Genomic DNA, 144,179 nt, shown 5'->3' on the forward strand with positions numbered 1-144,179 from the left:
CCTGATGGAGAAAATCAGTGCAAACGCCTCCAGGTCACCAGAGTAGACTGTGAGTTAATTCACCTTTTGGATCTGGAAATCTGATATGTGGACATATACACACATATACAAATATATCTGAACACATACACTATAAATTAGCAGCTGTCCATATTTTGTGATTCGAGTTTTTGATTTTCCACATTTATTTCTGCTTTTGATTTGCATTATGGGATGTTGATCTTTCTTTACAACAACTTTTAACCTTAAAAAGTTGTAAAAAAGTGACTTTTATTGTCGTATTTAATAGTCTGCAGTGCTGTATTGTGTGTGTTGGTGTTGTATATATACATATTTCTGTTATTTTACAGACTTACTTCCCTCGATATCATCTAAAATCTCACTAAAAGTCTCTTTGTTAAACTGCAGAGTTGAATTTTCATCATCAGAAGTGGACAGTTCTGTCTATTTAATCGCTAATATTTAGCTCAATTGAATTGTGTTGAGCCAACCTGGGCTGCGTTTCCCAAACAACACCGTAACTCTCGGCTGAGCTATCATAGTACGATGCATCGTTTGGGAAAAGACCGATGTAATGAAGAGTGTTTCGCAAAACCTGTAGTTTCTCTGTTCCAGATCCATCGCTTGAACCACGTTAGTTATGGTGTAAACCGCCCATGATGATGCTCGAAACAACTTTTTTAGAGAAGAACAACCTCACTTATTTGTGCAAATTATATTGTTTTACACACACACACACACACACACACACACATATCAAAAAATCCAATATTAGTTTTGGTAAAAGCATGCACTCGCTTTCCATATTAATTTAAATATATGTAAACGGCACATGTAGAGCCTGTGTTTGCTTTACTAATATTACTGAGAGGTTGAACATTACATTTTCTATTCTAAATCATATCAATTACAAAAGCTAACATGTATAGTAATTTCATATATAATCATATAAATACATAAATAATGAAGCGATTTATTATAAAATGAAATTTAATATTTATTATTTACTAGAAATGTACAAATCATATTTTAATAATATTATTGATCGTGATGATGATGGTTACAATTATTATTATTATTATTATTATTGTTATTATTATTATATTTTTTATATTTTATACTTTATTGATCCGGGGTCGCCACAACAGAATTAACTGCCAACTTATCCAGCATGTTTTTACGCAGCGGATGCCCTTCCAGCTGCAACCCATCTCTGGGAAATATTATTATTATTATTATTATTATTATTATTATTATTATTATTATTATTATTATTATTATTATTATTATTATTATTATTATTAATATTATTATTATTATTATTATTATTGTTATTATTATTATTAATATTAATATTATTATTATGGTTATTATTATTATTATTATTATTATTATTGTTGTTGTTGTTGTTGTTATTATTTATTTGTTATTATTATTATTTTTATTGTTATTATTAATATTATTATTATTATTATTATTATTATTATTATTATTGTTGTTGTTGTCGTTATTATTATTTCTTTGTTATTATTATTATTATTTTTTATTGTTATTATTAATATTATTATTATTATTATTGTTGTTGTTGTTGTTATTATTATTTCTTTGTTATTATTATTATTATTATTTATTGTTATTATTAATATTATTATTATTATTATTATTATTATTATTGTTGTTGTTATTATTATTTCTTTGTTATTATTATTATTTTTTATTGTTATTATTAATATTATTATTATTATTATCATTATTATTATTATTATTATTAAGTAGGATATAGTTTATTTAATTTTATTTTTTGAAAAGTCTACTTTTGCAATTTGACACATGTAAACCACTGCACAAATTTCTAACCAGCAGGCCCATGTCATATACAGTACAGATTAAAAAATAACCTACTATACATTAAAATAATTAACGTAGGCTTTTTGTTTTTCACAAGCTTGTGAGATTTAACATAAATTCCGCTTTTGAATAATGGGTCACCTATAGCTTTCGTCATGAGGCTGTGTTCAAAATGGCATCAGTGTTTTCAAAGTGCACTGCGAAGGGAGCTCAAATGTAAACATGAAGATCGCTAAAACTGAACTGTAACAATAGCTTGAAAGCAAATCACATCTAAGAGAGATGAGCTTAATGCTGTTTTATTTTTAATCATTTCAACTATAAATGTTAAAATGCTCTAAATGAGTAGGGCATAGGGAGGATAAGTGGGAATAGCACACAGCCAGGAACTCTGTTTCTTACTACAGCTCCAGAGGTGTAGTTGCGAGTGCTCAAGTTTGCTAATGTTCGTTGGAGTGACGGATTTGGGAAACGGCAGATCAACAAACTATCTTTGTAACGACGGAACTTGCGACCTCAGTTGGCTAACGATGGTTTTGGGAATCACACCCCTGAATGAATTGCAGTTGTGGAAAGAGTACCGAATAATCAAACTTAAGTAAAAGTGGCTATTTGCTTTAAAATGTAGTAAAAGTAAAAGTAAATATTACTCAAAGTATGACCTTTCAAAAGTGAGTAGGAAGTATTATGCTGTGGAAAGCTGATGCATTCACATGTAATTTGTGAATGTGTGTAAACGTAACATTCTGTAGTGCATGTAGTTATTGTCCAGCAGGCACACAACATCATAAGACGTTAATATTAGGTTATATTTACGTTGTGATGTCAGGTGACCAAAATTAAATGTCTTGCATAGCCAGCGTCTGAGAACAACATTAATTTAATGTCTAATAACGACTTTAAATGACGTTGATGTTTGGTTGGTTATTTTTAGGTTGTGTTCAAAAGTGACCAAAATACAACGTTGAGCCAACATCTTAAACCAACGTCATACTGGCGTCAAATACTGACATTTATTCACCAGGTATGGCAACCAAAATCCAATATCTGATAGACGTCATATTGATAACGTCCACACAACGTCAAGCTGTATAGCTCATTAGACTCACATGCATCAGTGGTTACATTTCTGTGTGGAGTTTGCATGTTCTCCCTGTGTTGGCGTGGGTTTCTTCCGGGTGCTCCGGTTTCCCCCACAGTCCAAACACATGCTCAGTGTGTCCACAGTCCAAACACACATGTATGAGTGTGTGTGTGTGTGTGTGTGTGTGTGTGTGTGTGTGTGTGTGTGTTCGTGTGTCTGTGTGTGTGAATGAGTGTGTTTCCCAGTGATGGTTTGTGCCTGGAAGGGCATCCGCTGTGTATACATATGTACATATGCTGAAATAGTTGCCGGTTCATTCCGCTGTGGCGTCCCCTGATAAATAAGGGTGTAAGTCAAAGAAAAATGAATGAATGAACCCTGCAGTTGGGTTATTCCGTGTTATTACATTCAGAATTGAGTTGAAATAACTCAGCATATCTTAGAGTGTGTTCACACAGACTGACAGAAGAGTGTGTGGTTGCTTGTGGAGGTGTTTTCTGCACACACACACACACACAGACACACACCCTCTGTTTCTCCAGTCTGCCCACCTCACAATCTCAGTCTTCAGGGGATTTACACCTTTATTTCCCAGAGACCACAGTCTTGTCATTTGACAGCGTCTGAAGGTGTTTCGTCGTCTTTGTGACACAACAGTTTACTGTACGAACACACACTTTAGAGGAAGCGCCGTGCACACTTTTTGTGCCAGCCCGAAAATAATGCCACGCAAATTGAGTAGACATTACAGCAGCGCTTCAGTTCAACTAACAATTCACAGCATTTGAATCCACTGGCCTTCATGTTAAAAAGCGTGTTAGGGCATACCTTTTTAAAACGTGCATGCGAATATTATAGTGTGCAAAGTGTATTTTATGTGTATATAGTTTACATAGACTGTATAAAAAGACACATAAACATTTAAAACAGGTCAGACGTTAATGTGACTAAACTTTTTCTCTTTTAGGTAAGTGAGGATGATCACATGTGTTTCTGTTCTGCTTAATAGCAGAATAATGAGAGAGAGATTTGTTGAGAAATTGTTATAACTCTTCTTAATAGTCAAGTTTACACACAGTAAGATTATTCTGCCTCTGGAAAAGCTCAGATGATGATGTCAGGGTTTTGGAAGTTTCTGATTGGCTAATTGACAACATTTGAGTTAATGTGAGGCACAACTGTAGAATAGTGTTGAAGGAAAAGCTCAAACACACTGCTTCACTGTGTGACAACATGGGGAAATCAACAAGCCAGAATCAACAACAAAGCCAGATTACCATTAGCTGAATGACACTGGGGAAAGACTAATATTGGAGACATGTCCTGTGCTCTGATGGAGCTCAGATTGAACTGTTTGGCCATAATGAGCAGTGTTACATTTGGAGGACAAAGGGGAAAGCGCACAAGCCTAGAACACCATCCCAACTGTGCAGTATGGGGGCGGCAGCATCATGTTGTGGGGCTGTTTTGCTGCAGGAGGGACTGGTCCACTTCACAGCATAGATGGCATCATGAAGACAGAACATCATGGAGAAATACTGAAGCAACATCTCAACACATCAGCCAGGACATTACAACTTGGCCACAAATGGGTCTCCCAAACAGACCATGACCCTAAGCATACTGCCAAATGTGCTTTAAGGACAACAGAGTGAATGTTTTGGAGTGGCCATCACAAAGCCCTGATCTCAATCCTGTAGAAAAGTTCTGGCCAGAGTTGAAAAAGCTTGAGCGAGCAAGACCGCCTACAAATCTGAAGAAATGTGTGTAAACTTTTTACTGTAATAAAAAAAATATATAAAAAAAAAAATATATATATATATATATATTTTTAGCAAATGTAAATCATTTAGGTAATCCTAACGGACCTAAAATAGTACACATTTAGTATAATTTACCATCAGATCATTTAAAAAAAACTAGTTATGCTCTTTTTTTAGAGTGTGTGTAAACTTCTGGATTTAACTGTATATATATATTGTACAGTTTATATAGACATGACTATATCAATAGCTAATATAATAGAGTAATGATGCTGAAAACTCAGGTTTAAAGAGAAAGTGTAGGTATAGGGTTAGATATATAGGTATAAATAGAATTAGAGGAATTAATTGTTCAGTTACTAGAAGGTTTTTTCAGTCAATCTGTTATTTTTTTCTAGCAGTGGTTTTGTATCCTGTTTTCAGACACCTACAAGCTCAGAAAACACTCGCATATATATTAGCGCCTTTGTGAAATTCAGATTATTAGTCATGCTTATTGGAGATAACTCGTTTCTATTAATTGATTTCTTTTATGGCACTTTTCTATTCATTGAATGTTTGGTTATGTATTTAATAACACATTCATTACAGTATTTATGCATGTTAATGTTAGTTAATGGAAAGAAAGCCACTCGTTGTTGGTATTTGTTAACTAATGGACTTTATTAACCATTAGGAAAAGTCGAACTATGATTAATAAATGCTCTGAGTATTGACTTGATGTTATAATTTGAGTAAATGCATTAATTAATGGACCATATGTTCAACATGCCATGATGACAGCACATAATATGTGACTAGATATTGTTCAAGACACTAGTATTCAGCTTAAAGAGACACTGGTTGACATTTAATGTTTTGCTTTTCTTGTCAGAGAGCAGCAGCATCCGTGTGATGTGTGACTTTATGAGCAGATTCGGCTGTTTTTATGATAATAGTGATGATTCAGTGCATGAATCTGAAGGTCATGACCTTTATTACTGTGATTTACTCCTGGGTTCAGTCCCTATGAGTCAACTATAAACTATAAACTGGTGTTTTTAGCACCTTTAGCTCTCAAAATCACTTTAACTATCACTGTTATTAACTTAGGGTGGCTCAGTGGTTAGCACTGTCGCCTCACAGCAAGAAGGTCGCTGGTTTGAGTCTCAGTTGGTGTTTCTGTGTGGAGTTTGCATGTTCTCCTGTGTTGGCGTGGGTTTCCTCCGGGAATCACAGTCCAAACCCGTGCTCTAGGAATTAATTAACTAAATTGGCCTTCAAGAGTTCACACTTAGCTGATGATTAATAATAAAGCATATTAAATAAAGCTAACTTTACCCTAATTACCCTAATAGTCACTTTAAGTTGAATTCTAGTCTCTTAAAATAAATATTATGTACTGTCATCATGGCAAAGAGAAAATAAATCAACTAAGTTAAAACAAAATGCACAGAAACACAATGGAACGAGTGGAGATTGTTCGTAACGGATAGACGAAGGCGTCCCTTTGTCAATATTTCGTATAAATCGATAGCGTGAAGCCTGCGTTTCCTCTAAGGTGCCGCTGATCTGGAGTCACATGTTTACATCCGGTTAGAGCACATGTGGTTAAAAACTGGAAAATGACTCAGTATATTAATAATGGAGTGGAAATGAAGATCCCGGCGGGGCCCACGCTGCTGCAGCTTTCATTTCTGTGAAGGCTTTGATAACATCATTTGTTTACACTGACAGAGACACTTTCCCTTACTGTATGTCCACACACACATGCATACACACACACAGAAGACTTTTAACATACAAAATACACTATCCAATTGAGGATACATACACTGTAAATGATCTGTAGTTTCTGTAGTTTGTGATTCATGTATAATTTTCAGTTTATTTATGGTTTTGAATTGCATTATGGGATTTTGATCATTCTTCCAACAACTTTTAACCTTGAAAATAAAACAAAACGTGGCTTTTATTGTCATGTTTAATAGTCTGCAGTGCTATATTGTCTGGGTTGGTGTTGTATATTACGCTGCAAACACCTTAATAAAATGCAGCACATTTACTGCTAATTTACACTCTTATTTCTCTAGATATTATTTCATAAACACTATTATAAGCGACTAAAATGTCAATAAAAGTGGTTTTGTTAAACTGTAATTTTCAACATTAATAGTGGACAGAGCAGAGATCAACATCAGTGAATGAGGGAGAAAGGCTGAACTCACTTTAATATCACCAAAGCTCTCCGTGTTCATATACTGTTTTAATATATAAATATGGGTTCATTTTTATTAAATTAAGGACCAAATTTAAAAACCAAATTTAACCCAATGTTTAGATTAGTTCAAATTTTGCGTTTAAATTACCCAGCATGTAGAGTATATATATAAAGTATTACAGTGTACACTCGCCGGCCACTTTATTAGGTACACCTGTCCACCTGCTCGTTAACGCACATTTCTAATCAGCCAATCACATGGCAGCAACTCAATTCATTTAGACGTGTAGACATGGTCAAGAGGATCTGCTGCAGTTCAGAGTGAGCATCAGAATGGGGAGGAAAGGGGATTTAAGTGACTTTGATCGTGGCATGGTTGTTGCTGCCAGACGGGCTGCTCTGAGTATTTCAGAAACTGCTGATCTACTGGGATTTTCACGCACAACCATCTCTAGGCTTTACAGAGAATGCTCCGACAAAGAGGAGATATCTAGTGAGCGGCAGTTCTGTGGGCGCAAATGCCTTGTTGATGAGGCCAGAGGAGAATGGCCAGACTGGTTCCAGCTGATAGAAAGGCAACAGTAACTCAAATAAGCACTCGTTACACAACACTTTCTTGAACATGACGATGAGTTCACTGTACTCAAATGGCCTCCACATTCACCAGAGCTCAATCCAATAGAGCAGCTTTGGGATGTGGTGGAACGGGAGATTGGCATCATGGATGTGCAGCCGACAAATCTGCAGCAACTGTGTGATGCTATCATGTCAATATGGAGCAAAACCTCTGAGGAACATTTCCAGTAGCTTGTTGAAGCTCTGCCATGAAGGATTAAGGCAGTTCTGAAGGCAAAAGAGGTCCAACCTGGTACTAGTGAGGTGTACCTAATAAAGTGGCCAGTGTGTATATAAGTGAATATAACTTTTTAACTTTATTATTATAGTAATTATACTAATAATTAGCATTTTATTGTGCTAACGTGTTATATGAGAGAGAGAGAGAGAAAGAGAGAGAGAGAGAGAGAGAGAGAGAGAGAGAGAGAGAGAGAGAGAGAGAGAGAGAGAGAGAGAGAGAGAGAGAGAGAGAGAGAGAGAGAGAGAGAGAGAGAGAGAGAGAGAGAGATCACGGAAAGATGTTAGCGGCTTATTGGCTTCCTGTAGGGGAAAACAGCAGCTCGCGGGCGGATGCGCCTCTTCCCGCTCACGGGCTCCGGAGCCCAGGCTCTGCGCTGGGTTGCCAGATACACGCTTTTATGCTCTGACTATTATCCAGGGTCTGACCCGTGTAAAATCACTCCAAACCTGGCAACCCAGATTGCGACATTAAACATAATCTCAGCTTTCAAAAGTTAATATTATATTTACACAAACAAAAAAAACTGCTGAGTTATTGTAACCCAACTTTGGGTCAAACGAAGCATTTTTAGTGTGTAAAATCAAACAATAAATATGATAAAGTAGGATTAACGATGGTTATATGGTTTTGTTTTCATATTGTATATTTATATATTATATTTTAAATATTATAAAATTTCATAGAATAATGCAAATACGTGTATAGGCAATGTATTATATATATATATATATATATATATATATATATATATATATATATATATATATATATATATATATATATATATATATATATAATTACCTCTGGAATATGAATAATTTCGGGCTTGACTGTATTTATTTATTTATTTATATAGTAATATTAATTTTAAAGTTTATACAAGTTTTTTAAGTCAGTTTAAAGTAATTTAAGACTCATGCAAGTAATTTGATTCAACCTCAAAATTGAAGGCAACCATGTCCTTTTAAACAGTGTACAGTACAATTAGTCAATGTTGTGTTATTTACACATACAATGCAAACAAATACTGAGTATAAAATGATGCTAAAATCATTCCACTAAACTCTGGGATTCAAGCACAATATGCATTTGTGGATTAAAAATAAAGCTCCTGCACTCACAGGCAGTCTAAAGTTGGCAGTGCCTGCCTGTGGCTGAGGTCGCGTCTGGGGCCGCGGGGAGCCCGTGTGGGGAATAACCTGCGCCCGTCGATCTTCATTCATACCTATAAATAGACTTATCAGAAATTGTGAGTGTGTTACTGAATGGTGTGCGCTGTTTTGGAAAGCAGATCGACCACAAGACATGCTGGAATGACTGAAGCTCACTGTAATTCACCAGGCAAACACCTGTAAAGCACCTGAAACTGAACCACAGCGCAGAGAAACAACAACAAGGCAGAAATAGCAGCAGAACTGAGTCTCATTTTAAAAGTGACCGCTAAGAAGAGGCAAAAGAGTGTTTGTTCATCTTTAGGAGTGTGTTTTCATGAAATATTCAGAAAAATAAGATGTATTGTGATTTAAAAACAGCTGTTCTCAACACTGATGTTATTCACAAATGCTTCTTTAGCATCAAATCAGCACTATAGACTGATTTCAGCTGCCTTTCACTGCAGTAATGTACATTATACACAATATGTACATGAAGAAAATCATCAGGAATATCTCTGTAGTTAATCATTCATTATTACTAAATATTTCTGATTCAGTAATTGGACACACACACATACACAAATACACCCATATACACATGAATACCCATACACATACAAATACACATATACAAACCTATATAAACAAATACATATGAATACGCATATATATACACACACAAATACACATACACACGGCCATATAAACAAACACATGCACACATATACAAATACTCATATACATACACATAAACACACAGACGTACACATGCATATATACACACATACAAACATTCAAACATACACAAATACGCACACCCATACAAATACATATACACAAACACACAAACTCGCACACATACACATGCAAATATATTATGTTACCATAGCAACTGTAGAATCACCACAACAGATCGATTACTATAGTTGTTGTGTTACCATAGCAACTGTAGAATCACCACAACAGATCAAATATTATAGTTATCATGTTACCATAGCAACTGTAGAATCACCACAACAGATCAATTACTGTAGTTGTCATGTTACTATAGCAACAGCAGAATCACCACAACAGATCAAATACTATAGTTGTCATGTTACCATAGCAACTGTAGAATCACCACAACACATTTAAATTCAACACTTGACAAATACTAACACTCCAGTAATTACTATACATATCTATAGTATTTAGTCTAGCGCTCTGTAGATCTGATTTATTCATAATGTAGTCTGGTTATTGAGTCCTGTATAACTATATTAGTGACTTTCACTAGTTAATGTATATGCTAACTCGTTTTAGCTTCATTCAGCAGTCAGTGTGGATAAAACACCGACACACGTGAAGCATCCAGCTGTTATGCAAGAGGATATTCTGTGGTTTATGGCTGTTGATAAGTAGCTGTTGTTACAGAAACATAAAAAAGCACTAATTAGCAAAAGATGAATCATTGCCGGGAAATGTGAATGTAAATGTACATTTGTCATTAGTCAGACAGCTAAAGCAGCTAACCGGGTTATCAGGCGTGTGGGTGGGGGAGGAACACGTTTCTCAAATGTCAATAAAGCCCAGTCAACATCACTGAACCACCACCACCACCAATATCACTCCTGTAGCAGTCACACACATACACCACCTGATAAAAGTGTTGTCGTCTATCCAAGTTTTAGGAGCATCAAATAATACCTTGACCTTTAGTATCAGAAGTGTCTCTATGAAAGGTGAAGGCCTCTAGATTTTGAGCTCAATAAATCTGATCATGTCTTGATGTTGACTGATTTGATGAGGACAGTGCGGTCTGACTCTGCTCAGACTAAAGTCTCATCACTGAACAGAAATAATGTCCAGTATAGAATATAAAGTCCTGCTGCAGTGGAGACAGAATGAATATTGTGTCTGACTCCATCATGAGCTTGGAGGACTGCATCCATACATCTCTGACATGACTCACATCACTGATTAATAAAGTCATGCAGGACTCCCAGAGTTCATCAAGAGTCTTTGTGTTCATCTTCAACACCTCCTGCTCCATCTTACCCCAGACATGCTCAATAATGTTCATGTCTGGTGACTGGGCTGGCCAATCCTGGAGCACCTCTGCTTTCAGGAGCTTTGCTGTGAAGGCTGAAGTATGAGGAGCGCTATCCTGCTGGAGAATCGTCCCTCTGCTGTGGTTTGTAACGTAATGGGCAGCACAGATGTCTTGATCCCTCAGGCTGTTGATGTTGATCATCCACTCTGCAGATCTCTCCATACTGAATGAACCCCGAACCATGATTTCTCCTTCACCAAACTTGACTGATTTCTGTGAGAATCTTAATCCATGCTGGTTCCAGTAGGTCTTCTGCAGTATTGGTGATGATTGGGATGCAGATCAGCAGATGATCCAGCAGAGAAATCCACCTTCTGACACTTGTTTTAATGATCAACTAGAGGTCAAGGTATTATTTGTTCTATGTTTGGTGAGGATTCTGGCGCAGTGTTTGGCTTTTCATTCACGTGTAAAGCTGTATCACACGACTGATATTCCAGGATGACAAGCACAAAACTCTCAGGCTCAAACTGAAAGACTGTCTGAAAGTCTCTGAGTCACTGAAAGTCTGTTGATTCACAGTTGAGTAGTTCAACTCTCCCACTCGCACTACCAGACCTGAAAATGAAAATGAGTGAAGAACTCTTGATGGAAACACAAGTCGTGAATGTTGAAGGCGGAGCACTGTCCAGACACTGTGCGTGGTGTTATGAAACTGTCAACCAATAGAAACAAAGAAAAAACAACCACATGATAATGGTGACAAGAGGAGACACAGTAGAAACAAACCAATTATAAAAACTACAAGTAGCTCAGAGATTTAGCAAACTCGACAGCTAGAGTAATCCATCTGTTGTGGTGATTCTACGGTTGCTATGGCAACACAACAACTATAGTAATCGATGTGTTGTGGTGATTCTACAGTTGCTATGGTAACACGACAACTGTAGTAATCGATGTGTTGTGGTGATTCTACAGTTGCTATGGTAACACGACAACTATAGTAATCGATCTGTTGTGGTGATTCTACAGTTGCTATGGTAACACGACAACTGTAGTAATCGATCTTTTGTGGTGATTCTACAGTTACTATGGCAACACGACAACTGTAGTAATTGATCTGTTGTGGTGATTCTACAGTTGCTATGGTAACACGACAACTGTACTAATTGATCTGTTGTGGTGATTCTACAGTTGCTATGGTAACACGACAACTATAGTAATCGATCTGTTGTGGTGATTCTACAGTTGCTATGGTAACACGACAACTGTAGTAATCGATCTGCTGTGGTGATTCTACAGTTGCTATGGTAACACGACAACTGTAGTAATCGATCTGTTGTGGTGATTCTACAGTTGCTATGGTAACACGACAACTATAGTAATCGATCTGTTGTGGTGATTCTACAGTTGCTATGGTAACACGACAACTGTAGTAATTGATCTGTTGTGGTGATTCTACAGTTGCTATGGTAACACGACAACTATAGTAATTGATCTGTTGTGGTGATTCTACAGTTGCTATGGTAACACGACAAGTATAGTACTCGATCTGCTGTGGTGATTCTACAGTTGCTATGGTAACACGACAACTGTAGTAATCGATCTGTTGTGGTGATTCTACAGTTGCTATGGTAACACGACAACTGTAGTAATTGATCTGTTGTGGTGATTCTACAGTTGCTATGGTAACACGACAACTGTAGTAATCGATCTGTTGTGGTGATTCTACAGTTGCTATGGTAACACGACAACTATAGTACTTGATCTGTTGTGGTGATTCTACAGTTGCTATGGTAACACGACAAGTATAGTACTCGATCTGCTGTGGTGATTCTACAGTTACTATGGCAACACGACAACTGTAGTAATTGATCTGTTGTGGTGATTCTACAGTTGCTATGGTAACACGACAACTATAGTCATTGATCTGTAGGACACGTATATTTTTGGCAATATCATACATGTATAAATGTGTGTGTGTGTGTGTGTTCGGTGTGATTGTATGTGCGCGGTATGATTGTGTGTGTTAAGTGTGTTTGAGTGTGCTTAGTGTGTTTTTTTGTTCAGTTTTACTGTGTGTGTGTTCAGTCCGTGAGTATGCTCAGTGTGTGTACGCGCGTGTGTGCGTGTGTGTGTGTCTGTGTATCTGTGTGTTCAGTGAGTGTGTGTGTGTATGTGTGTTCAGTGTGATTGTTTTCAGTATGTGTTTGTGTGTGTCTATGTTTGTTCAGTGTGTCTGTGTATCTATATGTGTTCAGTGTGTGTGTGTGTGTTTGTGTGTGTTTAAGGTGAGTGTGTGTGTTAAGTGAGTGAGTGTGCTCGATGTGTGTGTTTGTGTGTGCGCGTGTGCTAAGTGTGTGTGTGTTTGGTATGAATGAGTGTGCTCAGTGTGTGCATGTGCAAAGTGTGTGTGTGACTGTTTTGTGTGAATGTGTGTGTTCAGCGAGTGTGCTGTGTGTGTGTGTGTGTGTGTGTGTATGTGTGTTTCAGTGAGTGTTCGGTTGTATTTATGCTTGAGCAATGCTGTCAATGTGTGTGTGTATCTGTCAGTGTCTGTGTTCAGTGAGTGTGTGTGTGTGTGTGTGTGTGTTACGCTCCAGCAGTGGTTTTAGGGGACAGCGTGTGTGCGCGCACACAGAAAGACACAGGAAGCTCGATTCACAGGTGCACAGGAAGATCAGCCCACAAGAAAACAAAGAGCCGAACACAGGCGCTGGAGCAGGGCAACAGTTCAGCCTGAAGGGGCTCGCAGACACACACACACACACACACACACACACACACACACACTTAACAGTCAGCGAAATATTCATCATGCAAACTGAGCGATCAGCACACACTGCAGGCAGCTCTGACCTCACTCTTCATGAACTCTGACCTTTTCACATTGGCATTCATTCCTTCTCCTTCAGCTTAGTCCCTTATTAATCAGAGGTCGCCACAGCGGAATGAACCACCGACTATTCCGGCATAAGTTTACACAGCGGATGCCCTTCCAGCCACAACCCAGTATTGGTATACACCCATACACACTCATTCACTCACACACTCATACACTACGGACAATGTAGTTCATCAGTTCCCCTATAGCGCATGTGTTTGGAAACCGGAGCACCCGGAGGAAACCCACGCCAACACTGGGAGAACATGCAAACTCCACACAGAAACACCAACTGACCCAGCCTGGACTTGAACCAGCGACCTTCTTGCTGTGAGGCCACAGTGCTGACCACTAAGACACCATGCCACATATATATAAATATAGCTATAAATAATCCCTAACTAATAATAACTATGCTTTTATTATATTATAATCAACGTTTATGTGTGTAAAAAGTGTGACGAGGCTTATTCTCCTCTCTGAACTGGTCTGTGTTTGATTTCTCCTGTCTGGGAAGTTGATTTGCCTTTGTGTATATTACTGTTAACGCACTGAATCCTTATCAGCATCTCTTTCTCAGAAACAGATAACATTTCCCATTTCACACTCTAAATGAATGGGCTGTTTTGAACCAATCAAATGCTAATGAGAAGATCACATGTTTGCTGAATGTCAGGAATTAACCCCATAATCGCTCTGACCACATTGTTTTATGTTAAATCATGATATAACGCCAGCGGGACGTCCCCTTACTCATTATGCAAATGAGCCCATTAGCGCAAATGAGAGGCATAACACCTGTTTATTATTTACACAGGTTTAAGTCAGGATTACTTCTTTATTAACGACAGTGAACATCCACCCACATGAACAAATAAACAATATGCTATTGTAAACTAATTGATCTGCTGTGGTGATTCTATAGTTGCTATGGTAACACAACCACCATAGTAATTATTCTGTTGTTATGATTTTACAGTTGCTTAGGAAACACAACAACAATACTAATTATTTAGTCGTGGCGATTCTACAGTTGCTATGGTAACACAACAAGTGTAGTAATTATTCTGTCAGGGTGATTCTACAGTTGCTATGGAAACACGACAGCTATAGTATAATTCTGTCGTTGCGATTCTACAGTTGCTATGGTAACACGACAAAGATAGTAACTTCTCTGTTGTGGTGATTCTACAGTTGCTATGGTAACACAACAACTATAGTGATTATTCTGTTGTGGTGATTCTACAGTTGCTATGGAAACACGACAGCTATAGTATAATTCTGTCGTGGCGATTCTACAGTTGCTATGGTAACACGACAAACATAGTAACTTCTCTGTTGTGGTGATTCTACAGTTGCTATGGTAACACAACAGCTATAGTAATTATTCTGTTGTGGCGATTCTACAGTTGCTATGGTAACACAACAACTATAGTGATTATTCTGTCGTGGCGATTCTACAGTTGCTATGGTAACAACAACTATAGTAATATAAACAATCACCCAATAATTTAGTTTTCTATGCATCATGGTTTACTGTAGTAAAAACTTTAGCATACTATGGTATTCATTAGTTCACTATTATGCAGGAGTGTTCATAAAAACTAGTTGTAAACACTATAATATACACTTCACTATAGTATAATGAAAGACAGCAGTGTTTACTGCAGAGCAGTAGTTCCTCAGTATGTTTTCAGTGTCGTCTTTTTCAATATCTCTGCATTTACTGTGTTCTCGGTGTTTATAAAACCGGCCGTCTCTTTTCTGGCTTCATTGATGTGAATGTTGTTGTTCGTCAGTGTTGAGGTTTGCTGGTGCAGACACGCCGACAGCTTTAACACTTCAAACAAACCTCCAGCCTGCAAAAACAACATTACACTGCTTCTAGAAAATTTTACTACACTTCCAACGTCAAGTGCTGTGCTAGAAGCCTGATCTTCCACAGATGAACGTGAATCTGGAAGAGTTTCACATGACAATGCCTGCATCCAAAATCTCTGAACTACAGTATATTTGACAAGAACAGTACAGTGCTCAGCATAAAACAGTAAACCTGCTTCTGAAAATGATTAATGCCATCGTCTTTTTCAGTGAATATAGACAATATTGCGGTGCATTTAAACAAAACAGTTTTATCAAGCAGATATATCCATCAAAATAAGAGTGTGGTCAACTAACATCTTTAGAAATAGAAAGAAAAAATACATTTAAATTCAGATTCATCAGCTTGCAAGTTTAGTGGATCTACTTAGATTTGCATTGTAAACCCTAAATAATAGTTAAATGCTCTCACAGTATTTTGTATTTCAAGGTTTTTAGTTAAAATACTTCCTTCTGCAAACAACTAATTTAGTAAATTACACAGTATTTAACTGTAAAATGAAGTTTTACAGTGACCTATTTCACTATATGTCCCTATTTTGCAACTAATTACACGCTAAAAATGTTTTTATTTATTTTCACCCTTTAAATCAGTTTTGACGAGCAGATTTCACACAATTTTTGTAAATGACACAGTATTTTACTGTGAAAAGAGCTGTATTTTCCTGCACTTCTCTACTTTGCAACTGATTGAACGTTTAAAAAATGTTGTTTGCTTATCCTTTATCCTTTTTGCTCATCCTTTAAATCTCTTTTGATGAACAGAATTTATTCTGTTTGTAAATTACACAGTATTTTACTGTAAACGTAACTGTATTTTACTGTACTTCATTGTGATTACGTTAACAAAAAGTTGTTTATTTATTTTCACCCTTTAAATGAGTTTTGATAAGCAGGTTTTACTCTATTTTTGTAAATTACACAATATGTAACTGTAAGTTTAACTGTATTTTACTGCACTTCATTATAATTACATGCTTTTTATTTATTTTCACCTGGTAAATCTGTTTTGACGAGCAGGTTTTACACTATTTTTGTAAATAATAGAGTATTTTACTGTAAATTTAACTGTATTTTACTGCACTTCTCTACTTTGCAACTGATCACATGCATAAAATTATTATTTTTTTTTTTCATCCTTTAAATCAGTTTTGACAAACAGGTTTCACACTATTTTTGTAAATGACACAGTATTTTACTGTAAATTTAACTGTATTTTACTGCACATCACTACTTTGCAACTAATTACATGCAAAATGTTTATTTTCACCCATTAAATCAGTATTGACCAACAGGTTTTACAATATGTTTATAAATTACACCGTATTTACTGTAAAATTAACAGTATTTTACTGTAATTCTCTACTTTGCAATTAATTACCTCCTAATTTTTTTATCCTTTAAAACAGTTTTGATAAGCTGATTTTACACTATGTTTGTAAATGACACAGTATTTACCTGTAAATTTAACTGTATTTTACTGTACATCAGTACTTCGCAACTAAGTACACACTAAAAAGTATTTATTTTCACTCTTTAAATGAGTTTTCACAAGCAGGTTTTACACTATTTTTGTAAATAACACAGTATTTTACTGTAAACGTTGTCATGCAGTATGTTACTGTATTTCAAAGTTGCAATGTGGAAATGGCTGTATATTTTACAGTAAATCTCAGAAATGTAAATGTAAACAGTATTTTTTGCTTTCAATGATTTATTTACATTTACAGCACCATTTTTCTTGCCATATATATATATATATATATATATATATATATATATATATATATATATATATATATATATATTTATATATATATATCTTCACAGAAAAATATATACAATATTGCAAATACATATGCAGCAAAATAAATGTTGCCGTAAATGTAAATACAGTATTTCTGCAGTAGTTGATTTACAGTAAGTTACTGTAATTACATTCACACCACCATTTATCTAGCTGCATATTTATTTATGTTTATGTTTACTGTAAATGTTTATGCAATACTGTAAATACATACAGAGCAAGATAAATGTTGTAAGACTGTATTTCTGCTGTAGTTGATTTACAGTAAGTTACTGTAGAGAGTCTAAAGTTAGCTAGAGTCTAAAGTTGTTAAGAAATGTTCACAGATTCTGTCTAGCCCTGATCATTTATAATCAATAGATATCTACTTTTATTAATTATATTAATAGTATCATAGGTCACTACAGTGGAATGAACCGCCAATTACTCTGGAATTTGTTTGTAGGCTGTGGACGAGCTCCTTTTAATATATATATATATGTAGATTTTAGGTGTTTCAGCTTTGATTTTCCAGCGAGCTGTTTGTATTTTGGAGAGTGATGTATAATGTGTCTTCGCGACTTCCTCAAATCTGACCAAAATATTGGTTTCCTAATGATTTCTGTTCCTCAGGCCGCCTCGTAAGATGTACATGTACAGTATTTGTCATTATAACCCTCACGGTGATACTTTACTACTTATTTAATGTTAGTTTACGTATTTAATAACGTGAACAAAACATTTAATACAGCATTTATGCATGTTAATGTTAGTTAATGGAAAGAAAGCCACTCGTTGTTGGTATTTGTTAACTAATAGACTTTAATATTCATTAGGAAAAGTCGAACTATGATTAATAAATGCTCTGAGTGCTGACTTGATGTTATATATTAAGTAAATGCATTAGCTAATGGACCATATTTTAAACATAATAGATTGAACTAATTCAGTTGCACATATTACTAGTGTTCAGCTTACAGGGACATGTAAAGGCTTCACTAGGGTAATCAGGGTAAAGTTAGGGTAATTAGGCAAGTCATTGTATAACAGTGGTTTGTTCTGGACACAATCCAACACTAATATTGCTTAATAATGTTGAGCTTAAAATGGGTTTAAAACAATTAAAAACTGCTTTTATTCTAGCCGAAATAAAACAAATCAGACTTTCTCCAGAAGAACAAATATTAGAGGAAACACTGTGACAAATTCCTGAATCTGTTCAACATCATTGGGGAAGTATTGGACTTATATAGTGTCTCCTGTATGTGTTGGACTATGAAGCAGGATGAGGCTTTGGTAAAGCTCTGTAAAGTTCAGTGTCAGTAACGTGTGTGTGAATGTGAAAGTGTGAATCCGTGTTTGTTCTGGTGAGCCGGATTTACCAGGTGTTTCAGATCCGCTTTCCACAACCTCTTTCTGCATCTCCACTGAGAAGAAACTGAGCACCACAAACCTTCATCCAGCGCTCATCCCTAACACAACTACTGCAGAACTCCAGCGCTACGACTGATTTCTTTCCCATGTTTGATCGCTTTTTTGTTTTGTGCATTGCGTTATTCAGGTGAATCCAGTTCAGTTGCAGAATCTGAGTTGTTTATTATACACTGAACTGAGAAATGAATGAGTAACTAACACTGTTATCAGGCCCGGATTGGCTAATCGGGAGGACCGGGAGAATTCCCGGTGGGCCGGTCCGTTTTTTGGCCGCGAGGGCCGGTGTCCCTAGCTGCAGAATCTGTTGCTCTCAGCAGTCACACTTTTTAAATTTATTTATTTACTTGACCACAGCCTTTTTATTCATTATTTTACCGCAACTCTTCTCTTTTCATCTATTTTAATGATTATAAACTTCAGTTGAGTCTCCTTTCTGAACACAGCTATTGTGGTCCAGCGGTTAGCACGTTAGATTAAAACGCCGCGGACCCGGGTTCGATCCCCGTTAGAGTAACTTATTGTTTTCATTTTTATTGTTAAGACATATAATACTGTTAGGGTTGTTGAACATTTGAAGTTCTAAAGCAGCTGTTTTCTCAAAAAAAGACGTGATAGTGTCATTAGAAACTGATTTGGAAATGACCTTATTTTAATATAGTCAGTCGTGAACTGAGGTGGGCCGGTCTGAGGCTTGAAACTCCAGGGGTGAAAAGGTGTCCCACTCCGGCCCTGACTGTTATAGTGTAGTCACTGGGTTATTATCAGTGCTGACTGAAATACAGTGTTCTGAATCAGCGAGTTGTGTTTAATAATCCTGCAGATTGATCTTAATGCTCGTAATAAAGGTTAGAGAAGTGACTTTACCGGGTTTCACTTCATACACCGCAACACTGTGTGTGTGTTGAACTGTATTCCCTCTGAACACACTTATATGTACACATTCACATACACACATGTGTGCACACACAAATAAAGTGTTCATTCATTCATTCATTTTCTTCAGCATCCGCTGTGTAAAACATGTTCTGGAATAGTTGGCGGTTCATTCCACAGTGGCAACCTTAGAAATAGTGACTAAGCTAAAGGAAAATGAATGGATGAAATAAGTGAGGTTTATTCATAAACTAATTTCGAGAGGATCACGTGCTTATGATTTATCGCGGCCGGTCCCGTATTTGCTAATCAGTATCTTCCAATCATAAGAGCCCTAAGCTATTATAAATGGCCACAGTTTCCTGCTCATTTTATCTTCGTTTGGAAGAAACTCCCCTCCTCCCCTATTCTCCTCCTTTACCTCTGATCGGGCGGCACGGCGGCCCAGTGGTTAGCACTGTGAGCCCCACAGCAAGAACACTGCCGGCCCTGGTTCCCGTGTCTGCGTGGGTTTTCCCCGGGTTCTCTGGTTTCCTCCCACCATCCAAAGACATTCACCATGCATAACAATCAAGCATTTGTCTAACCCCTCTGTTCCCTTAGCTACCGCAGCCGGGGAGTTCTGAGATCCACCAAGCTCAGGCTCCCCTCTCGCTCTGCCAGTGGGAGGAAGCCCCGGGCTCGAGGATCCCTTGCCAGCATGGGTTAGCAGCATGCCAGACAAGCTTTTTATGAATCATCAGCTAAGTGTGAACTTAAAATGTGTGAGATGAAGCACTTTTAGAAATGTAGACGTTAACCCTGGTGTGCTGTTGGGTGTTTTCCTCCACTCTGGGCTGATTTTGAGTCCTAATATGGCCACAACTTTCTCTGTTTCAGAAAATGTGATGATTTTTGGTAATACATCTTATTTTGACACATATTTTGGGAAGTACTGGGTAATTTGACTCTCCTTTGGTGATGTTGGGGCTGTTTTTGCCCCGTTGACTTCCATTATAATCACATTTATTGACTGCAAAGCCATGACAGCAGATCATCATGCGTTCTTGATTGTTGCTGGTCTTCCCTGCTGGGAAGAGATAATGTGTCATGTTCACTGTTGGTCATCAGTTGCCATGCAAAAAAATGTATAGGGATTCTGAAGCGGTGTGCCGTGGCCCATTAGTGCGCCTCAGCGATCCTGCAGAGCGGCCACGAGATGAACTCTACCTTTAAAATACACTTCCAGAAGAGCTGACCGCCACAAACAACCTGCTGAACCCAGAGCAGATGACCTCACTCTGCAGGATGAGTCAGTCACACACACACACACACACACACACACACACACACACACACACACACACTCAAAGGTGTTCATGAACGAGTGCAGACTGGGATAATAAGAAAAATATCTTTATTTGTCCATTAAAATATCTGCAATACATCAGACACAACTGAAGACTGAAGAGGGAAATAATAACAGCATCAAAAATAATATGAAACTTATCAAATATAGAATAATATGATCATATGGAGAGAGAGAGAGAGAGAGAGAGAGAGAGAGAGAGAGAGAATGTCTTTCATTCACACATCTGACATCACAGTTCTGTGGCCAGTAACCTGTTTCACACACACACACATGCACACACACACACACACAAGCACACACACACACACGCACACACACGCATGTGAACAAACACACACTAGTGCATGTACAAAAACCCATATGCACTCACTCACACACACACAAACAAATCATGCATGCACAGATGTACACATGCATACACACAAACGCACTCGTGCAAAAACCCTGCACCCCAATTCACACTCACAAACACACACATGTGCACAAAAACCCATGCATTCACTCACACACATGAATGAACACACACACGCAAACAACTCTTTTCAACAAATTGACACACAGATCTTTTGCATACACACATACACACAAAAACAAACACATGCATGACAAAACACACACACACACACATGCATGAGCACTCAAACACTCAAATAAATGCACTCACACATGCATGAACACAAACATACACACACACAAACACGCACTCAAACATACATGCACACATGCACAAACACACTCACACACCAACACACACTCACATGAACACAAACAAACACACACTCAAAAGCACACACTCTCAAACATAAACACATGCATGAACACACTTAAACACTGAAACACACACACACACACACACACACACGTGCACACAGGAGTTTTGGTGATTTGATTACGACTCATAGACAGATAGCAATCTCTCACACACACACACACACACACACACACACACACACACACACACACACGACCACAGACTGTTTCTTAGTATTTAGCATTATATCACTTGTTGTCAGATCTTCATTCAGAGAAATGATTACATTCGAGATCTTCTGTACAGCTATACAGTACATTCGGGAAAACTACATGCAGTATAAATACACACACACACACACACACACACACACACACACACACACACACACACACACTAATGAATGAGGGAAACTGAGGAACAATGAGGAAAACTGAAAATCATGATAGAAAAGCAAAAGTCAGAAAATGACGATAGAAACAACTAACAGACGATTCGACAGAGAGAGAGAGAGACAGAGAGAGAGAGAGACAGAGAAGAGAGAGAGAGAGAGAGAGAGAGAGACAGAGAGACAGAGAGAGAAAGAGAAGAGAGAGAGAGAGAGAGAAGAGAGAGAGAGTTCAATTGAATAATTGCTTTATTAGCATGGCAAATATTACAAATGTACTGCCAAAGCAATTATAAAGTTTACATAAAAAGTAACAAACATATATAATAGTAGTAAACAAAAAAAGATTTTTATATATAATAAACTATATATAATAAAATAAATATATATAATAAAAATTAATTATATATAATAAAATAAATATATATATAATAAAAATTAATTATATATAATAAAATAAAATAAATATATATAATAAAAATTAATTATATATAATAAAATAAATATATATATAATAAAAATTAATTATATATAATAAAATAAAATAAATATATATAATAAAAATTAATTATATATAATAAAATAAAATAAATATATATAATAAAAATTAATTATATATAATAAAATAAAATAAATATATATAATAAAAATTAATTATATATAATAAAATAATAAATAAATAAAAATAATAAAATAATTTTAATAAAATTAAAATAAATTATACATAATAAAAAAATTCATATACATATCATATACACACACACCTAGCTGATTATAAATGAATGATTGTAAATATACTGATTATTATTGTTTTTATTACTGTTTTATCCTAAAATGTTGACGTTAAATTGTCGTTTATTCTGATCTAGATTTGTATTGATTTGTATGAATAATATGATATGTTGAATTATAATATAATATATTGAATATTAATGTGATATATTGAATAATATCATGTATTGTTGATATTTTATTTAATTATTATATATAAATGTCTTTTTTTACTACTATTTACTGTGTGTACTGTTTTTATTATATATGTGTGTTTATTTTTATGTAAACTTTATAAATGCTTTGGCAGTACATTTGTAATATTTGTCATGCTAATAAAGCAATTATTGAATTGAATTGAATTAACAGAGAGAGAGAGAGATTGTTTAGTTATACTGTAGTTATATTTGTTTTAGCTTCTTCCACAAATCTACTTTTGGTTTCTTTCTTTTGTTCAAAAAAAGCAAAATACAAAGCACATTTCCCATTCACTCTGAGCTTTACATTAAAGACAACATCAGACTGACTCACAAGAATGACTGTATTGATCATAAACGTGATCACATACAAAAAATATGTTTATTTCCCACGATTCTAATGAAGGATCTGCATTAAAGCATACTCAGGCACAGTTTCTCACAATTCAGTTAAAATCTGAAAAAGTTTGCAAATATACAATTAAGTTTTACTTGTGAAACTGCATGAAAAAGGCAGAGTTGAGAGATATTATTAGGCTGGTCATGATAATCACTATACAGACTTAAGGCTCAACACATGCTCATGAGCTCAGTCATTTTTGCTGATGCAATATACAGCTGAAGTCAGAATTATTCGCCTCCCCGGTTTATTTTTTTCCCGAATTTCTGTTTAACGCAGAGCAGATTTCTTCAACACATTTCTAATCATAATAGTGTTAATAACTCATCTCTAATAACTGATTTATTTTCTCTTTGTCAAGATGACAGCACATAATATTACACTAGATATTCTTCAAGACACTAGTATTCAGCGACATTTGAAGGCTTCACTAGGGTAATTAGGGTAAAGTTAGGGTAATTAGGCAAGTCATTGTATAACAGTGGTTTGTTCTGGAGACAATCAAAAATATATATATATAGCTTAAAGGGGCTAATAATATTGACTGTCTGACTTGTTTTATTTGGGCTAGAATAAAAGCAAATTGTCAATATTATTACCCCCCTTCAGCAATATTAGTTTTGGACTGTCTCCAGAACAAACTCTTATGTTTATAAATGTGTTGCAGAAAGAAATATACAGGAGGGCTGATAAATCTGACCTGCAAAAGCTCACAATTGCATCAAGAAACAGTCAGATTTACCTTTGTCGACAGATTTGCCTCAGTATAACAGTGTGTCTGCACATCTGTGTGTGTTTTCAGATGTAAAAGCGTGCTCTTGCTCAGTGCAGATGGATGTTTTCTTCCTCGTTCACTCTGTCAGGTGTTGTAGACTCCTCTGATAGTCCTCCACAGGTAAAGATCCAGGGGTTTGGAGCTCGTAGCTGCGCAGGTAATGCCCGTTGGTCTGACTGGCGAAATACAGGAGCTGCCTGGCGAACATCGGCTCCACCTGACCGACAACACATTCAGGAGATCAACAATCAAGCGTTTGTATTACAGAAGGCTTGATTCTGATTGGCTGGTGAGCATGTGCAGTGATGGAGCTTTCATAAGACTCGTGTGATGCGTTTAACGCTCATCAGCATCTTCAGTCCGTCAGTTTTTAATATTTTTATATCTTTTAAAATAAATGTGCATGTGTTTATGCGTGTATTATATCATCTGTGCATCAAATTGCAGTAAATGAATTAGTGCTCTGTGTGAGGGGTGTGTAATGGAGTGTGTAGGACAGTAAATCTGGCATTATTCTCTCCTCTGGCTGCCGTTTTTAGTCTCACACTATTGTTTTCCTTCCTCTGAAAGTCTTGATAACACCATCATCAAGTATGTATGTTATTATTTCAGCAAATAGGATTGTAAACAAATGATTTGTTGTGCTCTCTCATTCACTGCGCTCCTACTGCACTGAACTGATCCCAGTATGACTATCAGTATGACTACTGTCGACCTGTGATGCATGAGCGTCTGCACGTGTGAAATGTGATTGTACCTGAGCTGTGATCATTTTGCTCTGCCGTTGAGGATCTGGAAACTCGTCCCCGAAGCACAGAATGACCTGAGAGCGAGGCATGGGGCGACCGTGATGAATGAAGCCTTGTAGCTCTATAATAACGCAGAGAAACACACGGCACTTCAAAAACAGTGCTCAGCATAACCGAGCCTCACTTTCACATTCATATTTCCAACAGTAATACAGTAATAACCTGGTTTTTCACGATTCCGTGATTGCTGAATCTAATGCAACATCAACAAATGTTGAACATTGGAAAAACCAAAAATATAAGATATATATATATTTTTTTTAAATGTAGTTTTTACAATAACTAGTTTGAATTTAAATGTGTTATCTTTCCATTAATGATGTTTGGTGAGCAAACTCTCATTTGTAATGAATATAAATCACAGAGAAATTAATTAAAATATTCATATTCAAAAGGGGGTGTACTCATTTAAGTACAGTTGAGGTCAGAATTATTCGAGCCATTTTAATTTTTATTTTATTTTTTAAATATTTGCCAAATTATTTTTAACAGAGCAATGAAATGTTCACAGTATGTCTGATAATATTTTTTCTTCTGGAGAAAGTCTAATTTGTTTTATTTCGGCTAGAATAAAAGCAGTTATTAATTTTTTAAAAACCATTTTTGGGAATAAATTATTAGCCCCTTTTTTTTCGATAGTCTACAGAACATACCATCGTAATACAATAACTTGCCTAATTACCCTAACCTGCCTAATTCACCTTATTAACCTAGTTAAGCCTTTAAATGTCACTTTAAGCTATATAGAAGTGTCTTGAAAAATATCTAGTAAAATATTATTTACTGTCATCATGGAAAAGATAAAATAAATTAGTTATTAGAGATGACTTTTTAAAACTATTATGCTTAGAAATGTGCTGAAACAATCTTCCCAGAATAGAACAAAAATTGGGGAAAAAATAAACGGGTGCTAATAATTCTGACTTCAACTGTATGTATATATATATATACACACACACACACACACACACACACACACACACACACACACACACACACACACACACACACAAAAATGCGGGTAGATTTTGGTTGTGTTAGACAGACACTCGCTCTAGCCACTTTGGCTGGCTGAAACTCATGTTTAAATGGCCAGTGCTGGCTCGTTGTCACTAGATTAGGCTGTTAGTGTATGACCGTTTGTCTACATGCATACAAATGTGATGTTAGAATCGAGAAGCAGCCCGACTGACAAAAACTGCATTTCACGAGAGCAAAAGAAAGCAAGTGAATAACGAATGAGAGGATCACGCATACTATAAAACAGGCTTTCCTCAATCACTGATGAGGGCTTTGGTGTCGCGCACAGATGATTTGATGTGCGTGACTGTTTAAAAGCTCATGTGTCCTCGAAGCAAACGTGCCTTGAAATGAAACTAGTGTGATGCTCATCCACCCACAGTCCTTCAAGGGCTCGAGATTCTGTGTAAGCAGCAGCAGTTGTTGCCGCTTTCGCTTTAACAATACTTTGAACAGATTATTAATCGGCCTAACATTAACCGTGAGCGCGGCATCATCCTTTAACTATCACGCACAGAATGTTTTTACCCGCTTTCTTTTACTTGCTGTTATTTTTGTTAATATAGTTTAATAATCATCCTTCACAATAATATTGCTTCAATATGTTGCTGTATGCAGTACACTGGTGATTACAAATAAACTGCATAGTTGCAATCTAAACAATTACATTCTCCGCTAAAAAGCCTCAAAAGTATATGATGTTGTCTAACAGCAGTAATATTTGTCAAACTGTAGTGTCTCTCTGCTTGTTGCTGGCTGTATGTGGGCGGAGTAATACACAATGAAGAGGCCTTTGAGTGGTGTTACTGGAAAAATACTGCACGGCTATCAGCCAATCAGATATATATATATATATATATATGTATGATCGTATTTAGATTTTAGTTATTTTTTTGCATCAGTGTAATAAGGATGCACATGATATTGTTAGTCTGGTTCTGTTAAAAACAAACCAGGTTTGTTAATTAATTGATAGCTCCGCCCTCTTCTGAAGACAGCTCAATCTCATTTGCATTTAAAGCATCACCAAAACACAGTTAGGATCAAAAGCCTGAGTCAGTTTGAGAAAGCTAGAAAGCATTATCTGTGTGCTGTTCTCAGCTCAAACTTCACTACACTCTTTAGAGACACCAGAGAGGCATTTTAAAAGGGGGCAGAATCATAGACTGTATAATATATGGACGTAGTGTCCGTGACATCACCCATAGGTTTCTAAAGAGCGCAAAAGAAGCCACAAGTAGGCGTGTCCAACCGTCGCCATTTTGTTCACGCGTCATCACACCCACGGCGGGATACCAAACAAGGGCAAAGAGGCGGAGAGTGGGCGGAGCTACAGACACCTGCTGGCATTTAGCTTAGACCTGGTTCAGACACACTTTACTTTGGGAGAACGCTTAATACTTCATCACCTGCGACTCGTTTGTGTTCTGAACACTTGTGCTTGGCTCTACACTATATCAATAAAGTGTTTAGACTTTTAAACACACACTGCTGTAACACATTGAGCCACTAAACATTGTTCTAGTGACGCTTTTCAACAGGAGGAAAATGCGAATGACTTCCAAACACTTCAGATATAGTCTGAGTTAGTTAATGTAAGACTATTGATGAAATCCAGCATAACACTGTATGACAACACTTCAGATGACTGATCTACAGCCTACAGCTAATCAATCTGTCAGATTCTGCAGTGCATTACAGCTCTAAATTTAAATATAAATGATCTTAAATAAAACATATACATGTATAGAGATGGTATATAAGTATATAACTTTACTCACATGGGAAACGGAGGCCATGTGAATGGTTTGTGAGCACAATTAAGTGCACTCAGCATTGCATGCCATCTAATAATTGTAGGAAACAAGTCCAAAAGACAGTCGACTGTGTAAAGCCACATAAAACAACACAGAAATACGATAAATATGTCGAGTTCAGTGGCTAATCTGCAGGATTCAGCTGAGGTGACGTGACGGCGACCAACGAGACCTAGCTGTCACTCAAGTGGCCACGCCCTTAATTAGGCAAACTTAATATCACTTAATATAAAGGAAACGGATGAGTTATAAAAAAATTCACCCCCTCACAGTTGTCATGAAGGATAATATTAGCTGTATTAAACAAAATCTTTTCTTGTAGCAGGCTGTAAACACCTTTTTTTCTGCTGTAAAGTTGGCCATTCTAACAGTGGACTCAACTGAAATTTGCTCTATTATGGAGTCAGGAGCGGCCAGGACTAGCGGAATTTCAGATGAATTGCAGTTTTAGTTACTCCCGTATTGGCTTCCTGAGGGAGAGCGGGAGGTCGCCGCTTGGGCAGAATTAAATCTAAGCATTTAAAAAACAAAACATCTTATGACTGGTTTTGTGGTCGAGGGTCAGAAATGACCTGCTTTTGGTGTTTGGCTTTACAGTCACTGCTGTCCTCATTAAAGACTGAAAACTCCAGCTGAGCAATACTGCGATCTGAAGACATGAAAACACACGGCAGCCGCTGCAGATGAGGGTCAGGACTGGTGGAAAAGCCCAGCACACTCAGACATTAAAGAGCCACGACCACACTGCTTCAACACACACACACACACACTAAAGGACAGGCCTTTCCTCTCCTGACTGCACACACACACTGCGAAAAGTGCACGCTTAGTCTTGTTTCTAGTCCAAATATCTAAAAACTCTGAAATCAAGAAGCATTTTCTGGACAAGCATTAAATATGTTATTTTCAGAAACTCTCTCAGTGCGCACATAAGGATGGGTGATATCTGATCTGATCATTCTGTTATCTTATGATTTGCATATGCCAATAAAAGTCTTCCTGTGTAGTACAGTCATGATAAAATCAGTCTGTGCGATGAGTAAATGCACCACAGCGGCAGGTGTTCTGTCTGTGTGGACTTGTTTACAAACAGAGATGCACCAAATTTACTTCAGTCAATGTTTGAGATCAACTCTTTTTGTGACCAGGCTTGGTTTCTAGACACCGAATGAGGAAACAACTAAACTACTTTATAGCCTTCTGTACAGTGATGAAAGCGAGGTCAATTAGCATTGCATTTTACACTACCTGACAAAAGTCTTGTCGACTATCCAAGCTTCAGGAACATCAAATAATAACTGGACTTCTAGTTGATGATTTGGTATCAGAAGTGTCTCTATGAAAGGTGAAGGCCTCTAGATTACATTTATTTGAGCTCAATAAAATCTGATCATGTCTTGATGTTGACTGATTTGATGAGGACAGTGCGGTCTGACTCTGCTCAGACTAAAGTCTCATCACTGAACAGAAATAATGTCCAGTATAGAATATAAAGTCCTGCTGCAGTGGAGACAGAATGAATATTGTGTCTGACTCCATCATGAGCTTGGAGGACTGCATCCATACATCTCTGACATGACTCACATCACTGATTAATAGAGTCATGCAGGACTCCCAGAGTTCATCAAGAGTCTTTGTGTTCATCTTCAACACCTCCTGCACCATCTTCACGCAGACATGCTCAATAATGGTGACATCTGGTGACTGGGCTGGCCAGTCCTGGAGCACCTTTGCTTTCAGGAGTTTTGATGTGGAGGCTGAAGTATGAGAAGGAGCGCTATCCTGCTGGAGAATTGTCCCTCTCCTGTCGCCCTGTGGTTCCTCTCCAAATGTCTTGATCCCTCAGGCTGTTGATGTTGATCATCCACTCTGCAGATCTCTCCATACTGAATGTAACCCCAAACCATGATTTCTCCTTCACCAAACTTGACTGATTTCTGTGAGAATCTTGGTCCATGCTGGTTCCAGTAGGTCTTCTGCAGTATTGGTGATGATTGGGATGCAGATCAGCAGAAATCCACCTTCTGCCACTTTAATAAATGATCAACTAGACGTCGAGGTATTATTGTTGCTCTTACAACTGGGATCAACAACAAGACTTGTGGCAGGTAGTGTATACTGTATGTATACCCAGGATATTCAATGAGGTTGGGTTTAGTGTTGGTGTAAATTTAGACATTTATAAAACACAATAGGTTGGACTTCTCAGATTAGGTCTGTCTGAGGTATTGGGCGGGACTAACACTATTAACCACGCCCCTCCAGCTGTCAGTTCTGACATCGACATGACAACAAACAGAAATGGTGAGCAGGAGGAGTCTAACCCTAACCCAAACCCTGTTCCCCATCTTTCTATAAATCCAATCAGCTCGCAGTAGACAAAAACAAGCCACGCCCACTCATTTAATATTCTGTTTCTCTAGGAACTGCGTCATGATGTTTAAAAAAACAGTCGCAGCTTCTGGTTCATGCGGACTTTAAATAAATGAAAGCTCCAGCCTACTAGGAGCTGGTTTCCTAACTCTCTGAGGATGAGTGTGTTGATGTGTGTGTGTGATCATACCTGTGAGGAACTGCTGTGTGTCCATCAGTTTGCAGGTCTGCTCTTTCTCCAGTTTGTTGGGTTTGTCAGCGTACGGAGCGAGCGGTCCCTCCCAGTACACCCTCCCCTGGCACAGGCGTTTGGCGTAGAGTCCGTCAGGGGAGAGCCACAGCAGGACGCCGCGCTCCAGCACGTTGGGGAGTTTCTCTGCACCGCGCCGCTGCGACTGCGGGTACGGGAACGGGAACAGCACTGGCTCAGCCCCGCCGTACAGACGCTCTTCTGACGGAGACGACGGAGACGAAGGAGAGCCTGGAGACGCCGATGAGGAGATCCGACAGCCTTCAGGACTGCTGGTGGTCAGTTCTTTCACCAGAGACTCACGGTAGAAGAGAGAGACGTGGAGCCGGCAGTCTGAGGACACACACACACACACACACACATCCAGACTGAGAAAAACACACTGGTGCAATATGTAAGGGATAAAGTAGACGTAGTACCACATTACAAACACGAGTTACGTAATAATACTACTTTTCTAAGTAACGAGTAACAATATAAAACTCATAATATATAATACTTATAATAATATAATAATACTTTTTGAAAAATTAAATGCAAGTTACTTTTTAGTTTAATTAATTTGCTTTTGAAGGCTGAATAACAATTAATGTCTAAGCATTAATACAATAGTAAAAATAATGTAGTATAAATGACGACAATAATAAACTATTTTCTATAGAGTATTTATGTGGTGCTAATAAATAATAATAATGATAATAATAATAATAATAGCAAACTTTATTTTCTATAGCGAATTATATGGTGCTAGTAAATAATAATAATTACAATAATAATAAAGATAATAATGATTATGAAAATATTATTAATAATAATAATAATAATGATAATAATAATGATTATAAAAATATTAATAATAATGAAACTAATGAAAATAATAATAATGATGATAATAATATAATAATAATAAAAATAATGATGATAATAATAATAATAATAATAATAATAATAATGGTAATAATAATAATAAAAAATAAAAAAAAATAATAATGATAATAATAAAGATTATGAAAATGTTAATAATAATAATAATAATGAAAATAATAATATTAATGATAATAATAATGATTATGAAAATATTAATAATGATAATAATGAAAATAATAATGATAATAATAATAATAATAATGTTTGTGATAATAATAATAATAATAATGAGAATAAAAAAAATAATAATGATGAGAATAATATTAATGATAATAAAAATAATAATAATAATGATAATAATAATGATGAGAATAATATTAATGATAATAATAATAATAATAATAATAATAAAAACTAATAGTAATGATAATAATCATAATAATAATAATAAATAATAAAAAACACATTCAGTCATTAGCCTCCCTGTATATATTCCCCCAATTTCTGTTTAATGGAGATAATTAAGATTTCTTCAGCACATTTCTAATCATAATAGTTTTAATAACTCATCTCTAATAACTGATTTATTTTATCTTTGCCATGATGACAGTAAATAATATTAGACTAGATATTCTTCAAGACACTAGTATTCAGCTTGTAGTAAGTGAGGGTAATTAGGCAAGTCATGTGTACTAGCAGAAAACATAGTACATTCTGATCTGATGTGGATTATAAATCTGTGGTTGGTTCACCTGAAATGGCCATGGCTTCAGCCGATCTCATACTAGGATCCATCGCCACCGGGTGACTTTCTGATGGCGAGTATGTGTAGAAAGAGCCTGAAATCTGGTATCCTGAAAAGTGGACAAGAAACGCAATTAAAAAAGGCTGACTTTACCACAGATGACACTCGATTTGGCTGTTCGGCTACAAAAACAGAGCATTTTAAAATCAAAAACTAGCTAAAGAGACGATTCAAAATGCGAAAACTCAAAACTGAAGTTTATTTACTAGAACTTTAGGTTATTTTGTTTATTTTTCGTTTATTTGTGAAGTGAAAACAACCAGTGAATTACCAAAAAACACACACACACAATTAAAAAGGCTGATTTTAGGTACAGATGACACTTGATCAGGCTGTTTGGCTCCAAAAACAGAGCATTTTGAAATTAGAGATGCACGAAACTGGAAAAATATGCTATTTATATGCATTTAGTCAACGCATGCTCATTCTGAAAACGTAGTACCGTGGATGTATCTGTAGACCGCGAATTACGTAGCCGGAGGAACGTATGCAACCCAAGCTCATTCTGAAAACGTAGTACCGCGGACGTTTCTGGAGACAGCGGAATACGTCCCGTGCAACCCGTTTGTCCACTCAGCTCACCGTGTACGTCGGCAGGCTCGAGATGCAGAGAGGAGTCGACCACGGCGATCGGTTTCGAGTCCGGGGAAGAGCGGTTCCAGCAATCAGGTAAGACAAAAACAGAATCCCAAAAATTAAGTGAACGAGTTTTGTGACAGGGTGAGAACGCGGTGAAATCCGAAAACGCTGTAGAAAAGAGGCTTTTATTTTTTTTGACATTTTTTAATCATCCGGTCAGTCGGACAGCGGCCTCCGGTGGGTTCACGCGAGAACTGCAGCCGTACGTACCCGCCAGGACGTATTCTGCGGCCTCCAGAAACATCCGCGGGACTACGTTTCCACAATGAGCCCGAGTTGAACGTATGGCTTCATTAAATTTAATTACATTTTTTTAAGCGAACGATACGTGGCGGTGTGACGCCATTTCTTTTCGTGCTTACCAGCTGACCGCTTATCTCTGTGTGGAGGGCTTTCAAGTCCACAACTAGTTTGTCCCGTTAGCTTGACATGTACGTCGGCGGACTTGAGATGCAGAGAAGAGTTGACCATGACAATATTGATGAAGTTCGTGTCCAGGGAAGAGCAGTTCCAGAAATCAGGTAAGACAAAAACAGAAGCAAACTACGGGCAATTTTAGCCTACCCAATTCACCTGTACCGCATGTGTTTGACTGTGGGGGAGCACCCGGAGGAAACCCACGCGAACGCAAAGAGAACATGCAAACTCAACACAGAAATGCCAACTGAGCCAGCTGAGGTTCAAACCAGTGACCTTCTTGCTGTGAGGCGACAGCACCACTGCGTGCCATAAACTCCTCTTCTATATGGTAAATATTGTGTATACCCGCTCTTGTTCTTTATTTGTTTTGTTTTTCTTCTTTCTCTCCTTCTTTTTTTGTTACCTTGTTTACACGTTATGCTAAAATGTGTAATATTGTAAGACTTGTTATGCATTTGACTGGAAATGTTCAGCAAAAACAATAAAGAAGCACACATGCACACCTGACCAGCACTGACAACACAGCTAAAACTGCTGTCTTTAACCTGCCACTATGCTGATGCATAGGCAAAAATGGCTCCGCCCTCTTTTAAAAAAAGCACAATCTCATTTGCATTTAAAGCGACCAAAATGCCACAATTAGGATCAAAGCCTGAAAGGGTCAGTTTCAGAGAGCTGGAGGACATTATTAGTGTGTTATTTTGAGCTGAAGCTTCACTACACACTCTAGAGACAGCAGAGACTCCTTTAAAACAAATACACACTAATGTAAACTGCACCTCAGTCTTTTTAAGACCACGCAGGCTTTAAACATTCTGCAAACATTTAAACGCCATGAGGTAATTAACACCTTCAGCGCATAATAACCACCTTTAGCAGGTAATAAAGCATCTCTGAGCGGGAAGGGTCAGTGTAGAGTGAGAAGTGGCATTAATAACCGAATATGAATACATGCAGTGTGCCATTAAAATGGATTTCCTGTTTCCTTTATTAAATGCTCTTCGCTCTGATAAACCTTCAGCTCAATCATTACAGGAACAAGCCATCGAGCGCGAGCATTTGCACCAAGAATAGACAATAACTTCTCTGAAAATGTGCTTAACACTGGTGTGTGTGTGTGTGATGACTGCGAATGGGTGTTTGTCAGCAGATATGAGTAGTGATGGATTAATCCGGATTACGTAATCAGAATACAAACGTAAAGTACATTACGTAAAAATTAATTCATCAGGGGTCGCCACAGCGGAATGAACTGCCAATGATTCCAGCAAATATTTTACACAGCGGATGCCCTACTGGCCCTTCTTGGGGTTGGAACTAAAATATGCAGGACAGCGACCCACCAGGACAGAATTTGTACACCCCTGGCCTAAATGGATCAACGATTTTATTCACAACGCCTCATACTTCAGTTTCTCATCAAATCTTCTATCCAATCAAATGCTCTCTAGTGTCTGACATGCCCCACCCCCTTCTTCTCATTGGCTGTTCATTTGATGTGCTTAAGCTCAACCACTCTCACTGGCAGAGCTGTGAGGAAACAAAACACTATTGGCTGTTTTTTTTAAAGGGGGAGGAGCTACTATATGCCCCACCCTCTCTTAGTGTTTCAGTTGAGATTTCGACAAACATCAAATAAAAAATGCACATTTCAAAGCACTTCATGGGAAATTTACGACTTTTCAAGACCCCGCGGACACTGCGTGTAGAAACTACATACATGTCGATTTTCCTATGTTTTGCTGAGAGATCATTTATAATATTAATGCATCGTTGTTATAAACTTCTTAAAGATATCCGTGAAGGAATGATGCAAATGGTGCGCACATTGGTTGGTTAACCTGTCAGTGATTTAACATTGTGGGCGGGGCTTGACCATTAAAAGCACCAAAGCTTCCAGACCTTCAGCCATCAGTCTGAGCTCTGGCTACCTGAGACTACGTCACATGAAAACAATCAATGGACAAGATCTGAGGATGATGATGTTGTTGTGTGGCCGTACCGTTATCGCAGGGTGCTGTGTGCCAGGGCAGCGAGCGGGATGGTGGATACGGACACTGGCCGTATGGTAAATCAGCGTGAGGCGTCTGTGTGTGCGGTGGATCTGAGCCGAATTCCCTCCAGTCTCGCCTCTCCTGAGGAAGCATGAAGCCTGACATCTGCAGACAAACACAGATAATCACATTAGCATTAGAAGTATCACTACTGCTACTGAACTGCTTTGATTTTGGCCATTGAGCAGATGCTTTTACTCGAAATCAATTGATCACCATGTCCTAACTACTCTTCCTAGTCCAAGATTTAGAGGTACTGAGAATTACGAGTTGATTTCAAAACGATTCAATTTCTTGATTCTGAGGCATTGACAATCCAAAAGATTCCAAAAAGTGGATTCTGAGGTGTTGAGAATCTAGAACTGTTTATGAAAAGAATCAATTTCTTGATTCTGAGGCACTAAGAATAACGAGTCAATTCCAAATAGAATTGATTCTTTAATTCTTAGGCATTGAGTATCTAGACTCGTTTCCAAAAAGATTCAATTCCTTGATTCTGAGGCATTGAGAATTGAGTGTTGATTCCAAAAATAACTGATTACTTGATTCTGAGGCATTAAAAATCAGAAGTCACTTCCAAAAAGATTTAATTTCTTGACTCTTAGGCAACTTATTCCAAGGCACTGAGATAAAGAAGCAATTCCTTGATTGAGAATCAGAAGTCGCTTCTAAAAAGAATCAATTCCTTATTTCTGAAGCATTAAGAATCCAGAATTTCTGGATTCTTAATTTTAAAAAAAATTTAATTCCTTGATTCTGAGGCATTGAGAATGGAGAGTTGATTCCAAAATGAGTCAATTCCTTGACTCTAAGGCATTGATAATCAAGAGTCAATTCCAATAAGAACTTATTCCAAGGTGTTGAGAATCGAGAGTTAATTCTAAAAGGAATTGATTCCTTGATTCTGAGACATTGAGAATCGAGTCAATTCAAAGTAGAATTAATTCTGTGGTGTTAAAAATCTAGACTCGTTTTTAAAAAGATTTCATTTCTTGATTCTGAGGCATTGAGAATCTAGAATCGTTTCCAAAAAAGATTCAAGTTCTTGATTCAGAGGTGTCAGAATCTAGAATTGTTTCTAAAAAGAATTGATTCCTTGATTCTGAGGCATTGCGACTTGAGAGTTGATTCTAAGTGAATTGATTCATTGATACTGAGGGGTGGAGAATATAGAGACAATTCAAAAAGAACTTATTCCGAGTTGTTAACAATCTAGAATCCTTTCCAAAAAGAATCAATTTCTTGGTTAAGAGGTGTTGAGAATTGAGTTGATAGCAAAAAAAATCGAGTTCTTGATTCCGAGGCATTAAGAATTGAGAGTTGATTCCAAAAAAGAATTGATTCTTCGATACAGAGGCATTGAGAACTGAGAGTCAATTCCAAAAATAATCAATTCCTTGATTCTGAGGTGTTGAGAATCAAGAGTAAATTTTAAAAAAGAAATTATTCCAAGGTGTTGAGAACTGTATTGAATCATTTCCAAAAAGAATCAATTTCTTGTTTCTGAGCCATTTAGAATTGAGAATCGATTCCAAAAAGAACCAGTTCCAAAGTATTGACAATGTATGTAAAACCCAACACCAGCCGATTTGCAAATATTTTTGCTTTGGGTTTTCTTATAAATAACCGTTTTTATTTAAGATGTTTTCTAATTTTATAAACTCACTTTTGTCAATTTTTTTGATGCTGACACCAGAATAAGTCATTTCATCCAGGTGTAGTGCTAAATGAACATGGAGTACAGAGAAATGAATCCTGTTGAAAAGTGAAGTGTCTTACCTGCGGCTGTAGAGCTGGGTAAGCAGAATGCATTGGATAACTAAGAGGAGTCACGTGTGTCGTGTTTTCTTCCATACTGATGGCCTTAGAGCCTAAAAATACAGAAAAACAACAACATCTATTCATATTCATTGAAATGACATCTTTTAGGGACAACTTAATTGTTTTATGTTCAATTCACTTAATGATAATAACAATGAAATGACAGAAGGTGAAAGTGCTGAACTACTGAAATCAGTTTAATACTTTATATCAAGCCTTTTTTTTAATGATAGCAGTGTAGAGACGCCTCTCACGTGGAGAATAAAGTCATGCAGTGCTCAGGTGTGAGATTCTCACAGACTTCAACAGAGTGTCAAAGTCTTGATGCTTCTGTGGGTTTCGTCTATCAGATCTGAGCTTGCATTTATATTCTCCATTGGATTCAGTTCAGGTGATTGGCTGGGACATTCTACTGCTTGATTTTCTTTCTTTGAAAGCATCTGAGAGTCTCCTTGGCTGTGTTTTGGATTATTGTCCTGCTAAAGTGTCCACCCTGGTTTCATCTTCATCCTCTTGCTAGTGTTAGCAGCTCATATTTACTGCATTTACACTGAGGAAGGGCAGAAAGTTGCTGAAGAACTCCTGAGAGATTTCAGCTGCTGTCTGGGCTTCCACCAACTTTCTACACCTTCCTTACTTTATGTGTTCAATACTTTTTCCCTGCGTCATTTCATTTTATCACACATAACTTCATTTGTAAACTAAATAGATTTGTTTTCTTTGCATATATGGATTTCTTTGCTTGCTATCAATATCTCGGGGACATTTTCAAGCCAACAGCACCTTTAGAAAGACGTGTTCTGAGGAAAATGGTGACGTGTTCAATACTTATTTGCCCCACTGTATGTATATATGTGTATTTATATATATATATATATATATATATATATATATATATATATATATATATATATATATATATATATATATATATATATATACATAAACACAATGTATACTTTTATTTTCAATGTGTATATTTACGAAAACCTTCTCACACTCATTTATAGCTCAGATCGTGGCATTACTATGCAGGTGATTCACGAGCTCTAAGAATAGCAGCTATATTAAGGTGTGAATCAACTTTTTCACATCAGCGAAATTCTGCAAAGCACTCGAAACCTTCAGGGTCAAAGCAGAGCTCTGATGGTCCCGACCCAACATCTTAAGCGTTATGCAAGCTCTGAGGGGCAACTCGTGCTGTTCGTTGCTTTGCACTTAGTAACCGAAGCTCTCTATAAAAAGCTTGCAGTGGCTTCCTCTTAGCTTCCTGCTTCATTTACTGAGGGCAAGAAGCAATATTAAATGTGAACACAGAGCATGCCTTCATCTTCAAGTGCTTTCTGAGCAACACACATTCAAAAAAAAAAAAAAGGGTTGCTGTATGTTAACCCAACTGTTAAGGGCTGAAAATATATGGTTTGAGCATCAATATTGCACCGTGTGTATCTGCAATAATCGCATCACAGGACTGGATTATTTATTAAGGATTAAATTATTATTATTATAATTATTATTTACACAATGATGAGCATGTTATTTTACATTTTATTGCTCAATTTGTGTACTTAAATACTGTTACTCTATAATTGCATACTGTTAATATTATTTTTTGCTAGTAATTTATTATAATTTATGCAGATGCATCGTATCGAAATCATCCCAGTCGATCTAAATGAATGAAATCTTTCCAAATAGAGCTGTTAAAATCATCTGGTGAAATTAGGTTCATATTCCCTTCATATATTGTGGCAAAACAAAATATTAAACCGTCAGATTTTCCCAATATCCAATAAAACATCAGATTTTCCCAAAATCTGAAGCACCGCTGAAAGCCTCCATTATCCAGGTTCAGTTTCTGGAGGAGTTTCTGAACTCACAGAGCTGCTGTGCCCCTTTGAAAGCATCTAGTGGACTCAGACACAGCGCCGAGTGAAACTACGCTGTATTTCAGCCTTCCTAAAGCTCATAAAGCACAGCTATTCTCCCAATAAAATCCATGTTAGCCATTTAGCAATAAAGCTAGAGTCGCCGGGCAGACAGAACCCCTGCGCATGATGGGAATCCGTGTCTATTTGAAGTGAATTTGATGAACGAATGAAGCGAGTACACTCAAAATCATGCATCTATTACTGAAAGTATAGCGTGGTTTATTCACACAAGTTGCATCTGGTGTGAATCCAGTATTAGGATAGGACAATCTGAGACTTGTACACATTAACTAAATATTGAGGAATGTTCCTTTAAAATTGTCTAAATTAAGCTCACAGCAATGCACATACCTGATAAAGAACACATTATGATATATTTACAGTGGGAAATGTGCAAAACATCTTTACTTAAACACAAAAACGCTGGGTAGTTGTGACTAATTTGGACAGGTTGGGTTAATTTGGTTAATTACATTTATCTTCATATAATCATTCATTTTTCTTCGACTTATTCCCTTATTTATCAGGGGTTGCTACAGCGGAATGAACCGCTAACTTATCCAGCATAAGTTTTATACAGCGGATGGCCTTCCAGCTGCAACCCAGTACTGGGAAAAACACACACACTCATACACTATGGAAAATTTAATTAATCAATTCCCCTATAGTGCATGTGTTTGGACTACAGGGGAAACGGGAGCACCCAGAGGAAACCCATGCCAACACAGGGAGAACATGCAAACTCCACACAGAAACACCAACTGACCCAGCCAGGACTCAAACCAGTAACCTACGACTCCACTAAGCCATAACATCTAATAATCTAACAATTTTGGCTTAAATCATTTTGACTCCTACAATGTATTCATGCCTGTTGCCAAATATATACTCATGAAACTTCACATTGGTTTTGTGGTCCGGGGTCACATTTATGTGTTACACTTTAAAAAACACTGGGCTGTCTTACTCTAATGATGGGTCAAATATGCACTGATGTAATGTTGGGTAAAAAAGTTAAAAAGTTCACGTAAACTGGAAGTTCCTGAGACTTTTATTTCAGTATGTTGATGTACATCCAGCTGAAACTGAATATTGAGTAGGGGGTGGGGCTTTATTTCAGAATGTTGATGTACATCCAGCTGAAACTGAATATTGAGTAGGGGGCGGGGCTTTATTTCAGAATGTTGATGTACATCCAGCTGAAACTGAATATTGAGTAGGGGGTGGGGCTTTATTTCAGAATGTTGATGTACATCCAGCTGAAACTGAATATTGAGTAGGGGGTGGGGCTTTAATTCAGTATGTTGATGTACATCCAGCTGAAACTGAATATTGAGTAGGGGGTGGGGCTTTAATTCAGTATGTTGATGTACATCCAGCTGAAACTGAATATTGAGTAGGGGGTGGGGCTTTAATTCAGTATGTTGATGTACATCCAGCTGAAACTGAATATTGAGTAGGGGGTGGGGCTTTAATTCAGTATGTTGATGTACATCCAGCTGAAACTGAATATTGAGTAGGAGGCGGGGCTATATTTCAGTATGTTGATTTACATCTAGCTGAAACTGAATATTGAGTTTGGGGCAGGGCTTTATTTCAGTATGTTGATGTACATCCAGCTAAAAATTAATATTGAGTAGGGGGGTGGAGCTTTCTTTTGAACATCATTCCCTCATAGCAAACTAACGGTAGCAAGGTTAGGAACATTGGGTTAAAGTTGAGTTAAGAGTGTAGAACAAAGAAAAGTTCTAATAATCCTTCATCTGATGTATGCAATTACACATTTAATTGACAGCATTAACCCAACATTGGGTTTGTCCATGTTTGACCCAACATTGGGCTTAAACAACCCAGCATAGAGTGTAGAAATAAAAAAGCGCCAACAAACCTTCGACTGATGCATGCAAAATATTAAAACATTTAATTGACACTATTAACCCAACATTGCGTTTGTCCATATACCCAACATTGGCTTAAAACAACCCAGCATTTTTTAGAGTGTACCAATCAGTCAAGCTCCAACAAACCTTCGACTGATGCATGATATATATGAAAGTACATTTAATTGACAGCATTAACTGAACGTTGGGTTAAAGCGCATTTCAGCCACTCATATTTCTCAGAGAACAGATAACCCATCATGCCAGAGTGTGGTTTACCTCTCTTTGCTCCCTCGGGCACGATCCTGTAGACTTTGTATGGATCTGAGATGTCCAGCTGGCTCCGCTCCACCAGCTCATCGAAGTCATTACTCTTGTTCAGGGCGCAGCGCAGTCTGGTCTTCCACGTCGGAGGGTCTGGTTTGTCCAATCCTTCCCTGTATTTGCCCTTAAATAAAGCCCAGGCCTGCAGTCGTCAAGAGCAGGACAGAAGAAGAGTCAGACCAAGAGAATGAAGAACTTTCTACCAAATAAGAGAACAAGTACTTTCACACTGAAGTGTAACCAAACATGTCAACAACAGTGTAGGCAAGATATTCCTAATGCAAAGTGAAAACAAGAGAGTTTGCTTACACCACAGGCAGATTATTTAGCCTGTTTTAGGGGAAAACTCACGTCAATATTTCTAAAAACAACACAATACTTGTGCTTGTCTAGAGATTGCGTCTTGATGTAATAATTTGTAGATATCTGGACTAGAAATAAAACTCATTTTACTCAGTGTTGTGCAGTGTAGGCTTTTTAGACAATAACAGTTCTGGCTCTCGAAATAATGTTCAGGTGAACAGTTTCTAATATTTTCAATTTTTTTTTTGTTTTAAACGTGTAATGCCTAGGCGGCACGTTGGCTCAGTGGTTAGCACCGAAAGAAGGCCACTGGTTTGAGTCCTGGCTGGGCCAGTTGGCATTTCTGTGTGGAGTTCGCATGTTCTCTTCGCAGGGCTTGAAATGAACCTTTTTGCCTGGTTAGCACCGGTGCTCTTAACTTTAAAAATGTAGGCGCATCAGCCAAAATTTAGTCGCACCCACCAATTATAAGCATCGTTACTACAAGTTTTATACAAACATATGTATAGCATTTGAAATCAACACTAATCATACTAACAAGCAAAAACATATATATATGTATGTGTGAGGAAAATATGTCTCAATGAAATCCCGTTATCACAAGAAAATAGATTTTTATAACATAACTGAGTGAGCAAAACATACACGGAGCGCTCACCGGCCCTGCACACACTGCTGGACATGAATGAATCTGTTAACGTTATAACTGTGCTGTTCTCACGGGTGCTGTCTGATATTGCACTGATGCTTTTGACATATACTGTACCTTATTATATGCGTACGTCATGTTAATAGCAATACTTTTCATGAGTAGTGATATTAGTTTACTCAGTGTAAGCCCGTTTCTGATGGTGTACGTGGTGTTCAGTTTTACATATAGCTGCCACTTGCACGGCGGACAGCATCTGGCGATTATATGAAGGATTAAACAGAAGCTCTCGTGCTAGATGTGGCAAACAGTTACCTGAAAACTCCATCCCACAGACTTTTCACAGCGGACTTGAAGCCAGTGGAAGTCTTTTATCCAGTTTTGGAAAAGTGTAGATGGTGGATTAACATTCAGCACATGGTCACTAGTAAGATGTGTCATTATTTATAACTTTAGATGTCATGGTTTCTAAAACTGAATCTGTCAGTGTTCTTCATTCTCATCTTCAGCGCTTTACAGTTTTTCGTGGTAGCAGCTCTCTCTGTCATCCCAAGCCAGAAGGCATTGACTGAGTGATTGACAGCTGATATTTCAGTGCTAGAGCAGTGGTGGACCAATAAGAAGAGCGCGAAGGCGGGGCAAGCATTACGGACTTGGCTTTGTTTACTGCAGAAAGTTGACATGACAACTGTTTTAAACCATTCCTGAGCGCTGCGTTTCGCGTTTCAAGTGCAGAGATGCATTCTGCGTGAATGTCTCCTGAATCCGCGTATGTGCTGAACATTTTGCTGTAAAAACTGGTCGGACGCAACAATTTTAAGCTCTCGCAGAAATGCTCCCAAATATATTTTGAGGTCACATAAATAAAATTTTAGGCGCATATGCGACCGAAATGGTCGCAATTTCCAGCCCTGCTCGGTGTTGGCATGGGTTTCCTCCGGGTGCTCCGGTTTCCCCCACAGTCTGCTATAGGGGAACTGAACAACTAAATCGCAAATTCCAATTTATGTGGACTTTAAGTTAAAATGACACTTTTAACCCAACAGTTGGGTTAGTCCACATTTGACCCATCGCTAAGTTAAGACAATCCAGCATTTTTATAGTCTGACACATAAATGTGACCCTAAACCACAAAACCAATGTGAAGTTGCATGAGTATATATATTTGGCAATAGCCATAAATACATGTAGGGGGTAAACTGATTTAAGCCAAAAATTATTAGATTGTTAGATGTTATGTTCTGTCTGTCGCACTGTTGCATCAAAGCAAGAAGGTTGCTGGTTTGAGCCTCGGCTGGGTCAGTTGGTGTTTCTGTGTGGAGTTTCAGGGTTTCTGCAGATATCATAATGTCAAACTTAAGACTTTGTAAGACTTTTAAATATTCAATTTAAGACCTACAGTTGAAGTCAGAATTATTTACCCCATTTTGAATTTTCTTTTCTTTTTTTTTTAATATTTCCCAAATGATGTTGAACAGATTCAGGAAATTCTCACAGTGTGTCTCATAATATTTTTTCCTCTAGAGAAAGTCTTATTTGTTTTATTTTGGCTAGAATAAAAGCAGTTATTAATTTTTAAAGAAACATTTTAGGGACAATATTATTAGCCCCTTTAAGCTATATTCTTCGATAGTCTACAGAATAAACCATCGTTATACAATAACTTGCCTGATTAACCTGCATAGTTAACCTGATTACCCTAGTTAAGCCTTTAAATGTCACTTTAAGCTGTAAATAAAATAGCCCATAGATGGGAAAGTGCTATAATAACCTATAGCTGGGTTATATGTTGGATTATTTTTAACCCAACTATTTTAACAGAGTAACCTTCACTTTAAAGAAGCATATTGTGGAATTTATTTGCCCTCCTTTCCTCCATTTATCAAATATTTCCCAAGTGCTGTTCTAGTCAGAATAGCTTTAATAACTCATTTCTTTTCTCTTTGCCATGATGACAGCACATTATATTAATTTAAGACACTAGTATTCAGCTTACAGTGACATGTAAAGGCTTCACTAGGGTAATTAGGGTAAAGTTAGGGTAATTAGGCAAGTCATTGTATAACAGTGGTTTGTTCTGCAGACTAATATTGCTTAAGGGGGCTAAAAATATTGACCTTAAAATGAGTTTAAAACAATTAAATTCAAGCTGAAATAAAACAAATAAGACTTTCTCCAGAAGAGCAAAATATTATTGAAAAATAGCCGTGCTCCATTGAATATCACTTGAGAAATGTTTCACCGGAGAGCTAATAATTTCGCCCTCAATTGTATATTTGGAGTAATATAAAGATTATATTAAAAGAGAATCTCTATATACATTTTTTAAAGCATATGATTCCTGTACATTTATAAAGTTGAACCAAACTTTATTTGGACCCTCAAGCTACTTACAGGAACGTGAAAGTCATCATGGCATCAGATAACAAGATATCAAACCACGTGGCTGCAAACAAACAAGTTTTTCTAGGAATGATCTTTTTTTTCAATGATCATTTTAGTTTGAAAGAGAGAGACGGCGTTTACTGATGTCCTGACATTTATCCGACCTATCAGATGATGCTACCAACACTGTATTCAAATGGTTCTGAGGTTGCGGATACAGTGTTTAGGTTAGGTTAGGGCGATATTATGTACTGCTTCATATCCCACTACTCATTCATTCATTTACTTAGTTCCTTTATTAGTCAGGGGTCGCCACAGCGGAATGAACCGCCAACTTATCCAGCATGTTTTATGCAGAGGATACCCTTCCAGCTGCAACCCATTACTGGGAAACACCCATACACACTCATTCACACGCATACACTCAGCCAATTTAGCTTACCCAATTCACCTATAGCGCATGTGTTTGGACTGTGGGGGAAACCGGAGCACAAGGAGGAAACCCACACCAACAAGGGGAGAACTTGCAAACTCCACACAGAAAACTGACCAGGCCGGAGATTGAACCAGCAACCTTCTAGCAGTGCTACCCACTGCGCCACCATATTACACTACTCCACATCAAAATTTACACTGGTAGTAAAATCTAATAGGTAGCTTACTGCATCATCAAAATGTGCTGCCTACTTTTTGAATGGGAGGTAGGACAATCTGACAAGATATGACAAATGGACAGAACAGCAGACGTCATCTGTTTCCCCATCACATTAAAGGTATAGTTCACACCAGAACAGAAAACTTACTTAATATTTATCACTTTTCTGTTAAGCACAAAAGAAACACCCCTGACTTCCAAAGTAGAAAAAACAACAACAAATACAACAGAAGTCGATGGTTTTCCAACATGTAAATATCTTTTGTGTGTGTTCAACAGAAAAGCGAAACTCAAACAGGTGTTATAAATGAAGATTGAGTAAATAAATGACAGAATTGTCGTTTTTGTGTGAACTAACCCTTAGAATAACTTACATTATCCACCTGCAACCGCTTCGCTCTTCATTTTTAAGAGTAAAAACACAAGAGATTTGTGAAGACACTGAAGAATTGAACTGTAATAGAGTGAAATGTGACGTCTACTTGTGTTTTTAAGGCCTATGAACATTTAAAGAGAGATTTATATTAGCACATAAAGATGCTTAATAAGGATTAATGTAATTGAATAATAAATATGATCAAGACTATGCCATGTTATTTTACATTTGGTTATTGCATTTCTGTAACCAAACACTGTCAGACTCCCCAGAAAACTACAAAGTATGTGTTTATTTCTTGTTTATGTATGTGTTATATATATATATATATATATATATATATATATATATATATATATATATATATATATATATATATATATATATATATATATATATAAATTAAAAGGGGGCAAATAAGTCTGATATCAACTATATATATATATATATATATATTGATATCAGACTTATTTGACTAAATAATGTTTAACAGAGCAAGGAAATTTTCACAGTATGTCTCATAATATTTTTTCTTCTGGAGAAAGTCTTATTTGTTTTATTTTGGCTAGAATAAAAACAGTTTTTAATTTTTTATAAACCAATTTATGATCAATATTATTATTCCCTTTAGGCTATATATATGTTTTGACTTTCAACAGAATAATTCATAATTATACAATAGCTTGCCTTATTACCCTAACCTGCCTAGTTACCCTAATTAACCTAGTGAAGCCTTTAAATGTCACTTTAAGCTGTATAGAAGTGTCTTGAAGAATATCTAGTCTAATATTATTTACTGTCATCATGGCAAAGATGAAATAAATCAGTTATTAGAGATGAATTATTAAAACTATTATGATTAGAAATGTGTTTAGAAACAATCTGCTCTCCATTATACAGAAAATTGGTGGAAAATAAACAGGGGGCTGATAAATCAGACTTCAGCTATATATAGAATTGTCATATTTGGGTGAACTATCTCTTTAACTACAATTATTATCCACCTGCAACCACTTCTCTCTTCGTTTTTCCCACTGAATCTGATCGTTTAATAAAGATAAACACTAACAACTGTCAGTTTGTGAATCTTTTTGACTGAAAATTAATTATATTATTGAGAAAAATGCTGATTTGTATCTCAATATTCGGTTAATTCGTTATTCAAATATAAACAGTCATCCATGTTTGATCCAACATTGGCTTTAAACAACCCAGTATAACTCTAATCGTGTTTATGTAGACTGTATTTTAAATATTACCTATAATAAATAGTTTCTAAGTGTGATTATATTCACATAAACATCCAGTGCTCAACAATAAGGACTGCCCAGTGGCCCGGGGCTAGCGTGAAAGATGCTCGGGACAGTAGACAGGATTGTCACTGGCCCCTATCGGCCAGTAACAATGAGCATGTTATTTTTTTTTTTGTAATCTGGTACAAAATTAAAAAACGAAAAAAAAAAAGAAAAGAAAAAAGAGTTGTCGTAAATTCGGCATACCATTTTTATAAAAATAATTTAGAATTGCAATAAAATACCAGCACATTTTCTATACTGCTCTTTCATTTGCATAAAATCTTGAACTTTGCTCATTATACATTTATTAACATTTTTTTAAATATTTAAATTCTAGATTCACAGACATTATTTTGCCACATTATTTAAAATATGTGGCTAAGAAATAGGTATTAACTTTTTTTTTTTTTTTGGTGGGGCCAGTGAAAACTTTGGTAGGGCAAGTAAAAATCTCAACCACTAGCCTGATCGGCCCAGTAGAAAAAATCCTTAGTGTTGAACCCTGACATCAATAATCACACTGAAAGAGTGGCGTCCTCATTGCGGTTGTAGAATGATAACAATTTAAACTTGCTATTTCTGAAGTATTTTCTTTTCTATGACAGTTTTTAGCATAACAAAACTATTTGAGCTGGAGGTTTGATTAGGCTGAGGACAAGGACACCGACAGGGTTTGTACATTTGTAGTGTTTTTAATAAAGAAATGAACCTGAGAATATTCCAACCCACAGAAATCAACCATCAGCCCATTTTAGAAATTTTAGGGATGAAACACTTTTTATTCACTGTATTTGTTTTTATTTCAGGGATGATGTATGCTCCTGGTAGAATATCCCACAAATGAATTGTCATTTTAGGGTGAACTAACCCTTTAAAGACAACCATCATCCACCTGTAACCGCTTCTCTTTTCATTTTTAACACTGAATCTTATTGTTTAATAAAGATAAACACCAACAACAGTAGGTTTGTGAATCTTTTTGACAAGAAAATGCTTATATTGTTTAGAAAAATGCTGATTCGTAACTCAATATTCGGTTAATTCGTTATTTAACGGTCATTCATATTTGATCCAACATTGGCTAAAAACAACCCAGTATAAGCCTAATTATGTTTAAAATAGTTATATAGGCAGTGTTTTGAGTTTCAAATATAGTAAATAGTTTCTGAGGCGTGATTATACTCAGATAAACATCATTAATCACCTTGAAGAGAGCGGCGTCCTCATCGCGGTTGTAGTCCTGTTTTCCCGCGTGTTTCCATGGAATCCTGAAAATGGTTTTCTCGTCATTTTCCCAAACCAATCCGGAATACTCCCCGCTGTCAATCTGCTCGATGAGCCACTGTCTAAGTTTGCCATTCCCACAACTGACTGACATGATGCAGTCCCCATCTAAGTTCATGTCTGTGCGGAGCAGGTGCACATGCAGAAAGCAGATGAGTGCGTGCATGCAAAATAACACTCAATAATCATCACAATCATAACGCATGATCAAGTGAGACGAGCAGATGAAGAGGCAACTAAAAACAATAAAGTGTGCATGCGTTTAATAGGCTACATTAAAAGCAAATTAATCTAAAACATGTCTAAAAGCGTGCGTTATGCAAATTATATCACATCGTGTAGCGCATTAATACCAAACACAGATGTTTGTTCTGATTAAAATAAAGACTTACCTTAGTGAATGCAATGCAGCTCGACTTGACTTTGAAAACAGACTCTTCTCAAGTCAAAGTACTTAAATGATGTAGGTGGAGATGGGTGGAGCTTTACGTGGAAGAGATTTTCTCCAGCAGCATTAAAGATCCGGAGACTTCAGAGAAACGCGGCAGAACCGCAATAAACAGACAGCATGCGGGAAATCCCTCCGCTCAGCAAACACGCACACGGTGGAACAAATATATGTCGATAAAGTGTGCCAGAAAATCTCCCAGCGCTAGTCATCATTTATCCTGGCGTTTGATGTTTGTTTTGTCACGGAACAACACCGGGAACTCCTCTGAGAGACAGAGAGTTAACGTTAGTCCCGGTAAGAGATGCTGCTGTCGGTAAACGGCCGCTTTTATGTCCGCGTTTCGATGATTTACTGATAATAAAGTTGTTGTTTTTTACACTGAAATAATGTGAATGTATAATATCTTAAATAGAAACTCATCTTTTGTCATCATGCTAAATTAAAAGATGTTACCAATCCAGTGTTTCAAGAACAAAAACAAGTGTTGAATGTGCTTCCACCTGCCGTCTGACTGAGAAACTACACATTAAAATAGTCCCTCGGTATTTATAACTACATTCCGGTAAATTAACTCTGTTCCAGCAAATGATCCTCAGTCTGGAAATGCTGGGTTGTCGTGGTTGTAACCCAGCATTGGGTCAAATACGGAAAAGATTTTTATTTATTTTATTTGTCGGCTGCACATCCATGATGCCAATCTCCCGTTCCACCACATCCCAAAGCTGCTTTATTGGATTGAGATCTGGTGTCTGTGGAGGCCATTTGAGTACAGTGAACTCATTGTGATGTTCACCAGTCTGAGATGATTGAGCTTTATGACATGCTGCGTTATCCTGCTGGAAGTAGCCATCAGAAGATGGAGACACTGTGCTCATAAAGGGATGGACATGGTCAGCAGCAATACTAGACTGTAGACTGTGCCACTGACACAATGCTCAATTGGTACTAATGAACCCAAAATGTGCCAAGAAAATCTCCCCCACACCATTACACCACCACCACCAGCCTGAACCGCTGATACAAGGCAGGATGATCCATGCTTTCATGTTGTTGAGGCCAAATTCTGACCCGAGCATCCGACAGCAGAAATGGAGACTCATCAGAGCAGCAACGTTTCTCCAATCTTCTATTGTCCAGTTTTGGTGAGTCTGTGTGAATTGTAGCCTCAGTTTCCTGTTCTTAGCTGACAGGAGCGGCACCCGGTGTGCTCTTCTGCTGCTGTAGTCCATCTGCCTCAAGGTTGGCCGTGTTGTGTGTTCAGAGATGCTCTTCTGCAGAGCTCGGTTGTAGCGAGTGCTTATTTGAGTTACTGTTGCCTTTCTATCAGCTGGAACCAGTCTGGCCATTCTCCTCTGACCTGTGGCATCAACAAGGCATTTGCGCCCACAGAACTGCCGCTCACTGGATATTTCCTCTTTGTCGGAGCATTCTTTGTAAACCCTAGAGATGGTTGTGTGTGAAAATCCCAGTAGATCAGCAGTTTCTGAAATACTCAGAGCAGCCCGTCTGGCAGCAACAACCATGCCACGTTCAAAGTCACTTAAATCCCCTTTGTTCCCCATTCTGATGCTCGCTTTGAACTGCAGCAGATCCTCTTGACCATGTCTACATGCCTATAAGCAGTGAGCTGCAGCCATGTGATTGGCTGATTAGAAATTTGCGATTACGAGCAGTAGGACAGGTGTACCTAATAAAGTGGCCAGTGAGTGTACATTTCATATAACACATGATTTAACATAGATTATATTTAATAAATGAATCTGTTTAATGTATAAAACATTGCGTCGTTTCAGGCTTATTTGGATTAAAATGCTCACATCATAAACATATCTTTATTTATTTAGAAATGCTTTGGAGTGTGTAGTGAGTTTAGCTGAATTAACAATCAACGGCAGAACAGAAATATCTCTGTGGCTTCATTAAAAATATATTATTTGTCATCCAAAGATGAATTAAACAACATGCTGCTTAATAAACGATGAACATTTAATACAAACAGTCAGTATAAATCCTTTTATAATAACACACCTGTAAATACCGAACAACTAAAACTCCCTTTAAACAGCCAGCTCACCCCAAAATCTGAAGTTACTCTCGATCTACTCTCCCTTAAACCATTCTCTTGAACAACAAGCTGAAAACCGGTAACCATTGGCTTCCATAGCAGACAAAAAGTCAATGGTTACAGTTTTCAAACATTCTTCAAAGCATCTTGGTGTTCAACCGAAGAAAGAAAGGGAGAGTAAACGATGACAGAATGCTCATTTCTGGGTGAACTGACCCTTTAACATCGCTTCAGTAGTAAACATTAAAACCTTGCATATGTCTTATTTACAAAAAAGTGTGGATAAGTTAAACAGTGCTTCGCCATAACCAGCAGAGAGGAATGTGTGTGTGTGTGTGTGTGTGTCTTAGTTGTTCTGCAGATCTGCGTCCTCCTCCGTCGATGCTTTTGTCAGCAAATTGCGAATGTCCTCCTCATCATTAAAAGGGTTTTCCTTGTACTCCTCCTTCAGCCACTCTCTGAACTAAACACACACACACACACACACATTAAATATAGGAATAGCAATACATTATCAAATACAGCATCATTATAGTTTCTGTAACCCTTAAAGTCACTTATTTGTAAACACATTTCCTCTTTTACTGCTTATCTGTACAGTTAAAACAGTCAACAATGCAAACACTGCACATAAAGCATGCAGAGGTGTGTGTGTGTTTGTGCGCATTCTGATAATGAGCATGCACACTATTGACATTGGTAGTTCAAAATGCCATGAATGAATTAATGTATTTATTATTTAAACGTTTAGTGTGCTTTCGAAGAATATTCAGATTGTATTTTTGCAGTGGTGTTCATTTCATTAATTTAACTAAACAAAAGAAGTGTGCGTAGCTGGTGTTAATATATTAGTTAATGCCCAATAGCATTAACTTTAGCCCCTTTCACACATACAGACCTTTGCTGGCAATTTTCCGGAAAGGTTGTATGTGTGAACAGGTCCTTTTTGAAAATATCGGTAAATTCGTTCTGGCTATTTTCCGGAGAGAGAAGTTGTAACATTACCGGTAATTTGCCGGAATGCTGCGCTGTGTGAATGCAGAAGGAAGATTGCCGGAAAGAGCGCGTACACGTCTAGAACGTGCTGACGTGACACGTCCACTAATCAGAACAGTCAGACGCATTCACGTGCGCGCGGTTCATGAGAATAAAAGCCTTTGAATATTTTCCCAGACACCTTTAGCTGCTAGATGTTAGTCAGATAACGTTTCTATGTTCCTTCTTAATGCCAACTGTGTAATTAATTATCGATAAAATGTTTATGATAAGCCGTTGTTTGTTTACCTTCAAGCTTTGCTTCCCGTGAGCGCCCATAGCGCCAGCACACACATATCATGAACATCTCGACATGCGAAAATGTTCCTCTATATGTTTTCATTAGAGTTGTACTCAATACTGATCATCCACAGAGTTTGTGATGTAGTCAAATGTTTACAAACACAAGCGCAGCCGTTTAGAGCTCATTTCTGGTTAATGATGTCAGAATTTACCAGCATTTTGGATGTGTGAATGCTCTTTTCCGGAAAAATTCCGTAACGTCCTCGCCTGTGTGAACAACGCTTTTTTGAATATACCGGTAAAGTCGTTCCGGAAATTTTCCGGATATTTACCGGTATCACTGTGTGAAAGGGGCTATTGTAGTTGTAATCTGATTTTTATTAATATTTATAATAATAATAATAATTCCGTACATTTATATAGTGCTTCTTAAACAAAAAGTCACTCATATTTGACGACTTAAAACAGTAAAATATGTTGTACTTGACCAAAATAAAATAAAAAAGCCTCTTGATTTAAGGATAATTCGATATTTGGACTGGAAACGAGCATGCTTTGTAGTGTAACTGTGGAGACGCTGAATTGACCTGCTGTAGTTCTCCAGTCTGAAACTCCTGCAGTTGGTTCTGGAAGCCGGTGTTTGGTGAAGCACAAGGTCTCGCTATCTTCACCGCAGCCAGAGCCTCCTGCCAGCCCAGCGTGGTGACGGTCATGATGTAGGCCACCACCAGCGTCACGCTACGGGAAACTCCTGCCAAACTGAACCAGCGAGGACATTACTGATGAGCAGATTGACCAATAACATGCAGGCATTGTACAAAATTGACCAATCAGGACACATGTGAATGCTAGAAGCAGAATTATTGGCTTTTTTCCAATTTTAGTTTAAAGGAAAGATGTTCTCATTTCTAGTCATAATAGTTTTAATAACTCATCTCTGATAACTGATTTATTTTATCTTCTCCATGATGACAGCACATAATATTAGACTAGACTAGTGACATTTAAAGGCTTCACTAGAGTAATTAGGGTAAAATTAGGGTAATTAGGCAAGTCGTTTGTTCGGTAGACCAGTGGTCCTTTTAATCACTGCAGACCGGTCACCTTATGAGCTCACGAAGAGCGGGTGGCGTCGGGGCCACCATCAACCGATTTCTCAGAGGAACATGCTGACATAACATTGCTGTGACTCTGATACAAGCTTTATTTCTGGATTAAAAATATATATAAATTATGCTATTCGCGCGTAAATAGCTGCATGAACATTTGAGTTTACTCGCTTCATTCGCGAGTCAAATGCACTTCAGAACAGACACGGATTTGCGTGATGGGCAGGGCTTCTGTCTGCCCGGTGACTCTAGCTTCGTTGCTAAATGGCTAACAGGGATTTCATTGAGAGAAAAGCTGTGTTTATGTGTTTTATGAAGACTGAAAAACAGCGTCGATACGTTTAGGGTCGTGTCTGAGTCCACTACATGCTTTCAGAGGTGCAGCAGCTCTGTGAGCTCATAAACTCCTCCAGAAACTGAAGCTGGATGACGGAGGCTTTCAGCAGTGCTTCTGACTGAGCCCAGCCCAGTTTAATGAACTGTTGTCGGTGTCGGCTTGAGGATTTCCGCTGGGACACCAAACAACAGGCGATAGGTCACAATCACGCCCCCATAAGAGCAAGCTCCTGATTGGTTAATGCGGCGCGAATGTTCACTTAAATTCAGATTTTTAAACTCGAGCGATTCACGCGAAACACGCGTTAAGCACGCCAAACACTCAATTCGCGGCACGCCATTTGTGCATATCACGCCATTCGTGCGTATTGTGCTGCAGGATATGTTTTTGCATGATTGCATTGACTTAACACGTAAATCACTCACGCTTGACGCTCCTTCCGCATCTGATGTGAACACAGTATGAGATGTAAGCGAGAGAATACGGCCATTTTTCAAAATAAAACATTTTTCAAAATATAAGACCCTTCAGACTGATAATAAATAAAACAGAAATAATTTATGATTTCTTGTGCGCCCGGTAGGGTTGGGCGATGTCGACCAATTTGGCATCGTACGATGTCTAATGTGAAACATCGCGATGGATGATGGCTTCGGCATCATGTGAATAAAATAAGGGGGGGGGGTGTTTGACAGAGTGCACGCGACGTGTCTGAAGAGTGAGGAGGGATCCGGGGGAGAGAAGGTTGCACGACTTATTTGAGGACCGGGCGGGAGACGTGCGATTTCCGGGAGATTATCACTCGTTTGCGGGCATTATGAGTCCCGCTAATGCATAGAGAGCTTCCTGAAGACTTCTGAATATCACATTTAGTGATAACAACTATAGTGAGACGCGATCCAGCGGTACATCCGTCATAAACTGTCCGACGTGCACTGCTCTCTGGAGCTCAGAGGAGCGCATGACAGTGTGTGGATATGTGTGTGTGGTCACGTGATGTGCATTTTCAGCAGACGGAGGGCTGTTCAGAAATGCTAGGTAAAACACGGTGTGGATCATTTTCGTTCTACAATGGCATTTTAATACTAAGACATATTAGTGTAAACGGGGCCTGAGTGTGTATTTTTCGCGAGAGGGTTTGCGACGTGGCGGGGCGGAGAATCGGCGATGCCGGCTCAGCATTGTGTTGTCTATTGGCATCATCTATCGTCCCAACCCTACGGCTCAGTACCGATTGATCCACAGACCAGTGGTTGAGGACCACGGCTGTAAGACAATCCAAAACAAGGGGACTAATAATATTGCCCTTAAAATGATTTTTAAATAACTAAGAACTGCTTTTATGCTAGCCGAAATAAAACAAATAAGACTTGCTCCAGAAGAACAAATATTAAGAGGAAATACTGTGGAAAATTCCTGAAATAATAATTATTGACTTCAACTGTATATTGTGTGCACGTTTTAGTCTTGTGTCTGGTGCTGTGCAATGTATTGTGCATTCTATAGTCTGTGCTTTACCCTAACCCACACATTGATAATGTCGATAATACCACACGAGTATATCGAATAAGCAGCGCGAGGAAGAAACTCTCCAGACCTCAACAGAATGAAAGCACGCTGTATTCTATTCTCGCATCAAAGGCCAGTGTTTACTGATATTTTAGGAAGTTCATAAATAGCTCCCCTCCTCCCCTTGACACCTAGTTATCAGCTGTTCACATTGTCACACTGCGCTCGATTAGAGTTGGTATCTCGGCTTGTAGGTTCCTCTTATACTAGAGTCGTCTCTGGTGCATGGGTCTACTAATAATATCAGCTTATTTACAGTATAATGTGCATGAGCTGCTCGCTTACCAGTGAACTAGACAGCCTTCCCCTTTCAGTCGAGATTGGTGAATGAACGCAATGCTCTGCCTAAAGTGCTGGATGCTGTGGAGAAACAAACAGAAAATGCCATGCAGTTAATTAGACGGTAATTGCAGTGCGTGATATCTAGTGTGCTCCAAAAACAGAGACGAAATTCACATTTAGAAGACATAAACATCTAAAGCAGAGATGCCTAAAGTAGGGCCAGTGGGCCAAAGTTGGCTCATGGTGACCTTTGGTTTGGCCCGCCATCCTATCTGAAAAGAGAGGGAGAATGATAGGGAGTTGAATAGGGCAAATTCAGCATAACCTTTAGTTTCTTTAATTGAGGAGCTAGAAAAAAGCCAACTCAAATTAAATGTTGTAAATGAATCAGACTTTTAAAATGTAAATACTGCCACTTGACAGATAGAGGACAATCCACAAGTCATGGCAAAGGCAGGAGCAGCTCGACTAGTGTACTCAGCATTGAGCTCCATTGTGTTATAAATGGGATTGTTTATGTTTCTACTGTAATAAGTTCATTATAAAACATTAAATATTGTACTGCATCAATAATTAGTATGTTTTAAAGCAACGTTTTTTGGTTATTTTTTAATTATTAGCAAATCAATTAGGAAAATTACACATGGCAAATTTAATGTAATACGGTTCTTTGACCCACAGTCCTTACTCAAGTTTGGTTTTTGGCCCTTTATAAGAAAAAGTTTGGACGCCCCTGATCTAAAGCTTAAAGTTTGTCTCTTCCACCTAAATGGATCAAAGATTTTATTATTGTCGTCTCCTCATACTTTAGTTTAGGGCTGCATCACATTGGAAATTTTTATTTAATTATTTCATATATTATTTAATTAATTTAATTTTTTTTGTTATATAGTATTGAAACCAGAGGTTTACACACTCTAAAAAAAGGAACATAACCATTTTTTAAAAATGTCTGATGGTAAATCACACTAAACGTATAATATTTTAGGTCCGTTAGGATTACCTACATGATTTACATTTACTAAATGCCAAAATAATCAGAGATTTTTTTATTTTTTGAGAATTTTTTATGAATTTCTAGACAGTCAAAAGTTTACACACATTTTTCCTTGGTATTTTTTGGCTTTACTTTTAAACTGTAGAACTTTAGTCAGATGTTTTGGGTCTCCTTCCACAAGCTTCTCACAGTAGTTTGCAAGAGTGTTGGCCCATTCCTCCTGACAGAATTGCTGTAACTGAGTCAGATTTGTAGGCTGTCTTGCTCGCACAAGCTTTTTCAACTCTCCCAACACATTCTCTATAGGATTGAGATCAGGGCTTTGTGATGGCCACTCCAAAACATTCAATCTGTTGTCCTTAAAGCACATTTGAACTCATTTGGCAGTGTGCTTAGGGTCATGGTCTGTTTGGAAGACCCACACTCACCCTTACGTCTGCAAATAGGTTTTGTGTAAATGGAAGATCATGTAAAGCAGGGGTGTCCAAACACAGTCCTGGAGGGCCGGCGTCCTGCAGATTTTAGCTCTAGCTTGCTTCAACACACCTGCAAGGACGCTTCTAGAAAGCCTAAAGCTTGATTAGCAAGCCCAGGTGTGTCTGATTGGGGCTGGAACTAAACTTTGCAGGACAGCGGCCCTCCAGGACCGAGTCTGGACACCCCTGATGTAAAGGAATCTATTGCTGTTATTATCATGAGGAACTTTGTAAATGATTTTCGTTTACTTTTACAGATTAGAGAATTTAATAAGGGAATTTATTGTAGAAGCGTCTAACGGGTTGAGAATTGTATCTCCTTGCAATAAAAAGCTGAAAAATGTATCTATAAAAACATTACTTAGATGGATTGTTGGTGATTGGTTGGGTGTCTTTTAAAAAGTAAGACCAGTTTAAAATGATTGAAGACCTACAACACAATATCTATGTGAATTAAAGACTTTTTAAAGGCTTAAAATTTTTGTTTTTGAAATGTAAGACTTTTTAAGAGCCTGTTATGAGACAGCGAAAGTGTTTTTTGACCTTGCATGCAGATCAGCCTGTTGTTGGAGACCCCCAAAACCAAAAATGACCTTTATTAATGCATAATAGGGGCTCTTTAATGAAAGTTAAGAGCTACAATCATGTAAAAACACATTATCAGTAAATAAACAATGTATATCTCTCAGAATAAGCTTAAAGCTTTATGTATACACACATGTATTCACACAGATAACATCAGTCCTGTTTTGAATCTGTCACTACAGTGATGCATAGGCATTAATGGCTCCGCCCTCTTCAGAAAAGAGCACAATCTCATTTGCATTTAAAGCGACAGTCACCAAAAATTAGAATCAAAACCTAAAGGGTCAGTTTTTAGAGAGCTGGAGAACATTATCTGTGTGCTATTTTCAGCTGAAACTTCACTATATACTCTAGAGACGTCAGAGACTTATTTAATATCTTGTAAACAGGGGCATAATAGGTCACTTTTAAGGCCACTGTTGTACGGTTTCAGTTCTTTTGCTAAAGCTCTTCATTCTCACTATGACTGCTCTGTTCCTCCAGTGTCAGAAGGTCACTACCGTAAATATAAACAGAGAATTACGAGACGTCTGCTGTACGAGAGGTTTTCCAGATGCAGATTCTCACTGCAGAGAAGATTTACTGCCGGCTTTATTTAGGCTTTAAACTGATACTCAGATATTCTCTAATATCTCCGTGCTCAAGCTGAGCCAGATTTGGGTTACTAAATATAAAAATTAAGGCTAACACCGTCATCTGCACACTTCAAATTAATCATAAAAAGACCCACATGGGAAATCTGCAGAATTTTTAACCATTCATTCATTCATTTATTTATTTAATTTCCTTCGGCTTATTCCGTTATTAATCAGGGGTCACCACAGCGGAATGAACCGCCAACTATTCCAGCATATGTTTTACACAGCGGATGCACTTCTAGCCTCAACCCATCTTTGGAAAACATCCATACACACTCATTCACACTCATACACTATGGACAATTCAGCCTACCCAATTCCCCTGTAGCGCATGTGTTTGGACTGTGGGGGAAACCGGAGCACCCAGAGGAAACCCACGCCAACACAGGAAGAACATGCAAACTCCACACAAGAATGAGCTGAAACAACACAATTCCTGATTTTTTTGTGAAGGACAACTTAATTATTCCATGTTCAATTGACTTAAATTTGTATAAACTAAAATGTTAACTTAATTCCTTCATGTTGTCTCAACACAAATCCATTGTGTGGAACGCATTTTATAGTGCACGATACAAATACTCATATCTTCTGTCTTTTGGTGGATGTAAAAAAATAATAAATACACCCAGTACACACATACATAGTATATCAAAACAAACTTCGACGATTCATTTCTGCCCAGCACTAATCATTAAATCATATGACACTGTATAAAATCCTGAGTTTCACACAAATATTTCCCAAATGATGTTGAACAGATTCAGGAGTTTTTCACAGTATTTCCTCTAATATTTGTTCTTCTGGAGAAAGTCTGATTTGTTTTATTTCGGCCAGAATAAAAGCAGTTCTTAATTGTTTTAAAGCCATTGTAGGGCTCAACAATAAGGACTGGCCGATGGCCCGGCGCCAGCGATTGAGATGCTTGGGACAGTAGACAGGATGGTTACTGGCCCGATTGGGCCACTGCTGCCATGTCACTAAAGTTTAATTTGCCTTTGACTATTTGTCAATTGCATGCAAATACAGCCTTTGAGTTGAGAAACCGTTTGTGTTTTCAAGCCTTCAAATGCGACCTTCTCGGTTCCTTTTACCTGATTGGATGTTGTGATGTTATTTTTTTCCGTATTAACCAGTACAGCAAAGAGACAGCAACATGGCGACAACATCAAACGATGATGCTAATGGAAAAGATTTGTTTCTAACGTCTTGGAAGCAGACATTTACAAGGGTGCAGCACAACTAAAAAAATCAAGTGATGTTTTGTACAGTTTGCCGTCAGTTTGGCAGGGCAGCCATCTTTTGTTTCGCAATAAAATACCTGCACATTGTGCTACTTTTGTTTGCAAAACACTTTGAATTTTGCTCATTATACATTTATTAAAAAAAATTTAACATTTATATTCTAGATATACAAACATTTTGACACTTTTTTGTCATTTGTGGCTAAGAAATAGCTCTTTTTTATTGGTGGGGCCAGTGAAAATATTGGCAGGGCAAGTAAAAATCTGAACCACTTGTCCGATCGGGCCAGTAGAAAAAATCCTTAGCGTTGAACCCTGCATTTTAAGGTCAATATTATTCACCCCCTTCAGCAATATTAGTGTTGGATTGTCTCCAGAACAAACCACTGTTATACAATGACTTGCCTAATTACCTTAACTTTACCCTGATTACCCTAGTGAAGCCTTTACATGTCACTTTAAGCTGAACACTTGTGTCTTGAAGAATATTATGTGCTGTCATCATGGAAAAGAGAAAAGAAATCAGTTATTGGAGATGAGTTATTAAAGCTATTATGATTAGAAATGAGAAAATCTTCTTTCCGTTAAACAGGAATATTCAGGAGGGCTGATAATTCTTCAACTAAAGGCTTATAAGCACTATTGGAGTAAACAATGAGGACATTTTTTAAAATAATTTAAGCATTTCAAGTTTGAAACAGCCCAGATCAGGGCGAGCTCCAGAAAGCGGACTGTGGTTTGGTATTTTCTTATGTTATTTGACAGGTACGGTGCTGTTTTTGACATGCACGGTAGTGTTTCCTCCAGAACATCCATCGTTCTGACAGGACCAGGATGAGAAAGGGCTGGGCTGGTCCAGTTTGGTTAGAGAGGGTCAGTTTCACATTACGCATGGCCGGGTTTCGCAGGATCGAGAGGCCGATGCTGAGGGGGATATAAATAAAGGCGTAGTGAGACCGAAGCATCACTGCACAACCCAGATCACGACTTCCTTCCTGCACTAGAGGGCCACAAGAGGAAGTGTGTGTGAGTGTGTGAGTTTGTGTGTGAGTAAATGCATGTGCACTGGAGGGTGTAACTGGTTTGATATGGCATTAAAGGGTCATGAAACCCCCTTCTCATGTTTTCACACATCTTATTAAAAAAAAAAGCAAGGAAAAGGGGTGTGTTTAGGTGGGAGTGTCCTGTGTGAAAAGAGGGAGTGGTTTGCATAAAAAGGGGAGTTCCATTATGTGCATAGAAACAGTTAATTTGCACACCGTCAACACAAACACTGAGAAGATGAGGCTCTATTTTAACAGTATAAGCACAAAGTCTAAAGCGAACGGCACAACAGCTCTAAGGGTGTGTGTATTTTCATTTTTTGGTGAATTATCCCTTTATAGCTGATGTAGTTACACATGTTCCATGCACTTACTATAACAATTACAATAATTTATGCATAATTACATGTAAATAACCTACCTTGAAACCCCAACCCTGCAATAAGTGCATAAGAGTTGTTGCATTCAAAATAAAAGTTTGTTTTGACATACTATATACAGTATATATAGACATGTGTGTATTATGAGCTTCATTATGTGCATAAAACCAAAAAATAAAGCAATTTGCACACCGCCAAAGCAAACGCTGAGGAGATGAGGCTCTATTTGAATGATTTAAGCTCAAAACGACAAAAGCAGATGATGCAAAAGCACTAACGGCATGTCTGAATCTACTTTTGCTATTTTAAGGAGGGGAAAAACAGTCTGTGTGTCCAGCGCATAATCTAATAGGGTTGTGCTTATTAGAGTCATCTTAAGTCATCTTACATTCCTATTAGGAATTGTGTGTGAGTAAATGCATGTGTACTGGAGGGTGTAACTGGTTTGATATGGCATAAAAGGGTCACAAAACCCCTTTCTCATGTTTTCACACATCCTATAAGAAAAAAAGCAAGGAAAAGGGGTGTGCTGAGGTGGGAGTGTCCCGTGTGAAAAGAGGGAGGGGTTTGCATAAAAAAGGGAGTTTCATTATGTGCATAAAAACATTTAATGTGCACACCGTCAACACAAACACTGAGAAGATGAGGCTCTATTTTAACAGTATAAGCACAAAGTCTAAAGCGAACGGCGCAAGAGGATGAACTATCCCTTTAATAGCATGTAACAGACATGCATTCAAACCCCAAATATATAATAAATGCATATAATTTATAGAGCTAGGCAAAGATTAATAACATGCAAATTAAAAGCTTGTTTTGACATAATATATGTGTGTGTGTTTTATATATATATATTTCACAATGAGCATAAAAAGTAAACAAAATAATCTGCGCACCAACCAAGCAAACACTGAGGAGATGAGGCTCTATTTTAATGATTTAAGCGCAAAAAGTCTAATGCAGATGATGCAAAAGCACTAAGGTCATGTCTGAATATATATCTGCTATTTTAAGGATGAAAAAAACGGTCTGTGTGCTCTGCGCATGGTCTAACAGGGTTGTGCTTATTCTCTTAATGAGTTCTGGGTGTGTGGGGAGTTTCATTCTGTGGATAAAAACCAGGGCTGGATCTCTTTAGCATTGATATTGTGAAGTGTGAATCTGCAATAGTCACATCACATGATCTGCAATGTTAAATGCAGATTCTAATTAACAAGAAAAGTTCAGAACCTGCGCAAAGTTTAACTCTAATTCAATAGTATGAAAGCCTTTTATGTGTATGTGTTTTTTTAAGGCCTGTGACTGTAAGATTTCAAGAGAACTTAGGCCATTTCGGCACAAGAAATTATAAAGTTTGCAGCTTTAATGAAGATTGATTGTATTTAATTATTTAATACGATAAAAGAAACACTATTCAGTGTTGTTTTACATTTGATTCTTACATTTCTATACTTCACTACTGGTAAAGTCCAACTGAAAACCATAAAGTTTTGTTTATGTAATTTTTTGTTTATGTAAAAGGTTGTTTTCATTTCTTCTTTAGTTCTTTTCTTTTTTTTTTTTTTTGCATAATTTTGTAGATTTTTTTTTTTTTTTAGAAAATTAGAAATTCTTTCCAAATAGAGTCATCTTGTAAAATGATTCCACACCTCCCTTTCTTCACGCACGTTTCTCACAGTGTCTAAATCTTGATGCTTCAATGGGTCTCGTCTATCAAATCTGAGCTTTATTCTGTATTCTCTATTGGATTGGGATCAGGTGATTGGCTGGGACATTCTACAGCTTGATTTTCTTTCTCTGAAAGCATCTGAGAGTCTCCTTGGCTATGTTTTGGATCATTGTCCTGCTGAAATGCTTCATCTTCATCCTCCTGCTAATGTAGATGTTGGACTAAGGCAGCTGATCTTCATTTACACTGAGGAAGTGCAGAGGCTTGCTGAAGAACTACTGAGATTTCAGCTGCTGTCTGGGCTTTCACTGCCATTCTACACCTTCTTTCTTCATGTGTTCAACACTTTTCTTATTGTCGTTTCATTTATCACACTGAACCTTATTTGTAAAGTAATTCTTTGCACATACAGTATATGGATTTCTTTGGTTGTTCCCAACATCTGGGGGAAATTTCAAGTCAACAGCACCTTTAGAAAGATGTTTTCTAAGGAAAAATGTTGACATGTTCAATACTCATTTCCCCCACTGTAATTATTTTAGATTTAACAAATAATGCACAGATGATCTCTCCTATCTGGCCAAAGCAATGGTCAGTGTGTAATCTGACCCCGAAGATATTTCGGACACAGAAAGGAATGTGCTGTCTTTTTGGACAGAGACATGCTCATGCTCCTATACAGGCCGACTTAACCCTGGTGTGCTGTTGGGTCGTTTTCATCCACTCTGGGGTGATTTTGAGGCTTAATTTGGCCTCAACTTTCTCTGTGTTTTAACAAATGGAATGAATTTTGCTGACTTTGGAGATATTTTATAAAAAATGCTTAGAAAATTAAGTGAGTTTTTCCTTAAAACAAAGCAAAATAATCTTGTTTTCACTTTGAATCTGATTATTTTGCTCGCCCCATTGGCAGATTAATTTCCCTGTTTAAAAAAAAAATTCAGACCGCAAAACAAAATTATTTGCTTGTTTAAAAATGCTGCTTGATTTAATGATATTTCAATAGTTGGGCTAGAAACAACAAAGTAAGAACAGCTTGCAGTTTGCAGTGTGTCTTTTACGCAGACTGAAGAGAGGTGACAGGGTAAATAAAGCATGTGTGGATGCAGAACTTATAAACGCTGTTTATGAGAAATATTTGCATCTTTGCTAATAGAAAACATGGCAATCAGAAGCCCATCGGCCTACTCACAGGTTCTGTGTGGGCGAATCTGCTGCTGCGATACACAGATAAGTCATCTCCTAAAACACAGACATGGGCTTTAATATCTTTTTTCACAATGAATAAATGAATATATAGAATGTAACTGATATCACCGTTTTTTAAAAACTGCATTATATCATACATGTGGAGATTAACTCTGTATATGGATGACAACTGTACTGTCCACCGTACTCACACCTTAACTGATTATGATTGTAGTGTATTCAATGTATATTCAATGACTGCGAAAAGAGCTATACAATTAAACTTGAACTGACTAATAATAATAGTAATATTAATAATAATAATAGACATTATTAATTATATTGTTAATAATAATAAATATAATAGTCATTATATAATTAATATCATTATTAATTATAATATTGTTAATAATAGTAATAAAAATATAATATTAATAATAATAATAATTATTATTATTATTATTATTATTATATTGTTATTGTTTTTAAAAATATTACTAATAATTTACATTAAATGTTACATTTATCATTGCTGGTGAGTTGTTATTAATAATAGTAATGGTAATAATAATAATAATAATAATAATAATAATAATAATAATAAAAATTAAAATAATAATCATCATAATAATGATATTAACAATGATGTTATTATTCTAAATACATTATATAATTTTATTAAAAATAATAATAATAATTATTATTATTATTATTGTTGTTATTAATATTAATAATATATTTTGTTCTGTTCGGAAAGTATTCTTTTGGAGGGTCTAGATCAGGGGTGCCCAAACTTTTTCTGATGAAGGGCCTAAAACCAAACTTGATTGAGGGTGGTGGGCCGAAGATAAATATACCAAACTATTATAGTAAAGTTGTCTTGGTACATTTTCTAATTTCTTTAAATATAAAAATAAATAGAAAAATCACTTTAATCGTATTAATAATTACATATATAGTTTGGTTATGTCTGGTAATTTTGACTTTATTTTTTTAATTCTTGTATTATTTTTTGCTAAACTAAATTTTTTAACCTTTTTCAATTTGTATGACAGTGTTTAAATTAAAAATTGTTAAAAAATTAAATTATTGATATTTAATGATATTAACATTAAAAATAGTAATAATAATGACAATATTAATAACATTAATTAAGGATAATAATATTATTATTATTAATGCCATATTATTATTATTAGTATTATTATTATTAATAATAATAATAATAATAATAACAATAATAATCGTGATAACTATGATAATCATAATGTTTATGACATAAATAATAATAATCCTCATAATAATAATAAAATTAATAAATAATAATCTTGCTTAGCAGTCTTAAAAATCTCCATGATGAAGCATTGCGCGGTGCACCTGTAATATGGGCGCTGCAGTATCGTGGATGGAGAGGATGTGTGTGATGTTGTTTCTGGCCAACTGCTCACGATCTCTGGCATCTGCAGGAGTTTATATGAACACGTTTACCATCTTACACAAACACACACTTTATGAAGACTGTAGTGTTGTGCATTCTTACCTTTGAAATTACCCAAGTACAGGTCAGGCAGAACCTGAAAGCACACAAGCAGGACTGCTCAGTCACAAACAAACAAACAAACAAACAAACAAACAAACAAACGATTATACAATCTTAAAGCAGAGCAGGTAATCTTCTTTATCAAATGTTTCCAAATGACGTTCAACAGATTCAGGAAATTTTCACAGTATTTCCTCTAATATTTGTTCTTCTGGAGAAAGTCTGATTTGTTTTATTTCGGCTAGAATAAAAGCAGTCCTTAATAGTTTTAAAGCCATTTTAAGGTCAATATTATTAGCCCCCTTCAGCAATATTAGTGTTAAAATTTAAAATAAATGTAAAATAAACAGGGGGCTAATAATTCAGAATATATAAACTATAAGGCTCAACATCTAATAAAGTTCTGCTCAGAATGTAAACAGAAGATTTTAGTTCCAAAATGGCGTTCAGCCACACGGTCGAGTTATGTTTTGGCGGTAAACTAGACGGGACGGGATACGCGGCCGGACGGAAGTGTGATATGCTTATCAATATAGCAGCAAATATATGACACTCTATAACTATAATTAATATTTTTATAGTACTGTGGCGGTTGGGTTTAGGGTTGGGGTGGGGGTAGACGTTAAAAATTACAATTTATTTAGCAGTTTAATTGATAATGTAAATAATACTCTGCACAACTACTGTTTTTAAAGTAACTTACTCAAGGTTGGTTTAAGGTTGGGTGGGGGTAGACGTTATTAAAAACAACAAATGTGAAATTTTATAAATAATATAAATAATTCTCGCAACCGCATCCGATCTAGCAACAACCGACAACACAATGCTAGGCAGATGTTTTCAGTGGCTGTTAGCATGTTGCTATGGTGTTGCTAGGGTGTTGTGGACCGTTGCCAAAAGTGCACTTTAGTGATTTATAGTACACTACAAACTGGTTGCTATGGTGTTTTGAGTAGTTGTCAGAAGGTTTCTAGGGTGTTAATATCTATAACTGGTTAGCAGGCTGAGTAGCGTTTGTTTGCTAGCGTGTTGTATGTGGTTGCTAGCGCGTTAAGATGTCGCGCTCTTCTACAGATGATCTTGAGTCAATAAACTGTAAATATGTGCGATTTTTCATCAGTTTCGTCGTAATCGAAAGTAAGCGCTTCGAGACACGTGATTTGATGACTCACTCTTGTTTATCCAGATAACTTTAATTCTTAAGGATCTGCTAAAATCCCCAAGACTAATCCTGATGCTGTTTTTTGTCTAACATCTCCAACAAACACCTAAAGGGTTGAGCGATCTGATTCTCATCTCATTTCCCTCATCGCAGATCATTCCCCCTTAAAGTTACAGCAGTGACGGGAATTCAGCCGTGTCCATCTGAGTTACCTTTTTAATGCCGTTTCCCATGCCACGGTGTGTGCGGTGGCCGGTATTGCAGGATTCCGCTTGAAACGAGGCTCGTATCGACAGTTTCTAATCGATAATATTAATCGCTTACATCCAACTCTACTGTCGTCCACTGACACTCACTCACTCACTCAAGTGTGCGGAGTTTTCGACTAGCCTCTCTTAAAGGCGCAGTGCGCACTATTGTGATGGTTGTATTTTATAGTGATTTGGCTGCTGGTATGATTTCACTACTTATAATTTGCAAATAACATTTCTCTGAAATTATATTATTCAGGAGAAAGTTTGAAAGTGCGGATATAAAACCAACTTTATCTCAGTTTGTGCATGTGTGGAGGTTAGTAGGCTTCTGACCGCAGTGATCTGAGCTTTTAGCAGAGCAGAGTGTGGTGTTTTGAATTTGGGTGTTTCCCAGTACTGGGTTGCCGCTGGAAGGGCATCTACTGTGCTAAACATATGTTGGAATAGTTGGTGGTTCATTCCGCGGTGGCGACCCCTGATGAGTAAGTCGAAGGAAAATTAATGAATTGTAATTCTAATTGTTGTAAATGGCCATTGTGAAATCTAACTTTTTTTGTTATATCTGTGATTTGTATTTATTGCCATAAATCAGATGTGTATATATATATATATATATATATATATATATATATATATATATATATATATATATATATATATTTATATATATATATATATATGCACTGTAAAATACGTTATTTATTTAACCCAATGGTTGAGTTGAACATATTTGCTGCTTTGTTGGGTTATTTCAACCTTTATTTGGTCATTTATTTATTAACCTAAGCAGTTGGGTTAAAAATGTGAATTTCTGACACAAAACGGCTGCATTATGCGTGCGTAATGTTTTTGAGTTATAAAGTTTAAGCTATAGCGCAATAATATTGTTAGTTATTTTATTTATTAAATTACCTTTCCGTGTCGTTTTTTTTCTGTTTCACCATCCAAGACCATCTTTTAGAAGCGTTTAGATGTGGTTAAACTGTATTGTACACTGTGGACACTGAGTGAAGCTGCAGCAGCTGCTGGACGGCCTCTACAGCACACAGAGCTCCATATTCTGCTCCATCAACACAGGATTTTCTGCTTGCAGAGTTTATAACTGTCGGCTTTGTTCTGTTTCTTCTTCGTTTGTGATTCTTAATTAATTTTAACAAAAGTGTCTGGATCTAAAATGTAATGGAAATAAAGCGTTTTCAATATTTTTTGAAAAAAATATGTTATTTATTTACCCAGCCATAATTATAAAATTAATAGTTGTACTAGTAGCAAATGAAAAAAATAACAACATTTAATCAAAATAACCCAATGCATTGGATTAAATGATATAACCCAATGCATTGGGTTGAAATAACCCATAGTTTGGAAGGGGCTATAATAACCTATTGTTGGGTTATATGTTTATTTTAAACATTTATATAGCCTATATATATATATATATATATATATATATATATATATATATATATATATATATATATATATATATATATATATATATATACATACAGTTGAAGTCAAAATTATTGGCCCCTCTTTGATTTTCTTTTTAAATATTTGCCAAATGATGTTTAACAGATTCAAGAAATTTTCACAGTATGTCTCATAATATTTTTCCTTTTTCCTAATATTTGTCTTATTTGCTTTATTTCGGCTAGAATAAAAGTAGTTATTAATTTTTTAAACACCATTTTAAGGAAAATATTATTAGCCCCTTTAAGCTATTTTTTCGATAGTCTACAGAACAAACCATCATTATACAATAACTTTCCTGATTACCATAACCTGCCTAGTTGACCCTAGTTAAGTCTTTAAATGTTACTTTAAGCTGTATAGAAGTGTCTTGAAGAATATCTAGTCTAATTTTATTTATTGTCATCATGACAAAGAGAAAATAAAATGAGTTATTACAACTTTCATGTTTACAAATCTGTTGAAAAAATCTCTCCGTTGAACAGAAATTGTGGGAAAAAATAAACAGGGGGGGGGATATTCAGGGGGGCTAATAATTCTGACTTCAACTGTATATATATATATATATATATATATATATATATATATATATATATATATATATATATATATATATATATATATATATATATATATATATATATATATAGAATATTGATTGAATGGCATTGCTCTGTAACTGTTACTTTACAAATAGTCCCGCAGATTCAAATTACACAGTTCTTGCCAATTCAATTATTTATTTACATTTTTAATTATATTTTGCATATATGCAGCATTTTAAAATTCACAACATCGTCCACTCACTGTTTGCTATATATCCATGTTGAAATGTTCAGTAAATGCCACTCACCTACACAAGTAATTCACAGTTCATTTCTGGAGAAGGGTTCTCTGGAAATATTCATGTGTCTCTCTTGGATATATTTTTTCTTTTCTTCAAGGATGTTTTTTTTGTCATGTCGTGTAAAGGGTTTTATTTTAAATATTAATTTGCTAAAAATGTTTATACTGTGATAAATTATGCCATTATTAATGTAAGACGAAGAAGATACAAACGCAAACCTCTATACTGTCTGACATTGCAATACTTCAGAGCTCAACTCTATCTGAAGCAGTCAAGTGTAAACGAAGAGCACCAGAAGAGGGCGCGCAGGACTAATGAACGGAGAGGGAGAGAGACGTTACCTTTCTCTGACCCTCATCTGCTCTTCCCTTCCCCTGACCCCTCTCCCCTCTCCTCTAAATGCACACAGCTCGCGCAGCTGAACAAGGAGGCAGGAGACTCCCTCGCCGTACAGCCGAGACTCTGGCCATGGGAGCCGGCCGGAGCCTCCGGGCGGCACGTAGCCTACCTCGGGTAGCACATTAATGGCTTAAAACTGTCTAAATAATGTGCATGTAATTGCTTATATGTTGATTTATGTACTTAAAGGTGCATGGATCAACTATAAATTTGTTCACACAAGACATGACCCATAAGTTTTGCTGACTATTAGAATTGTTGACTGAGCGATTATCAGACCACATTACACAGTTGGTCCTTAGAGATTTACAAGCTGTGCTTTGATATAATATGTAAAACCCAAATGGTGTATATGGGTATTCCTGAGCATAACTCAATATGTCAAGTCCTCAATGATGTATGAGGTGAATCTGTGCATGACCTGAGTTCGGGAGTATAAAAGCTGAGCCATACTGATCAGCTTTGCGCGTTCTGGCTTCTCTACACTGAGGTCGCTCCTTTATTCTCAACGGAGGATAAGGTAAGGGTTTTGTTATTTGTCTTTTGTTTATTCTACTTTTCACTTGATTTTATTTCAATAGTAAAAGTGTATTTTATCAGTTTTCTTCACTGGAGTGGACATTCATTTTCCAGAACACATCAAGTGTGGTAAAGTATGAATCTGATTTATTCTCTTTGCAAAAACATTATAAGACGATCCTTTAACCAAACTCCAGCTAGAAATACAGCGAATGGAGGATGCTGGCTTATCTTTGTTTAATTAGGGTAATTAAGTAAAGGAGACCCAGCACAATACCAAATGCAAATGTATTATTTTTGTAAATATTTGATACTATACTTGCTATACCTCCAGCAGTTTTAACCCTTTGATGCACCACATGGGTCTAAAGCAGGGGTGGGCAAACTCGATCCTGGAAGGTCCTGCAAAGTTTAGGTCTAGCACTAATCAAACACACCTGAACATGCTAGCAGTGTCTTCATGTTCACATAGCAGATGTGTTTGACTAGACTTGGAGCTAAACTGTGCAGGACACCGGTCTTCCAGGATCGAGTTTGCCCACCCCTGGTCTAAAGTGGCCCGTCTAGCTTATTTTTTCAATGTCTATTTTATAGCTTGTGCAGCAAAGAGTTGAAGCTTTAAAATCAGCATCTAATATGCCTTTTCTATGATATACAGTTGACTGTATTCTCGTTTTGCACATGACTGTGACCATTATTTCAGGAACCTTTACATGTTTTTATATTAATGTAGACTATATTAGGCTAGCGTCTCTCTTTTTTTGTATTGCCTGTTCTGTTTTCTATTTTTTGTTGTTACTACCCTGCTGAAAAATCCAGCTTAAACCAGCCTAGGCTGGTTGGCTGGTTTTAGCTGGTCGACCAGCCTGGTTTTAGAGGAGTTTTGGCCACTTCCAGGCTGGTTTCCAGCCATTTCCAGCCTAGTTTTAGCTGGACAGGAGATGATCAGCTAAAACCAGCTTGACCAGCCTAGCCAGGCTGGAAGCCCAGCCAAAACCAGCTATGCCCATCTTAAGCCAGGCTGGTCAAGCTGGTTTTAGCTGGTCACTTTTCAGCCTGACCAGCTAAGACCAGGCTGAAAATGGCTGGAAACCAGCCTGAAAGTAGCCAAAGTCCCTCTAAAACCAGCCTGGTCGACCAGCTAAAACCAACCAACCAGCCTAGGCTGGTTTAAGCTGGATTTTCAGCAGGGTAGGTTTTATACTATTGCTGTATATCTTTGTATTCTTGTTTGACATTCTAATAATAATAAATAATAGTTCATCGCTGGATAAAAGAAATACAAATATTAATCACTGGACTAGTGTGGTCTGATCTCTTTCTCTGCTATCGATTATTTACGCCTGCCTGAGTTGTAGTTTCACTTTGTAGGCTTAACTAAAATCCCGGAAGAGGAGCAGAAGTGAATAAAGGCGTTATGACACACGGTTTGTTTTACACTGATTTAATGTTTTTATGTTATTTTGAAAGAATTGTTTTGATCGGTGTAGAAATATAATTATTGAAGGTGGTAACGTTAAGTCGCGCTAGCATCTGTCGTTAAGTTAACTAGCTCATGAATGGAAAAGTTTGGTCAAAGTTTCGAAACCAACCAAAATACCAAACTGTTGACGGAAAAATGATCGTTTCTGATCCAGTTGAACGCGTTTTTCTAAACTAAAGATATTATTCTGTGACTTTTCATTGAAATGTGTACGATACATGTCGGAAACAGGGGAAAGTACATGGGTTACAGCTTATCACGTAAATAAAGCATCATGTTGGTGACACTGTACAACAATAATTCACATTTTTACATCACTGTGAGGGTTTGGGTCTGAGTTAGACGTTATTACACGACAATTTAATGGGTAATGTAATAAATAATATGAATAATACTCTGTATAATTTCTGTTTTACGTAACTGAGGGTTGGGTTTAGTGTTGGGGTGGTGGTAGATGTTAATACACTACAATTTTATTGGTAATTTATTAAATAATATTAATAATACTTTGTATAATTACTGTTTTTACATTACTGTGAGGGCTGGGGTAGTGGTAGACATTAATAAAATAAAATTTAGTGTATAATTTAATAAATAATATGAATAATAATCTGTGTTATATTGCTGTTTTCCTTTACTGTGAGGGTTGCGGTAGGGGTTGCTGTTAATAAAATACAATTTAATGCAGAATTTAATAAATAATATGATAATACTCTGTGGGCGAGGCAGTGGCGCAGTAGGTAGTGCCGTCGCCTCACAGCAAGAAGGTCGCTGGTTCGAACCTTGGCTCAGTTGGCATTTCTGTGTGGAGTTTGCATGTTCTCCCTGCCTTCTCCCGGATTAATAAAGGGACTAAGCCGACCAGAAAATAAATGAATGAATAATAATCTGTGTAATTGCTGTGTTTACCCGCTGTGATGATTGGGTTTAGATTCGGGGTTGGGGTAGACGCCATTAAAATACGATTAATGGATAATATATTAAATAATTCTTGTTAACTTCCAGCCGCAGTTGTATCCCTTCTAGCATTTAGAGTGATCTTCACTTCTGCAAACCTCATCAAGTTGTAATTTTAGCTGGCTAATAGATATATTGTTAGATGTCTTATGTATTTATGCGCTAATATGTGGATGTTGTTCATAGGGAAGTGTGCTTTGAGAATAGAGGAACAATGTCTACTTCGGTCAGCCCGAGTCTCATGAAATCAGCAGATCTGATCAAGAAAGAGCCTCTGGATTATGGAGGATTTGGAGAAGTTTACTTGTGTTACCATAAAACTCTTGGACATGTGGTGCTGAAGACCGTCTACACCGGACCACCCCGCAGTGGGTAAGATGAGCCACCGGTTTATCTTTCGTCCTGGTCATGTTAAGAGGAATGTGTGGATTTAATTTGAGCTCAAATTGGTTTTATATTAAGTTCTGTTTAACAGAGAGTACATTTCTACACGTAATAGTTTTAATAACTCATTTCTTATAACTGATTTGTCATGATGACAGCACATAATATTTATTTCAAGACACTAGTGTTCAGCTTAAAGTGACATTTAAAGGCTTCACTAGGGTAATTAGGGTAAAGTTAGGGTAATTAGGCAAGTCATTGTATAACAGTGGTTTGTTCTGGAGACAATCCAACACTAATATTGCTGAAGGGGTGAATAATGTTGACCTTAAAATGGGTTTTCAAATATTAAGAACTGCTTTTATTCTAGCCGAAATAAAACAAATAAGACTTTCTCCAGAAGAAAAATTATTAGAGGAAATTAGGGCTGCAACTAACGATTATTTTATTAAATCGATTAATTTGTCAATTATTTCTTCTTGAATTAAATAAAAAAAGAAAGAAAAAAGATAAGCATTCATTTCCAAGCCTTTATTTATCCCTGAGCTGTTATAATAATAATATTAACAATAATTAGGGCTGCAACTAACCATTATTTTAGTAATCGATTAATCTGTCGATTATTTTTCCAATTAATCAATGAATCGAATAAAAAAAAAGAAAATTCATTAATTTTATTAAAAAAAGCTCATCCCTGAGCTGATAATAATAATAATAATAATAATAAAATGAAAAACTAAGTAGTTTTGTCCTGTTTTCAGTCCAAATATCTAAATATTTTTAAATCAATATACATACTAGACCTGAAATGGCATTAGAAATTGTCTTGTTTTCTGAAAAAAAAAACACACACCTTAAAACACCTCAAAATGAAGTGTCTGCTTGCTTAAAACAAGTTATATAATTTGCGAGTCGGGTAAGAAAAATAATCTTAATGAGAATCTTTCACCAGTATATAATCTTTCACCAGTTCACATAAACGTGTAAGTGATTATGATCTATAACGTGAAATGGTTATCGACATGTTTACTTGCAGACACTCGTTTGCCTCATTCATAAAAAGCCAAACACGCAGGATTCAGCACGTAAATTCACCAGTTACCCCCAAAATACATGCAAGCAAGTGCCTGGTGAACTTAGAGAAGAGTAGATTCAACTTTATAGTTACTTTCTCTGTGCATCTGATATGAATAAAGCACATCGATGAATTATATTTGAATGGATTGTTAGACTTTCTTGTGTGTTTTACAAACTAAATGTTTTGTTTTAATAGTACTTGTGTGTATTTACATGTCTAAAACATAAAATAAGCATTGGGTGGTTAAAACGCTGCAAAATTATGATAATATGACACGTCTTGCCAATGCGCCAGAGCTCAGTTTAAATTTTTCAGTCGCCGCTCTAATGGTTAACAAGCTAACGCTAACTTGTCATGCTTGTCAAGCTGGATAACTAGTAAAAGACCAGCACCAGGGACTTTACGGTCCTCACTTCAAACGGAACAAAAGTAGGATTCTGTAGTGATTTACCCTGCTTTACCCTGTTGAACTCCCTTCCTCCTCATCGCTGTCTATGAGACTCTGAACTCATGTATCATTGCACGAGAGAGACTGTGTTCACTCTGCTTCATACTGAACTAAAGGTTTTTTAAAAATAATTAAGCTTACCCGCGTCGTGCGATGCAGCGAATCGATTATGAAATTCGTTGCCAATGGTTTTATTAATCATAAAAGTGTATTTATTTTGTGGCTGTTATCGATTTAATCGATTCGTTCTTGCAGCCCTATAGGAAATACTGTGAAAAATTCCACAATCTGTTCAACATCATTTGGGAAATATTTTATTAAAGAAAAAAATAATAATAAATTTTGATTTCAATTCTATGTGTGTGTGTGTGTGTGTGTGTGTGTGTGTGTGTGTGTGTGTGTGTGTGTGTGTGTGTGTGTGTGTCAGCCGACAGAAGCAGTCTCTCCTGGAAGAGGGCAGTCTGATGAGCAGATTGAACCATCAGCGTGTGGTCAAACTACTGGGTGTTATTCTGGAGGATGGAGATTATTCATTGGTCATGGAGCTCATTCCTAAAGGAAACCTGCTCACCATGCTGGAGACGGTATGCATGATCTGAGCATAATGGGTCACCTTTATGAGCTGTCAAACCTTTAATGTGCTTTAATATTGGAGACCTGAAAACATACTTTTGAAAATATGTTTATCCGGTGGTTAAGTGGTTAGCACTGTGGCCTCACAGCAAAGGTCGCTGCTGCGTTAGTTGGTGTTTGTGTGTGGAGTTTGCATGTTCTCCCCGTGTTGGCGTGGGTTTCCTCCGGGTGCTCCGGTTTCCCTCACAGTCCAAACACATGCACTATAGGGGAACTGATGAACTAAATTGGCCTTAGTGTAATGAGTGTGTGTGAATGTGAGTGTTTTCCAGTACTGGGTTGCAGCTGGATGAAATCCGCTGTGTAAAACATGTGCTGGAATAGTTGGTGGTTCATTCCACTGTGGCGACCTCTGAAATAGACTAAACCGAAGGAAAATGAATGAATGAATGTTTTATCCCTGGTGTGCTCACTGTGCTGTTGGGTCGTTTTCCTCCACTCTGGGCTGATCTTCAGTCTTAATTTGGCCACAGCTTTCTCTGTGTTTCAGCAAATTTTTTCTAACAAATCTTCTAACTTTAATTTTCTCTAACAAATCTTATTTTGACACATATTTTGGGAAAATTCTTTAGAAATTTTACACAAACTCAATGATACATTCTGGAAAAGTGGACTCACCTTTCAATATGTTAGGGGCTGTTTTTGCCCCATTGACCTCCATTATAATCACAGCATATCATATCATATCATATCATATCATATCATATCATATCATATCATATCATATCATAATCAGCATATGATCATGCATTCCTGTTTGTATAAAAATGGACATATCAGCAGTAGCACATACATAGTTTACCCATATAGATTTTTATGTCAGTATTTTTCAAAGTGAGCTTGATATTTGCTAATAATTAGATTTTTATTTGGTTCTATTAAGGAAGAAACTGAAGCATGTTCGACTCATTCTGATGTGAGTCTCTAAATATTAATAAACAAGCTGATCTGCATCTGGACGATGTGAAAAAACACATTATGTAACCCATTTGCATCTGCAAGCTGTCCAATACACATTTTTAAATGAGTGTTATTAATGAATATTTATGACTGTTGGATGATGACTTGACACATAGTCATGCATTTGTGGTTTCTCTTTCATGAGACTTTAATAACTTCATTCTTTTATGTATAATCACATGAAAAATATTGAAGTATTTACAATAAATTGAGTAATGAGCCCAGTTATTGTTTCCTCAACCAGTTATATTTGGTTTTTATACTCTATTTGCATTTGAAAGTGTGAAAAAAGAAACAAAAAACCTAATGTACACTGCAAAACAACCATTTTCTCAACGTTTTAGTCTTGTTTCTAGTCCAAATATCTTAAAATTCTTAAGTTTTGTGTAACGTGAAGTGACGCTTGTCAAGGGAGTGCGGATCCAAATGCAGGTTTTATTAAAAGAGATGGTCAGGCAAGCAACAGTCAACACAGGAGCAAACAGATGTATACGGGCAAGAGTTGTAGTCAAATAAACAGGCAGATGGTCAAAAGGCAGGCAGCAGACAGGAATAAACAAAACAAGACGAGGGTCAAAACCGGCAAGGAAAACGCATCATAATGTTCACAGTTCAGTTTAACAAGACTCAGCAATGAAGTGTGTGAGTGTGTGCTGTATTTAAAGTCTATGAAATCAGTTTGTAACCATCCTCCGGCTGTGTGCGTGCAATCAGTAATGATCAGGAACCAGTTGTGAGTGTGTGTGTGGTGCATGTCTGGATCTTGTAGTCCATAATGGTGGATTTGTAGTCCATCCGCGATCTGCAACACCTAGATCGCTGAAAATCATGACAGATTGATTGCTTTCAGAAATATTGAGTCAAAATTCAGTGAGTTTTTCCATAAAGCAAGCAAAATAATGTTATTTCAAAGTGAAAACAGGATTATTTTGCTTTGTTTTAAGGGAAACTCGCTTAATTCCGAGTCCTCATTCATGAAAACAAGACAATATTTTGTGCTTCTCCAGAAAACGCTTCTTGATTTAAGAATTTGTAGATATTTGGATTAAAATCAAGACTAAAACTATATAAGATTTTTTTTTCTGCAGTATATCTAGGGCTAGATAACGTATAAATCATCCGTTTATTGGCATGGCTGAGTAATTATAAGCATCATAATCCATGAGCAGATCGTAAAATGCTGAATAAATAATATTATTGTTTGTTGTTCCAGGTGACGGTTCCAATATCTGTGAAAGGGAGGATCATTCTGGAAATCTTGGAGGGAATGGTTTATCTGACGAAGAACCAAGTCATTCACAAAGATCTGAAGCCAGAAAACATCCTGGTGGACAAAAACTTCCATATAAAAGTAAAATAAAAGTGTTTCGATTAGCTTTAGATTTGTGTCACATCAAAACAATTTAAACATTCTGAGCAGGGAGCTGAAATATGACTTATATCATAAGCATTAATGCTACTGCATGTTTTAAAGGTGACCTATTATTCCTCTTTTTACAAAATGTAAAATAAGATGTCTCTAGAGTGTGTTATTAGCTCAGTTTCAGCTCAAAATAGCACACAGATAGTGTTCTCCAGCTCTCTGAAACTGACTCTTTCAGGCTTTGATCCTCATTGTGGCGTTTTGGTGACTGTCACTTTAAATGCAAATTAGATTGTCCTCTTTTCACAAGAGGGCGGAGCCATTAATGCCTATGCATAGTGGCAGATGTAAAACAGCAGTGTGTGTTGTGAGTGCTGGTCAGGTGTGTGTGTGTGCTTCAGTGTGAGTGTGTGCTTGATGCTTCTGTCAGTCTATGTCGCTTCTGTCGGTGTTCATCTAAAACTCCACATCTATAATCCTCTTAGTCTATACTGACATTATCTTCAGCAGCTCAAACACTCTAATGTTTAATGGACAGACGGCTGCTTCTCACTCAGGGCTGCTGTTTATGCTAATTAGATGGAGAGATGGGCACTAGTGGGCGGGGCTTTCCCCCTCTGAGGACACGTACAGAAGGAGAATGTCAATCAAAGTGTTTCTGCAAGTGAATATAACCCTGAAATATTGATCGTTGAAGTGTGTTGTGTTTGTTGTGCGTCAGATAGCAGATCTGGGTCTGGCCACATCTGAGGTGTGGAGTAAACTGACGAAAGAGGAGTCCCGTCGACAGAGTCGTCTGGGGAAGAAGACGAGTGCTCACGCGGCCGGGACGCTGTGCTACATGGCCCCCGAGCACCTGAAGAGCATTCACACACGCTCCAGTGAGAAATCTGACGTCTACAGCTTCGCCATCGTACTGTGGGTCATCCTGACTGGACGAGAGCCGTATGAGAGTGAGGAAAACACACACCGAAAATCAAAAACACCGAGTCAGAGCATTAAAACTACATAACACCAGACCCACTGTAGCGTCTTTGATCTGTTGTGGTGATTCTATAGTTGCTATGGTAACAGATATACTAATTGATCTGTTGAGGTGATTCTACGGTTGCTATGGTAACATAGCTAGTAATTGATCTGTTGTGGTTATTCTACAGTTGCTATGGTAACACTTACTATAGTAATTGATCTGTTGTGGTGATTCTACAATTGCTATGGTGACACAACATGTATGTGCTTGTTTACATGTGTGTATGTTTGCGTGTGTGTTCAGATGCGAGAAGTGAGGATCAGATCTGCCACTGTGTGTGTCAGGGTGAACGGCCTGATGAAGCGCTGATTCCCCCGAACACACCGACGGACATCACTGACCTGATGAAGAGCTGCTGGCACCAGGACCCTCTGCAGCGGCCCTCCTTCACAGGTACACACACTTAGCTTAGGTACACACAGGTACACACATCAGTTTCAGTTTGGTGTACATCAACATACTGAAAGCCCCGCCCCCTACTCAATATTCCATTTCAGTTGGAAGTAGATCAACATTCTGAACTGAAGCCCCACCTCCTGCTCAATATTCCGTTTCAGTTGGAAGTATAACAACATACTGAAAGCCCTGCCCCCTACTCAATATTCAGTTTCAGTTGAAAGTATATCAACATACTGAAAACCCCGCCCCCTACTCAATATTCAGTTTCACTAAGTACATCAACACACTTAAAGCTCCACCCCTACTTAATATTCTGTTTAGGTTGGAAGTACATCAACATATTTAAAGCTCCTCCCCCTACTTAATATTTAGTTTCAGTTGGAGGTAAATCAACAGACTGAAAGCCCCGCCCCCCACTCAATATTCAGATTTAGCAAAAAGTACATCAACCTACTGAAAGCCCCGCCCCCTACTCCAGATTTCATTTCAGTTGGAAGTACATAAACATTCTATACTGAAGGCCCTGCCCCCTACTCAATATTCAGTTTCAGTTGAAAGTATATCAACATACTAAAAGCCCCGCCCCTACTCAATATTCAGTTTCCTAAGTACATCAACACACTTAAAGCTCCACCCCCTACTTAATATTTAGTTTCAGTTGGAAGTAAATCAACAGACTGAAAGCCCTGTCCCCTTCTCAATATTCTACTTCAGATGGACGTACATCAACATACTGAAATAAAGCCCCACCTCCTACTTAATATTCCATTTCACTAAGAAGTAGATCAACAGACTGAAAGCTCTGCCTCCTGCTTAATATTCCATACCAATTTGTTACATAAGGAGGTAATGAACTGATCATCTGTTTGCTGTATCTTCACAGATTGCTATAATCGGTTTTTACCTTTCTACAAGGAGAAGCTGGCAGCAAATGTCAAAGCAGATCTGGAAAATCTGATGGTGAGTTTGTTTGTTTGTATGTTAGCATGTCCAAAAAAAAAAAATAATTACGTATTTATTTTACCTCATCACAAAACAAATTTTTTTGCATATTTAATGCATTTAAGCTAATATTGAACACAAGACACATTTGCTATTTGTTAAATTTCATTATTGCTCATGATTTTTCCCATAGAAATTATATGAGGGGCCGGAAGAGCTTGTAGAAAAGCTGAAATTGCTCAACACAAATGCACTCATTCCTGAAGGTAAGCTGATGTGTTCATGAAAATTTTCTTGGTTATCATTATCAGACACAGATAGATCACCCTAAAATAAGAATAAAAGGTAATAACAAAAATTTATATGTCTAACAAGGACATCAGTAATCAGATTATTTATCTTAATCTAAATAAGGCAGTAATATGATTAGGGTTTTTATATGAGTTGCTTTTAGAAAGTATCTTTCATGTTCACATTTGACCTGTTATAGTACATAGATTGTTTACCATCATTAATCACCAATGTTGATTAATATCCATCATCATTAATATCCAATGTTTCCTCCAGAGTTTGTGTCATTTTAAGTGTTTCACTTTCATTTTCTATTTACTTCAAATGCAGTTCAGCAGTTACAATTTCATTTAGGAACCTTTCATTCATGACCCCTGACAAACTGAGCTACTGAATGTAAGCATTAATAAGCCCACCGTAAATTACTGATAGCCTCCTCCATAATGATGGATAACCCGCCCTAAAGGACTGATAGCACCGCCTTATACTGATTGCTCCACCCTATTCGACTGATAGCCCTGCCCTAAATAACTGATAGCCACAATCTAATTGTCTGATAGCCCCTTCCAAAAGGACTGAAAGCCTTGCCCTAACTAACTATTAGCTCCGTCCAAATTGACTGATAGCCCACCCTAAAGGACTAAAAGCCCCACCCTAAAGGACTGATTGCACTGTCCTAAAGCACTGATAGCCTGCCCTAATTAACTGATAGCCCCGCCCTAAAGGACTGATAGCCCCACCCTAATCAGCTGAAAGCCCCATCTTAAATAACTGTTTGCCCCGGCCTAATTAACTGATAGCCCCGCTCTAAATTACTGAGAGCACCACCCTAATTGACTGATAGCCCCGCCCTAAAGGACTGATAGAGGACTGAAAGCCCCACCCTAATTGACTGGTAGAACCATCCAAATTGACTTATAGCCCCACCCTAAAGGACTGAGAGCACCACCCTAATTGACTGATAGCCATGCCCTAAAGGACTGATAGCCCCACCCTGATTAACTGATAGACCTGTCCTAATTGACTTAAAGCCCCGCCCCAAAGAACTGAGAGCGTCACCCTAATTGCCTGATAGCCCCGCCCTAATTGACTGATAGCATTGCCCTTAAGGACTGATAGACCCACCCTAAAAGACTGATAGCCCCGCCCTAATTAACTGATAGCCCCACAATAATTGACTGATAGCCCCACCTTAAAAGACTGATAGCCCCACCCTAAAAGACTGATAGCCTCACAATAATTGACTGATAGCCCCGCCCTAATTGACTGATAGCCCTGCCCTTAAGGACTGATAGACCCACCCTAAAAGACTGATAGCCCCGCCCTAATTAACTGATAGCCCCACAATAATTGACTGATAGCCCCACCTTAAAAGACTGATAGCCCCGCCCTAATTAACTGATAGCCCCACAATAATTGACTGATAGCCCCACCTTAAAAGACTGATAGCCCCGCCCTAATTAACTGATAGCCCCACAATAATTGACTGATAGCCCCGCCCTAATTGACTGATAGCCCTGCCCTTAAGGACTGATAGACCCACCCTAAAAGACTGATAGCCCCGCCCTAATTAACTGATAGCCCCACAATAATTGACTGATAGCCCCACCTTAAAAGACTGATAGCCCCGCCCTAATTAACTGATAGCCCCACAATAATTGACTGATAGCCCCACCCTAAAAGACTGATAGCCCCGCCCTAATTGACTGATAGACCCACCCTAATTGGCTGTTAGCCCTGTCCTAACTGACTGACAAATAAAATCGGGATACTCCACATGTCCTAATTTGATTTGTGTTTACTGCGATGACTTTATTCAGATGAAGGTCATGAGAAATCTCTGTTTACATGGCAGACTCTTAATCAGAGAATTGTTTTAATCATATAAAACCGGATTGTTGTCCATGTAAACATACTGAACTCTACATCAGATGTTTGTCAATGCAGTATGATGGTTGTTGTGTCCGCAGACCCTTCGCTGTGCTCCAGAGACTCTCCGACGCCACTGAGGAGCTCAGATATAGGCCCGGTGGAGGCCAGCATTGAAGACCTGAGCTTCAGGTCCTGTGAAGACTCTGTGCTGGAGGCGGACGCAACTCCCAGCTGTCCCAATCTGGAGCTCAAACTGGAGCAGGAGTACAACTACCACAAATTCGGCAGTCGAATCGTGGACCAGTCAGACGGGAGTATGTGGAGTCCAGCACAGCAGCCGGCCAGCAGCACAGATGCTTCTTCGCAGATGTCTTCAGTCAAGTCCTGGACCAAACCATCAGCTCCAAGCACTGAGGAGGAGCTGTATCCCAGAGCGGCTGCGTCGTTTGATAGTTTACACAGGCCCGAATTGAGGAGTCAGTTTTCAGTGCCACAATCTGATCATGAGAGACTTCGGCCGCATGCTCATTTGCCATGGAATCGGGTCAAGTCCTGTCCGGAGGGAGCAAATCATGTGGCAGAGTCTCTTATAGATACAAACTCCAACCTTCGCTTTAACTCGCCTGTCACATATCCTGCATCAGACTCAGGTAGAGTTAACAAATGAACTATTAACAGCGCATGCCTGCAAAGCCATTGGCCTTTTGGGAAATGTTCAGCTCAGACATTGAAATTAACAAGATTTGTGCCAATTTCAGATGCCTTTCCACACCATTAAACAGATGACTCTAAATTTAACCACCTCTTAAACCAAATTATACCAATACTACTAAAGAAATCCTTAACCTAATCATGATCGCAGCTATCCCTCATCCGAACCAGTGCTTAAACCCATCCATACAACTTAACCGGTCCATAACCTTAACCAACACCAACCATAAAAACTTTGACATAGAAATTCCCATAATTAGTGCAAATTGAGATGCATACCCATACAATTGAACAGATATCTCTAAACCTAACCACCTCTTAAACCAAATCATACAGGTAAACCTGTCTCTAAAGTAACCAACTCATGAACCTACCAATACTACTAAAGAAATCCCTAACCTTGACCAACCCATAGCACCAAACGTGTCTCAAACCTCAATAATGCCATAAATCATAGCAGAAAGTCTGTTCCAAACATTAACCAACTGTTAAACCTGTCCCTGACCCTGTCGAGACCTTTTTGCCCAAAGCCAAATTGATTACACAATTTACGTACACAGTAAGTACAGTACATAATCGATCAAGTTTGCTTTCCCCGGCTATTGAACCCAAAGCTTTGGTGTTTTTAGCACCATTGTTAAAATATTTGATTTAACAAAATCCCCATTCATACCACTAAACCTGTCCCTAACCTTAACCAAAGATAAACCCATCCATAACACTAAACCTGTCCCTAATCTTAACCAAAGGTAAACCCATCCATAACACTAAACCTGTCCCTAACCTTAACCAAAGATAAACTCATCCATACCACTAAACCTGTCCCTAATCTTAACCAAAGGTAAACCCATCCATAACACTAAACCTGTCCCTAACCTTAACCAAAGATAAACCCATCCATACCACTAAACCTGTCCCTAACCTTAACCAAAGGTAAACCCATCCATAACACTAAACCTGTCCCTAACCTTAACCAAAGATAAACTCATCCATAACACTAAACCTGTCCCTAACCTTAACCAAAGATAAACCCATCCATACCACTAAACCTGTCCCTAACCTTAACCAAAGATAAACTCATCCATAACACTAAACCTGTCCCTAACCTTAACCAAAGGTAAACCTATCCATAACACTAAACCTGTCTCTAACCTTAACCAAAGATAAACCCATCCATAACTCTAAACCTGTCCCTAACCTTAACCAAAGATAAACTCATCCATAACACTAAACCTGTCCCTAACCTTAACCAAAGGTAAACCCATCCATAACACTAAACCTGTCCCTAACCTTAACCAAAGTTAAACCCATCCATACCACTAAACCTTTCCCTAATCTTAACCAAAGATAAACCCATCCATAACACTAAACCTGTGCCTAATCTTAACCAAAGATAAACCCATCCATAACACTAAACCTGTCCCTAACCTTGACCAAAGATAAACTCATCCATAACACTAAACCTGTCCCTAACCTTAACCAAAGTTAAACCCATCCATACCACTAAACCTTTCCCTAATCTTAACCAAAGATAAACCCATCCATAACACTAAACCTGTGCCTAATCTTAACCAAAGATAAACCCATCCATAACACTAAACCTGTCCCTAACCTTGACCAAAGATAAACTCATCCATAACACTAAACCTGTCCCTAACCTTAACCAAAGATAAACCCATCCATAACACTAAACCTGTCCCTAACCTTAACCAACACCAACTTTAACAATTTACAAAGTAATGACAACTTAGACATTGAAATTAGCGTAATGTGTGCAAATTCGATGCATTGCCATACAATTTACCAAGTCTAAAATCCTAACCTATCAATAAACAAGTGCCTTAATATTGTCAAATTGATCTGTAGTAAAACATGAATGCATAGTACCCATCAGTTAACATTTAGGATGCTGTCCTGGAACTGTACTCTAACTTGTTTTCCTTTAGCTTTTCCTGTGAGCATCTCGAATGCCAGTGCGATTCAGATCGGGAGTTACAACACAATGAATCTGCGAATATCTGACAGCAGCCCCTACAGCTCATTCTCTACTACAGGATCCACCACCAGCAGATACAAAGAGCTTCTACTGATGTACGGTAAGACAGCTGTTTGGACCAGACGTCACTCACTTTAAAGATAATATGGTAAAACAAAATGCCTGCAAATGAATTGTTTTATATGACTTCATTTAGAAATTGAATGTATGATTATTTGTTGTTATGTTATGCATTCAACCTTATTACTTATAAGTGTAAAACACAGCTATTGTCAAGTTTGTGTAAACATTAAAATACAATTATTTGTATTATTTGTTATTATATCAACATACTGAGACAAAGCCTTGACCCTGCGCAATGTTTAGTTTCAGTTGGAAATACATTAACATACTGAAATAAAGCCCCGCCCCTACTCAATATTCTGTCTTAGTTAGAAGTGCATCAACATACTGAAATAAAGCCCTGCCCCCTAATAAATATTCAATTTTAGCTGGAAATACATTAACATTCTGAAATAAAGCCCCGCCCTTACTCAGTATTCTGTTTCAGTTGGGTGTACGTCAACATACTACAATTGAGCCCCACCCTATACTGGAAGTAAATCAACATACTGACATAAAGCCCCGCCCCCAACTCAATATTCAGTTTCAGTTGGAAGTACCCCAACATACTGAAATAAAGCCCCGCCCCCTACTCAATATTCAGTTTTAGCTGGAAGTATATCAACATTCTGAAATAAAGCCCCGCCCCCTACTCAATGTTTTTTTTAGTTGGAAGTACATCAACATACTTAATAAAGCCCCGCCCCTTAATCAATATGTATATCAGTATACTGATATAGAGCACCGCCCCTACTCAATATTCAGTCTCAGTTGAAAGTGCATCAACACACTGAAATAAAGCCCCGCCCCTATTTAATATTCCGTTTCAGTTGGAAGTAAATCAACACACTGAAATAAAGCCCCACCCCCTACTTAATATTCAGTTTCAGTTAGAAGTACATAAGCATACTAAAATAAAGCCCCGCCCCTACTCAATATGTACATCAGCATTCTGAAATAAAGCCCCGCCCCCTACTCAATATTCAGTTTAGGTTTGAAGTACATCAACAAACTAAAATAAAGCCTCTCCCCAAATCAATATGTACATTAACATAGTAAAAAATAAAGCCCCGCCCCCTGCTCAATATTAAGTTTCATTTGTAAGTGAGCCCTGCCCCCTACTCAATATTCAGTTTCAGTTTCAAGTGCATTAACATACTGAAATAAAGCCCCACCCCCTACTCAATATTCATTTACAGTTGGAAGTGCATTAACATACTGAAATAAAGCCCCACCCCCTACTCAATATTCAGTTCCAGTTGGAAGGGCATTAACATATTGAAATAAAGCCCCACCCCCTACTCAATATTCAGTTTTAGTTGGAAGGGCATTAACATACTGAAATAAAGCCCCACCCCCTACTCAATATTCAGTTTTAGTTGGAAGTGCATTCACATACTAAAATAAAGCCCCGCCCCCTACTCAATATTCTGTCTCAGGTGCAAGTGCATCAACATACTGAAATAAAAGTCTCTGCAACTTCCTGTCTACACAGAATTAAATGTGACTTTTTTATTATTGTTGTTGTTTGTCTTGAGCAGAGAGCCACACGGTCACCGAGAGTCACCTGGAGCTGGTGCGGCAGAACGTGGGTGCAAACTGGAAGCAAGTGGCTCGTAAACTGGGTCTGAGCGAAATCGATGTGGAGACCATCGAGCATGACTACGACCGCGACGGTTTGACGGAGAAAGTTCACCAGATGCTGGAGCGCTGGAAGATGCGGGAGGGTCTGATGGGCATCACTGTGGGTAAACTGTGCCAAGCGCTCGAGGGCTGCATCAAACCCAACGCCCTCCTGCACATGCTGCGCCAGCTGCAAGATTCCGCCGCCGCCCCGTAAAAAAATATACACACCCGACGACTGTTGTGTCTTTATCAGGTTTGAGAATTTTAACCCTCCTGTTGTCTCGAATTGTGTATACAGCGTTCATCATGAGGGTCAGAAGAGCCGTCTTTAATAATAAAGCAGATCAGTTTAATATCAATCCTCAAATCTGTTCTGCATGAAGAAACCAGCTGATCTTCATCACACACTCTGCTAATGTTTGGGTTTCCCTCATCAGTGTGCAGTGTGTGTGTGTTAGTAGTTTTTATGGTGTATAAATGGCTTTATACACTCACCGGCCACTTTATTAGGTACACCTTACTAGTACCGGGTTGGACCTCCTTTGCCTTCAGAACTGCCTTAATCCTTCATGGCAGAGATTCAACAAGCTACTGGAAATATTCCTCAGAGATTTTGCTCCATATTGTCATGATAGCATCACACAGTTGCTGCAGATTTGTCGGCTGCACATCCATGATGCCAATCTCCCGTTCCACCACATCCCAAAGCTGCTCTATTGGATTGAGCTCTGGTGACTGTGGAGGCCATTTGAGTACAGTGAACTCATCGTCATGTTCACCAGTCTGAGATGATTGAGCTTTATGACATGCTGCGTTATCCTGCTGGAAGTAGCCATCAGAAGATGGAGACACTGTGCTCATAAAGGGACGGACATGGTCAGCAGCAATACTCAGGTAGGCTGTGGCGTTGATGCTCAATTGGTACTAATGGACCCAAAGAAAATCTCCCCCACACCATTACACCACCACCACCAGCCTGAACCGCTGATACAAGGCAGGATGATCCATGCTTTCATGCTGTTGAGGGCGAGTTGTGAGCCGAGCATCTGAATGTGACAGCAGAAATGGAGACTCATCAGAGCAGCAACGTTTCTCCAATCTTCTATTGTCCAGTTTTGGTGAGTCTGTGTGAATTGTAGCCTCAGTTTCCTGTTCTTAGCTGACAGGAGCGGCACCCGGTGTGCTCTTCTGCTGCTGTAGCCCATCCGCCTCAAGGTTGGACGTGTTGTGTGTTCAGAGATGCTCTTCTGCAGAGCTCGGTTGTAACGAGTGCTTATGTGAGTTACTGTTGCCTTTCTATCAGCTGAACCAGTCTGGCCATTCTCCTCTGGCCTCCGGCATCAACAAGGCATTTGCGCCCACAGAACTGCCGCTCACTGGATATTTCCTGTTTGTCGGAGCATTCTCTGTAAACCCTAGAGATGGTTGTGCGTGAAAATCCCAGTAGATCAGCAGTTTCTGAAATACTCAGAGCAGCCCGTCTGGCAGCAACAACCATGCCACATTGAAAGTCTCTTATATCCCCTTTCTTCCCCATTCTGATGCTCGCTTTGAACTGCTGCAGATCCTCTTGACCATGTCTACACGCTTAAATGCAGTGAGCTGCTGCCATGTGATTGGCTGATTAGAAATGTGCGTTAACCAACAGTTGGACAGGTGTACCTAATACAGTGTAGCTGGTGGTTAACATTGACCCGAAGGACAACCGTTGTGCCTTAAATGTGTTCATCCTTCATAAAAACTATTAATTTTATCTATTTTAAGAAGAGTCACCAAACTTCAAGATAAAAAAGAACACAGTTTACTTTTTTTTTCTGTAGTTAAAATGTGTCCAGGATCATTTTTGACCCGTTAGTCAACAGGAGGGTTAATAGCTCAGTTCACCCAAAAAGGGAAACTCTATCACCATCATTTATCAGCCCTTCACTTGCTCCAAACCTGTTTGTGTTGTTTTTTCGTTCTGTTAAACACAAAAGTAGACATTTTGAAGAATATTAGAAACCTGTAACCATTGACTTCCACAGTATTTGTAGTAAATAATGACTGAATTGTCATTTTTGGGTGAACTATCCCTTTAATGAATGTGGGGAAGGACTGAACTGGGTGGATCTGCGGGTTGATATGCACCCAGTGTCATTCAATTATTTTCTTTCGGCTTAGTGCCTTTATTCAATAGGGGTCGCCACAGCGGAATGAACCGCCAACTATTCCCTCATACATTTATAACTTCCAGTACTAGGAAACACCCATACACACTAATTAACACACACACTCATACAATACGACCAATTCAGTTGATCAATTCCCCCCTTATTCCCCTTATTCTCCGCAGACGAGCGGGCGCAGCCATTTGAATCATTTTGGCTCGAGACTTCCGGTCTCATTCACTTCCATTCATTTTTAGATGTTAAAAACAACTCGTTTTGCTGACTGATGTTGCAAACTGATATTTTCTTATTATATTTTTCTACTTTGTTCTGTATAGTCATGCAAAAACTTAGTAGTTTGATCGTTTTCTGCCGTTTATTATTCCTAGTCATTTCTCTCACAGGAAACTGAATCGGAAGTTCTAAAACAATCACAAAAACAAGCGCACATCCATATTGAAAAACAAGGCCAATACTGCATGTGTTTGGACTGTGGGGGAAACCGGAGCACCCGGAGGAAACCCACACCAACACGAGGAGAACATGCAAACTCCACACAGAAACACCAACTGACCCAGCTGGGACTCGAACCAGTGCTCTTCTTGCTGAGAGGCAACAGTGCTAACCACTGTGCCACCGTGCTGCCCGTCTTCAGTAATAATGAGTCAAATTAAGTGAGTTTGGACCTCTTTTTACAAAAGTAGATATTTTTAAGAATGTTTTGTATTGCTCTGTGTTGCTTTAGGAAAATAAAAATATAATATTTAAAAAAAATAAATAAAAAACACTATGGAAGTCAATGGTTACTGGTTTCTAAGAAACCTGTAACCATTGACTTCCATAGTGTTTTTTTTTTATATTATATTTTTATTTTCTTAAAGCAACACAGAGCAATACAAAAAGCAGCAACAATTATAAAGACAAAAAGCACAAAAGACAGAGAACCCATCATCACATCAGTTCCTCCAGTATTAGACATGGGTCAGCAATGTTACACGTATATATCTAGGCCAGTGGGCGCAGGCAATATGCTGATCTTGCAGACGATGGCAGGGTTATACCTTAAAACTGTTATCCTGGGCATTTGACAAATAATTAAAAAAGGGTTTCCAGGTGGCTTCAAAGCGGGCGATGTTATCAGAAAGATTGTGTTGACTTCAATAGGATGTGTAGTAAATGACTGAATTGCCATTTTTGAGTTTACAAAGGGGGCATAATAGGCCATCCAAGAGCATCCACTGTAAAGCAAATGCTGGAGAAGTTGTTGGTTCATTCCTCTGTGGTGACCCCTGATGAATAAAGGCCACTAAGCCGAAGGAAAATGGAGACAAACTCAACAGATAGCAGCTTTCACCCTTATTTTCATTGGCGAAACAAACCCTGCACACAACCTTCGTCAAACAGTGAACAATCCAAAAGCTGTGTCTAATCGATCTCACCTGTTCCCAGAAATAAAGGTACATAAGCAATCACTGTCATTAATACCTCAAGGGTGCATATTAGTACCTAAAAAATACAAAAGTGTTCCTCTTAAAAGTTTTAGGTACTAATATGCGCCCTTGAAGTATTAATATGGACCTTTTAGGTACCTTTCGAAGAGGTACCACCCCAGTGACAGCAGTGTGTGAGCATGTTCTGAATGCATTTACATCGTTCAATTCAATTCTAAGTGTCATTTTCCTAAACGCATCTCTTATTTGTGGTCCGACATCGCTAGTGGTGATCACAGAATGCATCATTGGGATGTTTTCAGCTGTAGATGAGAGTATAATGCAGTACTGTATACAGTAGATGGGTGTTAAATGTAGCTTCACAGTGGCACCAGGGCATTGACTGTACACTCTTAAATATATCGTTGTTTATTGGCATTGGTGTTGACGGCTTCTTGAAGAACGTTTAACATCTATAGATGATCAGAGTGCAATATTCATAGTGGAATGGGATGCACTTTGTGGTTCTGGATGTATTAATCTCATCCCTCCCCATAAACAGAGCTTTATTATCCATGAACCAAAGATAACAGCATTACAAACTTTAATGTGAAGCTGAGAATGATATGGAAATCACCCAGAAAGCCAAAGATACAAGTCAAGAATATCAATTCAACAGCTTTATTTTAGTGAAACAACTACAATCCCATGAAGCCTGGTGAATGCACGCCTGACTAGTCTAATTGAAAGCAATTTAGGGATTAAAAACAGCTTAAATCAGTCGGTTGTATTTGTAAATAGCTATATTTTCAAGTAATCTTTGTATTTCAGTAAAGGGAGACTCATTTGTGGTGCCTTATGGAAGTGGGCGGAGTTAAATGTGTATTTTGTTGCAGCGCTCTGATTGGTGGAGTGCGGCATCATGGGTAATGTAGTTTGCATTTAGATTGTTTGCAGCCTGAAATTAAATCTGCTATTTAGCATGATTGTGATTGTAGTTAAAAGGCGCCTACTATGCAAAAATGACTTTTATAAGGGGTTTAAACACCATCATGTGGCGACAATCTGTGAATATAACAAGCTTCTATAACGGTGAAAGTGAATTCATTGTATATTTTAATCAGACTTGATAGATTCAGTCTGCAGAAACACTTTGATTGACACTCTGCCTTTGTATGATGTCATCAGACGTTGGAAGCCCCGCCCACTAGTGATATATGCATATTTCAACAATGATTTGTAACAGTGATATAAATAAATATATTTGGGGATTTTCTGTCTGTGGTTTTTATTATAAACGTGTCCTCCTCAGTCAATCATTATAACGAGAGATCAGCAGAGGGTTTATAATTGAAAAACTGATTCAAAGTGTGAATTAACAGTTTAATTAACCACCGCAGTGGTTTTATATCCCCTTACATTAGATTCATTTGTTGGGTTTCAAACTATACACTTATTCTGTGCATTAATATTCATCTGTGTTGTGTATTTTATAAGGTTATTTTATCACCCATCATCAGAATCAGTGGCTCTTTCACAGTCGAGTCCAATATTTCATACTTCATTCGTTTAATTAAGTGCATAATCCAGAGATTTAAAGTGGACAAGTAGGCCTATCTAAATCTAATTAAGTACATTTGACGGTTTTCCCTGCTGACAAATCTGCCTTAAACCAGCCTAGGCTGGTTTTAGCTGGTTGACCAGGCTGGTTTTAGAGGGGTTTCGGCCATTTCCAGGCTGGTTTCAGCCATTTTCCAGTCAGGTCTTAGCTGGTCAGGGTAGAAAATGACCATCCAAAACCAGCTAAAACTATTTTGACCAGCCTGGTTTAAGCTGGATTAAGTTGGTTTTGGCTGACCCAGCCTGGCTAAGCTGGGTTTTTGGTCATCTCCCAGCCTGACCAACTAAGACCAGGCTGGAAATGGCTGAAACCAGCCTGGAATGGCCAAAAACCCATCCAAAAGCAGATTAATCGACCAGCTAAAACCAGCTAACCAGCCTAGGCTGGTTTAATGAATATTTGATATTACTGTGAGGCTTGGGTAGCGGTAGGTGTTAAGCTGCTTTAACACAATCTCCATTGTAAAGCGCTAGAGAAATAAAGTTTAATTGTTAATTAGTGGGTAATTTAATAAATAACATCAGCAATACTCTGTATAACTGCTGTTTTTACATTACTGTGAGGGTTGAGTTTGGGGTTAGAGTAATGGTAGACGTTAATAAAATACAAATAATGGATAAAAAAAAAAATAATGTGAATAATTCCCTGGTTAACTTCGGGCCGCAGCTGTATCCCTTCTAGCAACAACCGAAGTTTTCCGAGCATATCCGAACCCGCGCGAGAGACGAAACTCTTGCGTCACATGATCTGAAAGATTGATCACATGACTCTGTCACTACATGCGCGGACGAGGAGGAGTTTAGTCCAAAACAACAATATAATTTAACGAAAAAGAAAGCGCTACAGGATTATTAAAGAAACAGTTTCGTAATTAAAGCAATTAGCATTATTCGCTTGACCTGCTCTGGAACAATTAGTCAGCAAAACTGCAGCTATTTACTCGTAAGTAGCATATTAGCAGTGAGAAGCGTGATTGTTTCACATGTAGTACTGCTAATGTTACTCAGACCATAACAAACATGACTTCACCCTCAAGATAATCAACATTTGCTGATTGAAATACATGTTTAAAAGCATGCAAAGCAGATTAGATGTATGATATCAGATATAACGAATCAAATAAACTAAATAAACCACAATAAACTGAATAAAATGTTCAATCAGCATCAACAAACCACTTAAAAACACTAATATAAATACTGACTGACTATTTTATCACTATAACTATTTGGCTTAATACTAATTATTAATATTAATAATTATAATAATTATTAATACTAATTAATATAAACTGTGGCTGCACAATATTGGGGGAAAATACATAACCATATTTAGCTTTTCTGCTAGATTTATTTTGAGACTAAATCTTTTTAACCGGATGGCTTGAATAACCTGGTGAAAATTAGTTGTTTTAGAAAGATTGCAGTGATTTTAGTGCATCTGCCTAATGTATAATAAACTAGATAAATACAGAAAAGATACAAAAGATTTAAAAAAATGTGCTATTATCATATTTTATTAAGAAGCCTTAGTAGTCAGCAACAGATATGGAATAATCAAATGTAAAACAACACTTTATAGTCTTCACTGTTTAATGTAAATGCATTTAAATGCCACACATGCACCTTGCGCATGAATGCTTAAAACTCGCATAAAACACTTTATAATGACTATTAATTGTAATTAATCTACAAATTGCATGCATTTCAAATCAATTTAATCCCTGTTTGACATTGTACATTATGCAATGATGTGACTACTGTGGATGTGCACACATATACGCTGTATAAACATGACATATTACAGAATATTCTGGTCGTTGTTAAAACTAATAGCGTGAAACGTATTAAAGGAATCATACTAAAATGTACAGGTTTGGTGATTTATGAGCAGCATTTCTTGTTTATATGTTTATATATATCTGCTTTTTGTTCCTCAGGTTTGGTTCTTATGTAGAAGTGGATCCTGTTGATCAGGAAATATGTGAAGCTGCCATTACCTTCATAATAAAACACTGATGCGGACTTTATTAAAGAGGAGACTGAAGATATGAGTGATTCAGAATCATCACAGATAATAAATGAAGATGAACACGAGGCACAAAGAGGTTTGAAGCTTTTTTTATTTACAGTACTGTTTTGAACATTATTTTACTCTTCCCTGCTGAAAAATCCAGCTCAAACCAGCCTAGGCTGGGTGGCTGGTTTTAGCTGGTCGACCAGGCTGGTTTTAGAGGGGTTTTGGCCATTTCCAGGCTGGTTTCCAGCCATTTCTAGCCTGGTCTTAGCTGGTCAGGCTGGGAGATGACCAGCTAAAACCAGCTTGACCAGCCTAGCCAAGCTGGGAGTCCAGCCAAAACCAGCTATATCCAGCTTAAACCAGGCTGGTCAAGCTGGTTTTAGCTGGATTTGGCTGGTAATTTTCCAGCTTGACCAGCTAAGACCAGGCTGGAAATGGCTGGAAACCAGCCTGTAAGTGGCCAAAACCCCTCTAAATCAGCCTGGTCAACCAGCTAAAACCAGCCAACCAGCCTAGGCTGGTTTAAGCTGGATTTTTCAGCAGGGTTATTCTGACTTTATATTTTCACTAATGTTATTTGAAGGGTCACTCTACAGAAATATCCTCTTGTGGTTTGGCAAAATGCCTTAAAACCTGTTTCTTTTTTGAATGTACCACATTACATTTACATGCCAATTTGCGATTTGTGATTAGTTGTTTGTCCTGTCTCTAATTCTGTTGCACTGTAAAATCTCTGTCACCAAAACAAATTCCCCGTATGTGTGAACCAAGCGGCAACCTCCCGCTCTCCCTCAGGAAGCCAATACGGGAGTAACTAAAACTGCAATTCATCTGAAATTTCGCTAGTCCTGGCCGCTCCTGACTCCATAATAGAGCAAAATTCAGTTGAGCCCACTGTTAGAATGGGCAACTTTACAGCAGAAGAAAAGGTGTTTACAGCCTGCTACAAGAAAAGATTTAGGTTAATACAGCTAATATTACCCTTCATGACAACTGTGAGGGGGTGAATTTTTTTATAACTCATCCGTTTCCTTTATATTAAGTTTGCATAATTAAGGGCGTGGCCACTTGAGTGACAGCTAGGTCTCGCTGGTCGCCGTCACGTCACCTCAGCTGAATCCTGCAGATTATTCACTGAACTCGGCATATTTATCGTATTTCTGTGTTGTTTTATGTGGCTTTACACAGTCGACTGCCTTTTAGACTTGTTTCCTACAATTATTAGATGGCATGGCATGCTGAGTGCACTTAATTGTGCTCACAAACCATTCACGTGGCCTCTGTTTCCCATGTGAGTAAAGTTATATACTTATATACCATCTCTATACATGTATTGGTTTTATTTAAGATCATTTATATTTATATTTAGAGCTGTAATGCACTGCAGAATCTGTCAGATTGATCAGCTGTAGGCTGTAGATCAGTCATCTGAAGTGTTGTCATACAGTGTTATGCTGGAGTTCATCAATAGTCTTACATTAACTAACACAGACTATATCTGAAGTGTTTGAAGTAATTCATGTTTTCCTCCTGTTGAAAAACGTCATAAGAACAATGTTTAGTGGCTCAATGTATTACAGCAGTGTGTGTTTAAAAGTCTAAACACTTTATTGATATAGTGAACAACCAAGCACAAGTGTTCAGAACACAAACGAGTCGCAGGTGATGAAGTATTAAGCGTTCTCCCTAAGTAAAGTGTGTCTGAACCAGATCCAAGCTAAATGCCAGCAGGTGTCTGTAGCTCCGCCCACTCTCCGCCTCTTTGCCCTTGTTTGGTATCCCGCCGTTGGCGACGGTTGGCCGCGCCTACTTGTGGCTTCTTTTTTTTTTTTTTTTTAATTGACTTCAATAACAAACATACAAAATTCAATTTACACAAAAGAACACAATGACAATAACAGATCAGGATAAATAATATAAACATTAAAAATTAAATAAAAAGAGAAACAAAAGAGAGAAAAGAAAAAAAAATAAATGAGATTAAACATATACATAACACCAATACAGCAAGAGGAAAGGAGGACTTATGTATCCGTGCTGTTTCCAAAATATTTATCATAAAAAACTTAAAATCTATCACTTTTCTTTTTATTAACTAATCTAAGAGATTTAATAAAAACATCAATTTCTATTAAAAAATGTGAAAAAGAAGTCTGCGAACTGGAGGATTTTTGTTTATGGATAAAATATTTTCCATACAAAATAAAAAAGTCAATAATGTAATTCTCTGATACATCAGCCCCACCTCCATAATAACAAACGACATCCTGAAGATGAAAGGGTCTGGAAGAAGCAATGTGGTTACTTGTGGCTTCTTTTGCGCTCTTTAGAAACCTATGGGTGACGTCACGGACACTACGTCCATATATTTTACAGTCTATGGTGTGAACATACCTGGCAATAAAGCTCTTTCTGATTCTGAATATTCAATTACGTTCACCTAAATCAAGAAGCATTTTCTAGACAAGCAAAATATACGGTATTGTTCTACAAACCCCAAATCAGAAACAAAAGCTGGGACAGTATGATAAACCTGAAATAAAATAAAAAGTGATTTCTAAATTTACTGTGATTTGTATTTCGCTGCAGACAGCACGACAAATATTATTTAAATGTTTTGTTTTTTTTCAAAATAAACACATATTACATTTTTGCAACACATTTCAAACAAAGTTGGAGCAGTAAAGCACTTTGTAGTGTTGCCGTTCCTTTTCACAACACTTCAAAGACGTTTAGGGACTGAAGACAGCAAGTGATGAAGTGTTTCAGGTGTCATAAAAGTGGGCGTGTCCAGCTTTGTTTAGGGGGAGTGTCAGAGGAACTAAAGTGGGATGGTGTGGGAGTGTCTATTTGGGCGCGCACGAGTTTTAGAGTCAAAACACACACCCACAGTGGAGAAAGTGACTGTGTTTACATGGACATCTGTAGTCAAATTATTTGCCAAATTATTAAATGGTGGACTTTAACTGCAGTTTGGCTCTTTCATTCAGGGAATTCATTCATGCCCCTCGCGACAAACGAGATATTTGATTCGAGGAACTGCTCTAAGCGTGTATTTGTCATGCAATGTTTGATACCGCACGGCGAATGAGAAAAAAAAACTCTGCATTTCCCGGAAACTTAGATGCACACGGCAGGTAGCGTCAGAAAGCCGCGTGTGTTATTCCGGTCACTAAATGCGGTGAAAACCCTACACGAGGTTAAAGTTTGGTTGCTAACGTGTTTACACTCTGTGCAATAGTTAACTTAGTTCGATATGAACAAACTGAATAAACAAAGAGCGCTGGTCGCTCACTTACCAAATCTGTAGAGACAGGACAATCACCAGCAACTAGAGCCGCGTCTTTATTAAGAGGAGACTACAAGCGAATCCGGATCTCAGCGTTTGCAGATGAGAACAGCTCTCAGGTAAACAATGATCCTCCTTAGACACGTAAGTTATTGTTGTGGTGCGTCGCGTACACTGTTAATCCACACGTGACTCCAGCTGAGCTCTCACAGAGAGAAAATGAAAACGAAACTTCACTGCAGCAAACTATAAAAGCAACACTTCACGCTTGTTTTGCCAACACAACGTGGCGTCTCTGTCGTCTAAACACTGTGACAGTAATGAATATTAATGAAGTTGCACAATAGAGCGCGCTGATTGGTTTGAATCAAGCTTTACTCATGCATTAATGCAGCACACTGTAAGACGTAATAAGACTCACTCTGGCACAGACGTCCAGTCTGCACGCTGGAATACACGCTATTATCTCATGACCGTGACGCAGCTTCAAAAATTCGTTTCAAACCAGAAGTACGAATTAGCTTGAAATAACGCAAAAACAACCAATTTACACTTTTTAGTGAAATATAGGTGTCCTAATAGTGTTTTTAGCAGTGTGGGACCCATATACCACTGTCAACAGCTCAACACATGTGTTCTGGTGTTTCGTGACCCTTTAAATTGGTTACATTAATTTCAAAATAATATTCATAGTCGAATGATATCCAATTTTCCCATGTTTGCCGTTTTGGGTGTATCTTGTATCCCGAATTTTCAGTTTTGGTTTCGACCCGTAATTTTAATATCAATATTGAATATTATAATAATAATAATAATAATAATAATAATAATATTTTTATTTGTTTATTTTAGACTCTGAGGAGGCAACAGAGGACAATCAAGAACCAGATGAAGACGACCAAGACTATCAGAAGAACCAACACATCACTGATGGCCAAAACAAATCAGAAATCACAAGTCGAGAAAAACCAAAGAGGCCTGAAGCGCGTCCGTTCAGATGCCTGCAGTGCGGAAAGACCTTCAAAAGAGCTACGGATGTGAAGAGTCACCTGCGCTACCATTCAGGCGAGAGACCGTTCACCTGCGATCAATGCGGGAAGAAGTTCATCCTAGCGTCTCACCTGAAGACGCACCTGTCCGTGCACACCCACGAGAAGCCCTTCCTGTGCTCGATTTGCGGGAAGAGTTTCACGCGGCTCTTCACGTTTAAAGATCACGAGAACATCCACAGCGGCGTCCGGGCGTTCAGCTGCCCCGACTGCGGGAACACCTTCATCACCGCAAACGCGCTGAAGATGCACCAGCGGGTTCACACCGGCGAAAAACCCTACAAGTGTTCACACTGCGGCCGCAGATTCAGCCATTCCGGAGGACTGCGGAGACACGAGCGCATTCACACCGGAGAACGGCCGTATCACTGTCCCCTCTGCGGACGGAGATTCACTCAATCCAGCAACCTGCTGACACACGCCAAACGCCACTGTCCCAAGTCACGCTAGCAGAACGATAACCACTGATGTTAAACTTATACAGTTGAAAGCAAAAGTTTACATCCACTGTATAATAAGGCAGGGGTCTCAACTGGTTTGGCCATGGGACCCACATTTTTACATTGTCATCAGGCCGCGACCCAAATTTTTAGAAACTATAATACAACTTTAGGAGTTCTAATTAATTTGTATTTATTTGTTAACATACACAAGTAGTGACAGATAAATTAAAAGACATTCATAGAGACTTACAAATCGACAATATTTTATTGCTGTCATTTAACAAAATGGATCAAATTATAGAAATATTATAAAATAAAAACATTTTAAAAAACATTTTTTACAAATATTGTAAACAGTGGTTAGGGTAAGTAAAAGTTCAGTTACTATGAACTAAACTGGGCTGCGTTTCCCAAAAGCATCGTAAGCCTAAGAAGTTCGTAGAAATGATCGTACGACTGATCTTAATATTACGGTCTGTTTCCCAAAAGCATCGTAACTTAAGTAGCACTTGAAAATCTTAGTGGATCTACGAGTGCTCTGGAGTAATCGTAAAGCCTTAAGTGCATCGTAAGGAGACAGAGTTATGAGGGCACCTGCTGGACAACCGGCAAATTGCACCTACAATTTACTTCTCTTCAAAGTCATCTTGGCCTTCTTAAGTTCAATGATTTCCCTCTGAAAGTTGTAATTCATCTCATTGGCCTCTTTAAGAGATTGTCTGATATCTTTTAGAACATCTAATTTCTCTCGCTCCAGCTGTACCAAGTCCTGACTACAACCACAGATATTCTCAAATCGCGGTGTTGTGGCTGTAGCCTGAACAATTGAAGATGGAGGCTGGTCTGTTGGACTGTTGGGAGGACTGGGAGATGGTAGCTGTCTGTCAATAGGAGGTGAACCTGATTGCTCTTGTGAACATGATGGACCTGACTCAGGTTCAGGTTGACGCAACCCTTCTCCTCCATGGAGGTCAATCCCACCACAAATCCCATCTGAGGCAGTTGTTCCAAGAATTGACAGTGCCTTTTCTTCTTCTGCTGTAAGAATGGGGGCGTCATTAGGCCCACCACCTGTTTTATTAATTGTTGTCCTCTGCAGTGCCCTTTTTCTTTTAGCTAGGCTTGAAAAGTCCTGCCACTTCTTCCTGACCTCATTCCCTGATCTTTTAATCCCCCTTGTTGCAGTAAGTTTTGTAGCAATATCTTCCCACATTTTTTGTTTTTCTTTATTTGTGTGACTGCCCTTAAACCTGCTGAAAATTATATGTTTTTGTAGCTCCACCTCCTCTAAAATAATATTAATTTTATCTTTTTGAAAAATGACTTTTCTTTGTTTTTTGGTTTCAGCCATTTTGCTAGTGTCTCCACCCCTAGGTATGTGCTTATTTATATTTTTGTCCTATTAGCAAATGCACATCAGGTGGGGATAATTAGGCTAAACTTTTCAAAAATAAATGTAAGAGCTTATTTATTTATTTATTTATTTACTTATTTATTTATTTTGATGTGAGATAAGCAATTTTTGATAAAGAAATTGATAAATAATTCTACTTAATTAAGGTTTCATATAAATATCGAAAATGATGCTGATGTCATTTCCGGCAAGGACTGTTAGAATTAGTTTTATGCGAGATTGGAGCAAGACAGTGTTTTTACAGTACGACATTTCCAGTTAATTTATGTTTTTAAACTGGCTCAAAAATATTTTTTTTTTATGTTATTCGAGTTGAATATACATTCACACAAGTAGAAGAAGAATTATATGGATTACTATAACATGTGCAACAATAACGAGCCATTCTATAGCGTGACATTTCAGCACTTAACAAACGGATAGCGACTCCTAAGTTGCACTTAAAGCTGGGCTACGTGCAATTGTGTTAAGTGCATTTTTGGGAAACGCACGTGAAACAATAACGAACGTTCGCAAAATGACTCGTAGAAAACGCTTTTAAGTGCTAAGATCAATCGTTATCGGGAAACGCAGCCCTGAACTGTTAATAAACATGTTGTCTGGTTTCTAAATGTCATTTTAATTTGGAAGGTTTCTCTCTTATGAGAGTACCTCACAATATATGACACGAGGCTTTAGGTATTTTTTGTCGTCAATATATGTAAATCAATACTTTACATATTCGGGGTCGTACAAACGGTAGGGTTTTCGCACACGAATTTCAAAATAAAAGACCGATATAAGCAAAATAAGTAAGAAATTCAACTTTTGTTGTTTTTTTGACCACACACTCCGCGACCCACTGAAAATGTTTCCGCGACCTAACACTGTAATAAGGCACATGAGCATTTAAAGAAGCCAGATGTTAATGTGAGTAAACTGTTTCTCTTTTAGGTAAGTGAGGATGATCACATGTGTTTCTGTTCTGCTTAATCGCAGAATAATGAGAGAGATATGTTGAGAAATTGGTGTAACTCTTCTTGGAAGTCAAGTTTACACACAGTAAGATTATTCTGCCTCTGGAAAAGCTCAGATGATGATGTCAGGGTTTTGGAAGTTTCTGATTGGCTAATTGACAACATTTGAGTTAATGTGAGGCACAACTGAAGAATAGTATTGAAGGAAAAGCTCAAACACACTGCTTCACTGTGTGACAACATGAGAAAATCCAGAAGTCAGAATCAACAACAAAGCCAGATTACCATTAGCTGAATTATATTGGGAAAAAGACTAATATTGGAGATATGTCCTGTGCTCTGATGGAGCTAAGATTGAACTGTTTGACCATAATGAGCAGTGTTACATTTGGAGGACAAAGGGGAAAGCGCACAAGCCTAGAACACCATCCCAACTGTGCAGTATGGGGGCGGCAGCATCATGTTGTGGGGCTGTTCTGCTGCAGGAGGGACTGGTCCACTTCACAGCATAGATGGCATCATGAAGAAAGAACATTATGGAGAAATACTGAAGCAACATCTCAACACATCAGCCAGGACATTACAACTAGGCTGCAAATGGGTCTTCTGAACAGACCATGACCCTGAGCACACTGCCAAATGAGTTCAAATGTGCTTTAAGGACAACAGAGGGAATGTTTTGGAGTGGCCATCACAAAGCCCTGATCTCAATCCTGTTGAGAATTTGTGGGCAGAGTTGAAAAAGCTTGAGCGAGCAAGACAGCACACAAATCTGACTGAGTTACAGCAATCCTGCCCGGAGGAATGGGCCAAAACCCCTGCAAACTATTGTGAGAAGCTTGTGGAAGGAGACCCAAAACATCTGACCAAAGCTATACAGTTCAAAAGCAAAGCTAAACAATACCAAAGAAATGTGTGTAAACTTTTGACTGTCTAGAAATTAATAAAAATTCTCAAAAATGAATTCTCTCATTATTCTGGCATTTAGCAAATGTAAATCATTTAGGTAATCCTAACAGACCTAAAATAGTAAACGTTTAGTATCATTTACCATCAGACATTTATTTAAAAATGGTTATGCTCCTTTTTTAGAGTGTGTTCTGCTTTCAACTGTAACTGCACAGATGTGAGTTTTTGTCGTGTTTTTTGACCACATCTCTAAACATTTCTGTAAACTGGAAGCTGCAGATGTTGTTTTTTGTTCGTATTGTGATGCAGAGAAACAGAATATTAAATGATAGAACAGTGGGCGTGGCTTGTTTTGTCTACTGTGAGCTGATTGGATGTAGTAAAGAGGGCATTTCATTCAGAAAGATGGGGGAAAGTTTTGGGGAGTGGCTGATGTGGACAACTGGATTAAACAGTATATTTCAAGGTTTCCTTCTATTTGTTGGGACATTGTGAAATTTGGTGTACATTTGGACAGCAAAGATGATGACTTAACTGCACATTGTTTACTCATTTTACTTAATTTATTTATTAATTTACTTAACTTACTTTATTCTTCATCCACAATTGCAAAACTTTGAAAACAGCTCCTAAATTGATTGTTTGCCTCCTATGCACATGCTTTAAAAACAATGAAGGGTGAGAAGGCTAAACAATTGTATGATTTGTTCCTATAATTTGGTTTTATTTAACCCCTTACAGATTTTCTTTTTGATATCTGCACGGTATGTTGTTCTTTTTTTGTCAAGTTATTTTGTACATTTTATTTTTTAATATATGTTTGTCTAATTTTATGGTTTTGTATTTGATTCACTGTATATCGGACATGTCTCGGTCAGTTTGTGCAAGATTATGTTTGGACTGAGTTTGGCCTGAATTGTTATGTTTTTGAAAGGCAAATAAAAAGTATCAGATCAGTTATTTGCTTTTACAGGGATCTAAATTTCAATTTAGAACACGTAAATATAAATAATATAGATTAAATTGAGGCAGAAAATGCTCTTGGAAATCAAATTAAGAGTTTCGCACAGATTTATGACGCCACAACACATTAAACTAGAGGTCTCTTTCAGTAACGTCACGTTATCATTTTATTCGCTGAAATTTCCATCTAAATACATACAGTAAGAAAATATTACACTACATTTAATCACTAGTATAAATCACTGGTATTGTCGAGTATCGATTTTACTAAAAATAAACTATCATTTACAGACGTGACGAAGACTTTTATTTTGAACTGTGTTGTCATAATCCTGCATCGCTCGCTGTGTGTGTCTGAGGGGATTCTGTAGAGGAGAGGTTTGTTTACATACTTACCCCTTCATTATTTACCGCTGTTTTAATGTATTTAGAGTATTTTTGTTTTGCAGAGTATTGGCACTGTAATAATGCCTATAAAATAGTTAACATTATATGTAAAGCAGTGCTGTAGGCAGACTTTTATCGCAACATTTAACGGTCATAATTAATATCAGTATCATTTTGATTGGCTATAACGTTACTTTTCTTATATAAGATGTATTATTAATATCATCATTATTAGTTACATTTTCTCCTGATCTCGGCATAATAAAGTTCTCACCAAATAAAAACGTTTCTCGTGATCATGTAATTTGGTGAGAACTTTATATTATGGCAAGATCGCGACAAACTGAATCATATTCTACTAATATTATTAATAAAACGTATTAATTTAACAATTATTGTAGCTCCTAGAATTAATCCCACTTTATTTTACATATCCTTTATGAATAAAAGTATTTGATCGGTAAGTTTGAAGACAATCATATTTGTGATTTAATTGTATTCCTTATAGGCTCTCCAGGGGTTAACGCAATTATTTTAAACACCACTGTTGGACAAAATACAGTATAAAGCACAACTTTCAAAATGCAGCGTGATTAATGAACATGTAACATCACAGTCAGTCAAACTCAATATCCAAAAACACATTAAATTTATATAGATATTAGGATATTATCATTATTTCCTCAAAGAAGGAATACGTTTTAAACTAATATATTTGTATACTGTGTAACTGGGTCTGCCTATTGTCTACATCCTATTGTAAATATTTGCATTTTATTTTATTTTTTCCAGTCATTTCTTCTCATCATCTGGAAAATGACAATGTGCAAAAACCAGCGGTGAAGATGGAACTGCTGAGATCTGCATCACATAAACCTACAAACATGGAGTGTGTTAAAGAAGAGTGTGAAGACGTACATATTCCAGATCCATGCACTGTGAAAGATGAAGAAACCGAGGAACAAATAGGTTAGTTTGCTTTCTCGAGTGTTTACTCTGAAGAAGTTATGATATTTTGGGGTAACACTTTAATTTAAGGTGTCATTGTTGCATACAGTTTGTTTTATACACTCACCGGCCACTTTATTAGGTACACCTTACTAGTATCGGATTGGACCCCCGTTTTGCCTCCAGAACTGCTTTAATCCTTGGAGGCAGGGATTCAACAAGCTACTGGAAATATTCCTCAGAGATTTTGCTCCATATTGTCATGATAGCATCACACAGTTGCTGCAGATTTGCCGGCTGCACATCCATGATGCCAATCTCCCGTTCCACCACATCCCAAAGCTCGATGGTTGGTGGAGCGGTGGCACTTCACAGGTTGAGCCCTATGTGTGCACGTGCCAAATTCTCTGTAAACCCTAGAGATGGTTGTGCGTGAAAATCCCAGTAGATCAGCAGTTTCTGAAATACTCAGAGCAGCCCGTCTGGCAGCTGCACCCAAGTCTCTTAAATCCCCTTTCTTCCCCATTCTGATGCTCGCTTTGAGCTGCAGCAGATCCTCTTGACCATGTCTACATGCTTAAATGCAGTGAGCTGCTGCCATGTGATTGGCTGATTAGAAATCTGCGTTAACAAGCAGCTTGACAGGTGTACCTAATAAAGTGGCCGGTGAGTGTATACTTACTATTGTAAATACAAATAATTATGCATAATTACATGCAAATAGACGGCTTGCCGTCCAACCCTATTTTAATCAATTAATATTAATATTAGTAGTTTAAAATATTTAGCAAATAAAATAAACAACAAGCAAAACTATCTTATTCAAAAGCTTATATATATATATATATTTCTTACCCCATTGGCAGATTATTTTGCTTGTTTTAAGGAAAAACTCACTGAATTTTGACTCATTATTCCTGAAAACAAAACAATATGTTGTGCTTGTCTAGAAAACGCTTCTTAATTTAGGAATTTGTAGATATTTGGACTAGAACCAAGACAAAAACTCCAAGCAAAAAAGCATTGTCTGCAGTGTGTGTCCACCTTTGACATACAGAATAAGATTATTTAGTGTGTTTAAAAAAATAACAATAATTTTGACATCATTATATATATTTGGACTAGAAACTAGTAGCATTTTTACCATTGATGTACTGCAAACCTCCATTCTGCAAGTGAATGAATCCTTTACTATGTTAATGTCAGACATTACGCCTGTAAAGGAGGAAACCCAAGATGTGAAAGATGAAGAAGAGGATGAAGAACAGCACATTGACCCAGAAAGTACACAGACATCTCTCAGTTGCACAGAAACACACAATAAGCGCTCCAAAAGAAGACGCCTACAAACAAAACCAGGCTTCAAATGCAGCCAATGTGGAAAGAGTTTCTCTCGTGAAGGACACCTCGAGAGCCACATGCGGATTCACACCGGGGAAACCCCGTTTACCTGCAAGCAGTGCGGAAAACGCTTCAACCAGAAGGGAAATCTTTACAGCCATATGAAGATCCACAGCGGAGAGAGTCCGTTTAGGTGCCAGCAATGCGGGAAGAGCTTCAACCAGAAGGGAAACCTGAAACTCCACATGAGAATCCACACCGGAGAGTGTCCGTTCACATGCAAACACTGCGACAAGAGCTTCTCGCTGAAGGGAAACCTCATGAACCACATGAAGACTCACTCCGGAGAGAGATCGTTCGCATGCAAGCGCTGCGGGAAGAGCTTCACGCAAAACAAAACGCTAAAGTCTCACATGACGGTGCACGAGGGAGATCAATGCGGAGTATGTTCACGTCACAGATCCAGCTGTTCTGATGCCAAATGCTCGAACAGACACTTGAGAACTAAACATGAAGAAAAGCAAACTGTTGAATGGCGTGAGATGGGAATCTCAGATGATCAACGTTTAACATCTGACGACAGAGGAAAACCCTTCCAATGCCAGCAGTGTCCGAGGAGTTTCCGACTGAAGAGGTTTCTCCAGCTGCACTTGAGGATTCACACCGGGGAGAAACCGTTTGTGTGTCGACACTGTGGGAAAACTTACACACACCAGGGAAACTTCAAGGTAAGCGGACACACTTTACTTTAATGTGCAGTTCACCATCCACTGATTAAACATATCAGTAAATTAGCAGCTTTTGGTCGTATTATTTCTGCTTATTATGGGATTTTAATATTTCTGACAGCAACTTTTACCCTTGAAAAGTGTGAAAAAGTGACTTTTAGGGCCCGATCATACACACGGCGCAGTGGGGCGCAAGGCGCGGCGCAATAGTCTTTTGGTAGTTTCAGCTTGGTGCAAGAGTTGTTTTGAGGCGTTGCGCTTCGCTGTTTAAATAGCAAATGCATTTGCGCTCATATGTGCGCTCATAGGTGTTCTGGTCTAAAAAGGAAGCGTTCTGAGGCGGACCGCTGGCGCGTTGCTATTTTGAGAAACTATAATAGATTTTTCATTAGACCAAAACTAACCCGGTCTAAACTCCAGCACAGAGTTGCGCCTCACTTACACACTGCTTAATACACACAAGAGAGCAATAGGCAAATATCTTTACATATGAAAAACTTTAAATATTAGGGATATATATAGGATATAATAAGAATAGATACAGAATATAAATATAAAGGATTAAAATATTACAAAACATATTATTTTCTAGCCTACATAAATATGAAAAATCACTGCTTTTATGTCTTCTTCATCTCGGGGGGCTTTTTCAGTTCATTCATAACAATTTGCTTTTGTATAATGTTATTATTATTAGCAGTATTATTTATTATATCCATATTTATATTTGTTTTATTAAAAACAAGCTTAGATTTGTCCACCTGTCAGGTTTTAGACCATATGGGGCACAGCATGTGTTTTAGGATATAACTCAGGTTTTTTGAGCACACTTTATTATTATTATTCATTTATTCATTTGCTGGAAATCAGAACTGAATTTAGAAATAGTTTTAAAACGAATATTTGTGCTTAACAAACAAAATTAATTATTTATAGACTAATTGATGTCTGTGCGTAAAGGTTTCCATATCCAAGAGCGAAAGTGAAAGTAGATCCATTATCTCTCATTCTCACGCAGTAGATGCTCTGTTTAACCGTTTTCTGTTAATAAACTGTGAACTGTTTGCTTGTGAAATGCTTATTTTTTCCACTTAGACTTACTTCACGTCCTGTAAATAGTGAATGCGCTCTTGGCGTGACGCAGCTGACTCTTAAAGGGAATGGGAGATGAGACTCTGATTGGTTTATTCTCAAAACACACCAATAACTCATTAAGAAAATAAACTCAACCCTTTTAGACCATGTGCCACGGCGCAAAGCGGATTTTCCCGTCCTTAAATTAGCAAAAATGAGTTCTGACACTCCCTGAAAGCGTTTGCGCCCTGCGCTTTGCGCTCTGTGCATGGACCGTCAAAATAGAGCCCTAAGAAGAAGTTAACACAACTAATTATTTTGAGTCAACGGTACTGAAGCTTGCTTTAATAAAAAGTTGTAAATACAAGAAATTAAGGCAATCAGTTTAATAAGGTCAACTTATTACATTTTACAGTGTAGATATTCTTCAAGACACTAGTGTTCAGCCTAAAGTGACATGTAAAGACTTCACTAGGGTAATTAGGGTAAAGTTAGGGTAATTAGGCAAGTCATTGTATAACAGTGGTTTGTTCTGGAGACAATTTAAATTAATAGTGCTTAAGGGGGCGAATAATATTGGACTTAAAATGACTTTAAAACAAATAAAAACTGCTTTTATTCTAGCCCAAATAAAACAAATCAGACTTTCTCCAGGAGAACAGATATTTTAGGAGTTTTAACAGTATTGATGTATAATGATATTGGCACTGGTGTTGATTTTGAGGTAACGATGCGTGTTCATTATCATGGTATATTGAATTATTGAATATGTCTACCTCTAGGTTCACATTCGGATGCACACCGGAGAGCGGCCGTTCATTTGTCCTCATTGCGGAAAACACTTCCATCATCAAGGAAACCTGAGGAGCCACATGCGTCTGCACACGAGGGAGAAGCCGTACCCCTGTCCTCTGTGCGGAGAGAGCTTCGTTTATTCAACACATCTCAAAACACACCTGGAGTTTCATTCTGAACGCGGAAAGAGTCACATGTTGAAAAGGGAGCATGTAAATGAGCCGAGCAGCCAATCAGAGGACAGCCGGTTTATTTGCTATTGTTGCGGTAGAAACTTTCTTTCGCGGTATCATTTAGAAGTGCACCAGATATGTCGAGGCGACGACAGACCGCATGTGTGCTGTTTCTGCGGCATGAGCTTTAAGTGGATTGGTAATCTAAAGGCACACATGAGGTGGCATGGCTCTGTGAAAGCCGCCGCAGGCGTGATTCGACGTCCACTAATTCATTCTGACGCAAAAACAGACGAGGAAAGCGAAAAGCTGAAAAGGCGTACTTGTGAAACTTCAACAGGAGCTGAAAGACGAGAGAAGAACGGAGAGAAGCTGTACTACTGCTCTACATGCGGGATGAGTTTCAGCACATGCATTTATTTGCTGGCTCATAAGAAGAAGCACTGTCCGAAGTGAACTGTAAAACTCATCTTGGAAGGCTCTACGATGCAGTTTTTATTGCTTATAAAGAGTGAAAACGGTCATTGGATTTTCATTTTAGAAACGGATATTAAAAAAAATGGAAAACGAGCCGTTTTTTAATTTTCGTTTTTCTAATTTTAAAACAAGGCGAAGCAGTGGCGCAGTAGGTAGTGCTGTTGCCTCAAAGCAAGAAGGTCGCTGGTTCGAGCCTCGGCTCAGTTGGCGTTTCTGTGTGGGCAAACTCCCTGCGTTCACCTGAGTTTCCTCGGGGTGCTCCGGTTTCCCCCGCAGTCCAAACACATGCGGTACAGGTGAATTGGGTAGGCTAAATTGTCCGTAGTGTATGAGTGTGTGTGTGAATGTGTGTGTGGGACTAAGCCGACAAGAAAATGAATGAATGAATTATTGGTTTATTGTTATTATTATTATTATTATTATTATGGTTATTATTATTATTATTATTATTATTATTATTGTTGTATCATTATTATTGTTATTATTATTATTGTTTTATCATTATTATTATTGTTATAAGTATTATTATTATTAATATTGTTGTTGTTATTATTTTTTATCAATATTATTATTATTATTGTTATTATTATTATTGTTTTATCATTATTATTATTGTTATAAGTATTATTATTATTAATATTGTTGTTGTTATTATTTTTTATCAATATTATTATTGTTATTATTATTATTGTTATTATTATAAGTATTATTATTATTATTAATATTTTTGTTGTTGTTATTATTATTATTATTATTGTTTTATCATTATTATTATTATTGTTATTATTATTGTTTTATCATTATTATTGTTATTATTATTATATCATTATTATTGTTATTATTATTATATCATTATTATTGTTATTTTTATTGTTATTATTATTATATCATTATTATTGTTTTATCATTATTATTGTTATTATTATTATATCATTATTATTGTTATTATTATTGTTATTATTATTATTATTATTATATCATTATTATTGTTATTATTATTGTTATTATTATTATTATTGTTATTATTATTATTGTTATAAGTATTATTATTATTAATAGTGTTGTTATTATTATTGTTTTATTATTATTATTGTTTTATCATTATTATTATTGTTATTATTATTATTATGTTTTAATTGTTATTTTTTATTGAAATGGCCAATTTGTGAGTGAGGACAGTTGAATGTGCTGGCCAGTTTGTTTTTTGTTTAATAAATGACAGTGGGCTACAGTTTTTTTTTTTTACTTTAAAACTTGCCATTTTTTCCTAATGATATATGATATAATCAACTTGTATTTTAAAAAATTGTCTTGTTTTATTTTTTCTTTATTGCAAATTTTAGGAAATATTTTTAGTACATCAAAAAGTGTGATTATGATGACATCTGAAAAAGAGTACTGCTTAAAATGTCACTAAAATACAGTATTTAAATCTCATCGTTAAATACAAACTGAGGCGTATAACTGCAAAAGGTCCACTTTTTGAGAAAAAAGAACCACCCCTTACACCAGGCTGTCTATGGGCCTGAATTAGCAAATACTATAAATATAATGAGTGTAAACATTAGGTGAGCAGACTACACTGTAACCCCGTGTCCTAACAACACTCTGCATGAGGAGATACGCAGTGATGAGCAACTGGGCTGTTTGCACCAGACGAAACAGGACAGAAATGTAAACACAGCCATTCAGAAGCACAGAATAGAGCATTCCAGCACAATGGGAAGCTTTATAATCTAATGAATACATATTAAAGCTCTTTAACATGATTAAATGTAGATGCTGAATCACTGATATGTGCTGGTCTCAGTTCAGTTTCAGACACTTTCTTTCATTCTCCAGATCTGAGCTGAACTATCTGCTGCTGATTTCAGTAGTACGGCAGTAAATGTGATGTAAAACAGCATTCAGACTCACATTATTAGCATTTAACACTGAATAAAGCACATGAGCTGCACCTGAGCGGATCATTGCCAGTTTGCTATTGAGAAGCAGAAGCCGTTTCTAAAATATTAATCTCAGATGTTGGTTAGGACAAAAACTTCTTTTATTATTGGAAAATATTCCCTTTATGGCGTGCCGCTGCTTTTATATAGAACATGACTTAAATAAGCCTTAAATCAGCCTTTAGACTCGATTGTCTCGCTCCTGCTGGTCCTCAATCTGGCAACCTGCGCTTGTTTTGATCCAGGAATGCAACAAGACTCGGTTTCAACTTTGTTTATTTTCCTTATACAGTCCGACACAAAACTGGGAAGCTGGAAATCTTCTGCTTAGCTTTAGTTCTGCTTAACACAATCCATTTTGGAGATCAGGTCATGCTTTTCTCTTAAATATAACACTCAAACACGGTTACCTAAATAATGTCAGTGTTTTGGTTTTACAGTATTTGCAAGCAGTGCAGAACTGTCAACGCTTACAAGTTCACTTTTTTACCAATGACGATTATGTTAATAGCTTAAATCATGGAAATGACCCACAGTGCACAGCAGATGGTTACAGTAAGTGAACAGTGTGTGTATTTAACAGTGTTTATGTTAGCTTGTCAGGCTAAACAGGCTTTTTCTCCCATTATCTCCATGTGAAATGCGTCAGCTGCTCTTCATCTCTGAAAAAACAACAACACAGAAAACAGTTTGCAAATCACAATCAGTGCAGTTTTACACATTGTTGTTTGAATAAAATAAATTAAATTAAGCGTACAAATGATGGTGTTTTCTACATGCTGCATGTGCTCAGGCGCACGTCTCCACTGGAGGAGTAAACACTCAAGTCTTCTGCTCGATAAGGAGATCCAGGCCTGAAAACACACACACAAATAAACACGTAAGAACATCTGACACGTGAGCAGAGGGATTCATTAATATATAATTCACAATGAAATCATACATCCAAAGCTTGACTGAGCTCCTGCATGTAGCTACGGTTGCTAAGCCACGATTGGTGGGTGTCGGTTTTTGGGTGTGGCTAAGCGAAGGATCAATTGATTAATAATTTCATCATCATAATTATATTTAAATTACTTTTCAAGTTCATTTCATTCATGAATTAGTGTCTTGCTTATCAGTGGTCGCCGCTGTGGATGCCCTTCCAGCTGCAACCCAGTACTGGGAAGCACCCATATACAGATTTTCCAGCATTGAAACTAAAAGTTAAGGGTATAGTGACCTTCTGAGATAGAGGTTGGAGACGCAGCCTTCATAGGTGTTTTTTCCCAGGACCACATTCGAGGAATACTGTTCCCGAAAAATTCCCGTCAACCTCTGCCCGACATCTTCCTCATCAACTCGAAGCTCCACACTAAAACAAAGGGGAACATTAATCACAGCACACTGCAGACATGCTGATCTTTGTCTGGTTTCTAGTCCAGATATCTAAAAACTCTTAAATCAAGAAGCACTTTCTGGACAAGCACAAAATATTGCCTTGTTTTTACAAATAATTCAAAATTATTATTTCAAAATTATATCAACTTATTTATTAATTCAAAATTAAAACAAGCTAAATAATCTGATAATGGGGCAAGAAAAAAAATATTATTTCAAAATTAAAACAAGAAAACTTTATTGTTATTATAATTATTTTATAATTATTTTATTTGCAGATTATTTTGCTCTGTTTAAGGAAAAACTTATTATTTCTGAAAACAAGACAATATGCTTAACTTGTCTAGAAAATGCTTCTTGATTTAAGAATTTTAGATATTTGGACTAGAAACACAACAAAAACTCCAGTAAAGGTTTTTGTGTACATTTAGAGGTCAAGTGATATCCACTTGTATTCAAACATGTTGATGTTATGTTGATAAAAATATTCAAACTATATATGAGTGCATTTGGGCTGTATATTAAAGTATACAACACTATGCACTCGTCATTTCAGTTGTTTTCATTTGTTCTAACTAGTGAAACAAATCAAATGCTGAGTACATAATGTTGTATATTCTGTAAGCACAAATTCACTTATCTATATATATATATATATATATATATATATATATATATATATATATATATATATATATATATATATATATATATATATATTAGTTAAAATATCTATATCAACATAAGGAGAATATCTGCTCAAAAACAAGGGAGAAATAATCAGATATCGAAAACTGACATTACTGTACTTACTTTTATTAAGTAAAGTCAACTAATCATTTTACTCAATTTACAAAGTTTACTAATCGCTTTAAAACAATGGATTACACACTTTTATTTTGAAGTAAAGTCAACTAATCACCTTAAAAACAGTGGCTTTACTCATTTTTTAAAGCAAAGTTAACTATAATCCCTTTAAAACAATGGGTTTATGCACTTTTATTTAGGAGTAAAGTCAACTAAATGCTTTAAAAGCAACAGGTTGGCTCAGTTTATGCAGTGCATTATATATGCTATAATCAGAGGTGCCAGAATATAAATGAATCCCTCTCCTAATAGGAAAAACAAATACCATGGAAGGAAATGGCTACAGGCTTTTATTCCAACATTTTTCATAATATCTTCCTTTGTGTTCAGCAGAGCAATAAAAGTCCAACAGGATTATACCAAGGGCGAGTAGATGACGGCAGATTTTTAATTTAATAATTAATGATAAAAACAGCAAATCTTACTGTTCTAAATATACTGTTCTTGATCACATCATGATGACAGTTCATTATTAATGAATAAAACTCTGTTTAATTACATTGATTACTCAAAACAAGAACATTTTTCTTACCTTTGACCCTTTGCGACAGCGGTGAGATAATGCCATTCACCATCCTGGTACTGCTTAGTAGACGTATAGATCAATCCTCCGAAATACAGCACCACAAATCCATTCTCCAGGGAGAGCTTAATGAAGTTATTCTACCACAGAGACAATGATAAATAAATGATGAGAAACTCACACAGTGCGTTATTCATATTAAACATGTTGTTCGTTGGTAACACTTTAGTCTAAAGGCTGATTTTACTTCTGCATCAAGCGCACGTGAATACTACAGTGCAGCCTACGCGTTGACGCATCGCCCTACGCCGTGGCCATCGGTGTCGCCAGGGCCGGAGTGGGACTCCTTTTTTGCTCTGGAGTTTCAAGCCTTAGACTGAAGGACTTAGGCCCACCTCAATCGACGACTGACTATATTAAAATAACATTATTTCCAATTCAGTTTCTAATGACACTAACACGTCTTTTTCAAGGACACAGCTGCTTTACAACTTCAAATGTTTTTCATAAATATGACAACATTAATTCTTTATAGATATCCAGTCCTTTGTAACGGTCGTCTCTCTCACACACACACACACACAAAAGGGGAGGATTGAACTCGGATGGGCGGCGTGATAACGCAACGTGACCAAGACCAGGGGGCGCTGTTAAGGTGATGTGTCAGGGGTATAAAATAAGTATTGCACTGTTATCTGCTGTTATTGATGTCTACTCTTCCCCCCCCCCACCCTTTTTAGATTTCTGATCAAGTTATGTCAGATTTACAGTATTGGGTCATTTGTTTACATTACTATGGTTGTTGTTGTTTCCATAGCAACTATAGAATGACCACAACAGATCAATTACTCAAGTTGTCATGTTACCATAGCAACTATAGAATCACCACAACAGACCAATTACTATGTTGTGTTACCATAGCAACTGCAGAATCGCCACAACAGATCAATTACTATGTTGTTACCATAGCAACTGCAGAATCGCCACAACAGATCAATTACTATAGTTGTCATGTTACCATTGCAACTATATTATCGCCACAATAAATCAATTACTAAAGTTGTCATGTTACCATAGCAACTACAGAATCGCCACAACAGAACAATTACTATAGTTGTCATGTTACCATAGCAACTATATTAAATATGAGAACATTAATTATTTATAGATATCCAGTCCTTTGTAACGGTCGTCTCTCACACACACACACACACACACACACACACACACACACACACACACACACACACACACAAACACACACACACACACACACACACACACACAAAATTTACCCCTACATAAGTAACCCAAACAGTATTTTATATCTTAACACTAAAAATGAAAAAAAAAAAACAATGATCATGGGGAGGATCGAACTCGGATCGGCGGCGTGATAACGCAACGTGACCAAGACCAGGGGGCGCTGTTAAGGTGATGTGTCAGGGGTATAAAATAAGTATTGCACTGTTATCTGCTGTTATTGATGTCTACTCTTCCCCCCCCCCACCCTTTTTAGATTTCTGATCAAGTTATGTCAGATTTACAGTATTGGGTCATTTGTTTACATTACTATGGTTGTTGTTGTTTCCATAGCAACTATAGAATAACCACAACAGATCAATTACTCAAGTTGTCATGTTACCATAGCAACTATAGAATCACCACAACAGACCAATTACTATGTTGTGTTACCATAGCAACTGCAGAATCGCCACAACAGATCAATTACTATGTTGTTACCATAGCAACTGCAGAATCGCCACAACAGATCAATTACTATAGTTGTCATGTTACCATTGCAACTATATTATCGCCACAATAAATCAATTACTAAAGTTGTCATGTTACCATAGCAACTACAGAATCGCCACAACAGAACAATTACTATAGTTGTCATGTTACCATAGCAACTATATTAAATATGAGTACATTAATTATTTATAGATATCCAGTCCTTTGTAACGGTCGTCTCACACACACACACACACACACACACACACACACACACACACACACAAACACACACACACACACACACACACACACACACACACACACACACACACACACAAAATTTACCCCTACATAAGTAACCCAAACAGTATTTTATATCTTAACACTAAAAATGAAAAAAAAAAAAACAATGATCATGGGGAGGATCGAACTCGGATCGGTGGCGTGATAACGCAACGTGACCAAGACCAGGGGGCGCTGTTAAGGTGATGTGTCAGGGGTATAAAATAAGCATTGCACTGTTATCTGCTGTTATTGATGTCTACTCTTTTGTCTACTGTCTGATCAAGTTATGTCAGATTTATTAATGTAGTGAATCATCTGATTGTCATCGAGCAGGTGTAATATTCATTAATATTAATTAATATTCACTAAGTTGCCGCTGTTTGGGGTGGAATGATATCTTAGTTACGTCATCATTAACCTGCATTTTGCTCACGGGGCTGCGAGAAAATAAATAAAAAGAGCGGCGCTGCAGCAAAATAATGAATAAAAATAGTGTGGCTATGGTCAAATAATTAAATAAATGAAAAAAATGCAACTGCTGAGAGTGCAAGCAGCTAGAAACACACAAAAAACGAACCGGCCCACCGGGAATTCTCCCGGTGCTCCCGATTAGCCAATCCAGGGCTGGGTGTCGCTGACGTGCACCTCTCAAAAAATGCAACAACACGCAAAGAGCTTAGAATGAGCAAGAGGCGACACTCAATAGAGCGTTCCGTTGCAACAGCAGCGCCCGATTGAAGTGAAAGTGATCGGCTGTCCATTGGATCTCATTACTGCCGCGATGGCGAGCAGCTGCTTTGTTTTTATTCATTTATTTAAAAAGCGCATTAAAGCTGAGATACAACCTGAAAGACGACACTAAAACACTTACTATCACAATCATCAGCACTTTTAATAGTTTATTTTACAGACTTAAGAATATGCTGCTGTTCTATTGGAGTTTTCATTCCAAAATGGTCGCTGCGCCCTCTGGTGGCTGTTACCCATATTACACTAGAGTGTCGCCTCTTGGTGATTCTATGCTCTTTGCTACATGTCGCAATGACGCGTAGCTCAAGCTCTGTGATTGGTTGGCTTGGTAGCCGCACGAGCCCGATGGAGCAGTTGTTTAGAAGTGTAGAGTCCTGTGAATGACTTTTTATCATTAGAAGCTGTTTAAATTCACAGACGGGTGGCACACAGCTGTGTTTAAACCCATATTAAAAGTGATTAATGCATAATAGGTCCTCTTTAAGGCTTACTACATGTGATATACTCTCTCTCGCTTCATTTTCCTCTGCATTTAAGCTCTCTGAGCCACCGTACATCAACCAAAAGAGTGTGTGCATGCGATCGTGAAACAGATACGCACATTTTTCTGATTCTCCATCAGGATGCCGTCTGATTTTGTGCTCCTGAAGCCCATCGAAAGCTTGACGTCGTCTAACTTGAAGTCTTCACGCAGTTTCTCCAATGCGCTGCCTGAGCCGAATTCAGCTTTCCTGACCATCTGAGAAAGTTGGTTGAGAAAATAAGATCTTTCTGATTAGACAACAGGTGATCAAATGAAGATTAAACATCGTATTCAAATGTTAAATATAATAGTGAAAGATTACCAGCAGCTCATCAGAGCAGCCTCTGCCGATGCCAACTTTCTCCTCAATAAATGGCGCCACGTTAGAAACCAAAATATTTTTGACACAAGCTTTCAGCGCGGGCACAGTGATGTTGTACCTGTAATAAAATCAGTCTAAATGAATAAATCAACACAGGCTCACTGGAAATATGAGCTTCAGCCTACACTGTTGTGAAACCGACGTAAACTTGGCTGTGAAATGAACACTAGGGGGCAGTATGACAGCAAATGTTGTTTCTTATTACGCTAATGATATTTAAAAGAACATATTATTGACTAATAAAGGATTACTCTCTTTGCTCAATACCAAATAAACACCAGTAAACATCTTAACGCTGTCTGTGATTTGTAATGAACACGTTTGCGTCACCTATCTCCATATGGACACTTTTCTGGCGTTTGCTCGTAGCTCACTTTGTAGGGTGTTGTGTTTTGTGCTGCAGAGCGCTCGGGTTCGAGTCTGGTGAAGCGCACGTGCACAAAAGAAAAAAAAGCAATGTAAAATCAAGGTAAACTATGTGTTCGCAGTGTACTTTTCTCTTCGGTCTGCTTCTGAAAACACTATTGGTTGGGTTTAGCAAAGGGTTTAGCTCAGCGTTTCGCTAGCTGATCTGTATGAAAAGTTCCACCTTCTCCTGGACGTCTACAATAAGAACGTGTATCGAAAACGTACAAAAAAACGCACCCTTAGTAGCTTATTTCAGATGTACAAAAGTGAAGACAGCGCCCTCTAGTGGATTTGTCATCTGAAACGTACAACAACATGTACCCGGAGCAACGTATTTCAGGTTTTGCAAAAATGTAGGGCTGAGCAATGTACTTCCAATGACCATTTGATGTAATAAATATCATATGAGCGTTTTTGTAAAAAACCTGCATTCCATTTACATATTTCGTAACGTATTTAACATTTGCAAAAATGTAGACAGCGACCACTAGTGGATTGGTAGTGGAACGTATTTATCATGAGCCTGGGTTTTAATAAGTCATCGCACGGGTATTTGGAAAAGATCTTTAATACATCTACTTATTTTCATAACATACTTCAGATTCGCAAAAATATAAACAGCGCCCTCTAGTGGATTTTTATCTGAAATGTGCAATGAAAGCTACCCTAAGTAACGTATTTCAGATTCATAAAAATGTATACAGCGCTCTCTAGTGGATTTGTCATCTGAAAAGTGCAATAAAGCGTAACCTAATACATTTCAGATTCGCAAAAATGTAGACAGCGACATCAAGTGGATTTGTCACCTGAAACGTACAACAAAACGTACCTTAACTAAAGTATTTCCGATTCGCAAAAATGTATACAGTACTCTCTAGTGGATTTGTCATCTGAAAAGTTCAATAAAACGTGACCTAATAACACATTTCAGATTCAAAATAATGTAGACAGCGCCCTCTAGTGGACTTGTCACCTGAAATGTACAACAAAACACACCCTAATCAAAGTATTTCCGATTCGCAAAAATTTAGATAGCGGCTTCTAGTGGATTTCTCAACTGAAAAGCGCAATGAAGTATAACCTAATAATACATTTTAGATTTGCAAAAATGTAGATAGCGCCCCATAGTGGATTTGTCAACTGAAACGTACAACAAAACGAACCCGGAGCAACGCATTTTCGATTTTGCCAAAATAAAGGCACGTATTTCCAATCAGCCTCAACTCATTTGAGTGTTCGGAAAAGATTTGTTGCCCATTTACTTATTTTCGCAACAATTTAATTTTCGAAAGAACATAGACAGCGCCCTCTAGTGGACTTGTCACCCGAAGCATACAACAAAACGTTCCCTTATTAAAGTATTTCAGATTCGCAAAAATTCAAATAGCGCTTTCTAGTGTATTTGTCATCTGAAACATGCAATGAAGTGCACTCTAATAACATATTTAGATTCGCAAAAATGTATACAGCGCCCTCTAGTGGATTTGTATCTGAAATGTGCAATGAAAGCTACCCTAAGTAACGCATTTCAGATTCATAAAAATGTGTACAGCGCCCTCCAGTGGATTTGTCATCTGAAAAGTGCAAAGAAGCGCACAACAAAACAAACCCGGAGCAACGCATTTTAGATTTGCCAAAATGAATGTAGGCTAAGGCATATATTTCCAATCAGCCTGAATTGTAATAAACCATCATTTAAGTGTTCGAAAGAACAATTTCATGACAATTTCATATTCGAAAGAATGTAGACAGCGCCCTCTAGTGGACTTGTCATCTAAAACGTGCAATGAAGCGGCCTGAAAGTCATGTATTTTAGTTTCACGATAATGTAGACAGCGCCCTCTAGTGGATTTGTCATCTGAAATGTACAACAAAACATAACCTAACTGCATGTTTCAGATTCACAAAAATGCGACACTGCCCTCTAATGGATTTGTTATCTGACACGTACAACACAATGTACCCGGAGCAATGTATCTTAGGTTTACAAAACATGTTGTGCTGAAGAACTTATTTCCCATGAGCAAGGGTTGTAATAAACCATAATGCGAGTGTTTAGAAAATATATACATCCTAAAGGGAAGCCACCAAGATACAAACCTCTCACGCAAAATGCTGGGAATTCCACCGATGTAGTAATAAAGGAATTTCCTTGGAATATTGACGTCCCTTTTGACTTCGGTGGTCCCTATTATTACCCTTAGATTTTTTCGATTAACAAGAATGAGTCTCACGTCTATTCCCTTAATGCAGAAGAGAAAAAAGTTGATTAATTTTCCACCTCCATGACTGTGTGCAGAATCCTTAAGTAAAAGTCAGCATCATTTTCTTCCTTACCGGAGAAAGAACTGGTTGCTCGTCACTTCTGATGGGCTCCAAAATGGTATCCTTCTCTTGTCCTCGTAGAACAAGATAACCGCCTTCAAGAGACGCACTGTAGTAGAAGTCCTGTTGAAGGAGTACAGTGATGTGATGTGTGTAAAGGACACAAGAGAATAATATTTAACAGGTGTAAACTGATTTTTACATCATCCTTGTCTCCTAAATACAGCAGTAGAGCATCTTTGGCTCGGGTTTCCACTCTCTGCACGAGCTGCAGATTGGAGGGGAATCTTTCCAGCTGGACTTTAGCGTAGCCAGAGCCTTCGAAATAATCCGACTCTGTGCTTTTAAGTGGGATTTGCCTGAGAAAATACAAACGAAACAGTTTTAGCTTCATAAAATCACAATATTGAGACTCTATATAAGCGTTCAGGCTACAGTATTTAATCCATGCTGAAAATATGACGTTCAAATATCGCTATACGTGGGTCAAAGATGAAAGGGTTTCAAATTAAAGCAAATAAAAGTCCTTTTTGTGTACCGATATTCTTTCCTGACCTGAAAAAAAAAAACAAATCACACATTTCAACTGTGATTTACAGGAAAACATGCACTAAAATGCAAATCTGCTTAACAATTATGTAGAATTATTGAAAAATAATTATTTACAAATGCTTTAACACGTCTTTTTGGACAAACTTTTCATTAACTATATGGTTTAGCTGTACATTTCATTTCTGTGGTGTTTGTACAGCTCACATATAATCCATTTTATTTTATTCTTACTGTAAAACAATTATATGCAATTTAATACATGTTATATAGATTATTCTAGAGTTTTTATTTCTAAATATGTTGTTAAACAAGTGTATATACATATTGTGCCTCAGAAAGGTGCTAAAAAATAAAAAAAATAAAAAAAATTTAATGGAAAAAAATGTAATATTTACAACAATTTGGTCCAAAAACATTCACTGCAATTGAAGCTTCATTTTTAAATAAATTTCCCACATGTTTTTTAAATTATTTATTATTTTCAAATAGACATTTGTTCCAATGAATATCTCAGAATATTCATTAAATAAACAAATAAATGATCAATTAAATAAATGATCAAATAAATAAATAAATGATTAAATAAATAAATAAATGATCAAAAAATAAATAAATAAATAAATGATCAAATAAAAAAATTAATGATCAAATAAACAAATAAATATACAAAAAAATAATAAACGATCAAATAAATAAACAAATAAATAAATGATCAAATAAATAAATAAAAATAAATGATCAAATAAATAAATAAATGATCAAATAAATAAACAAACAAACAAATAAATAAACAAATAAATAAATTAATGTTCAAATAAATAAACAAATCAATAAACAAACAAATAAACAAATGATCAAAAAATAAAAAATAAATATATAAATGATCAAAAATAAATAAATAAATAAGTGATCAAATAAATAAATAAACAAATAAATGATCAAATAAATAAATAAATAAATAAATGAACAATCAAATAAATAAATAAGTAAATAAATCACTAAATAAACTTGCTTTCTTAAACTCTACACTGTAAAAATATTCTGGTTGTCTTAAATTTTTAAGCTGAATCAAATTAATCAAGAGTCCATTGTACTTCTATTATGGTAAAGTGACTTAAAACAGCTTGAGTAACTTGAGTGACCCACATGCAAATTTAAGGAGGTATTTTATTATGCATATAGTGATACATCAGCATCAAACCACAAGCATCGAGAGCTTACCTCTTACAAGGAGTTTCCAGGTTAATATTGACGGCGTTCCTAAAGTTGTACAGACTGAGGAATTTTTCATTGAAGGTGGAAAACTCAATGCAGCCTTTGTATTTGCCATAGTTGAGAGAAGCCGGTGGCTAAAAAACAAAGAAAGTGCTCTTTTAAAATAAATATATAAATAAATATGTGACCCTGAACCATAAAACCAGTCATAAATGCCAATAAAAAAAGATTATACATCACGTGAATGATGAATGAGTACATCATATTCATTGATGTATGATTTGTTAGGATAGGCCAATATTTGTCTGAGATACAACTATTTGAAAAGATGGAATGTGAGGGTTCAAAACATCTAAATATTTTATAATATAATATAATATAATATAATATAATATAATATAATATAATATAATATAATATAATATAATATAATATAAAATAATATAATATAAAATAATATAATATAAAATAATATAATATAATAAAATATAATATAATTTAATGTAATATATTATAATATAATATAATATAATATAATATAATATAATATAATATAATTAACATAATATAATATAATATAATATAATATAATTTAATACAATACAATATAATATAATTTAATTTAATTTAATATAATATAATATAATATAATTAATATAATATAATATAATATAATATAATATAATATAATATAATATAATATAATATAATTAAATTTTATTTAATATATTATAATATAATATAATTTAATATAATATAAATTAATTGCAAAAATATAGGGCTGAAGAAGGTTTTTTTCCCGTGAGCCTGGGGTTTAATAAGCCATCATATGTGTGTTTGGAAAAGATCTGCAACACATTTTCATATTTTGTAATGTATTTCAGATTCGTAAAAATGTAAAACAGCAGCCCCTAGTGGATTTGTCGACTGAAACGTGCAACAAAATGCACCCAGAAAAAAGTTTTGATATATTTACAGTAGAATGTTTACAAAATATCTTCCTGGATCACGATCTGGTGATTTGTGGCATATAAAAACAATAATATTGAGCCATACAATGCATTAACAACATAACACCAGTGCAACATAAGACTGGTTTTGTGCTCCAGAGTCACATAATTATAAATGAATGAAGAATTATTTAAACCCTTCATCACATAAGAACATAAGGCATATTTACCGTGAAGTTATCTGGATATCCTCCCACATAGAAGACCACATCGTCTGGCTGGAGGTCCAGCAGGTTTCGAGTCAGATCTCCCTTGTTTTCTTTGGTCTGTGGAGGCATTGGGTTGATGGATGTGTACTGCTTTGTGTACGTCACTTCTGCGTCTTGATAAATTCTAAGGGGTCAACAAATGCGGAGAAAATGCAGTTATTAGAATATTAGTTAGTTATTAAAATGTAAAGATATTCCAATTCTCTGCATCATCAGTTAAAGGGATAGTTCACCCAAAAATGTACTTTTGACATGAATTTATTTCATACTAAGAATGCTGGAAAAAAGCAGCCATTGACTTCAATCGTATGAATAAAATACTGTATGGCTGTTTCATTCAGAATTCTGAATAAAGAGAAAGAAACTCAAGCAGGTTTAAAACTGAGGTTATTCTAGTAAAGGAAAACTATTTTCATTAATTGAAATAAAATTAATAATTAGCAAAAACTGATAATGTAAAACACTATGAAACTAAAATACAACAGTCACTCAAAAACTAACTGAAATCAAATTAACAATTAGTGTTCTGCAGACTATCGAATAAAAAATAACCTAAAGAGGCTAAAAATATTGAGCTTAAAATGGTGTTTAAAAAATTCATAAATGCTTTTATTCTAGCCGAAATAAAACAAATAAGACTTTCTCCAAAGGAAAAAATATTATCAGACATACTGTGAACATTCCCTGAATCTGTTCAACATCATTTGGGAAATATTTAAAAAAGAAAAAAAAATTCAAAGGGGGCAAATGATTGTGACTTCAACTGTATGTATATATGTATGTATGTATGTATGTATATATATATATATATATATATATATATATATATATATATATATATATATATATATATATATATATATATATATATATATATATATATATATTCTGACTTAATATCTAAATTTTGACAGTCTGAAATGCAAGTTTGTGTCATGCAATTCTGAAATAAAACGTCGTAATAACATTAAAAAAAAATTTATTTGGAGGTAGGAACAGGCTTCCATAGTTTTTGATTCAGTGTTTGTTCAAACTATTATTTTACTTCTTTACTAATATGTTTGCATGTTAATGTAATCTGTGTAAACACTAAACTTTGCTCTGGATGTGTTCACTCTGATAAACTACAATTACTCAAACTAAAACTAAATATACAAAAACTAAATAGAAATGTGTGCACAGTATAAAAGCTAAAACCTTTCATGAAACAAACTAAAACTAAACTGAAATGTGCAGCAAATGCACAAATATTATCAAAATAAATAATAATATAAATAATTATTGGCATTTAACAAGACCATACAGTACATAACAGTATATAATACAGAATTTAAAAAATAATACAGACTGTCTTTATTTTTATACTTTCTCTATATTCCCTAAAAAATTAAATTACATTATATATATATATATATATATATATATATATATATATATATATATATATATATATATATATATATATATATTTTTTTTTTTTATATATATAATATACATAATAAAAAAAGGAACACAAGGAAAGTAAAAAAGATCAAAATTTAACATATTCTCTGAAAAGAGAAAAAAAAATCTAATAAATAAACTAAACCAGGTTACAAATAAATTAGTAAATAAGAGTAAAAATAAGCAAAATAAACACTAATTAAAAATGCAAAACTATATAAAGGATGTAAATGCATCTTTGTATCTTGTAAAACTGTTCCTTTAGGTACATTAGTTTGTATTTAACGCATTACTTTACCTGTAAAGGTCAATTTTGTCGAAGAAGGACAGGTCGGATGAGGACTCAGTGATGTTGTAGGCCTCGATGTCGTATTCACGACCGTTGAGCTTATAGATGAAATGCAGGACATTCTTTCGAAGAACCATGCCGATGTAGTCTCCAGATGCCTGCCAAAACATTGAGCATTTATCCAGATCCAGAGCTCAAAATATCCCACAGATAATGTTCTCCAGCTCTCTGAAACTGACCCTTTTAGATCCTAATTGTGGCGTTTTGGTGACTGTCGCTTTAAGTGCAAATGAGATTGTGCTGTTTTCAGAAGAGGGCGGAGCTATGAATGCCTATGCATCAGCATGGTCACAGATGTAAAACAGCAGTGTGTGTGTTGTGAGTGCTGGTCAGATGTGCATGCTGTCAGTGTGAGTGTGTGTTCATGCTGCTGTCAGTCTATGCGGCTCCTGTCGCTGTTCATCTCCACATCTATAATCCTCTTAGTCTATGCTGACATTATCTCCAGTAGCTCACACACTCTAATGGCTAACGGACAGACGGCTGCTTCTCACTCAGGGCTGCTGTTTATGCTAATGAGGGAGAGATGAGCACTAGTGGGCGGGGCTTTCCCCCTCTGATGACACGTACAAAGGGAGAATGCCAATCAAAGTGTTTCATTCATCAAGTCTGATTATAATAAACACAATTCATTCACGTTCACCATTAGAGGCTGGAGATATTCCCACACTGCTGACACACACACCCCCTTATAGAAGTCATTTTTGCATACTAGCTCCCCTTTAAAATTGAATGCAGGTCATTTTTAACGCGGGTCCTGATGTGAATGTTACTAATTCAGTTTTACTCACGTTTTTCTTCCCGAGGTACATCACGAACAGGTCGTCCTCATACTGCTGGACTACAGCGTCGTCTCCTCGAGCTGGAGGTTTTTCGGGTCTCTGTAGGGACAGACTGAGAGCTGTGAACGCCCGCATGTCCGCCAGATCAGCCGGAGGACGCAGCTCCACGTGCCCCACACCAGTGAACTTCATCGGCACCACAACCTGTAAAGCATTTCAAGCAGGAGACGTCAAACTACTGGCCCTCCTGTCAATTTCTTTTTATAAGAGCTTCATTTCCACTGTATAATAGCTTCTTCTTTTGGAGAAAGTTTTACCTCCTTGACAAAATAGCCCCTTTCACACAGTGATACCGGTAAATATCTGGAAAATTTCCGGAACGACTTTACCGGTATATTCAAAAAAGCGCTGTTCACACAGGCGAGGACGTTACGGAAATTTTCCGGAAAAGAGCATTCACACATCCATTCCAAAATACCGGTAAATTCTGACATCATTCACCACAAATGAGCTTTAAACGGCTGCGCTTGTGTTTGTAAACATTTGACTAAATTACAAACTCTGTGGATGATCAATATTGTGAACAACTTTCGCAGGATCACTTTCGCATGTCGAGATGTTCATAATATGTGCGTGTGCAGGCGCTCACAGGCTGTTTCACAGGCACACGCAAAGCTGGAAGGTAAACAAACAACGGCTTATCATAAGCATCTTATCAATGATTATTTACACAGTTGGCATTAAGAAGAACATATAAACGTGATCTGACTAACTTCCAGCAGCTAAATGTGTCTGGAAAAATATATAAAGGTTTTTATTCTCATAAACCGCGCGGACGTGAATGCGTCTGACTGTTGTGATTGGCTAAAGCAGACGTCTCACGTCAGCACGTTCTAGACGTGGACGCGCTTATTCCGGCAATCTTCCTTCTGCATTCACACAGCGCAGCATTCCGGCAAATTACCGGTAATGTTACAACTTCTCTTTCCGGAAAATAGCCAGAACGAATTTCCCGGTATTTTCAAAAAGGACCTGTTCACACATACAACCTTTCCGGAAAATTACCGGCAATTTTCCGGAAAGGTCTGTATGTGTGAAAGGGGCTAATGATTCCTTGGATTTACAGTGTTTTTTTTTTAGGTAGCTGGGGGCAAGCAATTCACATGGGCTGAATTTAAACATATTACATGTAGTAATGTTTAACTAAAGTAGTTTGTTTGTTTGAGACTTTCTCCAGAAGAAATAGATATCGTTAAATAATACAATTTTACTGTTTACGATTTGAAAGTACAGTTGAGGTCAGAATTATTAGCCCCCCTTTCTCTTTTAAATATTTCCCAAATGATGTTTAACTGAGCAAGGAAATGTTCACCGTATGTCTGATAATATTTCTTCCTCTGGAGAAAGTCTTATTTGTTTTATTTCAGAATTATTAGCCCCCCTGTTTATTTTTGTTCTCTAATTTTCTCACATTTCTAATCATAATAGTTTTAATAACTTATTTCTAATAACTGATTTATTTTCTCTTTGCCATGATGACAGTAAGTAATATTAGACTAGATATTCTTCAAGACACTTCTATACAGCTTAAAGTGACATTTAAAGGCTTCACTAGGGTAATTAGGTTAACTAGGCAGGTTAGGGTAATTAGGCAAGTTATTGTATTATAAAGTGATTGATGTTAATAATATTGACCTTAAAATGGTGTTCAAAAAATTTAAAACTGCTTTTATTCTAGCCTAAATAAAACAAATAAGACTTGTTCCAGAAGAAGAAATATTATCAGACATACTGTGAACATTTCCTTGCTCAGTTAAACATCATTTGGGAAATATTTAAAATAGAAAGGGGGGCTAATAATTCTGACCTCAACTGTATTTGTAGGACATGAAGAGAAAAAAGCTCTTACTCTGTTGGCAGCGTCACGCGCCTGCTCAATCAGTTCCTTAATCTTATTAATATTATCAGAAACGTTGTTTCCGTAGTTAATCTGATTATTCAGCTCGTCTATTTTATCCAGCAGGGACGGGATGGAGCCGCTCACGTTCTTCACTGTGAGAAAAGCAGAGAAAAAGTACAAAAACATTTAAAAAATCTACTAAACCCAGATTAAAAATACCAGAGACATTTTAAATACTATAGTGTTAACAACTCTTTGTAATGAATGCTCTGACATACTATAGTATTAACTATTGTTAAACTGTAAAAAATATGGTAATATACTTTAGTTTTATTACAGTTTACTTTGGTGTATTGTAATATACAGCAATACACCCTACAGTTGTATAAAACTACAGTATTGGGTCATTTGTTTACATTACTATGGTTGTTGTTGTTTCCATAGCAACTATAGAATAACCACAACAGATCGATTACTCAAGTTGTCGTGTTACCATAGCAACTATAGAATCACCACAACAGACCAATTACTATGTTGTGTTACCATAGCAACTGCAGAATCGCCACAACAGATCAATTACTCAAGTTGTCATGTTACCATAGTAACTATATTATCGCCACAATAAATCAATTACTAAAGTTGTCGTGTTACCATAGCAACTACAGAATCGCCACAACAGAACAATTACTATAGTTGTCATGTTACCATAGCAACTATATTATCGCCACAACAAATCAATTACTAAAGTTGTCGTGTTACCATAGCAACTATAGAAACACCACAACAGATCAATTACAATGGTTGTTGTGTTACCATAGCAACTGTAGAATCACCACAACAGATCAATTACTATAGTTGTTGTGTTACCATAGCAACTGTAGAATCACCACAATAGATCAATTACTATAGTTGTTGTGTTACCATAGCAACTGTAGAATCACCACAACAGATTAACTTAAGCACTATGCATTACTGTATTGACTGCAGTATCTTGAAGGCGCAGCACTCACCGGTCATGTCCACATTATTGAGCACATTGTCCATGTTGGAGACTGTTGGAGTGATGGAGATCTTCTTGACTTCTGCTTTGATGTCATTCAGCTGGTCCATTGTGTCACTCGTGCTGCGATTGGCGGCTGCAGCCGTCTTTTTGGCAGCATCGATAATTTTAGCGATGTCATCTGTGGAAAAATGACAACATGTTAATTGGATTGATAGCTTAAAATGAATGACCTGATCAATTCAACCCAATCAGCTAGAAAAATGGCTAAAGATCTTTTTTGTCAATTACAGTAGGAATAAAATCCAAATTTACTCTTCTTGTTTATATATATATATATATATATATATATATATATATATATATATATATATACTTATATACACACACACACACACATATATAGATATATAGTATTTGTTATAAACAATGCATCTGTGCACTTCGTTATTTTGAAAAGATGGATCTCCCCTCAGAATCTTTAATGAAATATCATATTCTTTCAGAAGGGGCTATTAGTTCTTTAGGGAGGGGCTTTCAGTCCTTTAGGGTGTGGCTTTCAGTCCTTTAGGGCGGGTCTATCAGTCATTTGGGCAGGTGCTATCAGTCTTTTAGGGCGGGGGTATCAGTCCTTCAGGGCAGGAATATCAGTCATTTAGGGCGTGGCTATCAGTCATTTGGGGCGGGGGTATCAGTCATTTGGGGCATGGCTATCAGTCATTTGGGGTGGGGGTATCAGTCCTTTAGGGCAGGAATATCAGTCATTTAGGGCAGGAATATCAGTCATTTAGGGCGTGGCTATCAGTCATTTGGGGCGTGGCTATCAGTCATTTGGGCAGGTACTATCAGTCTTTTAGGGTGGGGCTATCAGTCCTTTAGGGTGTGTCTATTAGTCATTTAGAGCAGGAATATCAGTCATTTAGGGCGTGGCTATCAGGACATGTCTCGTTTCAGCTCTAATTTCATCCATTCCTCAATCTTCTTTCATTTTGTTAGCAACACTCATCTTTCAACAATCCAATTTCCAAACTACAAAATCATGCACCATGCTATTTTATTTTCTAATTTCAGGACTATTTCCACTATATTCACGCATGTTAATAAGTCACATGTCAATGCAAATGATCAAATAAAGACAAATTACAGTCACGTGTTGTGAATGTGCAATGCGTCTGCCACAAACACATGGAATTTGCCTCAGTCGCAATTACCATGCAAATAAAAAATAAATATACTTGAGCGAAGATTAGCATGAGGTAAAAACATCCCGAGAGTAATGTGGTGCTCTATGTTTAGTGGGAACCTAGCATAAAACGTACATGTGCATTTTATTCTTATATTCTCTTATGTGAGGGATAATAAATTAATTACGCCGCATTAAAGAGTTTCAAATGCAGAGCGTGAAGGTAAAGAACCACCCAACGCAAAGCGTAATGATATTATGCAGCGCTGAAATAGTCCCCAGCACCAAACAGTACATTTGCACCACTGGTTAGCATGGCACGGCAGCAAATTTCCTTGATTATTACAGCAGAATGAGACTAATAGTTCAACAGTTCATTTCCCTCAGTCTATATGTATAGTACGTAACTACAAAAGAGTCCAGCTTCAAATTGAAACAATTCTCAAAACTCTTTGTTCATTTTTAAAGAGATGTAAACGATCTAATCCGATTCAATGATCTATGCTAAGCTAAAAGTGCTTCTGCCAAACCAGGAGATCAACTGAATGTCAACAAAACTGGCAAAACTCATCAGTTTAACTCCAGAGGAGCTGTAAAATGAGCTTATTTCCAAAAAAAAAAGTGGAATGTTCCTTTAACAAACAATTCTCCGCATGGGAATCTAACATGCCAGCACCTGCCCCTTCACATCATGTGTGTTAACCGAACCTCCCAACAAACTCTGGCATATATAATACAATACATAGAACAGGTTTTGTCCTTGCAGACACACACTGTAAGAAATATCCGTAAATTAGCCGTTTTCCATATTTTGTGGTTCATCCCTGCTGAAAAATCCAGCTTAAACCAGCCTAGGCTGGTTGGCTGGTTTTAGCTGGTGGACCAGCCTGGTTTTAAAGGGGTTTTGGCCATTTCCAGGCTGGTTTCCAGCCATTTCCAGCCTGGTCTTAGCTGGTCAGGCTGGAAAATGACCAGCCAAATCCAGCTAAAACCAGCTTGACCAGCCTCGTTTAAGCTGGATATAGCTTGTTTTGGCTGGGCTCCAAGTCTGGCTAGGCTGGTCAAGCTGGTGTTAGCTGGTTATCTCCCAGCCTGACCAGCTAAGACCAGGCTGGAAATGGCCAAAACCCCTCTAAAATCAGCTAAATCAGCCTAGGCTGTTTTTTTCAGTAGGGATGTTTTTATTTTTCCCCGTTTGTTTCTGTATTTGAATTGATTTATGGGATTTTGATCTTTATTCCAACAAGTTTTAACCATAAAAACTTGTAAGAAGTGACTTTTATTGTCATATTTAATAGTGTGTAATGCTGTATTGTGTGTGTTGGTGTTGTTTATTACGCTACAAACACCTTGTAATAAACAGCAGCACATGTTCTGCTATTTTACAGTCTCATTTCTCTAGATAATTTTTCTTATACATTATATTATTATTTTAAATGACTAAAATGTCAATAAAAGTCACTGTAGAGTTGAATTTTCAACATCCCTGGTTGGCTGGATTTAGCTGGTTGACCAGGCTGGTTTTAGAGGGGTTTTGGCCATTTCCAGGCTGGTTTCCAGCCATTTCCACTCTGGTCTTAGCTGGTCAGGTTGGGAGATGACCAGCTAAAACCAGCTTGACCAGCCTAGCCAGGCTGGGAGCCCAGCCAAAACCAGCTATGTCCAGCTTTAACGAGGCTGGTCAAGCTGGTTTTAGCTGGTCATTTTCCAGCCTGACCAGCTAAGACCAGGCTGAAATGGCTGGAAACCAGGCTGGAATTGGCCAAAACCCCTCTAAAGCCAGACTGGTCAACCAGCTAAAACCAGCAAACCAGCCTAAGCTGGTTTAAGCTGGATTTTTCAGCAGGGCCATAATGCAACTCACAGCTGCAAAATACACGTGTGATTCACTAAATACAGAAACTGGTAAACAACAGATATTTCTGACAGTGTATAGTGGTTCATCCTGCCCGATTCTTACCTCTCTGAATGCCCTTTAAACCATCCTGAATTTTGAGCAGCTCCTCTTCCAAAGCTTTCTTCTTCTTCTCCGCATCCTGCAAACGATTCTTCTGATCAGTGAGGTCTTTAGTTGCTCCTGGTGAAGGTGAAACCACAGTGAGAAACTAACAAATGACTGACGATAAAATACAGCTCAGGTTTTGCATCTGAACTTTTGTCTTGTTTCCAGTCCAAATATCTGAATATTCATAAATCAAGAAGCATTTTCTGGACAAGCACTAAATATAGTCTTGCTTTAAGACATAATGAGTCAAAATGAAGTGAGGTTTTCATTAAAACAAGCAAAATAATTCTATTTCAAAGTGAAAACAAGCTTATTTTGCTTGTTTTAAGAACAAAAACTACTTAATTTTGATGCATTCTTTCTGAAAACAAGACAATATTTTACTCTGGTCTGGATAATGCTCCTTGATTTCATCATGTGTAGATATTTAGACTACAAACAAGGCAAAATCTCTAAGTAAGCAAGCATTTTTTGCAGTGTACATGTTGTTGACATCACCTTTAAGATCTTTGGCTGTGTTTTTGGCAGTTTTAAGCAGGTTACTGCCATTGGTTTTCAGATCTTGTGCTCTGTTGATTAAATCCCCTTGACTGACATCCTGAAACAACAGAACAAATAAAGAAATACAAACGTGTAAGCACTTAACACACTGGTGCAAGAGGATTATTTAACACTCAAAGCACTTACAAACATGGCAGGTAGAGCAAGATACATTCAACGTGTGCTTTGCATCAATGCAATGCTTATACATGGAGTTAACGTGTCAACACGGGTTCAGCAGCGGAACAACGTCTCACTTTGTCTCCTTACCCGATCACCTACTCCCAAAAACATACAGTGCATCCGGAAATTATTGATAGTGCTTGACTTTTTCCACGTTTGTTTTTGTTACAGCCTTATTCCAAAATGGATTACATTAATTTATTTCCACAACATTCTACACACAATCTCCCATAATGACAATGAGGAAAAAAGAGTTTTTGAAATCATTGCAAACCATACCTGTCAACCCTCTTGTTTTTCCCGGGATTCTCCCGTATTTTACTGTTCTATCCCGCTATCATCCTGGAAAGGTATTTTCCCGTATTCCCCTATCAATACTTTCGGGATGCACTGTATTTAAGGCAGACCAGCCCTCTAGCACTGTTCTTCTCGATCTCCCGAACCCTCCCTCCCTCTCTATATTTCCCATTAACAATCCTTATAACCCTCTTTTCCCCCCTAGGTTGAATCGGGGGGTAGAGATCTGCGCGGGACTAAATTTTGAATCCCGCTCCCGCCCGCACCCGCCAGGTTTTAGCCTGAACCCGACCGCTCCCGCTTATATTAAGAATTTATTGTCCCGCTGCCCGACCCGCCCCGTTTTCTGGCCGCCGCGCCCGATCCCGCTAAAGAGCGGGGGAGAACAAAACCGAAAATCCCCCAGCTATACAGTCCAGACAGCCAAGCTGTCTGTATAAACACACACACACAGCACCAAGCACACACACACAGACAAAGCTCTCTCTCTCATACGCGCGCGCACTAACGCACACACAAGCACCAAGTAGACACACAGGCGTTTGCTGTTAGATCAACTAAAAGGCTTGTAATACCATGTATCAAGTACCAATGTAATACCAAAAGGTTTTATATGAAGGTATATAAATACTGAGTCGCGCCAGCTCCGGGACGCAGCGCACATTACTCTCGGGCCGATTCCAGCGCGGATGCGGCAGCGTCGGCTCGCTTACGGCCGCCGCATCTGGCCCGATTGATTCAGGCCGGAATCGGGCAGTGAGTCCACAAGCATCCGGAGTCCGGCAGCCGGAGCCGGGCTGAGTGGTAACGTTAAGTCTCCGGCAGGCGAGAATCTAGCTGGAACTGGCCCCAGTGTATTTTGCTATCTGGGAAAGCTCTCTCTCTCTTTCATTCGTGCGCGCGCACTAACACACACACACACACACAAGCACCAAGCACACACACAGGCAAAGCTCTCTCTCTCTCGCTCTCTCTCTCTCTCTCTCTCTCATTCACATAGCAATATCCGCGATATTGCTAGACAGCCCGCTCCCATCCCAAATTAAACCCGTTACCGACTGCTCCCGAGATTTATTCAGAAATTTATTCCCGCGCCGCCCACGGGACAGCCGCGGGAATGCAGACCTCTATTGGGGGGTCCAATCACTCTACCAAAATATTACAGTGACAGTACCCCCACCCTGAGTATCTGGGCATGATCATAGGATGCCCGATCAACCTGCCTACCTGTTCACTGTTCATCTGCTTACTTCCCTTCATCCCACTGTTCCCTTACCATCCCTACAATCAAGTCTAGCTAAAGTGTGACGTGGTGGTGAAATTACAGTCAATGCTTTTTGCTATTGCATGCCTTTTCTGGAGCGCATTAAGCTCTCTCTGCCACTGCAGTTTTTCTGGAAAACATGCAAAGTATCATGACAATGCGGTGAGCAAAATAATCTCAAGTCAAAAGGAAATATCTGATTATTTCTCTTCCCCTCATTGGCAGATTATTTTGCTTGTTTTAAGGAGAAACACCCTTCATTTTGACGCATTATTTCTGAAAACAAGACAATATTTTCTGCTCGTCTAGAAAATGCTTCTTGATTTAAGAATATTCAGATATTTGGACTAGAAACGAGACCAAAAATGTCAAAGCAAAGCATTTTTGCAGCGTAAAACACTGATGTTTATCAGAACTAATGACGATTTCCTACATTGAGCGCTTTGTCTGCCGCCTCTTTGGCCTTCTTCGCAGCCTCCTCTGCAGCGTTGACTGCATCTGTGATGTTTTTATATGCCTCGATGCCAGAAAGAGCGTCCTGAACACCCGAACGTCCGCTCACATTCTGCACAGCACTGCACACGAGAAGAAAACAGCACCTCCGTTCATATCAACATAGCAGTTTTACTCTGGGTCGCATGGAAAGAGAACATAGGATCCAATAGTATCTGGATGCAGCCTTGATGATGCAAGCTGAGACTGCATATCTCAGTCAGCGTGAGGGGTATCGGGTTAGGCGAGCACATTAAAAAGCATTGCATGCAGCTCAGATTGCACCGCAGCAGGTCTGCATCCAGACCTCTCTCTCATTTACAGAAAACTGAATGCATTGTTGATTTAAAATAATGCAAAATGCTTTAATGTGATAGGGAACATTTGATTCTGTCGCTAATTGTTGTTTATTTACTTATTGTTAAACTTTTGAAAGCACTAAGAGTTGACATTTTCCATTAATGTGTGCTTTAGCTCCGGATGATGAGTTAAGAACGCGCTAATCACCAGCTATAACCGCAACATGAATTCATGTGTCACTTGTTAGTTCATGTTTGTTAATTAATTTATTAATTTACACTTTAGTTTTAGCTAAATGTAACTAACATAAACAGTTCATGTATATTTATGTCATGACTTTACTTGGAGGGGCACAAATTTACATAATAGTACATCATTATTCATGCACTGATATTAGAAAGTGTTACTAGACCACTGTATTATAGAGTTATACCAGCCTGATCTCACGAGGAAACGTAAGTATTTTACGTTATATCAGTTAAGTGGCAAATTCGTATGAAAATTTACTGATTTTAAAAAGGAGAAGCGGCACCTAACCCCACCTCTAACCCCAACCGTCATTGGGTGATGAGCAAATCGTACTAAATTGTTCGAATTAGATTGTACGAATTCATACGAATTAAATCAAAAAGTTACGAATTGCTGTAAGATTGCGTTGGTTATACAGTATGCTGCAAATTCAGTTTACTTACTATATACATTAGTGCTGGGCCATTATCGGTGTTAACGAGAGACTCCCCTAGTAGCAAAGAATTCTGGCCCAGATTTGGCATAAAGCTGGCACAGCAGGCATTCATCCGGCACTGGCATACAGCATGTGGGCCAAACATGGCCCGGGTTTGGCAGAGGCGGCACCATTTTTAAGGCGGCACACAAGATTTGGGCCAGATGAAAAACGTAGTATTTGGCCCAGATTTACACATTTGATAAGTGGGCCATGTGAGTTTGGCCAGTCTTGACCCACATTTAAAATACACTAAAATCATTTTTGAGTAACGAAAAAAAATTCTACCAATCAGGTCACTTTGAGAAAAAGCGTGCCCATAGTGTGCCTAAAGCGCATCACTCCATGCGTTTATCAATTTCATTGCAATCGTGACACACCAACCTATCTGGCCCAGTTCAGGCCCAGTTATGAGTTATTAACTTGGCTGAGACTTGGCCCAGATATGGTCTGTGTTTGGCCCTTGTCTGGAAGCCAGATTTGGTCCAGTCATGTACCGTAATTCACTGCGGCATGTGGGCCACGCAAAACCTGATTGTGTGGGCCAGAGCTGGGCCAGAGAAATTTTGCTATGTGGGTCTTATCAGATTGGGAGCTGGGTCTGTTCTACACAAGCTATGATAACTTTCCCCTTGATATTTTAGCGCGGATGTATACCTGGCTGAATTGCACTGTAGGCGGCGAGAACGAGTCTTCGAACCTGTGTGTATTCCCACTGTGAAATGACCACATCAAACGTGACGTGCTAACATGGATAGCACTAGAGTGAATCTGACTAATGTTAGCTCCACATCTGACTATCTGACACTGTGCATCGCTAGCGTAACATTTCTAAACATAATAGATTTAATTTGATTTCTTTTCTCTTCGCCATGAGGACAGCACATAATATTAGACTAGATATTCTTCAAGACACTAGTATTCAGCTTAAAAGACATGTAAAGGCTTCACTAGGGTAATTAGGGTAAAGTTAGGGTAATTAGGCAAGTCATTGTGTAACAGTGGTTTGTTCTGGAGACAATCCAACACTAATATTGCTGAAGGGGCCAATAATATTGAGCTTAAAATGGCTTTAAAACTATTAAACACAGATTTTATTCTAGCCGAAATTAAACAAATTAGACGTTCTCCAGAAGAACAAACATTAGAGGAAACACTGTGAACAATTCCTGAATCTGCTCAACATCATTTGGGAAATATTGGAGAAAGAAACCCACAGGAGAGCGAACAATTCTGACTGATTTGTGAAGCTCCTGTGATGGACATGTTGTCAGAAAACTAATGAAATCACTTACTCTCGGAGCTCTTTGGCCAGTTTGTACATGTTTTCCGCGTGCTCTTCCGCCTGCTGGACGAGTTTCTCTTTGGCTGCTGCTTGTGAGACGGTCTGGAGTTTCTTCTTCAGGTCAGTCTTTGCTCCGTTCAGTTGTGCTGCAAGCTGTTCATACTCCTGCAGGAAACACAGATGATTTCATTCATTAACTTTCCTTCAGCTTAGTCTCCTATTTATCAGTGGTCACCACAGAGGAATGAACCGCCAACTATTCCAGCATATATTTTACACTGTCCAGCTGCAACCCAGTATTGGGAAACACTCATACACACTCATTTACACACAGACACTACGGTCAATTTAGTTGATCAATTCCCCTATAGCGCATGTGTTTGGACTGTGGGGGAAACCGGAGCACCCGGAGGAAACCAACATGTGGAGAACATGCAAACTCCACACAGAAATGCCAACTGGCATAGCCAGAACTCGAACCAGTGACCTTCTTGCTGTGAGGCAACACTGCTAACCACTCAGCCACCGTGCCGCCCTCATTAGCAAACTAAAAGGATTGACTCACATCTTGTTATTGCAGGATGTTTGATAGCCTTATATTGGAACAGTATAGAAAGTCCATCTATTGACCACCGGTTGAAACAAACATGGCACACTACATAGCATTGGAAAGAATACAGTACAACTTAAAGAGCAGCCATCAAATTTGGAATATGTATATACATTAGTTCTTAGCAAATGCCTGACAACATGTTGTACCTGTATAACCAGCCTGATCTCAAGAGGAAATGTAGGTATTTTGTCAGTTTAGTGGCTAATTCTTACGAATTTGTACTAGTTAAGTCGTACGAAAATGTAAAATTTTTAAAAGGAGGCGTGGCACCCAACCCCGCCCCAAACCCCAACCGTCATTGGGTGATATGAGCAAATCGTATTAAATTGTACGAATTAGATCGTACAAATTCATACGAATTAGCCACTATATAAAAAAGTTACGAATTGCTGTGAGATTGCGTTGGCATAACTGTATAACCGGACTGTATTTATGGACGCTTTGAGGGAGTTAAAATGTTTTTAAAATGTGCCTTTTTTACAATAAAGCAATGTATAAAAATAAATAAATGAATCAGCGCTAAACACAAAATAAAAGTTTACCGTTTTGCCATCGTTGAACATTTTCAGCAGGTCCTGCGTTTCTTTCAGCTGGTCCGTGGCGAGAACAATCTGATCCCGAACAACGTCTCGCTCACGCTGCAAATCGTTCACTCGTTTCTTTGAAGGCAATTAAAAAGAACATGAATATGCGATCTCTTTTTGACAGAGAGTATTTTGAGGACTGTTAAGTTTGAGATGAGCAGTGTTGGGGAAAGCTACTTTAGAAAGTAATGCATTACAATTTTGAGTTACTCCCCAATAATGTAACTAGTTGCGTTACTTAGTTACTTTTTATGGGTTGAGTTGTGCTACATGTTGTTTCGTTACGTTGTGTTACATTTCGCTATGTTATGTTACGTTATGTTATGTTGCGCTACGTTATGTTGCATTGCATTACATTGCATTAAATTGCATTATGGTGCATCACATTGCATCTCGTTACGTTACATTGTGTTATGTTACTTTGCGTTACAATGTGTTGCATTGCAGTGCGTTACATTAAATTACATTGCGCTAAATTGCATTACATTGCGTTGTTACATTAAGTTATGTTACCTTGAGTTATGTTATGTTGTATTACGATGCATTATGTTGCGTTTCGTTACATTATGTTACGTTACACTGTGTTGCATTGTTATGTTGTGTTTTGTTGCGTTGCATTACATTGCATTATGTTACATTGTGTTGCATTACACTACATTACATTGCGTTTTGTTGCATTGCGTTATGTTACGATGTCTGCGTTATGATACGTTATGTTGTGTTGCGTTGCATTATGTTGTGTTATGTTGCTTTACATTGCATTACATTATGTTACGTTGGGATCTATTGCGTTACATTATGTTGCATTGTGTTAAGTTGCGTTACATTATGTTACGTTGCATTGCATTGTGTTATGTTGTTGCGTTACATTATGTTGCGTTACGTTATGTTGTGTTATGCTATGTTGCGTTACATTGCATTGCGCTACTTTGCTTTATGTTGTGTTATGTTACTTTGTGTTGCGTTGAGTTAAGATGTGTTGGATTACGGTGTGTTACGTTGAATTACATTGCGCTGTTGCATTACATTGCGTTACATTACATTAAGTTAAGTTATGTTACTTTGAGTTACGTTATTTTGCATTACGATGCATTATGTTGCGATACGTTATGTTGTGTTACACTGTTACGTTGCGTTATTTTGTGCTTTGTTGCATTACATTGCACTGTTATGTTACATGGCGTTGTATTGCTTTACGTTACACTATGTTGCGTTACGTAAAAATGGATTGATTAAACTAAAATGTAACTCCCATTAATTTTTTTAAAAAGCAACCCAAATATTAATACTTTATTTCAAATGTAATGCATTACTTTACTCATCACTCAGAAAAGTCATATAATTACGTCAACACTGTAGATGTTTACCAGAATGTCTTTAAGGCCTTGAGCGTTGACTTCATTCAGATTTTTGGCTTTCTTCACCATGTTCTCAGCCTGTTTGAGCAGATCCTCCAGCTCTTTCAGCTTAGCTTCATAGTTGCTCAGTAGTCCATCAACACGCTTGGACGCCTCTTCATTCTGATCACATTGCTTCACAATGTTTTTGACATCCTCTAAAACTGCATTAAAAGACAAAAGTGATATCGGTGAGCAGCATCGGCAAGTGATGTTGTCTTCATTCTACTCCAAATATCTAAAAATTCTTAAAGCAAAAAGCATTTTTTATTGTTTTAAGGAAAAACTCGCTTAATTTTGACTTATTATTTCTAAAAACAAAACTTGATTTAGGAATTGTAAGATTTTTGGACTAGAAACACAGCAAAAAAAACAAAGGAAAGCTTTTTTTGAAGTGTGTAAATGACTAGATTTTTATTCATATACTTTAAAATGGAAAAAATATGACTATATTGTGATATATATCATTCTCAGGATATGATATGACATTGTGATATAAAATTGTCATATCGTCCGACCCTACCAGCAAACGATAATGACCTGTTTATTTTTAGTTTATGCTTTATTTTTGCATTACACCATTGTAACCAGCAGGTGTCCTCAGTGTGCGCTTATAGCACATCTGACCAGTGAATCCAGCTCGTGTAATCTAATCTCACAGTGAATTTAGCATTCGCAGTGTGTATAATGGAATAAAAACAACACAAAATTATTTATACATCATTTTTCTGTTTAGCTTAGTCTCTATTTCAGAGGTCGCCACAGTGGAATGAACCACCAACTATTCCAGCATATGCTTAATGCAGCGGATGTCTTTAGTGCTATCGTTATAGTTATTGTCTTTGATAATATAAGATTTAGGCAGATTTACATTTGTTTGCTTCTGCTTGCTCTTTCTTGGCTGCGTCTTTCTGTGTGGTGAAGCTTCTCTTCTCCATGTCCTTCACCATGTTCTCCGACTTCTCCAGAAGTTTGGCTAAATTCGCAGATGGCAGAGATGATCCATCACTTTTCGCATCCATTAGCTGTTTCAGGAGCTCTGAAGGACAAAATGTAAATAGTCAATCTTGCAATAAAAAAAAAAAAACGATTGTAAAATGATGGAGATTGTATTGATCAATGTTATGCTACTAAAACTCATCCAATCATTGCAAGTCATTTCAGAAATCACGGCAAACTATATTAAGCTTCCTCATGTCTCAATCAATAGCTATTATTTTTGGGAATTCATGGAAAGAGACGTACAGTTTTGTGAATTGTTTACTGATTTCTTATTTTTTAGCATGTTATGAAATCAGTAAGGGGGCAAATACTTTTTCACACTGCTGTATGTGCATCATACAAGCTTTAACGGCAATGTCTGTGGGTCGCAATGTGAAGGGTAATGAAATGTGGTGTATTTGATTAATTAAATTTTAAATTGTAACCTTATACCTTAATTTAAATAACCCAACATGAGTTTTTAAAGTAAACCATAGTGCTTGGAAACTGTGGCGAAACATTCAGATATGGTCAATGTATCACGGTAGTGTTTTCAGGATCTGTTAGGACAGGCCTGATACACACCATTGGTTCAGTTTCCTTACCTGCAACAAAAGAAGACACACCTGTGGCGGTTTTTTTCACTCATTCATTCATTTTCCTTCAGCTTAGTCCCTTTATTTATCACTATCAACTGTTCCAGCATATGTTTTACACAGCGGATGTCCTTCCAGCTGCAAACCAATACTGGGAAACACCCATACACACTCACATTCACATTCCTACACAAGTTAGCTTACTCAGTTCCCCTATAATGCATGTGTTTGGACTGTGGACCACGCCAACACGGGGGGAACTCCACACAGAAACACCAACTGACCCAGCCGGGACTCAAACTAGTGACCTTCCTGCTGAGAGGCAACAGTGCTAACCACTGAGCCACCGTGCCGCCCTGTGGTGGTTTCTCAATTCTGCTAACCCCATTTAAACTAATATTTATTTACTAAACTGCTGTATAATTAATGGTAAACTCTCCAAAACACATGCGTCCTCATTCACAACATATTATCACATTATCACACAGATTTCCTTTTAATATAGGCCAATTTCCTATCATAACCCCCCGAAACTCTTTCATTTGTCACCTCTTATTTTAGTAAGCAGGTTCTGTGTCTCTGTGTCCAGGTCTTTGGCTCTTTGGTGGCTGTTTTCAGCATTGGCCAGAGCTTTCTGAGAGTCTCCTGATCGCTTCCTGACCTGCACAAACAACGATCTGATGACTTCCAGTTGATGAAAAGAAATATATATAGATTTGAGAAAAAAATGGGTAACACTTTACAATAAGGTTCATTAGTTAATGCATTTACTAACATGAACTAATCATGAACAACACTTGTGCAGCATTTATTAATCATAATTGAACATTTACTAATGCATTATTAACATTCAAATCTTTGCTTGTTAACATTAGTTAATGCACCATGAGTTAACATGAACTAACAATGAACGACTGTACTTTCATTAACTAACGTTTGTTAACATGAATATATACAGTAGTGAATGTATTGTTCAATGTTTGTTCATGTTAGTAAATGCATTACTTAACATTAACTAACATTAACTAATGTTGTGCATCCCTGTGTGCGTAATAAGCAGTGTGTACGAGTGATTTGGACCTTCCTATCACTAACGTGCTCTTTTAATAATTAAAAAAGGCCACACTTCATTTTAATGTACAATTCACACTATTAAAAAACACCATCAACTAAGACTTTTAATTCAATAAACTACTAATTAGCTACCAAAACAACAACAACAACAACAACAACTGCTCCACTGACTTTAGAGCAGCTTTTAATTGGTCAATGGTGCGATCTATTTCAACAACGCACCACCTTTTCAGGCTGTTTATGGCTGTTTCACTTTACTCCAGGACGCAATAATGCCTCTCGGTAGGTCTATTGAAGACATTCATAAATATTCCTAGCAAAGCGGATAAATGTTGGAGACATACTTGTTACATAAATGCACTAAATCACACTTCAGCAGCGTTTTCAGAGCGCACAAGAAAACCTGCACTTGAGCAGCGTATATTCGAGGGTGTGCAAGAAGTTTTGTGCACAAACAGAGGAAATCGACGTGCAAGCAAAGAGATTCTCATGCTTGTGTAACATAAATGCGATCCGGACTTGTAATACTGCGCTCACTACATTTCTCATTGAAATTACACCACAGGTAGTTGGTAGATCTGTGTAAAAGGCTCAAGAGTCTGCCACCACAGGTGGAAAAAATCCTAGAGGAATCACTGAAATGTATAACCCGGGCACATTGTGGAAACGTAGCCCCGCAGACGTTTCTGCGGACCGCGATTTACGTCCCGGGAGGTACGTATTTGAGCGGTTTTTTTTTTCGCGGATCCGTGAGAGGCCGCTGTCCTCTTCCTCCTCCTCCTCCTTCCCTATACCCAAGCGATGGTTTGCAAAAGCCGTCCAGAAAGAAAAAAAAAAAAAAGCAAAAGCCCTCGTCTTTGATTTCGACCGCGTTTTCGGATCCCGATGCATTCTCGCCCTTATTTTTCGGATTCTGTTTTTCATATTACCTGATTTCCGGAACCGCTGTTCCCCGGACTCGATCCCGGTCGACATTCCCGCGGCCGGCTCCTCCTCCTCTCCTCCTCCGGGGCCTCCACTCCGTCGACGCAACGCTGTGAGCTAAGCGGACAAACTGGTTGCATCGGGAAAGCCCTCCACTCGGAGGCGAGCCGTTGACTGGCGAGCGCGAAGAGGAGGAGCCGGAGCGGCGCCACACCGCCCCGCAGCGTTTGCTCGAAAAAAACTAAACTAAATCGCGGTCTCCAGAAACGTCCGCGGGGCTACGTTTCCAGAATGAGCTTGGGTTGGAAATGTATTTACAATTTAAACAACGTCGCACAAAATGTGAAAATGATACCTGCGCTGGGGTGAAACTTGCAAAAAACACTTGCATTTTGCCTGCTGCTAGATTGCACTGAGTGTATAAGGCTTATATAGTGTATATGACTTTTGCTGCTTGTTCAAACTACATATTTAATACTAGTTGAAACTCTTAAGTATTTTTGGCACAACTTAATTGTTTTATGTTCAATCCACTTACATTTGTAAAAAAACAAACAAAAACAAAACCAAGAGATTCAGTTAACTTATTTGATTTATGTTGGACCACATGAAGGAATTGTAGGGAATCCAGCATTTTTATCAGTGTGTGTTCAACATGAAATGTGCATCTGTGTTTATATTAGAGAGAATGTCTCATACCTCTTCCTTTAGACTGTCCATATCATCGGCCAGATTAATCACATCTTGTTCCAGTTGGACAATTTTAGGCATCTGACTGTTGACTGCGAAGCTGAATGTGTTCACCAGACTCTGAAGAGAAACAAAAACATGGACATAGAGACAAAAGCATGAAACCATTTAAACACGAATGTTTTTTTAGAAACAATAACAGCAATGACAACAACAAAACAAAAAAAAACTGAATAATCCTGTTGTCGGCACTCAAAAAAAAAGACTTTTGCTTCTTTCAAACTGCTGGTTTGAAAAGAATGAATGAATTAAGTGAGATATTGTTTACTTATTTTTTTATATATGATTTATTTTAGGGGTGTCACGGTGGCGCAGTGGGAAGCACGATCGTCTCAGCAAGAAGGTCACAGGTTCGAGTCCCGGCTGGGTCAGTTGGCATTTATGTGTGGAGTTTGCATGTTCTCACCATGTTGGCGTGGGTTTCCTCCGGGTGCTCCGGTTTCCCTTACAGTCTAAAGACATGTGGTACAGGTAAAATTGTTTGTAGTGAATGAGTGTGTGTGGATGTTTCCTAGAGATGGGTTGTGGCTGGATCGGCATCCACTGTGTAAAACATATGCTGGATAAGTTGGCGGTTCATTCCGCTGTGGCAACCCCGGATTAATAAACGGACTAAGCCAAAAAGAAAATGAATTAATTAAATTACGTTATAACTATTAGTGTGTGCATTTGCTTGTTGGTTTTATGTGTGTGTGCAGTTTGAAATCAGTGTAATTGCTTTAATTTTACTTCAGTGGTTGATGCACACTCAGACACAGTAAATGTTCAGTCTTACCTAAATGTTTAGCTGACTTGTGAAACTACCCACAGAATGTTCCAGACGCCACTAAACCACACCGATGCAGATTAGTGTTTATTAAATTATGAGTTCATGAGTCAGCAGGATGAAGATGATAACTAATATTATAGTCTGACACACCCAGCACAAAAGAAAAGAACAGCTGTGAGTGTGTGTGTGTGTGTGTGTGTGTGTGTGTGTGTGTGTGTGTGTGTGTGTGTGTGTGTGTGTGTGTGTGTGAGTGTGTGTGTGTGTGTGTGTGTGTGTGTGTGTGGTTGACGGTGAAAGTGAACAT

The 144,179-nt window shown here is 37.4% G+C and overlaps 5 protein-coding genes and 1 long non-coding RNA gene across 22 annotated transcripts in view; 3 read left to right on the forward strand and 3 right to left on the reverse strand.

The window, feature by feature from the left end:
• Positions 1-23,616: 23,616 nt before the first annotated feature.
• irf4a (interferon regulatory factor 4a) lies at positions 23,617-49,349 on the reverse strand. 3 transcript variants are annotated; one of them, XM_087238395.1, is made up of 9 exons: positions 48,778-49,349; positions 48,306-48,505; positions 41,394-41,580; positions 37,262-37,353; positions 35,431-35,587; positions 32,317-32,418; positions 30,638-31,030; positions 25,186-25,298; positions 23,617-24,645 (listed from the first exon to the last, which is right to left on the reverse strand). In XM_087238395.1, the coding sequence occupies exons 2-9, from the start codon at positions 48,501-48,503 to the stop codon at positions 24,505-24,507; spliced, it is 1,383 nt and encodes a 460-aa protein (XP_087094521.1). In that variant the 5' UTR covers positions 48,504-48,505; positions 48,778-49,349; the 3' UTR covers positions 23,617-24,504.
• A 1,305-nt stretch (positions 49,350-50,654) lies between these two features.
• Positions 50,655-66,770, reverse strand: dusp22b (dual specificity phosphatase 22b). 5 transcript variants are annotated; one of them, NM_001017742.2, is given in 7 exon segments: positions 50,655-51,364; positions 52,767-52,938; positions 55,480-55,554; positions 63,701-63,750; positions 65,074-65,156; positions 65,237-65,270; positions 66,611-66,770. In NM_001017742.2, coding segments are annotated over 7 exon segments (552 nt in total). In that variant the 5' UTR covers positions 66,632-66,770; the 3' UTR covers positions 50,655-51,247.
• A 4,487-nt stretch (positions 66,771-71,257) lies between these two features.
• On the forward strand, positions 71,258-91,018 carry ripk1l (receptor (TNFRSF)-interacting serine-threonine kinase 1, like). Of its 5 annotated transcripts, none has more exons than XR_015477889.1 (12): positions 71,258-71,317; positions 72,517-72,702; positions 74,668-74,824; positions 77,047-77,184; positions 77,918-78,149; positions 78,470-78,619; positions 79,509-79,585; positions 79,761-79,833; positions 81,829-82,380; positions 84,388-84,537; positions 86,081-89,035; positions 89,131-91,018. XR_015477889.1 is itself a non-coding variant. In NM_001043350.1 (11 exon segments), coding segments are annotated over 10 exon segments (1,986 nt in total). In that variant the 5' UTR covers positions 71,299-71,317; positions 72,517-72,544; the 3' UTR covers positions 86,380-86,484.
• Positions 91,019-92,134: 1,116 nt separating this feature from the next.
• On the forward strand, positions 92,135-108,421 carry si:ch211-241e1.5. Of its 5 annotated transcripts, XM_087239846.1 has the most exons (6): positions 92,135-92,305; positions 93,303-93,470; positions 97,524-97,736; positions 103,585-103,761; positions 104,947-105,809; positions 107,666-108,421. In XM_087239846.1, exons 2-6 carry the CDS (start codon positions 93,413-93,415, stop codon positions 108,305-108,307), a joined length of 1,953 nt encoding a protein of 650 aa, XP_087095972.1. In that variant the 5' UTR covers positions 92,135-92,305; positions 93,303-93,412; the 3' UTR covers positions 108,308-108,421.
• A 2,112-nt stretch (positions 108,422-110,533) lies between these two features.
• si:ch211-241e1.3 overlaps positions 110,534-144,179 on the reverse strand; it is a 40,466-nt gene continuing 6,820 nt past the window's right edge. The window contains exons 8-31 of one of the 3 annotated variants that reach the window (XR_015478028.1): positions 143,056-143,166; positions 140,908-141,019; positions 139,653-139,820; positions 138,752-138,945; positions 137,343-137,459; positions 136,198-136,352; positions 133,820-133,961; positions 131,601-131,700; positions 131,058-131,174; positions 127,925-128,095; positions 126,924-127,066; positions 125,024-125,218; positions 124,182-124,330; positions 122,402-122,564; positions 121,228-121,355; positions 119,657-119,813; positions 119,467-119,577; positions 119,230-119,372; positions 116,662-116,779; positions 116,120-116,555; positions 113,054-113,315; positions 111,497-111,628; positions 111,032-111,128; positions 110,534-110,936 (exon numbers count right to left, since the gene is read on the reverse strand). Coding sequence is in view for 1 of the 3 variants with exons in the window: in XM_087240218.1 (XP_087096344.1) it covers positions 111,047-111,128; positions 111,497-111,628; positions 113,054-113,184; positions 116,418-116,555; positions 116,662-116,779; positions 119,230-119,372; positions 119,467-119,577; positions 119,657-119,813; positions 121,228-121,355; positions 122,402-122,564; positions 124,182-124,330; positions 125,024-125,218; positions 126,924-127,066; positions 127,925-128,095; positions 131,058-131,174; positions 131,601-131,700; positions 133,820-133,961; positions 136,198-136,352; positions 137,343-137,459; positions 138,752-138,945; positions 139,653-139,820; positions 140,908-141,019; positions 143,056-143,166 (3,177 nt within the window). In the remaining 2 variants the exon portion in view is untranslated. Of the gene's footprint in view, positions 110,937-111,031; positions 111,129-111,496; positions 111,629-113,053; positions 113,609-115,087; positions 116,556-116,661; positions 116,780-119,229; positions 119,373-119,466; positions 119,578-119,656; positions 119,814-121,227; positions 121,356-122,401; positions 122,565-124,181; positions 124,331-125,023; positions 125,219-126,923; positions 127,067-127,924; positions 128,096-131,057; positions 131,175-131,600; positions 131,701-133,819; positions 133,962-136,197; positions 136,353-137,342; positions 137,460-138,751; positions 138,946-139,652; positions 139,821-140,907; positions 141,020-143,055; positions 143,167-144,179 lie in introns of all 3 variants that reach the window. The other 2 variants (XR_015478029.1, XM_087240218.1) reach the window with 2 other exon arrangements.
• LOC147846173 (uncharacterized) overlaps positions 143,385-144,179 on the forward strand; it is a 2,015-nt gene continuing 1,220 nt past the window's right edge. The window contains exons 1-2 of the long non-coding RNA XR_015478088.1: positions 143,385-144,063; positions 144,127-144,179. The exon at positions 144,127-144,179 is cut by the window's right edge and continues 612 nt beyond it. This is a non-coding gene — a long non-coding RNA (uncharacterized LOC147846173). The remainder of the gene's footprint in view (positions 144,064-144,126) is intronic.

The sequence above is a fragment of the Danio rerio genome, chromosome 2 (assembly GCF_052040795.2).
Source record: "Danio rerio strain M-AB ecotype USA chromosome 2, GRCz13ab, whole genome shotgun sequence".
Taxonomy (NCBI): Eukaryota; Metazoa; Chordata; class Actinopteri; order Cypriniformes; family Danionidae; genus Danio; species Danio rerio.

Bases quoted from the DNA above. Each gene is read 5' to 3' on its own strand.
- irf4a (XM_087238395.1), bottom strand. From the start codon at position 48,503: ATGAACTTAGATGGGGACTGCATCATGTCAGTCAGTTGTGGGAATGGC. The intron at 32,419-35,430 runs GTACGGCCACAC...TCCACTTTTCAG, and splicing joins CACAGCACCCTGCGATAACG to GATACCAGATTTCAGGCTCT. The intron at 25,299-30,637 runs GTATGATCACAC...GCGTTATTATAG, and splicing joins CACACAGCAGTTCCTCACAG to AGCTACAAGGCTTCATTCAT.
- dusp22b (XM_087238401.1), bottom strand. From the start codon at position 63,747: ATGACTTATCTGTGTATCGCAGCAGCAGATTCGCCCACACAGAACCT. The intron at 55,555-63,700 runs GTGAGTAGGCCG...GTTTCTCCACAG, and splicing joins GATTCGCCCACACAGAACCT to CATCCAGCACTTTAGGCAGA. The intron at 51,365-52,766 runs GTCAATTCAGCG...GTGTGTGTTTAG, and splicing joins AGACTGGAGAACTACAGCAG to TTCAGAGAGTGGCTGAAGGA.
- si:ch211-241e1.5 (XM_087239846.1), top strand. From the start codon at position 93,413: ATGAGTGATTCAGAATCATCACAGATAATAAATGAAGATGAACACGAG. The intron at 93,471-97,523 runs GTTTGAAGCTTT...TGTTTATTTTAG, and splicing joins TGAACACGAGGCACAAAGAG to ACTCTGAGGAGGCAACAGAG. The intron at 97,737-103,584 runs GCGAGAGACCGT...TATTTTTTCCAG, and splicing joins TCACCTGCGCTACCATTCAG to TCATTTCTTCTCATCATCTG.